The sequence below is a fragment of the Salvelinus namaycush genome, chromosome 32 (genome assembly GCF_016432855.1).
Source record: "Salvelinus namaycush isolate Seneca chromosome 32, SaNama_1.0, whole genome shotgun sequence".
Taxonomy (NCBI): Eukaryota; Metazoa; Chordata; class Actinopteri; order Salmoniformes; family Salmonidae; genus Salvelinus; species Salvelinus namaycush.
Window position 1 is genome coordinate 6518595 of NC_052338.1, and position 134466 is coordinate 6653060.

At 43.3% G+C, this 134466-nt stretch overlaps 16 protein-coding genes across 18 annotated transcripts; 7 read left to right on the plus strand and 9 right to left on the minus strand.

The window, feature by feature from the left end:
- Positions 1-5979: 5979 nt before the first annotated feature.
- Positions 5980-9493, plus strand: LOC120026862 (elongation factor 1-alpha, oocyte form-like). Its single transcript, XM_038971577.1, has 8 exons — positions 5980-6110; positions 6802-6962; positions 7497-7676; positions 7777-8073; positions 8175-8325; positions 8420-8676; positions 8772-9006; positions 9104-9493. Exons 2-8 carry the CDS (start codon positions 6819-6821, stop codon positions 9223-9225), a joined length of 1386 nt encoding a protein of 461 aa, XP_038827505.1. The 5' UTR covers positions 5980-6110; positions 6802-6818; the 3' UTR covers positions 9226-9493.
- Positions 9494-9609: 116 nt separating this feature from the next.
- Positions 9610-13562, plus strand: LOC120026861 (elongation factor 1-alpha-like). Its single transcript, XM_038971575.1, has 8 exons — positions 9610-9832; positions 10404-10553; positions 11174-11353; positions 11461-11757; positions 11919-12069; positions 12170-12426; positions 12660-12894; positions 13228-13562. Exons 2-8 carry the CDS (start codon positions 10410-10412, stop codon positions 13350-13352), a joined length of 1389 nt encoding a protein of 462 aa, XP_038827503.1. The 5' UTR covers positions 9610-9832; positions 10404-10409; the 3' UTR covers positions 13353-13562.
- A 740-nt stretch (positions 13563-14302) lies between these two features.
- LOC120027447 (cyclic GMP-AMP synthase-like) lies at positions 14303-21183 on the plus strand. The gene is made up of 7 exons (XM_038972385.1): positions 14303-14402; positions 14826-15106; positions 15400-15632; positions 19229-19457; positions 19705-19989; positions 20136-20235; positions 20366-21183. The coding sequence occupies exons 2-7, from the start codon at positions 14830-14832 to the stop codon at positions 20901-20903; spliced, it is 1662 nt and encodes a 553-aa protein (XP_038828313.1). The 5' UTR covers positions 14303-14402; positions 14826-14829; the 3' UTR covers positions 20904-21183.
- Positions 21184-24668: 3485 nt separating this feature from the next.
- Positions 24669-26435, plus strand: LOC120026995 (60S ribosomal protein L11). Its single transcript, XM_038971829.1, has 5 exons — positions 24669-24848; positions 24980-25086; positions 25463-25594; positions 25718-25828; positions 26356-26435. Exons 1-5 carry the CDS (start codon positions 24725-24727, stop codon positions 26383-26385), a joined length of 504 nt encoding a protein of 167 aa, XP_038827757.1. The 5' UTR covers positions 24669-24724; the 3' UTR covers positions 26386-26435.
- Positions 26436-28309: 1874 nt separating this feature from the next.
- On the minus strand, positions 28310-32715 carry LOC120026770 (kelch-like protein 31). Its single transcript, XM_038971488.1, has 5 exons — positions 32274-32715; positions 31781-32127; positions 31120-31419; positions 30766-30941; positions 28310-29096 (listed from the first exon to the last, which is right to left on the minus strand). The coding sequence occupies exons 1-5, from the start codon at positions 32713-32715 to the stop codon at positions 28310-28312; spliced, it is 2052 nt and encodes a 683-aa protein (XP_038827416.1).
- Positions 32716-39479: 6764 nt separating this feature from the next.
- On the plus strand, positions 39480-57918 carry LOC120026921 (elongin-A-like). Of its 2 annotated transcripts, none has more exons than XM_038971672.1 (12): positions 39480-39588; positions 40619-40675; positions 41246-41361; positions 41479-42014; positions 42419-42744; positions 42951-43062; positions 43315-43470; positions 43816-43913; positions 48788-48968; positions 54588-54717; positions 56184-56329; positions 57099-57918. In XM_038971672.1, the coding sequence occupies exons 1-12, from the start codon at positions 39517-39519 to the stop codon at positions 57158-57160; spliced, it is 1992 nt and encodes a 663-aa protein (XP_038827600.1). In that variant the 5' UTR covers positions 39480-39516; the 3' UTR covers positions 57161-57918. The 2 variants fall into 2 exon arrangements, with proteins under 2 accessions (XP_038827600.1, XP_038827601.1); XM_038971673.1 differs by lacking the exon at positions 39480-39588 and adding an exon at positions 40167-40215.
- A 1224-nt stretch (positions 57919-59142) lies between these two features.
- Positions 59143-61981, plus strand: LOC120027148 (PITH domain-containing protein 1-like). The gene is made up of 6 exons (XM_038972011.1): positions 59143-59458; positions 59848-59891; positions 59998-60075; positions 60524-60628; positions 60815-60923; positions 61140-61981. The coding sequence occupies exons 1-6, from the start codon at positions 59273-59275 to the stop codon at positions 61239-61241; spliced, it is 624 nt and encodes a 207-aa protein (XP_038827939.1). The 5' UTR covers positions 59143-59272; the 3' UTR covers positions 61242-61981.
- Positions 61982-62222: 241 nt separating this feature from the next.
- LOC120026971 (acyl-protein thioesterase 2-like) lies at positions 62223-73926 on the plus strand. Its single transcript, XM_038971789.1, has 10 exons — positions 62223-62278; positions 64479-64571; positions 69080-69111; positions 69838-69903; positions 70106-70153; positions 70706-70776; positions 70973-71046; positions 71217-71318; positions 71567-71743; positions 71878-73926. The coding sequence occupies exons 2-10, from the start codon at positions 64494-64496 to the stop codon at positions 71926-71928; spliced, it is 699 nt and encodes a 232-aa protein (XP_038827717.1). The 5' UTR covers positions 62223-62278; positions 64479-64493; the 3' UTR covers positions 71929-73926.
- A 1152-nt stretch (positions 73927-75078) lies between these two features.
- LOC120027487 (trichohyalin-like) lies at positions 75079-85703 on the minus strand. Of its 2 annotated transcripts, XM_038972438.1 has the most exons (2): positions 79503-85703; positions 75079-79298 (listed from the first exon to the last, which is right to left on the minus strand). In XM_038972438.1, exons 1-2 carry the CDS (start codon positions 85701-85703, stop codon positions 76530-76532), a joined length of 8970 nt encoding a protein of 2989 aa, XP_038828366.1. In that variant the 3' UTR covers positions 75079-76529. The 2 variants fall into 2 exon arrangements, with proteins under 2 accessions (XP_038828366.1, XP_038828365.1); XM_038972437.1 differs by having other exon boundaries at positions 75079-85703.
- Positions 85423-87165, minus strand: LOC120027491 (trichohyalin-like). Its single transcript, XM_038972442.1, has one exon. The coding sequence runs from the start codon at positions 87076-87078 to the stop codon at positions 85738-85740; it is 1341 nt and encodes a 446-aa protein (XP_038828370.1). The 5' UTR covers positions 87079-87165; the 3' UTR covers positions 85423-85737.
- On the minus strand, positions 86449-88503 carry LOC120027492 (golgin subfamily A member 6-like protein 2). The gene has a single exon (XM_038972443.1). The coding sequence runs from the start codon at positions 88493-88495 to the stop codon at positions 87164-87166; it is 1332 nt and encodes a 443-aa protein (XP_038828371.1). The 5' UTR covers positions 88496-88503; the 3' UTR covers positions 86449-87163.
- LOC120027495 (histone-lysine N-methyltransferase, H3 lysine-79 specific-like) lies at positions 88272-90595 on the minus strand. Its single transcript, XM_038972445.1, has one exon. The coding sequence runs from the start codon at positions 89538-89540 to the stop codon at positions 88503-88505; it is 1038 nt and encodes a 345-aa protein (XP_038828373.1). The 5' UTR covers positions 89541-90595; the 3' UTR covers positions 88272-88502.
- A 783-nt stretch (positions 90596-91378) lies between these two features.
- On the minus strand, positions 91379-93729 carry LOC120027489 (cingulin-like). The gene has a single exon (XM_038972440.1). The coding sequence runs from the start codon at positions 93718-93720 to the stop codon at positions 91642-91644; it is 2079 nt and encodes a 692-aa protein (XP_038828368.1). The 5' UTR covers positions 93721-93729; the 3' UTR covers positions 91379-91641.
- On the minus strand, positions 93496-94964 carry LOC120027494 (trichohyalin-like). Its single transcript, XM_038972444.1, has one exon. The coding sequence runs from the start codon at positions 94898-94900 to the stop codon at positions 93731-93733; it is 1170 nt and encodes a 389-aa protein (XP_038828372.1). The 5' UTR covers positions 94901-94964; the 3' UTR covers positions 93496-93730.
- Positions 94706-96689, minus strand: LOC120027490 (cingulin-like). The gene has a single exon (XM_038972441.1). It carries the CDS (start codon positions 96618-96620, stop codon positions 94977-94979), a length of 1644 nt encoding a protein of 547 aa, XP_038828369.1. The 5' UTR covers positions 96621-96689; the 3' UTR covers positions 94706-94976.
- LOC120027488 (trichohyalin-like) lies at positions 96039-113661 on the minus strand. The gene is made up of 5 exons (XM_038972439.1): positions 113531-113661; positions 112963-113036; positions 112267-112515; positions 102525-106753; positions 96039-100749 (listed from the first exon to the last, which is right to left on the minus strand). Exons 2-5 carry the CDS (start codon positions 112982-112984, stop codon positions 96694-96696), a joined length of 8556 nt encoding a protein of 2851 aa, XP_038828367.1. The 5' UTR covers positions 112985-113036; positions 113531-113661; the 3' UTR covers positions 96039-96693.
- Between the last annotated feature and the right edge of the window lie 20805 nt (positions 113662-134466).

A 134466-nucleotide genomic window follows, 5' to 3' on the forward strand; every position in this document is an offset into this window, starting at 1 on the left:
CTGCGCTGCTCGTCTGCTCAACGCCGCCTGCACTGCTCGTCTGCCCAGCGCCGTCTGAGCTGCCTGCACTGCCTGCCTGCCCAGCGCCGTCTGAGCCATCCGTCTGCCCAGCGCCGTCTGAGCCATCCGTCTGCCCAGCGCCGTCTGAGCCATCCGTCTGCCCAGCGCCGTCTGAGCCATCCGTCTGCCCAGCGCCGTCTGAGCCATCCGTCTGCCCAGCGCCGTCTGAGCCATCCGTCTGCCCAGCGCCGTCTGAGTCATCCGTCTGCCACGAGCCATCTGAGTCATCCGTCTGCCACGAGCCATCTGAGTCGTCCGTCAGTCAGGAGCCGCTAGAGCCGTCCGTCAGTCAGGAGCTGCCAGAGACGCCAGCCAGTCAGGAGTTGCCAGAGACGCCAGCCAGTCAGGAGCTGCCAGAGACGCCAGCCAGTCAGGAGCTGCCAGAGACGCCAGCCAGTCAGGAGCTGCCAGAGACGCCAGCCAGTCAGGAGCTGCCAGAGACGCCAGCCAGTCAGGAGCTGCCAGAGACGCCAGCCAGTCATGAGCTGCCCTCCAGTCATGAGCTGCCCTCCAGTCATGAGCTGCCCTCCAGTCATGAGCTGCCCTCCAGTCATGAGCTGCCCTCCAGTCATGAGCTGCCCTCCAGTCCGGAGCTGCCACTCAGTCCGGAGCTGCCTCTCGTCCGGAGCTGTCTCTCGTCCGGAGCTGCCTCTCTGTCCGGAGCTGCCTCTCTGTCCGGAGCTGCCTCTCTGTCCGGAGCTGCCTCTCTGTCCGGAGCTGCCTCTCTGTCCGGAGCTGCCTCTCTGTCCTGAGCTACCTCTCTGTCCTGAGCTACCTCCTAAATCATGTGGGGGCCTTGGGGAGGATTCTTAGGCCAAGGTCGTGGGCGAGGGTCGCCACTCAAAGGACGCTAAGGAGGGGGACAAAGACAGTGGTGGAGTGGTGTCCTCGTCCACCGCCGGAGCCGCCACCGCGGACAGATGCCCACCCAGACCCTCCCCTTGAGTTTTAGGGGTGCGTTCGGAGTCCGCACCTCAGGGGGGGGAGGGGTACTGTAACGTCCTGACCAGAGTTCTTATGTGTTTTGCTTGTTTAGTGTTGGTCAGGACGTGAGCTGGGTGGGAATTCTATGTTGTGTGTCTAGTTCGTCTGTTTCTATGTTCAGCCTGATATGGTTCTCAATCAGAGACAGCTGTCAATCGTTGTCCCTGATTGAGAATCATATATAGGTGGCTTGTTTTGTGTTGGGGATTGTGGGTGGTTGTTTCCTGTCTTTGTGTTTTGTCTGCACCAGCAAGGACTGTGACGGTTAGTGTGTTTTGTCAGTTTGTATCGTGTTTTTGTTTTGTCCTATTAAATTTCATTATGTCTAATTACCACGCTGCACATTGGTCCTCTGATCCTTCTCGCCTCTCCTCGTCTGAGGAGGAGGACGAAGTAGACTGCCGTTACAGTCTGTTTTATTTTTGTATTTTTAGTTTTTATGGCAATCTTAAAAAAACACCAAATGCCTTTACATACATAATAAAATTAAATAACCATTTACTTAAAAAATAGAACACGTTATTGCACAAATGAGAAACCGTCGTTCCTTGTGTGAACACTGAAAAAGACGCAGTTTGGCTGCTATATGAAGAACATGATTGTTATTTAATTGACATTCTATGCTGACACTATTTCCCATTTTTACGCCCCAGTCTTATGTAACTGTATGACTAATGTTTCCCTTCCATTAAGATTGGAATCTATACTGTCTATTGCTTAATAAGCCACACTAAGATAACAAGACTGTTGCTAGCAGTCACAATCTTAACTGCATGTTTAGTCATCTGGAAGAGAAGGTTCAACCCTGCGCTATGAGCAGGAACTCTGAAGAGGGCACAGCTATTAGCTGACAGCCAGCACCATGACATCCTCACTGACACTCTGCCAGACACCGTCCACTCTCTCTTCCTGAGTTAGTGTGTGAAATAAGACCTCAGCTGTCGTTTGTTGTAGCTGTGTGTGCTACTGGCATTAAATCAAATCATAACTTCAGCACTGAATTGGAATCCCTGTCTGAGGTTGACTTATAATAGTGTTGCCTGCGTGTGAGGCGGCCTGAAAGTCATGAGTTTCTCATCTACAGTGGCACCCGACAGGGAACAAAGGTTGTGTGATATTTATATGCTGGTGTGAGCCACTCAGGGACATCCTGACTAATTGGTGAGCGCAAGTATGTGTCTAGGAATGGGGAGGAGTGTGTGTGTTGTCTAGCCAGCCACACGGACAGCTGCAGTTATTCCCTTCAACTGCCTCCAATCTCCCTCAGTTAAGTTATCCATTGCTCTTCAGTGTGTGTGTGTGTGTGTTTCTGTGTGTGTGTGTGTCAGTGTGTGGGTAACTGTGTTTGTGTACGTGTTCATTATCTGGGTGTCACTTTGAGTGCCTGAGCTCAACTTGGGTCTTTGCCAATTTCTACGCTCCACCTCTCTAGCATTTCTGCTGGCCACTTGGAATGCTCAGCCCTCAGTAAAACAAATGTCCCTCTCTCTCTCTCTGAGTCTGCTGTACTGGTAACTAGACATACAGGCAACTTCTGCTGTAGGAAACAGTTAAAGTAGGGTTCTGCCCCAATTAAACAGTTATCTGCCTTGTCAATGTTATGTACATGATGTACAAATACAACATGATGTATTAGACAAATAAGGCAAAACTTGTCATGTTAGTGTCAGTTAAGTGAGGCCCTAAGACAAAATGACAGTAGCTAAAAGTAGTCTATTTGGCGTAAATCCTGTCATGAAAGTGTCACTCCAGTCTTCGTTTCGCCTCATTTAACAAAGGCAAATCGCAACAGCTGATCCAGGTAAATCATGACATAGCACAAGTGGGGGGTGGGCCTTTCCTCTTTTGTTCTCCATTGCTCCCCTATTGTTCCTCAAGCAAGGGGGAAAGCCGATGACAACACGACTTCCCATCAAACCAACTCCTTGAATGCTCTACTCCTTGAAGTTTGTAGTTGTGTCTAAAAAACACTATTTTGCTAAAAATATGTATTTTTTTACCCTTTAGTGTGTGTACTTCAATGTATTTATACTTGGGAAATTGATTTTCAACAGGAAAAGTTCAAAAATCACTGGACGACATCTATTACAGCATCATTTTCTCCTAGTCCCTCATTATCAGTCACACCTGCTCTTAAACTTAACTAAATATTAATAATACAACATATGAATATGTTATTTGTCATATTTTTATCATAACTGTTATGTCACATGTCACTGCTTCCTTATTCAAAACAGGACTGTATCTAGGAACCCGAGAGAATATCTTTTCATAACATTGTTGGGTGTGGTTTAGCAATGGTTTAATTATACAAGTTTGGGTGGTATTGGACGTCAGCAAGACAACCCAAGGCTGTAGCTTCAACAAATAGTCCTTTTGTAAAGAATTATGTAGTTCAGTTACATTTGCCTGATCTTCTGGTTTTAGTGCTGCACCCACCCTTTACTTGCTGGCCTTTTTACTATACTAGCTCCTTACTCATTCTAAAAGGAAGATACAGTACTGTATAATCTTTGGGGATTAGAGACAACCAGGGCACATTTCCTGTGTTTAGTGTATTTATGATAAGTGCTTTAACATTTTTTCCACATAAAACCCAGCCGAATATGTGGGCCAATATAATGTCATGGGGAAACTTTTATAGAATAAACCATTTGTCCTATTTTTACGATGTATCATGCCAACACTTTTTAACAGACCCTCCAGAAGTCTCTGAAGCTCTGAGGAAGGCGTCTGACACGCTGAATTGTACGCCTATTAGTTTGCCCTGGATAAACCTTAAGATCAATGTTGATATCTAATTTCTTCTCTGGGATAGTCATCTTTAACCTGGGGTAAGATGTTTTTTTCTGGCTTCCTGAAATCCTGTTCCTGGCCAATGCCTCTCCGCTTCTATTCTCCTTTGCTTCCTTCTCTGTTTTTTTAACCTCTCCTGGCTTCCCATCCTATATCTCCCCTCTTCCTCAGACATAGTGCAGTTGCGGCAGTGTTCATACTGACCTTCTGCACCCCTACACTCCCACCTATTCGCTGCCCTACTCTGACACTGGCCTTCTCCCCAATTCTGGAACTCCCTCCCTCTCCATGTCAGAACCTCACAATCCATACACATATTCAAGTCCACACATAAGACACACCTCTTCCCAACAGGCTTACTTGGATTCTCTGTTGTCTTAGCTTTTCTCCTCTGTCTAATTCACCTCCTTGGTTAGTCTGCCATCATGTTAGTGTCCTCCATGGTTAGTCTATCCTTATGTTTAGTGGACTTTCACATACTTACTTATTTTAATGTGTGATTTTATAGCTTTTAATCCTGATGATTTTCTTGTGTATGTAAAGTGACTTTGGGTGTCGTGAAAAGCACTTTAAATAAAATGTATTATTATTATTCACCCACTATCTATGGCACGGTTTGCGAGTACCCTTCACTCTCGCACTCACTCTCTCCCCCTCTCTCTCTTTCTCTCTCTCACCCGCTCTCTCTCTCTCCCCCACTCACTGCGCTGTGAGCTGATTGAAAGCAGCAGCTGCTTTCTCAGTGGCTGTTACCTGAACTGAGGGAGGAAGAGATAGTCGGGGAGAGCCGTCAACGCGCCAAGGGATGACAGCTGTCCTGTATCGGGAATTCAACAGTGATGGGGACAGCAAGGAGACTGCAAGGCCCTGAGTCTGACCTCTCCACAGCACCCAAAACACAGAATGGACTTCCACAGCATCCATTGGAACAGGCTCTATAGATTAGAATATATTGATCATATATTGGGAAATAGCAATATGCACATCATCACATCTTTGTGATGCTGGAGATGAGATACATCAACGTTTACATTGTTGTTGACTGTTCTTTTGAAAAAGGTTGACTGAAAAAAACATGCAGAGTCATTTTTATCACTATTTGTCATAAAACACAGTCACTGACTAGGGTATGGGGAAAAGGAAATGTAGAATGTAGAATGAAATGTAGAATGTAGAACTGCAATCACAGTTAGATCACCCAACTTTGATGCAGTGTTATTGAATTTAACATTGCTTTTGGACTGGGTGGGCAACACATAGGCCTACAGCAAGGAGAGGTTTAGCATGCATTTTACTATATTTGTTGGAGAATTTGATTGATATGATCATTATGAGAAAGCACTCAGCATTACAATGTGAATGGAGAATCTATCAGGACTCCCTCACACTTATTGATCACTGTATTCACTCACCTTGGCCTGGTCTGAACCTCTTCTGAACCTGAATGTGTGTGAGATGTGGTGGAGGGGCCCTCCAGGTCATTGAAACAATGAGTCTGGGTCTCCCTTCTCAGTGCACTGTTTGAGTGCAAATCTCTGAATTTGAATACTTTAAACTGATTGGGTCACCTAGAATCAATACCGGGCATTTCCTTTGTGTCTAGTGTAGCCTGCTCCTAAGGTAATAATCCAACACAGTTTATAATCCACGGAGAAAACTGTATAATCTAAATATAGTAGGTCTACAGTAAACTGACAAAATAAAAAATATGATATGACAATTGTAAATGCTATGTACTCATGTTGAAACCAAATTGATTAAATAATATCATTTAATTTCCAGAAAGCAGGTTTTAATAATCTCCCTCAGGGATATGAGACAATGGGGATTGGTTTGTTGAGATATCACACTCAACATACAGTGGGGTAATCTACTGTCAGATTTTAGTTAAACTCTTGTCAGTTGAGTTATTGAATGAGTCTCTGGTCATTTTTTTCTCGTGACAATAAAGAGTGTACTTGACCACATGTGGTTATTTATCAATTACCTAGCTATATTGTTTTTAGACCTTTTGATTGAATCAGAAAGGATTTCGTTCAAAATTGGAAAATGTTTCAAACATCATGACGTATCACGACAGACGGGCATAGTTTTTCGCTGAATTGTGTGTGATTTGAGGGTTCGAGTAGGGAGGGGGAAGGGAAGCGGGGACGCAACCCAGTCTAGCCACCTCCCAGTGTATAAAAACTCAAACTCAACCAACATTCCTTCTCTTTTTGTTACCTGGGTAGGGGCATCAGCAGTGGTCGAGTGAGCGCACAGTAACACCGGTAAGCGCGTTTATCTTATTTAGCCTCTAGTGGTTTTAAAAACAGGCCTAACATGTTAGCACGTTTGTTTTTATAACTTGTTAGACACATTGCGAAAACGTAAGCTATTTCAGATAGTATTTAATGGTGTGGACAATGTTTCAATTAAAGTGAATTTGATGGTGTAGGGATGCTTAACGTTAATCTTTAAGTTACCTTATAAAATGGCGATGTGGTTTTAGTGAACTTCCAAGTTATATTTTGCCGTGGAAAAAACGTTTTTCAATTGGGGAGGGGGAGCTGGGGGGGAAACAAAGGATACTAGAGCGGTGGTCTCTGAGGATGAGTAGGTAGCTAAATGGAATGTCTTCCATGATCAGAATAACTGCACGAAAACCCAGGCGACTGTTGTCTAGTAGGGATAAATTCCTTCTGGATATTTGGAGTTCTTTCTGTAACTCTATACGATGTGGCCTGGAAGTAACACGTGTCGCTTTTGGCCCATGGCCGACTGAGGCCTAACAGTACGTGATCGTAGCTCGCTCGCCCTTTGTCGGATGAGTTTAACGATTGAGTAGTTAGCTGTCAGCTGACCTTTCTCTCGATATAATTTTATCGACAAAAATTATAGAATGCATAGTCTGAGTGACCCGGCGTTTCACCGACGTCAATGTTGCCTAGTTAAGTGGTATCTCTGCTCATTTTATTTCAGAAACGAATTAAGCAACCATGGGAAAGGAAAAGATCCACATTAACATCGTGGTCATTGGCCATGTCGACTCCGGCAAGTCAACCACCACAGGCCATCTGATCTACAAGTGCGGAGGCATTGACAAGAGAACCATTGAAAAGTTCGAGAAGGAAGCAGCTGAGGTAAGCGTTTTTTCTGGTTGTTGGATCTTTCTGTTCTGGTTACGTTACTTTGGATCAAAGATGGCGACGGCAGCTTTTTTTTTAAACTGGTGAAGCCGGCAGGGTGTGGGTAACGAGTGCGCGCATGTGGGATGGTGCTTGCGCAGGCCTAGCGTCGGGTAATGACGATGCACTTTGTGTAATGGCGGCTAAGGACTTTATAGTAGTCATGGCTAGGAGGGATACAGTTTACGTATTTACATCCTATATATTTGTTTTTTACTTAACCCTTTTCCTGACCTTGACATACTTCTCAACCTGCTACAGACAAAAGCTATCCCGCCTAGTCAACATTAATATAATGCATTCTCTACATTTCAGTAGTTGCATACATCAGAATCTGTTAAATTATGCAAATGATTTGGGCCATGTTTCCCAAATCCAATCTAGGCCTAACCCTAAATGAGCTACTTGCTCTATACATTTTTGCTGTGTAGCATAACTTCACTGGTAAAATGAATTATTGAACATAATGTGCCTTTCCTCTAATTTTAGATGGGCAAGGGCTCTTTCAAGTATGCCTGGGTGCTGGACAAGCTGAAGGCTGAGAGGGAGCGTGGTATCACCATTGACATTTCCCTGTGGAAGTTTGAGACTGGCAGGTACTACGTCACAATCATTGATGCCCCTGGACACAGAGATTTCATCAAGAACATGATCACTGGTACCTCTCAGGTAATTGGGCCCACAGTGCAATCAGAATATACTGTAAACCTGACAACTACGGAGTTAGATGATCAAGTGTGTTGGGCTGACATGACTTGTCCCCCCTCAGGCTGATTGCGCTGTGCTGGTTGTTGCTGGTGGTGTGGGTGAGTTTGAGGCTGGTATCTCCAAGAATGGCCAGACCCGTGAGCACGCTCTCCTCGCCTACACTCTGGGAGTGAAGCAGCTCATTGTTGGAGTCAACAAGATGGACTCTACTGAGCCCCCCTACAGCCAGAAGCGGTTTGAGGAGATCCAGAAGGAGGTCACCACCTACATCAAGAAGATTGGCTACAACCCTTCCACCGTTGCCTTTGTGCCCATCTCTGGATGGCATGGGGACAACATGCTGGAAGCCAGCCCCAATGTGAGTAGCCTATCCTCAGTGCATTCTACTACATTGAAAGTCTCACCCTGTCACTTGCATATGTCATGCTTTGTACACAAACAGAAATTCTCCTATTCTAGATGGGCTGGTTCAAGGGATGGAAGGTCGAACGTAAGGATGGTAACGCCAACGGTGTGACTCTGCTGGAGGCCCTGGACTCAATTCTGCCCCCCTCCCGCCCCACAGATAAGCCCCTTCGTCTGCCCCTCCAGGATGTCTACAAAATCGGCGGTAAGAACCAGTCCTGGACTTCATTTTTGTATACGGACTGTATGCTTGCTTCTGCTCTTGATCGTTAATCTATTCTCCCCTGGTTTCCCATCAGGTATTGGAACAGTACCCGTGGGACGTGTGGAGACTGGCACCCTGAAGGCCGGTATGATCGTCACCTTCGCCCCCGCTAATGTCACCACTGAGGTGAAGTCTGTGGAGATGCACCACGAGACCCTGGAATCGGCTATGCCCGGTGACAATGTCGGCTTCAACGTCAAGAACGTGTCCGTCAAGGATATCCGTCGTGGCAACGTGGCTGGAGACAGCAAAAACGACCCCCCAATGGAGGCCGGCACCTTCACCGCTCAGGTAGGCATGCTGTTTAAAATTGTTGGGTGGGAGCTGTCTTCCCTTGACAATTTAATATTTTTCATGCTCTAATCGTCCATGTCTTGTTTTTACAGGTCATCATCCTGAACCACCCTGGCCAGATCTCCCAGGGCTATGCCCCTGTACTGGATTGCCACACTGCTCACATCGCCTGCAAGTTCAGCGAGCTCAAGGAGAAGATTGACCGTCGTTCCGGCAAGAAACTTGAGGATGCCCCCAAGTTCCTGAAGTCTGGAGACGCTGCCATCGTTGACATGATCCCCGGCAAGCCCATGTGTGTGGAGAGCTTCCAGGAATACCCTCCTCTTGGTAAGTAATCCACAAGCCCTCTTACCAAAGACATTGTTCCTTTTTTAAAGATCTATGCTTGGAAAAAGCCTCGTTCCTAATTTTCTGTTTCCCTCAGGTCGTTTCGCTGTGCGTGACATGAGGCAGACTGTTGCTGTTGGTGTCATCAAGGCCGTCGACAAGAAGGCTGCCTCCAGCGGCAAGGTCACCAAATCTGCCGTTAAGGCTGGTAAAAAGTGAATTCTCCTCCCACAGGACGTCCCTCGGGTGGTGGGGTCTCAAAACCTGAGCTCTATACTTAAGGACTGGTTAATGCTGATTAAAACCCATCGTAAAAGTTTTCGCAGGAAAAGAACCCAACGCAGATACACTTTGTCATATGACTGACAGTGCCTCTTTCAGTTACATTTGAGTTAATGGTTTAGAACTGCACCTGTTTGATGCCACAATTAAATTGGAAGAAAGCTGCTGGTAACTAATAAAGGTCTTTAAATGTCTTGACCAAAAAGCTTGCTCTGTCGTTTTCCTTAATCCTTGTTCTTGTTGTAGTTGAGTGGGAGCTGTGCCATAGGGTAGAACAAGTGCAGCACTGTATCTAACTTGGTCTTTGCAGCTGTTTTGACACAAGCTATCCCTGACTGCTGCACGGCTGTGCCCAGTGATGGTTTTTGCTAGCCAATCACCAAGGTGGGGTTACTCTGGCATAACCAATAGCACTTTATTTCTCGTGACACCAGGGCTGTAGCGCCCGCCTCCCACTACACCGGTATAAAAAGAGATGTGGGCTCAAACTCTGTCCTTTTTCTCCGGTCTAAAGCAGGAATACCCGTTATCTGTATTGTTTCAGGTTAGTGAAGAAAATGCTAATTTCAGGATGTAATTGTTACGTAGCTACACTATTTTCCTCAATACTGCTACACTTAAATTGCGGCATGGTTATGAAAGTGTGGCAGCCTCTTTTTTTGGGGGCGCATGATTTTAGGACCGGTCTGATTTGTACAAGATGACTAACTGCATTTTTAAATTTGGGGGTCAGTCTCATTGCAGACACCTTAAAGTTTAGTGGGTAATTTAATTTCGTTCATGGGAAACGACGTTTAACTGAATTGCTGTAATATAGCCTAGCTAGGATTTGAGTAGTCGGCTGTGCACGACTGTCTTCACGGCCGTAGAGCGGGTGTCGTTGATTTGCCTCAACATGGCCGGCTTGCTAGTCTTATGACTGAACATGGAGGGCGGTGGGAGGGGAATGATTTGTGGATAGCACATGGTGCATGAGTCGGTGGCGCCTGTCGGCAATCTGTCGAATTCATTAATTGATTACCCCATTCATTTCTACTGCAGCCATGTCGGCCATGTGTGTATTTTGTGTAAATAAAATTGTACATCGGTAGTTATGTCAGTTTCCTTTTCATCAGTAAATCATGGGAAAGGAAAAGATCCACATCAACATTGTGGTCATTGGCCATGTCGACTCCGGAAAGTCAACCACCACAGGTCATCTGATCTACAAATGCGGAGGCATTGACAAGAGAACCATTGAAAAGTTCGAGAAGGAGGCTGCTGAGGTATGTTTGGGAGCCCTGACATTTTCTAGGGATTCTGAGTTGGCTAATGTTGCTATGAATTGCGATGTTCTATAACGGGTGTGGTTAGAACAGAAAATCCTTCAACTGATTGCTTTGACACGAGCGCCATCTACTGTACCAAATGTATTGTTAGTTGTGGCCATTGTGCACTAAAGGCAAATGGAATATATTGATAAATGTAATTTAATTGATAAATCTTATTTATCAAATTTTTGTCAGTGCATTATGAAGAGTATTGGGGAACACTCAAACACATGAATGTTGGCAAATGGGATTGAGTGATCAGTTTGACTTTAGTCAAGACAAATATGGATGTTGGTAATGGGACTGATTTATTGCTCAGCTAGCAGACGTTTATCTGATAAGGCAGTCATTGTTGGAGTAATTTTGTTGATGGGATGTATTGTTAATTTGCAATTCATGAGTAATACTGTTGTAAATGGATTAAATTGTGATTGAATTTCATTAACTGACAAACTAGTACAAAATTCTATACTTTTGTAGTAGGTGTAATTGGATCGATTTGATCTATAAAAAAACAATACAGAACTGTAGACATCTTAAGTGCAATAAAAGCAAACTTTTCTCTGCTTGTGTAGATGGGCAAGGGCTCTTTCAAGTATGCCTGGGTGCTGGACAAGCTGAAGGCTGAGAGGGAGCGTGGTATCACCATCGACATTTCCCTGTGGAAGTTTGAGACCGCCAAGTACTACGTCACCATCATTGATGCCCCTGGACACAGAGACTTTATCAAGAACATGATCACTGGTACCTCTCAGGTAAAGACGAGCTTTAATGTCCAATTTGTTTCCTAACTGAAAGCATCTATCAGTGGCATTTTACCATAAGGTTTGGAGTGTCAATATCTATGACTTCATCTTCTCAGGCTGATTGCGCTGTGCTGATTGTTGCTGGTGGTGTGGGTGAGTTTGAGGCGGGTATCTCCAAGAACGGCCAGACCCGTGAGCACGCTCTCCTCGCCTACACTCTGGGAGTGAAGCAGCTCATTGTTGGAGTCAACAAGATGGACTCTACTGAGCCCCCCTACAGCCAGAAGCGGTTTGAGGAGATCCAGAAGGAGGTCAGCACCTACATCAAGAAGATTGGCTACAACCCTGCCACCGTTGCCTTTGTTCCCATCTCTGGATGGCATGGGGACAACATGCTGGAGGCTAGCCCCAACGTGAGTAGCCCATCCACACACGGTACACTAAACCACAGCAATGTAGGTCTAGGTGGTTATATGCATAAATGATTAGGGCTGGAACTTTATAGAAGGATAAACTCTGACAGGTAAGCAAGTCTGTGTAATTTTGATCTTGTTTCTTTTGTTGCCCATTGCAGATGGGCTGGTTCAAGGGATGGAAGGTCGAGCGTAAGGAGGGTGGCGCTAGCGGTGTGACCCTTCTGGAGGCTCTGGACTCTATCCTGGCCCCTTCCCGCCCCACTGACAAGCCCCTCCGTCTGCCCCTGCAGGACGTCTACAAAATCGGCGGTAAGAACCAGTCATAGATCAATATGTTTGAATGTACTGGTTATTTTCTTTAGACATGAATGGGTATGTGTCTTGTGGTTAAATACTTGTTTCCCATCAGGTATTGGAACAGTACCCGTGGGCCGTGTGGAGACTGGCACCCTGAAGGCCGGTATGATCGTCACCTTTGCCCCCGCTAATGTCACCACTGAGGTGAAGTCTGTGGAGATGCACCACGAGACCCTGGAAGCGGCTCTCCCCGGTGACAATGTCGGCTTCAACGTCAAGAACGTATCCGTCAAGGATATCCGTCGTGGCAACGTGGCTGGAGACAGCAAGAATGACCCCCCAATGGAGGCCGGCAACTTCACAGCTCAGGTGAGAGATGGAACTGATTTTGAATGTAGTTTTTGGAAAGATAATACAAAATACTAATATTCTAAGTCTACTTTACTACATGTCTCGTTTCTGGCCATAAATTAGAACTTTCATAAAAATATATATATTTTTAAAGTGCACTTTCTGAATTCAGTTTTGCCACGTCCCAACCCCCTTTCACTGTAGTTCTAGAGTCCAGCCCATCCTTATCCAAACTTTACCCCAATCTTCAGGTCATCATCCTGAACCACCCCGGCACCATCTCCCAGGGCTATGCCCCCGTGCTGGATTGCCACACCGCTCACATCGCCTGCAAGTTCAGCGAGCTCAAGGAGAAGATCGACCGTCGTTCCGGCAAGAAGCTTGAGGACAACCCCAAAGCCCTGAAATCTGGAGACGCCGCCATCATTGTCATGGTGCCAGGAAAGCCCATGTGTGTGGAGAGCTTCGCCGCCTACCCTCCCCTTGGTGAGTCACACACCAATGCCTAATGATGACGATTACAGGTTTTATTTATACAGTGCTATTGAAAAATGGAATGTTACGTGGGGATCCCATCACTGTATAGGACCCATCTGGGTAATGCAGCCTTTTGGTGTTGAAAGAATTCTCCACACATTTACTGTTGCATTGCTTGTAAGATCGTGAAGAGATCTTACTTGTCTCAACCTTACAATGTCACTTACAAAAACAGTGAAGTAGGAACTTCAATGACTTCTGGAATATGCTGACACTCCATTTAGCAAAAACACAAAAAATCATTCAGGCCCGTCCAGTAACAATTTCTCTTTACTGTTGCAGGTCGTTTTGCCGTGCGCGACATGAGACAGACCGTTGCCGTTGGTGTCATCAAGGCCGTCGACAAGAAGGCTGCCAGCACTGGCAAGGTGACTAAGTCTGCCATCAAGGCCACCAAAGCCAAATGAATTCCTGCTCCAGACATCCAGCAACAAGACGTGTCACCGGCATCCCATCCTGCAGTGTCTCAGAACCTGAGCTGTCTACTCAAGGACTGGCTAATGCTAATAAAAACCCATCGCAAAAGTTTTCGCAGGAAAGGAAAGCAAATGTTCGAAGAATAATGCTTTAGGGAAAATTATGATTAAACCAAAAATAAAAAAACATGAACATTAACTGCCAAAACGCTGCTGTTTCTTGTTTCTCATAAGCCAAACGCTGAATCAGTTACTGTTGGATACATACTGGTATCTATCATGAAATTATATGTTGTGTTAGAATATGAAAATAAAGTCTGATTTCTGTTGCTGTGAAACGTTGAGCTAGTTGTCAGATTTTGGATTGATTTGCTGAAAACGTTCCATTGGTTTACAATATTGACTACAAACAGAAAATAATACCTATCAATTTCTTTGGGGAATATTCAATAGATATGATTCACTGCCTCGGTTTTTCTCCTTTAAGTTACTTCAGAAATGGAAGTGCTGTTGCTAAACATGTCAATACTGTAGATGCATACTTTCAGAAAAGTGTTTAACCAGTAGGAAATTGTAAACCAGTAAATGTCGGCTACTGTTAAATTATGGGGTTGTGACATAAAGATAAACTAATTGCCAGTGTTTTTTTTCCTTAATATTAAAGCTTTCGCACAAAATGGCAAGCTTTCACGAACCTAGTAGAGCATAACATTTTTATGACGGTACCTATACAATCCTCTGGTGAAAACCTCTCTTACAGTTTTACGTTCAGTATCAACCCGTCACCTGGAATGCATATGTGCGACCCGTAATCCACTGCTAAAAAGACAAAGCAGGGGCAATGCTCTTTTATCTTTGATTCATATGTGACATCAGACTTGGGAAATAGAAAGCGAAAATGGGAATAGTGTCAGGAAACGGGTATATGCTGTCACAGAGAGAAGGAACACAGTAAGTGAGCTGACAAGGAGAAGAGCAATAACGACGTCTCAGTCTGTCACCCTACCAAGCTGATATTTGTGACAAAGACGGCAATAGCAGGTAAATCTTCACAACCCGTGTAACATTTCACAATGGTTGAATAATTATTTAACAATCGGTCTGGGATTATGAATGAAATATCACAAGCGAGGTTGTTTTGAGTAACATGTAGCCTGGGCTGGGGTCATTGTGGTTCGGGTAAGGTCTTGGAAACAACAATTATGTTAATTCCTCATGGCAGGACCTCAGCATTACTTTCGTTGTACTAAAATTACATATAATTTAGTAATTTATTATGATCTCTGTGGTGCTATGTTTATAAGCACTCACTAAAGGTTGAGTGAGGTAGTTTTTATTATTGAGCAGTCCTATCCCATATACATTCAACCTAGAAGGAAGAGGATATTCCAATTATATTTATGTCATACATGCAGATATAGTTTCTCTGAATTGATTTGTGTTTGTGTGCGTTGATCAAAGTAGAAAGATGAACAGAAGCACACCTCAGAGGGGATCATCCTCCAGTAGACAGAGCTCAGTTCCATCCGCACCAGACAACTCCACCACGGACCCTCAGAAGGACCCCATCCACCCCCAACCTAGCCTGGGCAGAGAGGCAGAGGAGGGTGGGTTTCTGAATGGAGATGGAGGTAGCCCTATAGAGGACTCTCAGACTGGGGCATTGCTGGGTCAGGATGATGGAAATGCCATTACCCCAGCCACACTCACCTCACACCTCCCTAGGCAGAGACCACACCTGGCAGGTAATAGCACGGTAGACCTGCTCGCTTCAATGCTATTGTTGATTGTCCTCATCTGATGTGTGTATCAGTGTATGTCAAAGATGCTAAGACAATCAGTAACATGTTATATTCATTAATCTAGCCAGAATTGATATTCTGAGTTGAGTGAGTTTTTGCCTCTGAGACAGAAAGATGTTTTGTAGATGAAGTTCATGTGTGCATAATCCTGTAAAACTGGTTGAAAATTACACCATTCATGCTTCAATACTATGCTCATCTGAGACAGTCCAGCCAATACATCAATCTGCCCACAGCCGAGAGCCCCAAACCAGGGGACGAGCTGGCCCCTATCTCCCCAGAGCTGGCCCGCTGGATCAGGGTTCGGGCCCAGGACCTCAAGCTCCGCCAGAGTGACCGCCAGTGGGCCGTGGACCTGGTCAACCATCTCCGGGAAAGCCTGCTAGTCTTCCTCAAGAACAGTGACGAGCAGCCCTACTTCCAGTCAGCCTCTGTGCTCAGCAGTGGTTCATACTACGAGATGGTCAAGGTAACTCACACCATGAGACAGGATATGTCTCTGGCTGGCGGCTCATTTAAAACACACGAACACAAGAGAATAACCCAACAGCAAATTATCTACATTTCCACTTAAGGTGTGTTTTAAAAAACATGGATTAACCTTGAGTGACTGATTAGGCAGTATCGATGAGCCAATACTGCAATATGGCTGCCTGTCCTGCATTACCGGTAAATCTCTTACCCCCTCACCAATGCCCCACCTTAACACTGATAGGAATGTTTAGTGTCCGTCAACAAATTCTTTCCAGAAACATATACAGCAAAATAAAAATCCTCACCCCCAAACATATACAGTTGAAGTCAGAAGTTTACATACACCTTAGCCAAATACATTTAAACTAAGTTTTTTACAATTCCTGACATTTAATCCTAGTAAAAATTCCCTGTCTTAGGTCAGTTAGGATCACCACTTTATTTTAAGGATGTGAAATGTCAGAATAATAGTAGAGAGAATGATTTATTTCAGCTTTTATTTCTTTCATCACTATCCCAGTGGGTCAGAAGTTTATATACACTCAATTAGTATTTGGTAGCATTGCCTTTAAATTGTTTAACTTGGGTCAAACGTTTTGGGTAGCCTTCCACAAGCTTCCCACAATAAGTTGGGTGAATTTTGGCCCATTCCTCCTGGCAGAGCTGGTGTAACGGAGTCAGGTTTGTAGGCCTCCTTGCTCGGACATGCTTTTTCAGTTCTGCCCACAACTTTTCTATAGGATTGAGGTCAGGGCTTTGTGATGGCCACTCCAATACCTTGACTTTGTTGTCCTAAAGCCATTTTGCCACAACTTTGGAAGTATGCTTGGGGTCATTGTCCATTTGGAAGACCCATTTTCGACCAAGCTTTAACTTCCTGACTGATGTCTTGAGATGTTGCTTCAATATATGCACATCATTTTCCTTTCTCATGATGCCATCTATTTTGTGAAGTGCACCAGTCCCTCCTGCAGCAAAGCATCCCCACAACATGATGCTGCCTGCCACCCCTGTGCTTCACGGTTGGGATGGTGTTATTCGGCTTGCAAGCCTCCCCCTTTTTCCTCCAAACATAACGATGGTCATTATGGCCAAACAGTTCTATTTTTGTTTCATCAGACCAGAGGACATTTCTCCAAAAAGTACGATCTTTGTCCCCATATGCAGTTGCAAACCGTAGTCTGGCTTTTTTATGTCCGTTTTGGAGCAGTGGCTTCTTCCTTGCTGAGCGGCCTTTCAGGTTATGTCGATAGAACTCGTTTTACTGTGGCTATAAACTCAGCAAAATAAGAAACGTCCCTTTTTCAGGACCCTGTCTTTCAAAGATAATTCGTAAAAATCCAAATAACTTCACAGATCTTCATTGTAAAGGGATTAAACACTGTTTCCCATGCTTGTTCAATGAACAATAAACAATAAATGAACATGCACCTGTGGAACGGTCGTTAAGACACTAGCAGCTTACAGACGGTAGGCAATTAAGGTCACAGTTATGAAAACTTAGGACACTAAAGACGCCTTTCTGCTGACTCTGAAAAACACCAAAAGAAAGATGCCCAGGGTCCCTGCTCATCTGTGTGAACGTGCCTTAGGCATGCTGCAAGGAGGCATGAGGACTGCAGATGTGGCCAGGGAAATAAATTGCAATGTCCGTACTGTGAGACGCCTAAGACAGCGCTACAGGGAGACAGGACAGACAGATGATCGTCCTCGCAGTGGCAGACCACGTGTAACAACACCTGCACAGGATCGGTACATCCGAACATCGCACCTGTGGGACAGGTACAGGATGGCAACAACAACTGCCCGAGTTACACCAGGAACGCACAATCCCTCCATCAGGGCTCAGACTGTCCGCAATAGCCTGAGAGAGGCTGGACTGAGGGCTTGTAGGCCTGTTGTAAGGCAGGTCCTCACCAGACATCACCGGCAACAACGTTGCCTATGGGCACAAACCCACCGTCGCTGGACCAGACAGGACTGGCAAAAAGTGCTCTTCACTGACCGCGTTACACCGAGGCCTGTAGTCTGGAGCGGGATCGATTTGGAGGTGGAGGGTCTGTCATGGTCTGGGGCGGTGTGTCACAGCATCATCGGACTGAGCCTGTTGTCATTGCAGGCAATCTCAACGCTGTGCGTTACAGGGAAGACATCCTCCTCCCTCATGTGGTACCCTTCCTGCAGGCTCATCCTGAGATGACCCTCCAGCATGACAATGCCACCAGCCATACTACTCGTTCTGTGCGTGACAGAAATGTCAGTGTTCTGCCATGGCCAGCGAAGAACCTGGATCTCTATCCCGTTGAGCACGTCTGGGACCTGTTGGATCGGAGGGTGATTGCTAGGGCCATTCCCCCCAGAAATGTCAGGGAACTTGCAGGTGCCTTGGTGGAAGAGTGGGGCAACATCTCACAGCAAGAACTGGCAAATCTGGTGCAGTCCATGAGGAGGAGATGCACTGCAGTACTTAATGCAGCTGGTGGCCACACCAGATACTGACTGTTACTTTTGATTTTGACCCCCCACTTTGTTCAGGGACACATTATTACATTTCTGTTAATCACATGTCTGTGGAACTTGTTCAGTTTATGTCTCAGTTGTTGAATCTTGTTATGTTCATACAAATATTTACACATGTTAAGTTTGCTGAAAATAAACGCGGTTGACAGTGAGAGGACGTTTCTTTTTTTGCTGAGTTTAGATACTTTTGTACCCGTTTCCTCCAGCATATTCACAAGGTCCTTTGCTGTTGTTCTGGGATTGATTTGCACTTTTCACACCAAAGTACGTTCATCTCTAGGAGACAGAACGCGTCTCCTTCCTGAGCGGTATGACAGCTGTGGGGTCCCAGGGTGTTTATACTTGCGTACTATTGTTTGTACAGATGAATGTGGTACCTTCAGGCGTTTGGAAATTGCTCCCAAGGATGAACCTGACTTGTGGAGGTCTACAATTTGTTTTCTGAGGTCTTGGCTGATTTCTTTATATTTTCCCATGATCTCAAGCAAAGAGGCACTGAGTTTGAAGGTAGGCCTTGAAATACATCCACAGTTACACCTCCAATTGGCTCAAATGATGTCAATTAGCCTATCAGAAGCTTCTAAAGCCAATACATAATTTTCTGGAATTTTCCAAGCTGTTTAAAGGCACAGTCAACTTAGTTTATGTAAACTTCTGACCCACTGGAATTGTGATACAGTGAATTATAAGTTAAATAATCTGTCTGTAAATTTTTTTGGGGAAAATGACTTATGTCATGCCCAAACTCCTAACCGACTTGCCAAAACTATAGTTTGTTAACAAGAAATTTGTGGAGTGGTGGAAAAACGAGTTTTAATGACTCCAATCTAAGTCTATGTAAACTTCCGACTTCAACTGTAGTATCACATACTGTACATAATAGGGAAATATGACATGAAAACATGGAGGTCCTTGTTCTTCTTGTGTTGAATGTCAAGTGTTGCTGTTTGTAAGTTCATCTGGGTCAGTCAAACCTGCCCTTTGCATTCAGTGAGTATACTTTAATTTGATTATAATCCTGTGAATGAAACTAAATAGTAAATAGTACTTATTGCCATTGTGTGCCAACAGATACTCAACCCAAATGAGTTTGACATGATGCTGAAGCTCCAGTCTCCTTCCCGCCTCAAAATGACTGAGCTGGACCAATACCACGGCCTGTTCTACGAAGTCGCCCTATCCCGACCAACCCGTTCCCACATACGGTCTTTCCTTTTGGACGATGGGCTCACCATCTCAGCCAGCAAGATCATAAGTGAAATGCACCGTCTGGTCCGCAAGTTCATCAGCACCTACAGAGGTGTGGTAACTGGTCTATATTCACCTGAGAGTATACGAATGCAGTCATACAAATGCTCACATACCCATAGTGTATATCTTGTACAACTGGTTTGTCTGTAGATGCTATGTTGTTGAGGGGTCAATATGATTATTTGAGCCTTTGAGGTCAGTGGTCGTAGTCCACATCTCCAACCACCTGGGGCATTGTTTTGTCTAAATATGACATGACGTTGCCTGTATGCTTTTGCGTGTTCTTTGATCACCAGTGCCTGGAAATAGCTGGCGTTGGGTTGTGAATAGGAAGCGTCCCAACTCACCAGCGGTGACCCTTTCCCTGTTGGAGGTGGATAATGGGAAACAGGAACTACTTTCTGTGGATGTGGTGCCCGCCCTGGAAGTGCCCTCCTCACAGGGCTGGCCTCTGGCTGCCCGCGCCGGCCCAGATGTGGACAACTGGCTGGGGAAGAAGACCCGGCGCTCTCTCACCCACCAAACTTGCTTCTTTGTGCCCAAGAAACCACCGGGACGAAGCCTTAGTGAGGCAGCTAAAGGTGTGCGGAACATTGTTGTTTTGTGCCAGAGCCATAGGTGCATGACTCTGGATGTGTATCGTTTTTGTGACTGATACATGATTGATACACTGAATGTGAATGATATTTTCCCTTTGATTGAAATGTTGCTGCTTTGTCTCCTGCAGAGAGTTGGAGGATTTCCTTTTCTCACATAGAAAAGGAACTGATCAAGAGTCATGGGAACAAGAGGACCTGCTGTGAGAGCTCTGCCACCAAGTGCTGCCGGTCAGAATTCACTCTACTACACAGTTTACTATCACCTGTGACTCATTTAGCCTAATACTGAACAAATACCTTTATGTGAAGTGATCGATATTATGAACAATACCTCTCTTTCTCTCCTCCTCTCCTTTAGTAAGCAGTGCTTCAAGCTCCTTAAGTGCCTGATCGAGGGACTGAAGCAACGCTACCCTCAAGAGCTGGATGCTCTGTGCTCCTACCACGGGAAGACAGCCTTCCTACACACCCTCTCTATCAGGGCCCAGGACTCCCTGTGGACGCCCCGTCAGCTGCCTGCCTGCTTCATGCACCTCCTAAGGGCCCTGGAGGGCCACGCAAGCAGTGGTCTGCTCCCCCACTTCTTTGTCCCCACCTCCAACCTCTTCGCCCCACCAACCTTCCCGCGCAAAGCTTTGGTGTTTCTGATTGAGGCTCTGGAGGAGCAGAGGAGACAGGGGCTTCCCCTTTTAATGCCCCCGGCTCCTGCCCCACCACTGGCAGTACACTCCCACAGTGACTCCCAGCCCCAGCTTTCCCCTGTTGTACAGCAGACTCCTGTTATCCAGTATCCTGTCATCCTGCCACCCCAAGTTGTTGAGATGAAATCCTTTGAGCAAATGTTCAAAATTGTGGCTCTGGTTGTGGCTCTTGTCTATGTTTGTTACCTCCTGTAGAGGTGTCTGTCCTGCCCGTCGGTGGTAGGAAGGAGGCAGAGACAGTCTATCAACAGCAGATGGGGGTAAAACGACATGCACCTGTAGAAAATGGTATGCCATTTTGAAACAGTATAACATAGGATAGGATTCCAGATTTGTATTTCTCTCTAAATCATGTCTTTGCTCTAGACAAACACAATGAAACATTTAGCCCAAAAGTAAAAATGTTGTATTTGTATATACAGTGCATTCGGGAAGTATTCAGACCCCTTCACTTTTTCCACATTTTGTTCTGTTGCAGCCTTATTCTAAACTGTTCCTCATTAATCTACACACAATACCCCACAATGACAAAACGAAAACAGATTTTTAGAAATGTATAAAAACATAACAAACAGAAATATCTTATTTACATAAGACCCTTTGCTATGATCTCTCGAAATAGAGCTCAGGTGCATCCTGTTTCCATTGATCATCCTTTATATGTTTCTACAACTTGATTGGAGTCCACCTGTGGTAAATTCAGTTGATTGGACATGATTTGGAAAGGAACACACCTGTCTATATAAGGTCCCACAGTTGACAGTGCATGTTAGAGCAAAAACCAAGCCATGAGGTTGAAGGAATTGTCCGAGGAGCTCCGAGACAGGTACCAAAAAATGTCTGCAGCTTTGAAGGTCTCCAAGAACACAGTGGCCTCCATCATTCTTAAATGGAAGAAGTTTGGAACCACCAAGACTCTTCCTAGAGCTGGCCGCCAGGCCAAACTGAGCAATCGGGGGAGAAGGGCCTTGGTCAGGGAGGTGACCAATAACCCGATGGTCACTCCGACAGAGCTGAATGCCAAGTGTCACATCTGGAAGATAACTTGGTCTCTTCCCTACAGGAAAGCATAGTGGTGGCAGCATCATGCTGTGGGGATGTTTTTCAGCGTCAGGGACTGGGTGACTAGTCAGGATCAAGGGAAAGATGAACAGAGCAAAGTACAGTGAGATCCTTGATGAAAACCTGCTCCAGAGCGCTCAGGACCTGACTGGGGCGAAGGTTCAGGTTCCAACAGGAAAATGACCCTGAGCACACAGCCAAGACAACGCAGGAGTGAATTTGGGACAAGTCTCTGAAGGTTCTTGAGTGGCCCAGCCAGTGCCCGGACTTGAACCCGATCTAACATCTGCACAGAGACCTGAAAATAGCTGTGCAGCGAAGCTCCCCATCCAATCTGACAGAGCTTGAGAGGATCTGGGAGAAACTCTCCAAAACAGGTGTGCCCAGCTAGTAGTGTCATACCCAAAAAGACTTGAGGCTGTAATCGCTGCCAAATGTGCTTCAAGAAAGTACTGAGTAAAGGGTCTGAATACTTAAGTACCAACCAATCTGAAGACTAGAGCTGCCACTTTCAAGGAGCGGGACACCAATCCGAACGCTTATAAGAAATCCTGCTATGCCCTCAGACGAACCATCAAACAGGCAAAGTGTCAATACAGAACTAAGATTGGATCCTACTACACTGGCTCTGACACTCGTCGGATGTGGCAGGGCTTGCAAACTATTACGGACTACAAAGGGAAACCCAGCCGCAAGCTGCCCAGTGACGCGAGCCTACCAGACGGTCTAAATACCTGTTATGCTCGCTTTGAGGCAAGCAACACTGAAGCATGCATGAGAGCACCAGCTGTTCCGGATGACTGTGTGAGCAAGACCTTTAAACAGGTCAACATTTACAAGGCCGCGGGGCCAGACGGGTTACCAGGACGTGTACTCAGAGCATGCGCGGACCAACTGGCAAGTGTCTTCACTGATATTTTCAACCTGTCCCTGACCGAGTCTGTAGTACCAACATGTTTCAAGCAGACCGCCATAGTTCCTGTGCACAAGAAAGCGAAGGTAACCTGCCTAAATGACTACTGCCCCGTAGCACTCACGTCAGTAGCCATGAAGTGCTTTGAAAGGCTGGTCATGGCTCACATCAACACCATCATCCTGGAAACCCTAGACCCACTCCAATTTGCATACCGCCCCAACAGATCCACAGATTACTTAATCTCAGTTGCACTCCATACTGCCCTATTCCACCTGGACAAAATTAATACCTATGTGAGAATGCTGTTCATTGACTACAGCTCAGCGTTCGCCACTATAGTGCCCACAAAGTTCATCACTAAGCTAAGGACCCTGGGACTAAACACGTCCCTCTGAAACTGGATCCTTCCTTCCTAAATTTGCGATTTCAAACTTGTTGTGTAATGTTTATGTCCAATGGCCGATGAGCATCAATACATTTTATCTATAATTTATCTTCATAAGACAAGGATTGAAAAGGATTTGCCAGTAGATTGTAGATGTGATTCAAGATGATGACTGCTTGTCTAGCTTGCTAGCTAAGATTTAGAAAGTATGATGTTGACATGATCAGTCCAATCAAAGCCACGGTAGATATAACGTGATTTGATGTCATTTTATCTGTGGCCAATGACCTTGAGCCTTCTTGGATGGGCACTTCTAATGTAACTCTATGGCAGCACCCAAGGGCTTGAATTTTCGAGCTGTCCCCATAGATTTTGTGGTGACGTAGTGTCCCCATGAGTGACAGAACACTGAGCCAATCACGGCGCAAATAGAGGACATTACCAACCCCTAAGGTCCATATTTTCCACTGCTGCCCCACCTCCGCAGAAAGCACTGAGCTAGGCAGAAACACCTGCATTTTGGAGCTGCCTTAGTCCAAAAAAGAGACCATGCAGCTTTATGAACTCAATTTTTTTTTTTTTTAACATTGTTTGCAAACTGATATGTGACACATATTAATGCCAAAATAACATGCAAATCAGGCAAAAAAATACGGATTACATTTTCCACTTGTCATTTTGCTTTAAATAAACAATTTTATTGTGTTCTTGAATCAAAATATTCTTCTATAAGCGCAATTGAATATTGATATATACTGTTTTACTGTACTTTATTATTGAATTTATGCGCCTATGGAACCTTTCTTCAAATGCATGATTTTACGTAGGGCTCATTTATTTAAACACTTCCCTATAAATGCGTTGGCCCGGAAATGTGTCGTCCTCTTCAAGTGATCAAACATGGCGGTGAGTGCAGGTTTTACGCATAAGGAGGCAAGATTTCGCGGTTTACCTTTTAAATCCACAATCATCAGCGTTATAAGGCCAATAACCCATTGTTTTTATAACCAAATATGAGTAGGTTAATGTGCGCTATTGAAACAAAGTTGTATTACGCACAAAATATGCGTCATTTATTTTAATTGAAGCGTATGTTAGGGAAAGTGACATGGCTGTTGAAGTCGAGGTTTCTCTCCGAATATGTTTCTCAGTACTTTGTTACAGTTTACGCGATATCGGTAGAACGTTAACATGCGAACAGTGAAAATATGAACATTCACGAAATTGTAAAATTGACTGCAACATTGTAAACATGATACCTTAGCAAGGCGGCTAGCAGCAGCCGGTGATAAACCAAAGAATATGCACCGGCATGTCCTGTTGGCAGGGATCTGGTTATTTAGCCAGAAAGTTAAAAAACACATTGAATCACGTTTTTGAATATATTTGTCACTGTAAACATGTGTGGCTGTTTGGAAACGGCCTAAATATCGCCAGTTGTGTATCTATTGACATTGACCAGGATTTATTAGCTAATTAATATCGACATGTTGCTATGTTGGCAACTAGTTAGCTACCCAGCCTGGCTGCATAGCGGCAAGCTGATGTAGCTAGCGAAACGTACAAAATGTAATAACGTAACTGTTAACCTCCCAGCCACCTAATGCCAACGTTTGATTTCAACAGGAACAGGGCGAGAAAAAGGAGAACCCCATGCGTGAGCTTCGCATCCGCAAGCTCTGTATGAACATCTGTGTTGGGGAGAGTGGTGACAGACTGACCCGTGCTGCTAAGGTGCTTGAGCAGCTCACAGGCCAGACCCCTGTCTTCTCCAAGGGTAGGCATCCTATGTCTGTTTTGTTTTTGATGTTAATCTGTGGCTGGGTGTTTGATGTGTTACCCTGTCGATTGACACATTGTTGGTGGAAAATGTTTGTGCTTAAGTCTTCCTCCCCCTGTACCCCTCAGCCCGCTACACTGTGCGATCGTTCGGCATTCGCAGAAATGAAAAGATTGCTGTCCACTGTACCGTCCGTGGAGCTAAAGCTGAGGAGATCCTGGAAAAGGGACTCAAGGTGAGTTTTCAATATTTTATACTGTCCATTTACTACACCTATTTATTACAACCACTGCATGAAGTGTTTTGGGATGTGGCTTTGTTGACTGCAAAACTCTTAATCGTCATTAATTTGTCACGGGAATGTTTCTTTTTGACTGACACCCTTTAGGGTAGGGCTTAGTGTAGTGTTAACATCTGCCCCTATTTGTAACTTTCTTGAGTTCCGTATACTTATGGTTAAGTTGTATCACTTGTGTTCATCCTCAGCCAATGGTGATTTGTCAAGGTGTCAACTTTGACCATTGTCCACATGGTTAGCAATGTGTTTAGGCATATTGCCTAATGTTGCAACATGTTACCCCTGCTAAATGGAATACCTCTTCCTTCCAAAGGTGCGTGAGTACGAGTTGAGGAAGAACAACTTCTCCGACACCGGTAACTTTGGCTTTGGCATCCAGGAACACATTGATCTGGGAATAAAGTATGACCCCAGCATCGGTATCTACGGACTGGACTTCTACGTCGTGAGTATTTTAGAATTATGTAAAAAAGGTTTGGTTTTGATTTCACCTGTCAGTTGGGATACGATAGTTTTTTACATGTCTTCTAATCTGAACCACGCTCTTTCTCGCACTCTTTGTTTTCAGGTCCTGGGCAGACCCGGTTTCAGCATTGCTGACAAGAAGCAGAAAACGGGCCGCATCGGTTTCAGGCACCGCATCCGCAAAGAGGAAGCCATGCGCTGGTTCCAGCAGAAGGTGTGGCTCTGTTTTAAAATATATAATTATTCTCTGCTCGACTCATGGTTTTGAATGGGTTCTCTTATACAGGGTGGGTAATCATACTTGCAAATGACTGTTGTGGATGCAGATTATTTGCTGTGTGTTGCCAACCAAAATATCAGGAGTTTTTCACCGACTGTCTGTACCTAGTATCCCAGTTGGATTATATCCACTGTTCTGAGGACCACATGAACTCGGCACTTGTTCCAATTAAACAGTAACGCACTCCTGAGTCTACTAATCAACAATTTGGTCTTCAATGTTGACTTTGATCATTTTGAATTGGCGGTTACTGTTTGGCTGAAATAAAAGCCTGCACTCAGTGCCCCCATGCAGGTATGATTGCCTTCTGCTGCTTGAATGCTGTTGGTAAGAACTCTGCTGACTTGTATTGTATATTAAGGCTGAATGACCTGTGTAATGTGAAATTGACAGCTTTTCTTGTGTGCAGCTTGAGTAGACTTCCTTGCTAAGCATCTAATTGTTGTCTTTTCTTTTTTCAGTATGACGGTATCATCCTCCCCGGGAAGTAAAGGACCATCATTGACCTTGTTTATAACTATAATAAAATGGAAAAATATCAGTCTTTGGTTCTGTGGTCATTGAAGTGATATGAATCATATGCTGAATTTTATGTTCTGAGTAATCCGCATTTATAATTCTGCATAATAGGAAACTGTTGGCAGTAACATGACTCAAAGGACAGACTACAGTAATGGGTCTAGATTCTGGAAAGAATGGAGCTTGCTCCTTACAAGCACATATTAGTATGTTCTTAGTCTGCTCTCAAAATCAGAATACTAGGGGTCTGTTGAGAAGCTTCTGCCTCTGAAGCTCAAATTGTAATTATACCATGGGAAACTAATCAGAATGCATGATGGAGACAATGTATTTGATTCTGAGTGATTGTCCCCGAAGTGTACTTTCCTAATTGCAGCCAGTTGTATTGGAACAGTTTGTGTATGTGGTACTTGGTGTTTCATTCTTCTTGCACATGATGGCAGTATTGGCTCTTAAAATGACTAGTCTGGGATACTATTTTTGGAGGTCACATGGCTTTTGTAATCACGATTTTAAGCGTCGGAGACGAGTTGGTACAGGCATAGGGGAATTTATTCTTCCAAACGCAGTGATGCCATGCCACTTCATCAGTTGGCTATTTTATAGAAAAATGGGCAATGCAGAAATTGTTTCCTGGACTGTGACCACAAGTGAACTCTGAGGTTTGAAATAAGACAGATCCCCTTTGGTCAGTTAGGCTTTATTCAGTGAAATACCAGGGTTACATTGCCTCTGGAATTGTTTGTCTGGACTGACAATGGCTGTTTACACAGGCAGCTCAATTCTGATATTTTTCTACTAATTGGGCAAAAGATCTAAATTGGGCTGCTTATGTAAATGTCAAAAGCACCAACACACACTTACCCTGTGCCAGCAACTCTCAGTAAGACTAACACTGAGTGATTACTCCAATCAAATAAGCCTAATTAGCATCCAATTACATTATGGTTGAGTCCTCATTTACTTGACCCCTATTTTTGCTAGGCAGGTTCCCATCTATGGGAGTTTTACTGATTCCTGGTAGCTTGTCATTGTATCGCCTGGATGGAGATGGCGGAGGTCAACTCGAACAAACACAGGTGAGCTGTAACCCATGGTCTAGATACAAAACATGATCTGAGCCAAATCTTTAAACGGTCATCCATTTCATTTCCGAATCAAAGGTCTGCTGTTTTGTTTCTGGTAGGTGGAAATTCTGAGGCCTGCGAATAGGTCAGGGTCACAGTTTGCTGGGCTATCGCCCTGTCAGACATCTGTGTTTGTCAGTGGGTGACAATGTAATAATGTTATTTTGACCTCTAACCTTGTCCACCTATACTTCAGCAGTCACTGCAACTCTCACTTCATTGCACTTTAACATTTTTAAATGATGTATAATAAAACTTTTCTGAGCTAAACTACTTTAGACATACTTTACAGTACTGTTATACATATAGTATTACAAATACATATATTCGCTGATTGTATTTAATGAGAAATGTTTAACGTTTTGCTGAAAATCATATTGCAATATTTGTCATAAGATTGTATGGCTTAATGTAGAACACCCAGACACTGTCATTCACTCCAAAATGTTCACACTTACAACCCCACACACACATAATCACCACAGTTCTTACATGTTCCACCTTACTAACTGCAATACATATTGTACACATACTGCAAATTGATTTAATTTACAGTCATATTCACATTTAACAACCACATAGGCTCCATTCCATTGAACTCCCTAATGTACTGTTGTCATACCAGTATAGGAGTTAATTCACTCTGCCTTCCATCTTTAATTTTCCTTCCTTTACTGCTCTGTTCCTCTATCTACAGCTCTCTTCTCTCCTCCACCTCTATCACTCCTCTCTTCCATCTTCCTCTCTCCCTTTTTTTAAAATCTCGCTCTCAGGCAGTGATGGGCTGTGGGGCCACACTGCTCTCTCTCTGTGGCAGTAGCTGCTCCTCTTTGGTTGCTGGGGTGTTGCGGTGCTGTTGCCTGCGGGGGGTGTGGCGGGGTGGGAGAGTCAGGGTGCAGCAGGACACGCCCACAGTGGCCTCAGGCAGATTCTCCTCCATGGACCAGCTGTCAGTTGCCGGGGTGTACTTCTGCACGGCCGCCTTGTAGCGCTTCTCGGCCTCATTCCAGCCACCCAGTAGGTACAGTTGTTCCCTGAGCGGCGACAGGCCTGCCGTGCTCACGCCCAGGGGCAGGGGGGAGACCCGGCTCCACTCGCTGTTCTCTGGGGAGAACACCTCCATGGACAGGACATCCACACGGTCTCCGCTGGGGCTCAGCTGGCTACCACCCACCACATACACCTTCCCTCCCAGGGTGGAGGAGCAGTGCCAGCCTCGGGGGGTCTCCAGGCTGGCCTTCTCACTCCAGGTGTCCGTCTCAATGTTGTAGCAGGCCACGGAGCGCGAGTAGGCGCAGTTGATGTAGCCGCCGGTCACCAGGATGTCTCCGGAAGGCAGCACGGCACTGGCGTGGCAGCAGCGTGGCATCTCCATGGGCGTCTTGAGCTGCCAGGTGTTGGAGGAGGGCAGGTAGCTCTCGGTGGTGGCCAGCAGGCCCTCCACGTTGCGGCCGCCAACGGCGTACAGGCGCCCGCCGGTGGCTACGAGGCTGAAGTGGGTGCGGCGCTGGCGCATGCTAGCCAGATGCAGCCAGGTGTTGAAGCGAGGGTCGTACCTGAGGAGGAAGAGATAAACAGTGATGAGTCAGAATATGAAGTTGTCTAAATTTAAATGAAATCTACACAATCAATGAACACTCAAGTATGCTTTATAATATTTACTGTATGTTAAGGTTTGGACCTGGTCAGTGACTTTTCTCATGTGTGGGTGTTTGCTAATACATAAACTCAGCAATAAAAGAAATGTCCCTTTTTCAGGATCCTGTCTTTCAAAGATAATTCGTAAAAATCCAAATAACTTCACAGATCTTCATTGTAAAGGGTTTAAACACTGTTTCCCATGCTTGTTCAATGAACCATAAACAATTAATGAACATGCACCTGTGGAATGGTCGTTAAGACACTAACAGCTTACAGACGGTAGGCAATTAAGGTCACAGTTATGAAAACTTAGGACACTAAAGAGGCCTTTCTACTGACTCTGAAAAACACCAAAAGAAAGATGCCCAGGGTCCCTGCTCATCTGCGTGAACGAGCCTTAGGCATACTGCAAGGAGGCATGAGGACTGCAGATGTGGCCAGGGCAATAAGTTGCAATGTCCGTACTGTGAGACGCCTAAGACAGTGCTACAGGGAGACAGGACAGACAGATGATCGTCCTCGCAGTGGCAGACCACGTGTAACAACACCTGCACAGGATCGGTACATCCGAACATCGCACCTGTGGAACAGGTACAGGATGGCAACGACAACTGCCCGAGTTACACCAGGAATGCACAATCCCTCCATCAGTGCTCAGACTGTCCGCAATAGGCTGAGAGAAGCTGGACTGAGGGCTTGTAGGCCTGTTGTAAGGCAGGTCCTCACCAGACATCACCGGCAACAATGTTGCCTATGGGCACAAACCCACCGTCGCTGGACCAGACAGGACTGGCAAAAAGTGTTCTTCACTGACGAGTCACGTTTTTTTCTCACCAGGGGTGATGGTCAGATTTGCGTTCATCGTCGAAGGAATGAGCGTTACATCGTACTCTGGAGCGGGATCGATTTGGAGGTGGAGGGTCCGTCATGGTCTGGGGCGGTGTGTCACAGCATCATCGGACTGAGCTTGTTGTCATTGCAGGCAATCTCAATGCTGTGCGTTACAGGGAAGACATCCTCCTCCCTCATGTGGTACCCTTCCTGCAGGCTCATCCTGACATGACCCTCCAGCATGACAATGCCACCAGCCATACTACTCGTTCTGTGCGTGATTTCCTGCAAGACAGGAATGTCAGTGTTCTGCCATGGCCAGCGAAGAGCCCAGATCTCAATCCCATTGACCACGTCTGGGACCTGTTGGATCGGAGGGTGAGGGCTAGGGCCATTCCCCCCCAGAAATATCCGGGAACTTGCAGGGGCCTTGGTGGAAGAGTGGGGTAACATCTCACAGCAAGAACTGGAAAATCTGGTGCAGTCCATGAGGAGGAGATGCACTGCAGTACTTAATGCAGCTGGTGGCCACACCAGATACTGACTGTTACTTTTGATTTTGACCCTTTGTTCAGGGACACATTATTCAATTTCTGTTAGTCACATGTCTGTGGCACTTGTTCAGTTTATGTCTCAGTTGTTGAATCTTGTTATGTTAATACAAATATTTACACATATTTGCTCTAAATAAACGCAGTTGACAGTGAGAGGACGTTTCTTTTTTTGCTGTTTTTATACAGGATATCCATGTACCTGCTGAGGGTGTTGACAGCGTGCTTGGCCTGGTTGCGTGCATCGTTCTGGTCCTCTCCCCCTGCCACGTACAGGAAGCCGTCCATCACAGCCACACACTGGTTGAAGCTCTTAGCGGGCAGCTGGGACAGGTGTCGCCAGGTGGCCGCACCCTCACGTGGATCTCTCCACAGCACCTGGAAGGGAACCAACGTCAACAACTTAGCACTTCTCATTTTAGATTATACTGTTGAATCATGGTGATTGGTGAAACAGTAGTTTTCTAAAATGTTGGTTAACTTCTTCATCATGTCTTTGACCTGCCTAATTTGACCTGCCTAATGTTTAGCCCACCACAAGATCCGCCACACTCACCACTCTGCTCAGTGCCCGCTCGGTGATGGAGGGACGCCCCCCAACAGTCAGCAGGGTGGCCTGTCCTCCACGCACCTGCGTGCGACGAGATTGCAGCGTGTTCTGTTGGTGGGGCAGCAGGTGGTAGTTCATGGCATCCACTAGCAGGCGGTGGCAGTGAGGGTCCATCATCATCCTCGCCACAGGCTGGATCTCGCTGACCAGCTCGCTGGCAGGGATGGTCTCGAAGCGCACGTGGGACAGCAGCTCGGCGGCGTGCACCTGACGCTTGGGGTCGAAGTCCAGCCACTTCATGGCCAACTGTGGTTGAATGAAACCAGAAATATACTTAGAATCCTATTCGATTCGGCCTATAAATACCGCTCCCTCTCTGCTTCCTTGCTATGTCTCTCATTCCTACTGGTATTGTGTATTAATAACCATACATACAGTGAGTTATACTGACTGAGTATTTCTATTCACAGTAGGATGTCAAATAGCCTGGCAAGTGTCTGTGTACTAGGGTCATGTGGCTATATCATGTCCTTAACAGCTGGTCTGAGGATTGATTTAGGTTTCGCTCAAAATGGCTGTTGTTGGGGGTAGGGAATGAGGAGACCTGATCCTAAGTCAGTTATTACATGCAGAAGAGTAGGGTAAAAGCAAGGTGAGCAGAGCTGACCTGGAAGGCAGTGACTTCAGATGGCAGAAGCAGGCTGTCCTCCTGGAGGAAGGCTGTGATCTGTTCCAGGGTCAGCTGGTTGAACAGCGGTGTCTCGGTGAACGCGACAAAGTTCTCCAGCACAAAGCGGCGGGCTGCGTCACGAACGGGAATCAGGCCGTAGGCGGCGGCGATGTTCCACACGTACACGCACGTCTGCACGTTCATCTCGGCCAGCAGGAAGTCCATGCACATCTGGAGCAGCTGGGGGATCTGGAGGGTGGCAGCAGCTGACACAGTGCAGCCGATGGTGTACAGGGACATGTGGACGCGGCCCAGGTAGGCAAAGGTGATCACGTTGGCCAGGCCTGGGAATAGGTGGACAACATCATCACTTTATTCATGTGTTTTTGTCTATTAATGTGGACTTTGACAAATATGTTTCCAAACAAGACTGTTCCTGCCTTTAATAAATATCAGCTATAGATGCTAGGAGGTTAAGTTTGAAACTTACCGAGGGGGGAGAGTGAGGACAGCTCTAGACGCTTCATTCCGGGGTCCTTGGCCAGGATCTCCCGGAAGTACTGGCTGACGGAAGAAATGACCAGCTTGTGCACGTCGAAGGCCTTGGTCTTACAGGCTAGCTCCAGGTCGGTGAGGAAGCGCTCCTGGCGCATGCGGCTCAGCTCCTCCAGCAGGGCATTGCCGTGGAGGGGGCGTGTCACCTCACAGCCCAGACCCAGGCCCTTTTCTCCGGGCTTGATGATGGGAGGGGGCAGGGGGAGGTTGAGGTGGTTGAGCTGCACGATATCCAGTGCAGCCATCTCCTCGATCTTCTTCACGCCCTCCACCACCACCACTCCTCCTGCCATCTGAGTAGTAACAGTGGTCACCTGGGTGACCACTGGCTCCATGGCAATCTTCTTTGTATGATTGACCTTCTTCTTGGGGGCCATGGCGACAGCTACTTTAACAGTTGGGTTAAAGATTTTGGCTCTCGAGTTCTGACTGAAACACTGAGGGATAAGGACAGACCAACTAATCAACAAATTGACAAAGCAGACTTTTTACTGAGTGTGATAAGGTGGACTTTCTTCATTGATAAACAACCACTGAAACACTGAGTGACTGTTGGACTAGCTATGTGTTCTCTACTGCTAACAGAAGGGGAACAGATTGACAGACACCGGTGTGTAAGGGTGGTGGGCAGGTGGGGTTGGTCAGTTTCAGTGCGACAGCACACAGGACCTGAAAAAGAGAAGTACTAAGTACCACAACATCAGAGAAAAAGGCCATGGCAACACAGTAACGACATATACTCTTTATCTCGCTCTCTATCACAGACGGAGTCTAAAAAAAGAGGGGTGTGTGATTGACAGCTGCAGGTTTCTGAGGGTGCTTCGGGTCAGGTTTATGGTTTATAGCAGCCAGACATACATGTGCTTGTATTCATACTCACATACAGACTCCCACTATATTTCAGCAACAGAAAAACTGGGAATCTTATTCATGTTTTAAATGGTCCTATATACAAATGTGAGAAACTTGAGGGGAGTTTTAGAAGGACATTTGAAAAATATACAGTATGATCCTCTATAGTCTCTTAGTTTTGAATTAGAAATTCAGGAAAAAACTTTGCTTATACACATGCTGGTTATTCAAGTTTCAAAGTGTCTCAATCATTACGACAAACTAAGCACACACTTGTAACACATACTTGGAAAAATACACACATCTCACTAGCTCAACATCCATGGCAACTTCAATCACAGATACACAGGCGCGCTCATGTCACCTAAAATACACTAAGGGCAAAGCGAGTATAGCGGCGCCCCTGCACCTTGGATTACTACCCAGTAAACCACCTCTGGTTCCACACCCCATACCTGCCCCTCATCATATCCTCCCAGTGATTTGACACACTATACCCAAATGACTTTCATTCAGTGCTTATCACTTTGTAAATAAACACAGAAGGACAAGCTGGGACTGTGGCCTTTATAGATATAAAATACAAAGGATCACAGGCAATTAAAATGATCATAGTGGGACAACCTAATCATGACTAACCCTTTGATTACAAGGGTACAGTGTCATTATCATCAACAGAAATACCGCTGCTACTCTGTTCTTTTTTTTACTCTTATTACCTATCCTGATGCCTAGTCCCTTTACCCTGCCTTCGTGTAAATATCTACCTCAAGTACCTCGTACCTCTGCACATTGATCTGGTACTCCTCCCTGTATATAGCCTCATTCTTGTCTATTTTAATCCTCCTGTTATTATTTAAATTGTTCTTAATTTTAACTCTGCATTGTTGGGAAAGGGCTCGTAAGTATTTCACGGTAATTTGTTGTAATGGAATTGACCCCTGGGTGTTCTACTCTGGCAAAGAGTCTCATTTTGCTTCATGCCTGTTTTGACTTGTACAAATAGAAACAGAAATTCAACATGCTTTTTACATACCTTGTGATATTCCTCTGCAGATTAATACAAATTAAAAAAATAACGTGGCAAGAAAGGAGATAATATGTATACGTTTTGTGTGAAAGAACATTTGTTTCTCTCTCAAAAACCAAATCAGATAGGTTAAATGGAGATTTTTCACTCCATGCTGCTGATGTTCTCAGTAAACAGAATACGTTTCCATGGCCAGAGTCAGAGTATAACAGCATGTCAGAGTGCAGGTGCTTTCCATCACGTGTGTTATGAAAATACATACATGGAGATCCTGTCGGGGATTGACCCTCAGCCAAGGTTATTTATGTCCAGACTGTTGTTTACAGATCACCCACAGAAGCAGTGGATATGGGTCACCAATCATCCTTGACCTATCAAAGGGGTGTACATCTCCTCAATGTACTATGCTATATGAAGTACCAGTTTTAAGAGATAGTCATTTCATTGAATAAATAGATGTGGTGCTATTTTTGGTTCCTGTGATGAAGTCTGATGTTGTTCTATTGTTGTGTCTATTTGCCATGGGGCGTCCAGTATGGGGGATGACACAGCAGCTGTGACTCCCACCAACTGTTGTTACAGATATTTGTGAGGGTTAATGTGCTATGTGAAGTTTATTTTCATTTTATGTAATCAGGTCACATTGTTAGCTACATTTCTAGAACCTTGCTGAACCTTTGCAAATGTCTTCCTCTGGTGGTCAGGTTCTTTCCCACCAGCAGAGAAGATTTAAGAAAGTGATCTCAGAAATATCCGGTTCTTTCTTACATAAGCAGCCTCTACTTGTGTTGTTGACGTTTCAAGGAGGATGCTTATCTTCACTTGCACTTCTCAAGAATGCCTGGCCAGGCAACAATTTAGGTCAAACTGTCAGGGATCACTTCCCCCCCCCCCATCATTCCAATAGTTCTCATCCCACTGGGCACACACTGGAACCAACGTGGAATAGACGTTGAATTGACGTCTGTGCCCAGTGGAATCTCTGGTGCGGACCAGCGTTAGGTCAGTAATGGTAGGTTATAATTTTGGCACCCAGAACAAATCTTGAGTAAGCGGTGGCCTCTGGCCATCTACTCGATTTTGGCAAGTCTGTCACAAGATATTATTAGTGATACAGTACATCACTGGTCTCTGCTGTTTAATCTCTTTTGGGGTGTGTTGCGACATCCAACTAGGTGGCTACTCAAACCCTCCCTTTGGCATGTAACTAACCATCTCCCAGTGTCAGCTCTCTCTCATATGACACCAACAACAGCTGCTGTCCTGTCCCCCTCTCCATATGGGGGGGGGGGAACACAGCCCAGTCACAAGCATCGTCCACTGCACTGGCCGGGGATATTTGAAAACATCAACGTTCGGAGAGATTGAGTAGGAGGGGAGTGAGAGAGGCAGAGAATCTAATACAGTATGCATGTGAATCTTTGTAAAAAAATTATGTAAGCTAGTTGAGGTCTGAGGCAGAGCTTAATGTTGGGAGGTTATGGTGTACATTTTCATTGGTTGCTGTTTGGGGTTTTAGCCTGGGTTTCTGTATAGCACTTTGAGACATCTGCTGATGTAAAAAGGGCCAAATAAATAAATTTGATTGATTGAGTGTACTTCTCAAATGTGTATTGGAGTGACCGAGTGTGCCATAACCTCCATACGGAAAAGATGTCTTTGTCGAGGATGATGAGGGTCAGAATTGGTAGGAAAACGGGACAATAATGTGAAGGAAAGATGAACTACCAGATCCTTTGAAAAACATCATATGTGATAGGAACAGAGAGAACATCTTATGAAGCTAAAGAAAAAGGAGGACAGAAATTAAAAGGGGGCATGAACATAAGGAAAATAGCAGAGATGGATCAAAATCGACAGGAAAGATATTGGAACGGGATAGAGGTACCCGAGTAGGTGACACCGTGACAAAACAAAAACAAAGCCTGAAAGAATGATCATTAGCACTAACACCACCTGTTGTTTAACAGTGTTGATGCAAAATTGGGCTCCTGAGTGGCGCAGTGGTCTAAGGCACTGCATCTCAGTGCTAGAGGTGTCACACTACACAGCTGGGCTGTATCACAACCGGCCGTGATTTGGAGTCCTATTGTGCGGCGCACATTTGGCCCAGCGTCCTCCGGGTTAGGGTTTGGCCGGGGTAGGCCGTCATTGTAAATAAGAATTTGTTCTTAAGTGACTTGCCTGGTTAAATAAAATCTCAAAGCCCAGAACTCTGTGCGGTACACAATGCCATCATGCGTCCGACTCCCACCTCCCCCAGTGTCAGAATTCCTTTGCCTATCTCCAGAGATTATTTATAGATGCTGAGCAAAACTGTGCCTTTGAGGCTATAGCTCGTATTCATCCTGCTATCAACTTGGCCTCACATGAACTGTTTGTGAGTGTGAGTGAAATAAAATGCAACTTCAGCTTCTACATAGTGTGTAATTGATGCTAGTGTGAATGTGATTACATCCATTATTTTAGGTGATTACATTTTTGAAAAGGTTCTTATTTGGGTATGTCTTTCATGCCAATGTCTGCACACATGTAGTGTGTATTATTGGCGATGGTTAAGTTGTAAGGTTCTGGTGGAATACAAGAGCGCAGCAGTGCAACTTCTAATGTCAACATATTACTTATTATATATAAGTGCTTTATGATTAGGATAGGCTATCTCATCAAGTTGGATATATCCATGACTTGAAGAATCATGAAAATAGTTAGAGACAAATACAGTCAATATGCTTTACCTGTCTCTCCACCCACTTTCCTCTCACTCTTCTTCCTTTGTATCTTGGCTTTCTTTCACTTTGTTGATTTTCTCTCACAGGTTGCTCTCTCTTCCTCTTTCCTCTGTCCCTCCGTCCTCTGTCTGTCTTTCAGTGCACTGTGGTTCAGTGTTTGAGCGAGTCAGGGTCCAACCAAGTCTATGAAATGAGACCCCCTCCCTCCCTAATTTCCAGCTCACACCACCTACAACTCCAAATGCAGGCACCCCCTCCCTCCCCACCAAAAACTCTCCATATGTGGCCAGCCCTCTGCCATCCACCCCCTTCAGCCACTAGGCTGAGCAGAGTATGCCAATATGCTGTGCTCAAGTTTCTGTTGTCTCACAGTCTATCTCGCTGTGGTGTGTGTGTGTGTGTGTGTGTGTGTGTGTGTGTGTGTGTGTGTGGAAGAGGCTCTGGTGCTATTTTAACAAAGTAGTGGAAAAACTTGATGGGGTTGTTGACGCACCGGATGTTGTAGAGATTCTATCAACAAGAAAGGAGGCATGCACTATGACACTGACAACAATATAATTGTATTGATTATTAATACATTAGCATCTGAATACCAGTATAGTAAGGGAAATAACTAATGATGGTAAAAATATAAGATAAAAACTGTAAGATGTAACATTTATATATGGCCATATCAGTACATGATCACCAATATCATTTTGACGTCACAAAGGATATTAAAGGCCCAGTGCAGTAAATACGTAATTCTCCTGTGTTTTATATATATTTCCACATTATGAGGTTGGAATAACGCTGTGAAATTGTGAAAATTATGATAATCCCCTTTAGTGTAAAACAGTGGTTCCCAAACTAGGGTTTGCGAACCCATGTGGGGTTGCCTGATATGAAAATGGGGTCGTGGGAGAATTTCCAAAATCCGGAAAAGAATGTAACATTATAGTAGACGATCTTATACAGAGTGACTTACATGAACAATTAGTGTTAAGTGCCTTGTTCTAGGGCACATAGACAGAGTTTTAACCTAGTGGGCTCGGGGTTACTGGGCGAACGCTCTTAACTGCTAGGCTACCTGCCACCCTGATAATGTTGTCTTTGTCTCTCAAAATCCTTATAATGGGGTTAATTTAAAAAATCTAAATGAAAATTATTTCAATCTAAAAGTTAAAATTCAACCAGAGAGCCCCTTAGAACGTGGGAACGGCCGGCTGAACTTGACCGTTGTACTTAAATCATTCCCACGGTGAATGTGTAAGCCTTCTATGCTATGAAACCACATACTATTCCAGATACTTTGATATTACCAGCCACAATTGATATTGTGAAAAAATGTGTGGGGAGGCAGAGGCACAGAAACTCACATCAATACCTTTGTCAGATAACACTGTGAAACTAAGAATTGATGCTATAGCTAACAATCAAGAGGAAACTGACTACACGACTCAAACTCCCCACACTATGCTCTCCAAATGGATATTAGCTGTGAGGGCCGAGATGCCCATGCATTGACTTTTGTTTTCTAGGGGGATGCTATTCACAAGTAAACATTGTTCTGTCTCACGATTCCCAAGCATGAAATGACACAGGGGATATTCCGTGTGCTGCGTGGCTATATTGACGTGACTATATTGACGAAAAACAGGTTCCATGGTATCGAATGGTGGGCTTTTGCACAGATGGGGCTACATCTATTAAGGTGCGGCAGAAAGCCTCTGTACTCTAGTTATGAATGTGTCTCCCTCTGCTATGTGGACGCACTATATGATACACCCTCTGAGCTATAATGGATACACCGCAGCAACTGGCGGCAAAAGAGCTGAGCGCACAACTCCGAGGATATGCAGCAGGTAACTTCGATTGTAACCTAAATCGCGCACGCCTGTTGGCAAAACTATGTGTAGATATGGGATCAGAGCATGACAATGTTCTATTTCACACTGAGGCTTGGTGGTTATCGAGGGGGAGTGTTGGAAATATTTTTTTAATTGAGAGAGAAACTGCTGTCAATCACAATGTATGTAAAACTAAAAAAATACTTTGTTGACTTTCTGTATAATAAAATAAAATGTGGCTCCTTGGCTATGTAACAGACATATTTGGGAAACTGAACGAACTAAACGCAATCATGCAGGGGAAATACACCAAAATTCTACAAAATACGTTTGACTATGATCCTGGCTGTGTTGACATGCTGGTAAGTCAAATCAAACCGCTGATTGAGCTGTCATGTGACCAAATGCTGCAGACAACACATTCATGGTCCATTGTGTAGGACTTCTGGTTCTTGACTCAAAGGGATATTTTTTCCTTTTGACCATTGTAATTGAACTCAATCACAGTAAGGTACTTAATTGTTACCCAGAAATTATTTTACATTGAGATAAAAACGGCTGCATTGGACCTTTCATCGTCAAGCAGGTGTCTGGTTTATCCTTTGTCAGCTGTTTTATTACGTAGTTCCGTCAATCTCCATGTCAACTGCAGGCTGACTGAAGCAGCGGATAGGACAGCGCTGACCCATTTCTGCTGTAATGACGCAGCTTCCGGGTCACAGGACACCAGCACTAAACATGGCGGAGGAGCTGTTGGAAGTGGTGGAGAGACTTCAGTCTCGGCTCTCCGAAAACCTAGAGCCTCGCAAGGTAATAATCGTAAGGCCCAGGATGGAACGGCAAGGCTGTAGCGGATGGCTTGCGCTCGCTAGAATGTTTTCAAATATTGTCGCGTGGCAGGTAGTTCCGCGAATGTAGCTAGCGACTGATTTTTCTAAGATCTCGTCACGATGCGTAACTTAGCCTACTGTTTTTCTTAACCATAGTTCATGTTAAGTTTAACCGAGTCCTCGAGCTACCTGCCAAGTCCGCAGAACTGTACTTTATGCATTGGAGCCAACGGACATTGCCACTTTCAAATGCTAATAATGTAGCCATCTAGCTAGTGTTCAAACGACACCGATTGTATAAGCTCCACGATCGAGTGACAGCAACATCAGCATGGGCCTAGTTGTTAGATTGTTGCAGTTCACTCATGGACCAGTCCACATTTTAAGGGAAACAATACATTGGGTTGTTGTGCGTTATTGTGATGTCGGCAGTTTCTTGATTGTGTCTCATTGAACAACGCAATCCCTGCACACTGCCGTGTCGGGGTGGATTTTTATCAGCTGATCGACTTTAGTAAACACAACCCCCTCTTCGGATACGCGTAACTAGCCTACCTCACAACCCCCATAGGCCACGACAACGGACACATCTTGATGAGCCATGACAGTGCGTAATTCGGGCACATTTGTCAATTTCTGACTCAAATACATCCTGAAAGTACTGCACAGTTTGACATATATAGTCTACAAAGTCAAACTACCAGTAGGCCTACACTTTTACACAGATAACGCTAGCGTACATTTTCACACAGAAGACCCATGTTGTCGTCAATGCTGTGATTTTGTAAATATTGTTATGTCGCTATGTTTTCATTAAATGCTCAGCAGCCTTGAATTAACCTGACCGTTACCTTTAACCAGCTATATCCTCCCTTTTGGCATACCTGAATTTTGTGCACTTTGCTAGTGTGCAGACTGTTCTTTTTCTTCTCAGAATCAGGCTAATTAGGTCAATCAGTACCAAGGATGTAGTGAGCACTATGTAAATATTCTGTATTTGCACTATTTAGCTCCTGAAGACCCTCAAAAGGCTGGGGGAGCTGCCTATGACTGTGGATATCCTTGTGGTAAGATTTTAAAATAATGTATGGTCCCGTGTGGCTGTTGGTAGAGCATGGTGCTTGCAACGCCAGGGTAGTGGGTTCTAAACATTTAAGTAAATCAGTGCATGCTCACTACTGTAAGTTGCTCTGGATAAGAGCGTCTGCTAAATGACAAAAATGCTCATGTCACGATTTTGATAGCATCTCTTTCTTTAGTCTCAAAGCCCCACATTGATTGCGCCCTAGTTCCTCAGTCACTGCAAAGTGTTCTTTAGAAGAGGAAGCCAAATACAGTCTTTGGTTTTGCAACCGGATGTGGCCCTGTGTAGCCAGTTTCCCTATAGGAGTTGATGTGCTCTTCAATATTGTCAAGCAACCTTCAGAGCATGCTCACTTCTTTTTATGATGGGCAATAATGCTAATGTGGCCTGTTATGTGCAATTTTAAGTGTGCTGGCCTGCTCACTTAACCATTAGAGCTCCTGAATCTATACAAACCACCCATGTTGTTCTCAATGACACTAAACATAATGTACTGAGGAGGACACCCTACTACTATCTGTGTCCCGCTTATATTTTGTTCTCACCGGTGCAGGAAACTGGAGTAGGAAAAACTGTGAATTCGTTCCGGAAACATGATCTTGCTGGAGATCTTGCGAAGAGCCTTGTGGCCAAGTGGAAGAAACTGGTTCCCACCCCGTCTGCTGAAAGGTACATTATTACTGAGGGGATTTCTTCTGATTCTTCGTCTTCATTTTCTTCATTGTCTAGCGTATTTATCTGAATTCTACTGAAGTGTAGCTTTAATGTTTTTCTCTTTCCTCACAGACCCAGCAACGCGAAGGATGTACGGACACACACGCACCCTCGCAGCGCCGAGGGAAAGGACGGGAGGCGCGAACGTGTCCGGGAACTATCCCCGGAGGAGCCGCCTCATGTAGAGGAGGACGAGGAGGAAAGAGGCTACCGCACAAACTACTCCCCCTCCCCCCCTCAGCACCACGACAGCCCCCCACAGCACCACGACAGCCCCCCACAGCTTGGCCACGGTGGCCAACGAGGGGGGTACCAGTCGGAGGGCTACGAGAGCCCCACGGAGGAAGAGCCAGAGCCCGCGCCCAGCCCCCCTCGCAAAGAGGTCCGACACGCCAAACCGCAAAAAGAGCCTGGGAGGGAGCATCACGGTTCCCACGGCGATCGGGGCGAGGAGAGACGGCAACGTCACGCCCAGGCGAGCAGCCGTGGTGGCGAAGGGAAGAAGAGCAGCGTGGGAAAGGAACCGCAGCACAGTGGCAAGGCCTCCAAGCACAGTCGGCACTCCACGCAGCACGAGAGCAAGAAGGACAAGAGAGGGGGAAGTGATGGTGAGTGTGCTGCCGAGTGAGTTTGCTGAGAGAAGTTCGCTGTGACTTCTGTGTCATTGTGACATTTACAGAGAGGCTGGTTCTCAAATGACATCCTATTCCATAGATGCCTCTTTCAATCTTTGAGTCAGTATTGGTCTGTTAATAGATGGTTTTTCCAATCGTGTATTATATTTATACATGTGGGATAATAACTTAAACTGTATTGTGGATATGGTGACCCATGGTCTTTTTCATCAGAACTCTAACAGTACTGCTATGGGTGATTTTAAAATATGCATTGATAGTAGTGATTGTTACCATTTCCCCATTAAAGATGTGGGTTGTCTCATACTTCTAACCCCCCCCCCCAAAAAAAATATATACATCCCATAATATCCTTCCCTGTTCTGCTTACTCTCTAGGGAGGTCACGTGACCCTAGGGACTCTCCTATATTAGCCCAGACACCTGAGGAGCAGGCAGAAGAGGCATTTGATACCCCTACCGTGTCGTTTGAATCCTTCCTCACATATGACGCCCCTACGCCCACTAAGAAGAAGAAGAAGCCCGGCAGCAGCAGTCGGCCCTCCTCCCACCACCACACACCTCCTCGTCCTCCTGTCCAGCCTTCTCCTGCTGCGCCTTCCTCCTCCAAGGAGTCCAAGCCCAGCAAAGCAAACGGGGACCGCAGCAAGAGGGCTGATCCAGCCCAGACGGCAACGACCCCGGTGCCTGAGAAACGCAGGAGGGTAGGAACAGACTTTCACTGAACTTTTCCTCACTCGATCATGCGTATGTTATATTTGCTGTCAATTTTTTTTTGGTGCTGGACAGTAAGTCCTTACAATCGTGTATGTTTTTATTAACCAGTTGCCCTGACCCTGATGTTCCTATATATGTTGTTCTCAGGTTCTTGACTGAACGCTTCCTCTTTTAATGTACTCTTTTACCCCAGGTGGTCGAGGTTGTGTCCACACTTCCTGACATCCCTCTGCCGGCCATCCAGCCTTACTACAGACCTCTGCCTTCCATTGATCTCACACCATTATCTCCTCAGCGGCGCAAAGGTAATTAAAAAATGTTTTGGTTCCACCTTCACACTGTGTGTGGGTACATTCCAATATCCATAATATTGTACAACAGATTGCATTCCCAATACATTGATTAATTCTATGTGTTATGATAGCGTGGATATTGGAAGTAGAATGTGTACGTGTTGGACTTGTCATTTGGTTAAATGTGTATTAAGATAGCGTGTATTACTCTAGTTTTGATTGTCAGCAATTTGTCATGTTTAACTTTTCACCTCTTTCGGGCAGGTCCTGTGTCAAATGACGCTGAGGAGGACACCGGCTTCACTGGGAGACGCTTTAACTCTAAAATGACGGTCTACTCGGGTTCAAAGACGTCCTACCTGCCCAAGATGATGAGTCTGTACGAGCAGTGCATCAGGGTGCTACAAAACAACATTGACTGTGAGTGTTGTCTCCTAGTGACACTGTCTCCCATGTGATGGCACCGTTATCACATTATGTACTTGTGTATATGTTAATGTCCTACACCTATCATCTTCCAGAAGGGAGAAGGCAAAGACATGGATTATTTATAATGGGCTATTGTGCAAACACCAAACTTAATTGTTGTGTGGATTCTTATGGCTGCTGGCCAACTTTGATCCACTTGTATAAAATAATTTCACCAAAACTAAGAGCAACACGTGACGTTCTCTTTAACATTACACTGTTAGTGTCTTACTCCTAGGACTTCTATCTTAGAGGTGCTTCACACCCTGCTGATTGTGTCACTGTATGTTTGTCCAGCAATTGATGAGGTGGGAGGCGTGCCTTTTGAGATACTGGAACCAGTACTAGAGCGATGCACCCCAGAACAGCTTTACCGCATTGAGCAGTGCAATCAGGTAACACACACACACACACAATAAAAGTATGAATGCACAAACCCTCACCCAGTATGAAATGGTCAGTTGACGTCAAAAGTTTACACACTTAGGTTAGTCATTTTTCAACCACTCCACAAATTTCTTGTTAACAAACTCTAGTTTTGGTTAAGTCGGTTAGGGCATGACACAAGTAATGTTTCCAACAATTGTTTAGATTATTTCACTCACAATTCCAGTGGGTCAGAAGTTTACATACACTAAGCTATTTTTATTTAACTAGGCAGTTAAGAACAAATTCTTAATTTCAATGACGGCTGAGGAACAGAACGACAGATTTTTACCTTGTCAGCTCGGGGATTCGATCATGCAACCTTTCAGTTACTCGTCCAACGCTCTAATCACTAGGCTACCTGCCGCCCCTAAAGTTGACTGCGCCTTTAAACAACTTGGACAATTCCTGCAAATAATGTAATGGCTTTAGAAGCTTCTTAAAAGCTAACTGACATCATTTAAGTCAATTGGAGGTGTACCTGTGGATGTATTTCAAGGTCTACCTTCAAACTCAGTGCCTCTTTGCTTGACATCATGGGAAAATCAAAAGAAATCACCCTAGACCTCCACAAGTCTGGTTCATCCTTGGGAGCAATTTCAAACACCTGAAGGTACCACGTTCATCTGTACAAACAATAGTACGCAAGTATAAACATACCACTCAGGAAGGAGACACGTTCTGTCTCAGAGATGCACGTACTTTTGCGAAAAGTACAAATCAATCCCAGAACAGCAAAGGACCTTGTGAAGATGCTGGAGTAAACAGGTACAAAAGTATCTATATCCACACTAAAACGAGTCCTATATTGACAACCTGAAAGGCCGCTCAGCAAGGTAGAAGCCATTACTCCAAAACTGCCATAAAAAAGCCAGACTTGTTTGCAACTGCACATGGGTACAAATATCGTACTTTTTAAAGAAGTCCTGTGGTCTGATGAAACAAATAGGACTGGCCATAATGACCATCGTTATGTTTGGAGGAAAAAGGGGGACGCTTGCAAGCCGAAGAACACCATCCCAACCGTGAAGCACGGCGGTGGCAGCATCATGTTGTGGGGGTGCTTTGCTGCAGGAGGGACTGGTGCACTTCAAAATAGATGGCATCATGGGGTAGGAAAATTATGTGGATATATCGAAGCAACATCTCAAGACATCAGTCAGGAAGTTAAAGCTTGGTCGCAAATGGGTCTTCCAAATGGACAATGACCCCAAGCATACTTCCAAAGTTGTGGCAAATGGCTTAAGGACAACAAAGTCAAGGTATTGGAGTGGCTATCACAAAGCCCTGACTTCAATCCTACTGAAAAAGTGTGAGCAAGGAGGCCTACAAACCTGACTCCGTTACACCAGCTCTGCCAGGAGGAATGGGCCAAAATTCACCCAACTTATTGTGGGAAGCTTGTGGAAGGCTACCCAAAACATTTGACCCAAGTTAAACAATTTAAAGGCAATGCTAGCCAATACTAATTGAGTGTATGTAAACTTCTAACCCACTGGGAATGTGATGAAATAAAAGCTGAAACAAATAATTATCTACTATTCTGACATTTCACATTCTTAAAATAAAGTGGTGATCCTAACTGACCTGAGACTGGGCATTTTTACAAGGATTAAATGTCAGGAATTGTAAAACTGAGTTAATGCATTTGGCTAAGGTGTATGTAAACTTCAAAGCTCTCCCTTTCCCTCCATTTTGCAAATCTGACCATAATTATAACCTGATTCCTGCTTACAAGCTAAAATTAAAGCAGGAAGCACCAGGTCAATAAAGAAGTGGTCAGATGAAGCGGATGCTAAGCTACAGGACTGTTTTGCTAGCACACAGATTCTTCTGATGGTATTGAGGAATACACCAGTCATTGGGCTCATCAATAAGTGCATCGATGACGTCGTCCCCACAGTAACCGTATGTACATACCCCAACCAGAAGCCTTGGATTACAGGCATCATCTGAACTGAGCTAAAGGGTAGAGCTGCCACTTTCAAGGAGCGGGAATATAACCCAGAAGCTTATAAGAAATCCCGCTATGCCCTCTGATGAACCATCAGACAGCAAACCATTACAGACTACAAAGAGCAGCACAGCGACACGAGCCTACCAGACAAGCTAAACTACTTCTATGCTCGCGTCGTGGCAAATAACACTGAAACATGCATGAGACCACCATCGGTTCCGGATGACTGTGCTATCACTCTCCCCGCAGCCGACGTGAGTCAGACCTTTAAACAGTTCAACATTCACAAGGCCCAGACAGATTACCAAGACGTGTACATGCGCTGACCAACTGGCAAGTGTCTTCACTGATATTTTCAACGTGTCTGAGTCTGTAATACCAACATGTTTTAAGCAGACCACCATAGTCCCTGCGCCCAAGAACACTGCGGTAACCTGCCTAAATGACTACCGACCTGTAGCGCAACAACATTAGTCCCCCGGATGTGCCGCACATTGAGATGGAATGCAACAACCGTTAGTTCCCAAAAATATCAAATGTGTCCGAGCCACGACCAAAAGAGGAGCGACCCCTAGGTATATCTGGGTCACCTTCCCAGAGCACTCTCCCCTGAGTTTTCCTTCCCTAACCAGCTCTAGCCACTCTTGTTACAGCTTGATTTTTAGCATGCTCAAACCCGTTTTTAAATTCCAATTACTTTTCATACTTTAGCCAATCAGCACACTCAATCCTGTTTAAATGGCAATTCTTTTTCATATTTTACACGATCATGCTCTAGCTTCTCACGCTCATGCTCTAGCTGTAACAGAAGCAGTTCTTTCTGCTGTTCAAAAAGACTACTAGGACTAACAGATGGAGCGGCCATTAATGTTACGGGGAAACGGCGAGTCCTCAGGCTGCCCCAGTGGTAACTTCAAGAATACCACTCCATCAGATTAGCCTTCAATATCAACCTCATAGAATGTTTTAGACGTTTATCACTAATTCGAACCTTCAACAGCTGTTCTTCAGTACATAATTCTAACAGTTCCTCTGATGGAAAGCGAATGAACTCCTCTACGTAAGACACCATAGTCATAAGGTAAAGAAAAAAAATCTCGCTCTTCCCCCTGCTGAGCACACCAGACCACAAACAGAAATGACAATCATATTGGGCACCACAGAAGAGAGATGAGATATGGAGCTTCCCCAAAACCTACAGTAACTCAACCTTAGTCTTCGTGTGGATTTGCAGTGGGTAATTACACACTGTAGCCAACTGGCAAGGAAATAAACCACACAGCACACTGGCAGATTCCCCCAAGCCACAGATGTGCCCCCGAGACACCTGCTCAGTCCACAGACACCACACAATAACCATGCCCAACGTATTCCAAAGTGAAACATCGCTAAGCCTAACAGAGGAAAAAAGGCTATAGCTCCGGGTATCTAGTGTCACTACCCTCCCAAATCTCCCACTGAGGTACACAGCCGATTGTACTCACCTCCTCGGACCGATATTCCAACTGCGAGTAGAACAATAGTCTCTAGCCTTGGCAGGGGCCTGGAAACTAACCAATGTACTTTCTCCAACGCAGCACACAACCAACTATCCACTGCAGTGGCAAGTTTACCAAACAAACAAAGGCAACCAGTACTGGGCACCAAACATTACAACTCAAACAAGCTGTAACAAAAGATGCAAACAAAGCACCTACAGTTTAACATTAACTCCACATTTTCTCCCAAACACAACACATACTAGTAAGCCAAACGGCACTAGTATTAGTCCTTAATAAATCAACAACTGCTATACACAAATATCTAGGAACCAACCTTATGATCCCGGATAAGCCCCCACTTGTCACGAACTGGCTCAAAGTGCGTAACAAAAAGGGAGATAAGGAATAACAAAATATATTTAACTAAAGTAAACTAAATATAATTAACAATGGTGTGTGTAATCAGTAGTGTGAGTGGTTGCGTGCATAAATGTGATAATGAGGGGTGTTGAAAGGTGCCAATGCAAACAATCAAAATCTGTGTGTCTGCATGGAGAGAGTCTCCTCAATGAATGGGGAACGAGGTGCATTTATCCTGGGACACACCCGAACCCAGGTGTGTCCCATTTCACTGATGACCCTCCCGGCCCCGCCCACCGACATCCTATTAAGGAAAACAAGAGCAAAGAGAAAGAATTCGGCAGACAGAGTGGGAGGGTCGTCACAATGGGGTATGGGTAGATGGGTGAGGAAAATATTTATTTAATCCATTTTGAATTCGGGCTGTAACACAACAAAATGTGTAATAATTCAAGGGATATGAATACTTTCTGAAGGCAGGTTACAAACTGAAGGAAACTAACAGTTATAAATGTAGGTTACAAACTGAAGGAAACTAACAGTTATAAATGTAGGTTACAAACTGAAGGAAACTAACAGTTATAAATGTAGGTTACAAACTGAAGGAAACTAACAGTTATAAATGTAGGTTACAAACTGAAGGAAACTAACAGTTATAAATGTAGGTTACAAACTGAAGGAAACTAACAGTTATAAATGTAGGTTACAAACTGAAGGAAACTAACAGTTATAAATGTAGGTTACAAACTGAAGGAAACTAACAGTTATAAATGTAGGATACAAACTGAAGGAAACTAACAGTTATAAATGTAGGTTACAAACTGAAGGAAACTAACAGTTATAAATGTAGGATACAAACTGAAGGAAACTAACAGTTATAAATGTAGGATACAAACTGAAGGAAACTAATAGTTATAAATGTAGGTTACAAACTGAAGGAAACTAACAGTTATAAATGTAGGTTACAAACTGAAGGAAACTAACACTACTGTATTTCATGTCAACATTTGTATTTTATAATTTTAAACCAACATTTTCCTCTCAGTGTTTTATGGAGGACTCTGATGAGCTTTGGCAACGCCACTGCCAGCGTGACTTCAAGCGTGAGACGCCCCAGGAGTACGAATCATGGCGGGAGATGTACCTGCGGAAACACGATGAGCGGGAGGAGCGCCTGCGCAAGCTCACCCAAAACATCAGCTCGGCCCATGCCAACAAGCCCAAAGGTTCTCTATGTCCTATCTATGAGCTGGATCCTACTATACAGTAGTTATTACTAGGAGTTATTTCATCCATGAAAGTGTACTGAGGGTGTTTATTTTGAGTGAGCATATGTGTATATACAGTACCAGTCAAAAGTTTGGACACACCTACTCATTCCAGGGTTTTTCTTTATTTTTACTATTTTCTACATTGTAGAATAATAGTGAAGGCATCAAAACTATTAAATAACACATGTGGAATCATGTAGTAACCAAAAAAGTGTTAAACAAATCAAAATATATTTGAGATTTTTCAAAGTAGCCCCCCTTTTCCTTTGACAGCTTTGCACACTTGGCATTCCCTCAACCAGCTTCATGAGGTAGTCACATGGAATGCATTTCAATTAACAGGTGTGCCTTGTTAATTTGTGGAATTTCTTTCCTTAATGTGTTTGAGCCTATCAGTAGGGGTGGTATACAGAAGATAGCCCTATTTGGTAAAAGACCAAGTCCATATTATGGCAAGAACAGCTCAAATAAGCAAGAAACAACAGTCCATCATTACTTTAAGACATGAAGGTCAGTCAATCCAGAAAACTGCAAGAACTTTGATAGTTTCTTCAGGTGCAGTCGCAAAAACCATCAAGCTCTATGATGAAACTGGCTTTCATGAGGACTGCCACAGGAAAGGAAGATCCAGAGTTACCTCTGCTGCAGAGGATAAGTTCATTAGAGCTACCAGCCTCAGAAATTGTAGCCCAAATAAATGCTTGACAGAATTAAAGTAACAGATACATCAACTTTTCAGAGGAGATTGCGCTAATCAGGCCTTCATGGTCAAATTGCTGCAAAGAAACCACTACTAAAGGACACCAATAATAAGAAGAGACTTGATTGGGCCAAGAAACACAAGCAATGGACATGAGACCGGTGGAAATCTTTCCTTTGGTCTGTGTCCAAATTTGAGATTTTTGGTTCTAACCTCCGTGTCTTTGTGAGATACAGAGTAGGTGAACGGATGTTATGTTTCACTATATTGGATCACTCCAATATATTGGTAGCACTCTGCGGCGGAGGGATACATCCGAGGTGAGGATTTACAGATTTACTCCTGTGTACACCTGTATCACGGCTGGGGTCCGCCCCTATATATAGACCCCATGGTCGCGAAACACGTTCTCTTTCATTTTCTCGGTGGATGTCCGTGTGGTTTGAGGTACAAACTTTCTGCGGTTTGCTCTGGTAAGTCACTGGTAAGTGTAATATATTGCATGGAAGTGCTCCACTCGCTGCACTCGTTTGATCTGTATCTTCTGCCCGTGGTTTGTCGTACTTGTTTCGTTAGCGTTACACTACGATTCCGTATGCATCCATTATGTTTGTGGCAGCTCCTGCTGCCACAAACTGTAATTTACCTTACACAACTTGCCCACTGGCTTGTTCTATATGTGTGTTGTGAATTGCTTTAACATGCTACTCCCTGTGCTGTATGCGTGGATTCTCTGCTAATTACCCTGCAAGTTTCTTTTTCTTGTTCTTTCCCCTGCAGAGTGTAAGAGTATTGTGGTGGGCTTTCCGCTACATTGAGACATTAACTTTGGAGTTCTTTAACGGAGTTACTCCATCATATGATGCTGTTTTTACTGCTTCGATATTAAACCAGCAAGGTAATATTGCAGTTGGCGTAAAATAAATAAATCAAATCATTACCTGGTTACTGTAAAAAAAAAAAATCTTTTTCGTCTGCTGTTTTTCCCACACTGGTCTTCCCTGTTTTTTTTGCAGAGGTACTGGGTAATTTATCACTCACCGGGTTCCTATTCCTTCAAGCGGGTCACGACATAAGCTCTCCCAGGGTGTCATACCCCTGCTCCGTGGCCTTGTAGGCTTGGCTGAGCTTATGGCTTCCCTTTGTGACATGTGTGATGGTGGCATCCCCCTGGGGATCCGCATACCTTGTGTATGCACTGCCTGGGTTTGAGTCACGCAGAGAGGGTGGTGGAGTGCCCTACTGGATGCCTGTTTTTTGTGTGGTGTTCTAAGAGGCCATGTGTGAGTGGTTTGGCCAGGCTCAGGCTGGGGAAGAGCTCCCTCAGGAGTGGTGCGCCAGCGAGCTGTTAGTCCCTCTCCTGGGCACAGTACCCATCCCAGGAAGCGTGGCCGGAGCCACCGCAGGCGGAGCCCATCTGCTGCTAGTCCTGGATGGGGGCAGTAGTTGGACCGCTGGGACTACCTTGAACGGAGGGCGCATGCCCTGCGTCAGGAGATTGATAGGCTGTTCCTGGGGGATGATGCTGGCACTGTTCACCACCGTGAGCGGGGCTGCCAGGCCATCAGAAGCCGGCAGCGGGGATTCATCGCCCCCAGCTGCTTGAGAGGCTATGAGGAACCTACTCACTCGGGCAGCCACTGCACTGGACATCAAACTAGTGGATAGTGATGACTTTCCATCTCTGCTGAGTTCTGCGAGGCGTTGCAGAAGAGCTGGTCCTCTGTCAGGGGGTGCTTCCGACTCACAGCAGAGACTGGACCATGGAGTTATGTTTGCAGGCGCAGAGTCATTTGGCCTCTGGGAGTACCCAATCATAGACACCATGATAGGTGCCATGGTCCTCCCGCACCGGGAGATTATAGGATGGAACCTGCGACTGAAGCCGGGACCCCCCAGAGTATTTGATGCGGACTTGAAAGCCACATATGGGTCCCTCTGCTTTCTTGGCTGCCCTACCAACTGCCTTACCATGCAGCTGCAGGCCTACCTGCATACTCTGTTTCCCCGGCTGTAGGAGGGCACAGAGAAGCTCCTCCGGTAAGCGATGGAGGTGTCTCGCCTACTTTCCCTGTTCCAGGAGGGATGTGGCCCGTGCCGGGATGTGGCCATGTGGTTACCTCCCGTCGCCATCTCTGGTTGGCCCAATCCTGTCTGCCAGCTGCTCTCCAGAGCCACTCTCCATCACCCCAGCGCTTACGTTTGGCTTAGGGGTTGATGACATTCTGGAACAGACCGATAATGTTCGTAGGGATCGGGAGACCCTGAGACGGTTTATGCCGCCGCCTCAGGCCCAAGGCAGACGGACCGTCGCCTTGGACCCGGGAGAAGCGGCCGTGGGAGGAGGGTGTGGAGTCCCCCTGGGCGTTGTCCACAATGCTTGAGGGGTACCGACTCCAATTCCGGTGCCGGCCCCCGTCCTTCAGGGGCCTTCGTGTCACCACGGTCCACAGGATCGAGACATCAGAACGGCTAGGTGGGTTCTACACTTATTTTGTGGTCCCAAAAAGAGACAGAGGGTTTTGACCGATTCTGGACCTCCGCAACCTCAATGGGTATTTGAAGGTACTGAGGTTCCACATGCTGTCCCCAGCCCGTGTGTTGCAGGCCGTGTCCAGGGACCAGTGGTTTGTGACGCTGGACCTGAGGGATGCGTACTTCCATGTTCCTGTTCACCCAGCTCATTGGCAGTACCTCCGATTCGCTTTCGAATGGACGGCTTACGAATTCATGGTTCTTTCCTGCTGCCTCTCCTTGGCACCCCGCACTTTCACAAAGTGCATGGACGCTGTCCTGGCACCTCTCACGTCCAGAGGATTGTTAATCCTTAATTACCTGGACGATTGGCTGATTTGTGACCCGAACAGGACCCAGGTCCTGTCAGAGACATGCTCCTGACCCACATCGGCAGGCTGGGCATTACTGTAAACAACAAGAAGAGTCGTCTGACTCGCACCCAGAGGGTGACCTTCATTGGCATGGAACTGGACTCCTGCCCACCAGAAGGGTTCAGGTGATCTTATCTTGCCTCGACCACTTTCGGCAGGGGCGGGTAGTGTCCGCCCTGACCTGCCAATGCCTGTTGGGCTTGCTGATGGTGGCCTCGTTGCTGATTCCTCTGGGCCTGCTCCATCTCCGGCCTCTTCAACAATGGTTCAACTCTCACCGGCTGCACCCAAAGCGCCACCATCGCCGCCAGCTGCGGGTGACCGCACAGTGCCTCAGGGCATTGTTGAAGTGGCGCTGTCGCTCCGTTCTCTCAGGTAGGATGGAGATGCTGAGGATGTGCAGCTGTTGGCTACCCCCTTGGAGTGGCAGGCACATCAATGCACTACAGCTATACTGCTGGCCCTGTTGTCTTTCCTTCCACATCTGAAGGGAAGACATGTCCTGGTGAGAATGGACAGCACCACAGTGGTGGCTTACATCAACCATCAGGGTGGACTGAGGTCCCACCGTCGCCATCTTATGGCACGGAGCTCCTTCTCTGGGATCAGTGATGTCTAGCGTCTCTATGCGCAACGCACGTACCTGGCATCCTGAATGTGGCTGTGGATATGTTCTCGGGAGGGCCTGCCACATTGGGACTGGAGCCTACATCCCCAAGTGGTGCCGCACCTGTGCGACAAGTTCGGGAGGGCACAGGTGGACCTGTTTGCCTCCCTGGACAATGCATATTGCCCCCTGTGGTATTCCATGTCGGAGCCACCAAGGCCTCTGGGAATGGATGCTCTGGCTCACAATTGGCCAGGGCTGGAGCTTTTACACATTCCCCCCTTTTCCCCTGATCCAGGCTGTGCTGGATGGGACCAGGATGGCGGAGAATTGTCTGCTGCTGTTGGCCCCATACTAGCCCAGACGACCCTGGTTCAGCCTTCTTCTGTCCCTGTTGTTTGGGACACCTTGGCAACTTCCCCTGAGACACGACCTGCTGTCTCAGGCCGGGGAACTCTGTGGTATCCGAGACCGTGGATGGACAGGCCAGTGGGGCGCCATCCCTTGGTCTCCAGGTTTATGAAGTGTGTTCGTCGCCTGCGTCCAGCTAGGACCCGCTCAATGCCGAGCTGGGATCTGGATCTGGATGTGGTCTTGGCAGCTTTGGCAAAGCCGCCTTTCGACCTGTTGGGAGTCTGCCTCCCTGTAACACCTCTCTATGAAGGTGTTTTTCTTGGTAGCGATTACTTCCATGAAGAGGGTGTATGAGCTCCATGCTCTATCGGTAAGTTCTGAGTGCTACCGGATGGACCCTGGTGGGAGGAGTATATCTCTCCGCCACAACCCTTCAGTACTCCCGAAGGTTCTTTCAGACAGGCATGTGAACATCCCTTTTATCCTGTCTGCTTACGAACCCACTAAGCGCAAACCAGATGGGATATCATTTGTTTTTCAACAGGACAATGACCCAACACTCCTCCAGGCTGTGTAATGGCTATTTGACCAAGAAGGAGAGTCAGATGACCTGCATCAGATGACCTGTCCTCCACAATCACCCGGCCTCAACCCAATTGAGATGATTTGGGATGAGTTGGACCGCAGAGTGAAGGAAAAGCAGCCAACAAGTGCTTAGCAAATGTGGGGACTCCTTCCAGACTGTTGGAAAAGCATTCCAGGTGAAGCGGGTTGAGAGAATGCCAAGATTGTGCAAAGCTGTCATCAAGGCAAAGGGTGGCTACTTTGAAGAATATAAAATATATTTTGATTTGTTGAACACTTTTTTGGTTACTACATGATTCCATATGTGTCATTTCATAGTTTTGATGTCTTAACTATTATTCTACAACGTAGAAAATTGTAAAAATGAAGAAAAAACCTTGAATGAGTAGGTGTGTCCAAACTTTTGACTGGTACGGTATGTGTGTGTGTTTTCCTCGCAGGTCGACAGGTTAAAATGGCATTTGTGAACTCGGTCGCAAAACCTCCACGTGATGTCCGCCGGCGACAGGAGAAGTTTGGCACTACAAGCACCTCCACTGCCAGCTCCACCGCAGCTGCTGCTCCGATCAAGTATGTGGACACTAGTGTGCATACCACTATCAAACACTGCATGTTGGCACTTCCATGTTTATTTTTTCCTACTTACATTTCCTTATCTGAAGACATGATTGGCTGAATGGTAACTTTGTATGCTAACATGTAATTCAGACTCTCAAACTTATTCTCAAAGGTTCACTAGATCATATTTTCATCAACAAGTTGACCGTTATGATTTTCACCCCAATTTTGATCTTGTCTCATCTCTGCAACTCCCCAACTGGCTCGGGAGGCAAAGGTCGAGTCATGCGTCCTCAGAAACATGACCCGCCAAACCGTGCTTCTTAATACTCGCCCTCTTAACCCGAAAGCCAGCTGCACCAATGTGTCGGCGGAAACACAGTTCAACTGACAACCGAGGTCAGCCTGCAGGCGCCCGGCCTGCCACAAGGAGTCGCTAGAGCGCGATGAGCCAAATAAAGCCCCCCCCAGCCACACCCTCCCCTAACCCTGACGACGCTGGGCCAATTGTGTGCCGCCCTATGGGACTCCCGATCATGGCCGGTTGTGATACAGCCCGGGATTGAACCCGGGTCTGTAGTGACACCTCTAGCACTGCAATGCAGTGGCTTAGACTGCTGTGCCACTCGGGAGGCCGACCGTTATGATTCTATGTGAATTGTTGCAACGTCATCATGGGAAGTTATAAAGGTTATCAAGTTCACGCAGAGAGATTATGATTCCTGACATTGAAATAAAATGCTGAAACTCCCCCTGGCATTTTCTGGCTGTTCTGAACTTGCAGGAGGACACACAGCTTCAGGGATGCCAGAGTAGCCAGAGGACCATATGTTAAACAGGAAAAGCAAGAGACTAAAGCGAAAGATTTCCCAGTGTTCAATCTGGTGTCAGGGTGAGGCTGGAGAGGCTGAAAGAGAAGAGCACATACAAACATTACAGAATTCCTTTAATCTCTCCACCACCATCAAACATTTTGTTATGCTGGCACTTACATTTTCATATACACAGAAATGCTTGGCTGAATGCTAACTTAAGATAATATGCACTTCAGCATATTTGTATCCAAAATTTGATGCAAATATGTCTTGTTTTAAAGAATGAATGAGTAGCCATAAGATATCATAAAGTTTCAACACACTGGAGGATGAAATGGAATAGAGACAGACATTCTGACGTTTTCTGGCCGTTCCGAACATGCAGGGAGACGGCAAGCTTCAGAGACATTGTGAAAGCATGACAGGAAAAGAAAGCGAAACAGTTGTTCAATCTGACGACAGGTTGAGGATATAGGAGCTAGGCTACATGAGTAAAGAAGAGCAAATAGAAACTTTATTGAAATGTTGACTGTGAGAACTATTAAGTGATGTAGATGGTGCTTATAATGCCCCCCAGGCTTGAAAACATACAATTATGAAACTATACTGTTTTGTATATTCCTGTACACTGATTGGATAGTCCTTCCTGTTTTTTTTCTTCAGAATAAGGCCAGCCATGTCTTATAGCTCTCACTTGGCTGAGCCCAGCCACTCCTCCTCTCACGACAGTCCCCCTGAGACCTCTCGCTCCTCAGGCCCCAGCGGTGGGGGTTGCCCCAGCGCAAGAGACAACAAGCCACAGGTCAAAAGTGAGTATCGTGTGTGTGTGAGAAAATGGGTGCAGAAATGTATGCTAACGTTCAAAAGTTTGGGGTCACTTAGAAATGTCCTTGTTTTTGAAAGAAAAGCACAGTTTTTGTCCATTTAAAATAACTACATTTATCAGAAATACAGTGTAGACATTTTTTAATGTTGTAAATGACTAGTTCTTTCACAGAACAGCACAAACTGTCTCTAATCAGAATAGAAAGAGGAGTGGGAGGCCCCGGTGCACAACTGAGCAAGAGGACAAGTACATTAGAGTGTCTAGTTTGAGAAACAGACGCCTCACAAGTCCTCAACTGGCAGCTTCATTAAATAGTACCTGCAAAACACCAGTCTCAAAAGTGAAGAGGCGACTTTGGGATGCTGGCCTTCTAGGCCAAGTTCCTCTGTCCGTCTTAATCTTTTCTTTTTATTGGCCAGTCTGAGATAATGCTTTTTCTTTGCAACTCTGCCTAGAAGGCCAGGGCCTCTGTACGCCTATGTAGATATTCCATTAAAAATCTGCCGTTTCCAGCTACAGTAGTCATTTACAACATTAACAAGGTCTACACTGTATTTCTGATCAATTTGATGTTATTTTAAAGGACAAAAAATTTGCTTTTCTTTCAAAAACAATTGGACTCAACATTCATGTAAAAAAATATATATGTATATTTTCTGATTTTAAAACATTTTGACTTTAATCTGTGTTGAGGACATGTCTGCGTGGCTAACTTTTCTGCTGTTACAATGTCACGTCTGTTTGTCTTGCAGAAATCGCCCCCATGATGGCTAAAACTATCAAAGCTTTCAAGAACAGATTCTCCCGCCGATAGAGTTAGAGAGATGAATGTATGGAGTTATTGAGAGGAAGAGAGATTGTAGGAGCTAAGTGAGCTAAGCTCTTTTTTTTTTATTCAATGAATTATGGAAGATCTACAAACCCCGACCAGACATGTGTACACACGCGCACACACACACACACAGATTTATTCCATTATTTTAGCGTTTCTTAAATACACACACAATTATGTCCTCTATTTTTAACTGTTCCCAGTTTGACCCTGGCAAACACACACTTGTACACACACAAACAAAATAACATTTCAAAGGTGAAACTAGTCATTTGTTACAAGTTCATACAAGCAGTATCACACTACAGAGGGACTCTGACAGACAGAACTATTCTTTATTATGGTACGCAGAAGTTAAGACATCAAACTACATAGTGCTGTTACAGTCAGTCATGTTTTTAAATACAATTGAGTAGACATCTTTTTACTCCAGTGTATTCCCACTTTGTTTTCCTACTGTGTTCAGTGTTGAACCACATGTGCATCCCTACTTTTATCTGGTTCACTGTGATGAGTGAGGAATGAAGTGACTGCGGGAAGAGGAAAACACAAAAAGGGAGAGAGTAAAGAGCAAGTGATAGGACCCTGCAGCTTCACTCGTATGTATTTATTTTAAACTCTGGGACCCCTGGGTCACCCTGAACCCAGACCCAAATGGAAGTGGATGAAATAGTAATTTTAATAGATTTTAATAAATGTTATATGGACATTTGTAATAAAATTGACTTTTTGCCCTCATATATGGTCTATTTTCTTCAGTCTGTGTTGATGTTGAAAAACACAGCTCAAATCTAGCAATGGAACCAAGCAATAGTGCACTGAATAAATTGCTATAATAGGGTACATTCTGTATGCCCCACACTGAGAACAGAGAATGCCATTGTTCAGCTTTATATTGTATCACTGTAATAATGACTACTGAAAGAAATATACAATGGATGTTGGGTGCAAAGCAAATGGGAGTAGCTTTCCACTAGACATTGATCTAAGCTCAGTTATTGGTTTTACAGGTTTGTGTGCTTGGGTTGCCACTACTTTGTATACACAAAGTCATAAACCCTGCCCATGTTTACAATTTATCTTTAAAATTTAATTTTAAACCGAACTTTAACCACACTGCTAACCTTATGCCTTACCCTGACCTTAAACCAAGACCAAAAAGCTAATTTCTGTAGCCAATTTTGACTTTGTGGCTGTGCAATCTGACTGCGTTTAAAACAATTATGTATACAAACTCTGGATTGCAGATGCTATGTATTGGCTATTGAGAGGCTTTGAAGCCACGCCAGTAGGAACAGTTCTCCACAGGAATTAATGGAATTCTACGGTATTTCAATTAAATGTTTTGTTGTAGTGGGGACGGTAACATTAGTGATCTCTAAAAGTTATAATTTAAATTATGTTCAATTTTTTTAATGTTTACTCACCTAGTATAATTTAAAAGTATGCATTAATGCACGTGTCAAACTCATTCCATGGAGGGCCGAGTGTCTGCGGATTTTCGTTGTACTTGATTGAGGGGAGTCGGAACTACTCACTTTGTTGTCTAGGTCTTAATTCGACACAAATTGACGGGAAATAACGAAAACCTTTTGTATAGACTTGGCCCTCCATGGAATGAGTTTGAAACCCCTGCATTAAGGTGTCTTAATAGAATAAACGTCGCAAAAAGGAATGTATATTGACATTAATAAATGCATTTCTATAGCTTCCAAACTATGTTTTACAACGTTGGGGTAGTGCCAAGATGGAGGCACGGTGGCTTCAACACGGCGTCCCCAATCAATTAGTAATTCTAGTGTATATATAAATTATTTATAACTCAATGGTCAAAAATATAGTGAAACCTTGTGCTTGTTCATTGGTGTTGGCCAGGCCAATCAGAGAACACTTTGACGTTGTGCGTCTGTACGTCCATCTTGATTGGCTAGTAACGTAAGTGTCATTTTAAAACGTTTCCTCTGCTGAATGTTGTGGAAAAGTGAAACCAGCCAAGTCAGTCTGAAACAAATAACTTGGCTAGTTAGACAGCCCGTATAATCACTAGCTAGGACTTACATTTCCCTAAAGTGCGATATATAGTTAGTACCTGTGATGTCTGGTCACGGTGGGCACAGCCACGGCTGCTGTGAAGACGAGCACGAGCCAGCGGAACGGGGCCTGGAGTATGCACTGTATCAGCGCATTGACGTCGAGAAACTGCAGTGCCTCAACGAAGCAAGAGAAGGCGATGGGAAACTCGTATTTAAACCATGGGATCAACGGACAGACAGGGAGAAGGTAATGTTATCGACTCATTGAACGTATAGTACATCATCTTAAATTAACCATTTTGGTGTAGAATCCCCGAATCCTCCACTAAAATTACGTGGCTCAGCGTTAAATCAAACATTGAAAAAATGAACACCCATGTTTACTTATTTTGTACACTGAACGAAATATGTACACAGGTGGTGGAACATTTTAGTGTCAATGAGCCTTTCCTTAAAGCTGATCTGGACCTCTTCCATTGGTGAAGTCAAATGTCTTCTTCCATTGAAGCCCAATTTCTTATAACCTTTCTCATGTGATGAAGGGCCACTGTTGGTTAACTTTATCATAACTGTTATGTGATATTAATGATTTAATTATCTTGAATTAATAATCTTGAAACGCTCTATCTTCTGCAGTTTGTTGAGAGTGATGCTGATGAAGAGCTACTGTTCAACATCCCGTAAGAAACCCCCTTTTCACCCTTTCTTATCCTGTCATTTTAACTTTAAACTTGTTTCAGCATATTATGTTTATGCGTTATCTTTCACAAATGATATTTTTCTCAGGTTCACCGGAAGTGTCAAGCTGAAAGGGATCATCATCGCCGGTGAAGACGATGAATCGCATCCTGCTGAAATGAGACTGTGAGTACTGTTTCTGCCTTTCAGAAACACCTTGAGCCAGTGTAGCATGTATCAACTCTTTGAGATTTGATGGTTATTACTCACAAGTCAACCGGTGTGTATTAATTTGTGCAAAAGGAGTTACAACGGGAAATGTTTTACAACAAGTTTCTATTGGACAAATTCCGGTAGGTCCCTCCCCATTTAATTCTGTTTGCTTCTGTTTGCTTTTGTTTGGTTCATAGTGAATACACCCCCAGCTCTGAGCCAGCTGTGCAAACTGAAAGAGCAAGTATTGTAGCTAGCTTATTGCTCCGTGAGTGACATTTGACTCATTATTCACACCGTGAGATCAAGACAGCTAGTGACAAATTAGATAGCTTCTGCTACATCGGCATGGAACTGCATTTTATTTATTGTCAGCGTTTGTGGTTTTGATAACTGTGTTGTTGTTGCATTGTCCTTGTAGATACAAGAACATACCCCACATGTCCTTTGATGACACATGCAGAGAACCTGAGCATGTCTTCCGTCTCAATAGAGATCCACTGGCTCAGCTGGAATACCCAACTAGGTAAGGGCAACAGAAGTGCGCACACACACTAAAAGTAGTATTGTTTTCCAAGAAAACAATGGGGTTTATGGTCATTGCTCACCCATAGACTATTTCTGAGACCAAATAACAAAACCATTATGCCTAAGTACCCACCAAACCTAAAACACACCAAACGAATCAACCCTAAATTGACATTCTTTCCAGGATTGCCCGTTTTTCCAACGTTAATCACTTGTCAGTTCACATATCACGGAACTTTGGGACAGAGTCCACACGGGTCTACTACATTGGGCTGAGAGGGGAGTACTCCCAGGTGAGAACAAACATGAGACCAACGTTCACTAAATTATCTTCTACAGCTCTGACAGTGTATGCCTCAGCTGAGTTTATTTTTCTTCTTGCTCTAAGGATTTCCAGAATTGTTTCACTTATGTATCAGGCTTTACTTTGACTGTTATATGTTGTCCATTTTTTTAAAATGGCAAAACACCTCACCTCTGTCTCATCTGTTTTGCTTTCTTCCTCCCAGGCTCATAGACATGAAGTGACCATCTGCAACTACGAGGCGTCCACTAACCCTGCAGACCATAAAGTCGACAGCATCATCCCACAAACAAATGTAATCTCCTGAGAGAAAGGAGGGGTGGGATAGTTGCATTGACAGAGATGGGTCAAAAGGAAGTGTGATGGATACTTAGGCCTGGTGGGTGAACTTTCTCATTGGAGGTCAGGTATGCCTAATACTGAACATAAGTGTCTGTTCTGGATTTTCTCAGTTACACTTATTGAAACACCGAGTGGAGGCTGAAAGAAGTACGTTTTCGTTTGGTAAATGAATACATTTAATGTCAGTTGCTGGTAACCCTGTGATAAAGCATCACGGTGCTTTTATCTAAAACTATATCTGGACACTGTCTGCCACCTAGTGGTTTGTTGTAATATGACAACTTGTCTCAGCAAAACTGGAATGACTCAAGTCCCTTGCAGTGGGAGCTCACTCACATTCTTTCATCCAAGCTCTGAATTGCTTGGCAATAATGTGACTATGTAGACATTTTGACACAACCAAAGTAGATCAGCATAAGGTTTTCATTTGATTAGATTAGACTCTTATACACACATTTACTTTAGGGGTGAGTTGCTTACTATACCACACAGCTTTCTTTGACACCCACCAAACACAAAAGCTATTTAACTCATGATTTCATTGCATTATTAATGTGGTGTCACATTGCGGTCTGTGACCACCAGTGGCTGAATGTGATGGCTTGGTGTGACATATTGGAGTTGGGAATTTTCTGTATGCGCAGGCTGAGAAATAGAAAATGTCCTCTGCTGTTGTGTGTAATGTAATTATTTGAAGAATAAAGATGTTACATAATATATTTTTTAATGAGTATAGCATTTAATTGAAATGTAGATTTTGGATTAATAAAGGGTAGTATTGTTATTTGTGTAAAAAGATGCTCTTTGCATTTGGTATAATATATTTGTTTAGTGTAAATTGGACTAGAATGTATTGCCTATCAAAGTATCAGTTGATGAGAGGGTGTACGGTAAACGCGAGCTCGAGAAAGGGTGTGTACGTCATCATGACATCACTTCGAAGAATCCCCGCCCCTCTACACCAGTAGCGGAAGTTCTGTTGATATTCTTGGACAGCAAGTGGTGAGTGTATGAATTTATGTTAGCGGGCCGCGGTTTTACAATACTCATTTACCCGTCCGTACCGAACCCACATGGGCCTTCGGTTACCACTGGGGTTCAAGGGCATGGGGAAGGGATGTATTCAAATACCTGGTCGAATTTAGGCCACATGTCAATCGAACCAAGCTCGAATGGCAGCGGAAGGCAGTGTACTGAGACAATACAGATTGTTGCTGTGTGGTTAGCTTTCTAAACTAGTCATTGTGAGGATTTATAGCCAGCTAAACGGGATTAAACTGGCTACTTGGATGTAGCTAACTAGCTTTTCCATGTTTGAAACAATCTAGCTAGCTGCTTTGCACTAATCCTCTCTCGAATTCTCCCACCGGGTCGCTCAACGACTGGGTTAGTGAGCTAAGCTGCTTCTCAGCCCCATTGTTTCTTCATCCCCACCCCCTTCCTTTCCTTTAGCTAGCTAATGAACAAATATCTGTACCCTGAATCGCAGGTTGTCTATGTATAGCCACATATGTCTACTTCAAATTATCGAAATAAAGTAATGTAAAAAGATAACTGACTTATGTTGCAAGTAGCCACACCAGCTAGCTAGCCTGCATAACAAACCTGGCTTTTAAAATTTGGGGGTGTAATCATTTGTCCAAACAGTTCCGTTTTACAAACTAAAACTAGATGTTCTATTGGAAAAATTCAGGTAGGTCCCTCCCTGTTCCGTTTAAGAAACGTTTTGCAACATAATCAGCGCAATGAATACACCCCAGGTGTTGCTGGTGAAAGACGGCTATACTGACTGCCGCATATGACTTGATGCTTGCCAGGTGGCTAGAATTTACGCACCGGGTAAACCTTACAGGGCCTTTATCCCAGTAATTATTGCTCTTGACTACTGAGGAAATCGAGCCATTAGCTGCTGTAAATGCAAGTGAATAAAGAGCCATGGCGGGACATTTTCTTACGCCAACCACTGAACCAGTCAACGTTTAGTTTGTCCTAGCCAGTTTAATGCAAGTCAGATGGGAACTCGCGATTGTGTAGCCGTGCATGGACGGCATTGTTTGTATCACCAGCAGAAGCCTTGCGCAGAGGGAGAGAGGGGTGACTGTGAAATCAGTGTATTTCCACCCGATTAGCTATTTGTGGTCTTACTGTTATCTCTGAAGGGACTGAGGATGTTTGCCTTGCAAACGCAATTATAGTCTGCCTAACATTAAGTGGTGGTATAAAGTCAAAGGACTACACTGGCATGCTGGAACAAAGCCTCCTCTGTGTCATTGATGCTAGATGCTACTATCCAATTGCTTCAGAACAGGCCTATCTGAGAGCACATCTCGGGTTAATGCTATCTGGGGTCCTTGGTAGGTCCCTACCCTAACCTTAACCCCCTACCGTAACCATTACTTATACCTAACCTTAACCATTTTAAATGTCAACTTTAATTGGGTATGGATGTCCCAAGTATCCTGGATAGCAAGGACCAAGTGCTGTAGGCCTACCTGCCTGGGGGAATCATATAGGTTGGTCTATTAAAGCGTGCAATAGCTGACACGGTCACAAGGAAATGAGGCAAAGGCACAATGAGCATGCGTGTCACTGCAGTTCAGAAAGTTATTGTGATGTGTGATGCACGGCCCTGTTCTTTCTTCCTATTGAGCCTGTCATTATCATTCCCCTGATTTGGCTCTTTTTCTGTCTCTCCCTTTGCTTTCACTAACTGCCGGTCATTAGGTGGGTGGAATTGTAACTAACTCGGTGTATGATCTCCCTGAAGGTTTATACATTAACCTCCTTACTTTACCTTTTATTTTCTCCTCTCATTGTTTCTTTCTCTCTTGCTCTTCTCATCTTTGTTGTCATATGTCACTCAACCTGACTCTGAGGCTATTAAAAGTTGACTTTGAAAACAATATGCTCTAGCTAGCCGATATCCATTATCAGTGGATAGGCAGTGGCATCAGTCCTAGCCTATTGGCATCTTGGTTAATTACATAAATACAGTTAGGAGGAGTACATTTAGTTCATGAGTTTCGAAACTTGCTGACTGAAGAGATTCTTCTCCGTATTCAGCCTGTCTCTTTGGTTCAAAGCAGCCATAATCTGTGGGATGTTCAGTTCTTTTGTCATCATGTCTGTCCCTATGCTGAATAGCTGCGTTGATAACCAGCCAACGTCATTGATATGCCCTTTCCCCCCGTCCTCTCTCTAGCACCCCTTACAGTGTATGTGTGGCAACAACATGTCTCTGCCGCTGCTTGCCGAGGCTGTGACGGTGTCCGGGACAGAGAAGGAGACCGCTGCGGTGAGAGACCACACCAACACCATAGTGTAACTTATGGCATCCATCAGCAAATTTGCCCACTTGTATCAAAGGAAGTGCAAGAGTTGCCTTGCTAAACTTAATTTGTAGTTCATAGGCACTGTAAACTGGGGCTGGGACGATACTAGTATTGCAGTTTTTTTTTCCATGGCAAGAATTTAAAACAAGTCTTTAGTCCCTTAAAAACCTGCTGTATGTAAAATATTGTGTTCTTTGAATAAAAATAAATAAATAAAAGATGACAATGATGTTTCTCTAAAATTAGGACTTTTTCCTAAGAAGTTATCTGCTTTGTGTTTTGTTTACTTGCCAAGATACTGACAAGTATTTATTTGTTTTTCCAATTCAAAGAACACTATTTTACCTACAGCAGGTTTTTAAAGGACTAAAGACTTTGGTTTAAAATTTTTGCCATGGAAAAAAATACTGCAATACTAGTATCGTCCCAGCCCTAGTTTACAGAAACAAGTATCGTGATACTGGTATCGTCCCGGCCCTACTGTGAACCCACTGGACAAAAAGTGCTTAAATCAACGTTTTATTCCATGTGATTTCAACAAAAATAATCAGTGTGGTGACGTTAAATCAATGTGGAAAATTTATTGGATTTGCAAAAAGTTCTCAACGTAAGGGAATTGAGTCTTTTTTTCACCCAACTTTTAACCCAAATCCAATGACATGGTTATTTTTTGTTGTTGATTTCACATTGTACTTCCGGCGCCGACAGAGATGGCCGCCTCGCTTCGCGTTCCTAGGAAACTTTTGTTTTGTGTTATTTCTTACATTGTTACCCCAGGAAATATTAGGTTTTATTACAAACAGTTGGGAGGAACTATTGGATATAAGAGCAACGTCAACTCACCAACATTATGACCAGGAATAAGACTTTCCCGAAGCGGATCCTCTGTTTGGTCCACCACCCAGGACAATGGATCGGGTCCCAGCCGGCGAACCGAAACAACAGCGCCGCAGAAGGAGCAGATGGAGCGGTCTTCTGGTCAGGCTCGTAGACGGGCACATCGTGCACCGCTCCCGAGCATACTACTCTCCAATGTCCAGTCTCTTGACAACAAGGTAGACGAAATCCGAGGAAGGGTTGCCTTCCAGAGAGACATCAGAGATTGTAACGTTCTTTGTTTCACGGAAACATGGCTTACTCGGGATACGTTACCAGAGTCGGTACAGCCACCTGGCTTCTTCACGCATCGCACCGACAGAAACAAACATCTTTCTGGTAAGAAGAAGAGCGGGGGTGTATGCCTTATGATTAACGAGACGTGGTGTGAACATAACAACATACAGGAACTCAAGTCCTTTTGTTCACCTGACCTATAATTCCTTACAATCAAATGCTAACCACATTATCTACCAAGAGAATTCTCTTCGATCATAATCACAGTCGTGTATATCCCCCCAAGCAGACACCTCGACGGCCCTGAAAGAACTTCATTTGACTATGTAAACTGGAAACCACATATCCTGAGGCTGCATTTATTGTAGCTGGGGATTTTAACAAGGCTAATCTGAAAACAAGGCTCCCTAAATTTTATCAGCATATTGAATGCGTGACCCGGGCTGGCAAAACCCTGGATCATTGTTATTCTAACTTTCGCGATGCATATAAAGCCCTCCCCTGCCCTCATTTCTGAAAATCTGACCACGACCCCATTTTGTTGCTCCCAGCCAAAAGACAGAAACTAAAACAGGAAGCGCCTGTGCTCAGGTCTGTTCAACGCTGGTCCAACCAATCGGATTCCACGCTTCAAGATTGCTTCAATCACGTGGACTGGGATATGTTCCACATAGCGTCGGACGATAACATTGATGAATACGCTGATTCGATGAGCGAGTTTATTAGCAAGTGCATCAGTGATGTTGTACCCACAGCGTCTATTAAAACATTCCCCAACCAGAAACCGTGGATTGATGGCAGCATTCGCACCAAACTGAAACCGCGAACCACTGCTTTTAGTCAGGGCAAGGTGACCGGAAACATGACCGAATACAAACAGTGTAGCTATTCCCTCCGCAAGGCAATCAAACAAGCTAAGCGTCAGTATAGAGACAAAGTAGAGTCGCAATTCAACGGCTCAGACACGAGAGGTATGTGGCAGGGTCTACAGTCAATTACGGACTACAAAAGGAAAACCAGCCCCGTCGTGGACCACGATGTCTTGCTCCCAGACAACTAAACAACTTCTTTGCTCGTTTTGAGGACAACACAGTGCCACTGACACGGCCCGCTACCAAAACCTGTGGGCTCTCCACTGCAGCCAATGTGAGTAAAACATTTAAACGTGTTAACCCTCGCAAGGCTGCCGGCCCAGACTGCATCCCCAGCCGCGTCCTCAGAGAATGCGCAGACCAGCTGGCTGGTGTGTTTACGGACATATTCAATCAATCCTTATCCCAGTCTGCTGTTCCCACATGCTTCAAGAGGGCCACCATTGTTCCTGTTCCCAAGAAAGCGAAGGTAACTGAGCTAAATGACTATCGCCCCGTAGCACTCACTTCCGTCATCATGAAGTGCTTTGAGACACTAGTCAAGGACCATATCACCTCCACCTTACCTGACACCCTAGACCCACTCCAATTTGCTTACCGCCCCAATAGGTCCACAGACGACGCAATCGCAATCACACTGCACACTGCCATAACCCATCTGGACAAGAGGAATACCTATCTAAGAATGCTGTTCATTGACTACAGCTCGGCATTTAACACCATAGTACCCTCCAAACTCGTCATTAAGCTCGAGACCCTGGGTCTCGACCACGCCCCGTGCAACTGGGTCCTGGACTTCCTGACGGGCCGCCCCCAGGTGGTGAGGGTAGGTAACATCTCCACCCCGCTGATTCTCAACACCGGGGCCCCACAAGGGTGCGTTCTCAGCCCTCTCCTGTACTCCCTGTTCACCCATGACTGCGTGGCCATGCACGCCTCCAACTCAATCAAGTTTGCAGACAACACTACAGTGTTAGGCTTGATTACCAACAACGACAAGACGGACTACAGGGAGGAGGTGAGGGCCCTCGGAGTGTGGTGTCAGGAAAATAACCTCTCACTCAACGTCAACAAAACAAAGGAGATGATCGTGGACTTCAGGAAACAGCAGAGGGAGCACCCCCCCTATCCACATCGACGGGACAGTAGTGGAGAAGGTGGAAAGTTTTAAGTTCCTCGGGGTACACATCACGGACAAACTGAAATGGTCCACCCACACAGACAGTGTGGTGAAGAAGGTGCAACAGAAGGCTGAAGAAATTCGGCTTGTCACCAAAAACACTCACAAACTTTTACAGATGCACAATCGAGAACATCCTGTCGGGCTGTATCACCGACTGGTACGGCAACTGCTCCGCCCACAACAGTAAGGCTCTCCAGAGGGTAGTGAGGTCTGCACAACGCATCACCGGGGGCAAACTACCTGCCCTCCAGGACACCTACACCACCCGATGTCACAGGAAGGCCAAAAAGATCATCATCAAGGACACCAACCACCCGAGCCACTGTCTGTTCACCTCGCTATCATCCAGAAGGCGAGGTCAGTACAGGTGCATCAAAGTGGGGACCGAGAGACTGAAAAACAGCTTCTATCTCAAAGCCATCAGACTGTTAAACAGCCATCACTAACATTGAGTGGCTGCTGCCAACATACTGACTCAAATCTCTAGCCACTTTTAATAATGAAAAATTGATGTAATAAATGTATCACTAGCCACTTTAAACAATGCCACTTTATATTATGTTTACATACACTACATTACTCATCTCATATGTATATACTGTACTCTATACCATCTACTGCATCTTGCCTATGCCGTTCGGCCATCGCTCATTCATATATTTTTATGTACATATTCTTATTCATTCCTTTACACTTGTGTGTGTATAAGGTAGTTGTTGTGAAATTGTTAGGTTAGATTACTTGTTCGATATTACTGCATTGTCGGAACTAGAAGCACAAGCATTTCGCTACACTCGCATTAACATCTGCTAACCATGTGTATGTGACAAATACAATTTGAGCTGAATTCATCAATTCACGAAATGATTTGGTATGGTTGCACATCCCTATCAGAACTGTGCTATGTTAAAACATTGCCGCTTGAAGGCATAACAAACTGATTACACCAGTTATTTGGGTCTGTAAGCACTTTTAAGGTCAAAACCAACTCTATTGAATTCATTTCTGAATGCTCATATTTGATTTTTACCGAATTTTTAAATGCATTTTGTAGTTTTTTGTATGTTCTATCTGGCTCGCCAAATTCATTTTCTTTCTCTTATGCTGCCTCTGATTAAATACTATTATTTAGAGTTGGCAAGCAGTAATATCAACTGAGTAGGAATTTGCCCTTTGTTGGGCCTGATTCACTTGTACATGGTGCTCATATGCAAATACAGTGCAGTAGCCATTGGTGTTCTTTGTGGTTCGTAATGCACCATTAACCAATGTAAAATGGTCACTCTCCCCAATTCTACCACAGGTGATATTCCTTCATGGTTTGGGTGACTCAGGGTGAGTTTTCTGTCTGAAGCCTGTTGCATGCTTCCCAGTCAACAGTTTGCATATATTATAACAACATTTTGAGACGTTTTGGTGTTCGGCAGGTTTTTTTTCGGCTGTTCATGCACACATCTTTTTTTTGTTGTTGAGGCAAGTCGAAGTTCGGTAGCCGAAGTCCGCGCCCCTTTGTCAGTGATTGATCAACAGTACTACTCCTAGTAGGATTAGGTACTATGGACGGGATTCTTCAATTAACGTGTTTCTTGTCATTCAACGGCAGACGACTAGTTTTCATGCAAATGTTGTCACTTGAGAAATGCTGCACCGAACGTCTTAGTTAGATGTAAAATTGTGCGACTAAGACATCCTCTGCAAAAACGTCAAATCAAGAAAACTGTAATACATTATCTTAGATGAAATCAGACTATTTTGAGGAAGTGTGCACCTTCATATATACATACGGTCATTGGTGTATACTGACTGTTGTTGCTACGGCGTCTCGAGGGACAAACGGTAAAAATAGCTTATTTTTGAAACATTTGTTTTTCAAGCGATAGTCTTTAAAGGGAGTATGCGAGCCACAGACATTCACTTCGCCTAGCCATGTTCTGCTATGAGGAAACCGAACCTAGTGTGCGGGCGCCTTTATACTCTGTATAAATCGTTCTGTCTTATAGGCGAATCTGTAAAGAGTACAACGTTCTCTCTCTGACTTGCTCTTTTTCTTCCTGTTGTCAGGCATGGCTGGGCAGATGCCATGACGGCTATCCGACTGCCACATGTAAAGTATATCTGCCCCCACGCGTAAGTCTGTATGATTGTCTGTCATATTTTCTGACAAGTTTATTTCTCAGCTTAAGTGCCCTCTGTCTCAATTTCCAGAGTAGGATGTAATACGAGCGTTGAATCTTATATTTGGTAGTTTCTCATCTCTGATCTTTCTATACAACCACTTTGTATTCCTCCACCCATGTGCACTTACATTGATTCACTTGTTTGTCCGCAGGCCCAGAATCCCCGTCACTCTCAATATGAAGATGACCATGCCCTCATGGTGAGTCATATGTTTGCACTGATCTGAAAAATATGTCATTGGCCAATGGCTTGACTCTAACCTACACTTCAGTGGAAAAGCGATCTCCTTTTGGTAAGAGATTTGTTGAACAAGGAATTCCTTCAAAGACGGATTCACACACACACACTATCAGGATACCAGGGGCACATAAGATATACAGTGAGCTCCAAAAGTATTGGGACAGTGACATATTTTTTGTTGTTTTGGCTCTGTACTACAGCATTTTGGATTTAAAATAATACAATGATTGAGGTTAAAGTGCAGACTGTCAGCTTTAATCTCAGGGAATTTGAGCTTTTCGTCCCCTAAAATGTACAAAAAGTGCTGTCATTTCTAAACGGTTCATCCGATATAGATGAAAACCCTCAAATTAAAGCTGACAGTCTACACTTTAACCTCATCGACGTTGAATCATTTCAAATCCAAAGTGCTTGAGTACAGAGCCAAAACAACAAAACATTTCACTGTGCCAATACTTTTGGAGATCACTGTATGAGATGCGTATTAAATCGACTGACCATGGATCTGTAGGTTTGACCTGATGGGTCTCAGCCCAGATTCTCCAGAGGACGAGGCTGGCATCAAGAGGGCAGCGGAGAACAGTAAGTCATTCCGTGTGACACCAGTACTATACATGAGATATATATATATAATAGCATTGTAGATGCATATAGATATCATTCCAAGCTCTATTCACATAACCATGTTAGCTAAAGCACAGTGTGCATCATAATTAGACATTATCAGCCCCACTATGTACTGTATACGTTCAATTTCCATTTTCACTCTTTTCCACAGTCAAGGCCATAATCGACCATGAGGCAAAGAATGGGATACCCGCCAATCGTGTGCTGCTTGGAGGGTTCTCTCAGGTAAGCGTCAATGTGAACCGCTATGGAGGTGATGTGCAAATGAAGTCCTCTTTTTCAAGTTCCTGATTCTGTGATATTTTTTTTCTCCAACGTTGGTGTAAACCATGTGAACATCTCTATAGGTCTAAACCCATTCTACCTCTCTTTCCCTCTATTGTTCCGTCTCCCAGGGTGGGGCTCTGTCCTTGTATACCGCTCTCACCTGTCAGCAGCAATTGGCGGGCGTGGTCGCTCTCAGTTGCTGGTTACCGCTTCACAGGAGTTTCCCACAGGTACAGTTACACAGCTTACTTGTTTGTCTAAAATGTACGGTACTCTCGGGGCCCCTGAACATTCCACAGAGCTGTTTCTTTTATTACTGGGCTGGATTCCAAACTGGAAAATGTACTCTCCGTTTGTCTTGACGATTTTGCTGTGTAGATATGAATGAACTGAATATGTGATTTGGTGTTAGAACCTGGTCTTGGTCTTCACTTTTTGCTTGTATTATTTGGATGTAATGGTCTGTTGTTCCCATTAGGCGGCGAGCGCCAGTGGGAACAGAGACATGGCCATACTGCAGTGTCATGGGGAGATGGACCCCATGATCCCAGTGCAGTTTGGGGCCATGACGGCCGAGAAGCTCAAGGTCATCGTCAACCCTCAGAAAATCACCTTCCGGACCTACCCGGGACTCATGCACAGCTCCTGTCCTCAGGTAGAAGGGGATTTTGGTTGTAACATGCATGAGTATCAATGTTCTATATGTGTTAATATTTTTCTATGAGTATCGGTGTGGAAGTATTCATGGTGTTCGGTTTCTTTATAAGCCTCTTTATTTTGATTTTGCAGGAGATGGCAGCAGTGAAGGAATTCATTGAGAAGCAGTTGCCCCGAATCTGACCTCACCTCAACCCCACTGTGACCCTTAGACACTGACTTCTCACCTCTGACCTGCCATTCTCCCACTGGAAACAGCCATGAGCACTGCCCCCTCCCTCCCCATACATACACAGTAACACTTACTTTCACATATCATCGTCATATACACATAATACATTCCATAAAAATCCAACCAACGCACATCATACTGGACACACCATTTATAAACGCACATTTGTTAACACACTGAAGTGCACACACAAGTCTTACCTTTTTGAGTGAGAATCACGCACTCACACAGTACATTCCCCTGGGATTCTTTTCTCTCTTATCCAACCCGCCATTGTCCCCTCTTTCTTTCTCTCAATCTCTCTCTCCTCTCATAACCTCCACTCCTGTTTCCCTCCTATGCTGTGTGAGTCAGTCAGTCAGTGAAGCAGTCAGTGTGCAGGTGGCCCTGTTGCTAGATGCCACCCGGTGTCAGAGAGCCTGGCTCAGGTTCAGCAGCCTGTGGTTCTGGTCCTCAGGCCCCGAGGTCTGGAGTGACTCTGGTGCCGTCTGGAGTGACTCTGGTGCCACACTGCTCTGCATGCTATTCCCAACGGGTTCACGGCCACTGGTGGGGTTGTGGTCACACCCCAGCTACTCATGGGATGCCCCTGTTACTCCTGGGCGGCTCTACTTGTGCTGATTCTTCAAATATCTGACATTATTACAACAACAAAAAATGAAATAAAGGAAACCTATGGATCATTACTTTTGCCACCATCTTCTGTTCTTTACCACAATTTAGGGCTATTGATGATGTGGATAAAGTGTACATTTTATGATTTATTTTGTTTGACATGAATGGGAATGATAACAAAAATGAAGTGGCAGGATTTCATAAAAATCTATTGACTGATAAAGATTAAAATGTTGAATTTCATACACCTTAAATGGCTTAGGGCTTTAAAAAAAATCCTAGGAATTATTTTAGCTGCCGGTTCGTCTATTGCACGAAATAAATAGTCAGCGAAGCTAAACCTAGATTGGTAATGTCTCACACCAGATGGAACCAGACCAGGACATTGTGTAGTAGACACAACTTGACTCATTTGACTGCAGCTCTTCCTAGCCGTTCCCTCTCAGCATCTAGCATTTGACCAGTGAACCAAGTTCCATTCCATCCATGTGTCCAGCACACATCAGTTTCAGCTCTCACGCTGACAGGTCATTTTTTACTGTCGAGCAAAACTATTTACTCATTTGACAACTTACTGGCACCCACTAGTAAAGTGTGAAAAGGTCAGAGTTAACTCTGAAAATGGGTATACACTGGGAAGGCTTTGATAGAAAAAAGCTGTTCCTTTTTTAATGGAAGGGTGATTTTTTGAAAAGCATTCATCTTGAACAACTTGTGGCTCTTGGGTGTATGACTTTAACTCTGAGTTTGTGTGCTAAAATAAGGTGTTCTGTATTTTTCTTCTGTCAATGTTTTCTCTTTATGATGACCTGTTCTGTGTTACTGAAACCTAATTTAAAAGGGTAGACATTGGAGAATAAAAAATCTGTATTGATTGTTCTGCTGTTTAATGAATGTCTCTTACTCCCTAAGTTGTCTGTTATTACATCTTTCCCCATGTCATCTTCCTTGACCCAACACATCTGTTGTTACTTTTCACTTGTACTAGTGGGCTACATTTTGTATTCTTTTCTCTGTTACTTTCTCTTTTATTTGTCTTCCATCCCTTTTTGCCTTCTAGTCCCATCCTATCACCTAATTCCATGTGGGACAAGGTTGGATAAAGTGTCTCATGTGTTCTCCTGAGTTGTACTTTGTCTTTTGTTTGAATTTTTACGGTTGTGACTCATTTTGATTTTGTCATTTTGTCTCAATGTGTTTGGTCACTTTGTCATCTCATCTTTGTGTCTTTTTAATTTGACTGGCTAAAACATGTTGAGCGACTGTTGGTCCCTCAGGTTTATTTTTCCGAGACACCTGTATGTGTGTAATAAATGATGAAAATAACAACAGTGCATTTGAGTTGAGTTTTTTTGTTGTGGAACGGTTATGGTAGTAATATTTCTGCTCTGTGAACTGTACATCACATCGTTCAAGAAATTGGGGCCATCCAAAGCGTGCATGTGCACGTCTCTTGTGCAGACCATAGAGAATGATAGAGGCCTCTAGTAGCCCAAAGGGTGGTTCAGCATGGGCAAGCGCCATTGAGGGCTTCCACCATGCTTCTGCCATTTTTAAAGTAGCCAACTGGTTGGGAATTCCTATGGGTTGTAGCCTCAATGGCGCTGCCCATGCTATTACAGACGCTATAATGCCACCGATATAAAGTTGAGTCCTCTATTTCTATGGTGCAGACTAAGAAATGTATGTATTTGGGTAGTTAAGTGGTAGTTACCACGCTAAATGAACAGGACAAGCTATATAACATAAATATTTCAGGGATTGAAACGATCGAGTCTGTTTGAAAGGAGTCTGTCACTTAAGTGTAGCCTAATGACATGCATGAATTGATCTACTACTGTAACGGCATCAGAAAGGTAAACGTAATGTTTCTTGAGACATTTAGCTATATAATAGTTTCTCCTTCGCCTTCTCTAATGTACTTTTTTTTTGTCTTTGAGTTGTGTTTCAGAAAGTAAACAAAAGTCGACCTGTCCCCAAGAGGAGTGAGGTGAGTTCAGAAACTCAAGAAAAGGCATCTGTTTGCACCACTGCATTGTCGACCATTGTCTTATAATTCATCACATTTCACAAGCCTATTTTCGGGGAAAAAGGCACATATAGTTAACCACTGCCTGCAAATCTCTCAAAATATAATATGTAGGCTAGGAGATAGCCTACCACAGATGCATTCTTGCCACCGATGCAATTGTTAGTCCTTTTTCCAGACATGGGGATGCTTATTACATTCGATAATGCGAAGCATAAATTCACAGATAAGCTATAATGATGTGAGGGACCAGTTTGAGGGAATGACAAAAGAAACAGAACACATTTATTAATGGTGTCTTTATTGGGTTATAGTCAAACAGTAATTTGACAACAATGGTAAATAGTATCCAGGCACATGAGCGATTGGTGGATTTCCCAGGCATTGCAGCTGTGCTTTTCCACAGGAATATGAATGTTCCCTCCAATGTCAGAAACGTACTTTTTTTTTTTTTGTATTTGCATATTCTTGCATTTTTAATAGTGTCTGTCAAATTGTAAGTGAAAATTGCTTTTTATTCCTGCATCTCCACCATCAGTCTTTGGGTTAAACCTATTCCTGAACTAAAAAGCAAAAGTATGGATAGTCTCCATAGAGTATCCTTTTTAGTCCAGGAAACCGGCCCATAGTGCATTGATTCTTTTGACATGACATGAAAAGCTTTCGCAAAACTTCAAACTCAGCTCTCACAGACCACTGTTGTGGGGCAAGTGTGTATGCCCCACTGCCAAGTTCTTGTGCCAACTTGGAGTAACTTTCCTTGCCATTCACGACAAGGAACAGGTTATAAGCAATTTCCTGGGTAATGACTAATTTATTAGTGTCCCCTTTCAGCTGCCTCCGACAACAATGGTTTAGGTCTGCTGAGGCCAACCTGACCCTCTGTGTCTGTGTTACTGTCGTTGCTGATTATTGACCCAACCTTGCAATGTAAATGCTTTTAAATTAGGACTGACTGAGTGAATCCCAGACCCCACTGAAGTTCATAAAGGGAAACATTGCTCATATCAAAATAATCAAGTGTATTTTGTCCTTCTTCAGTCACTGCTAGTATCCATTACTGCACTGCAAATTCATCCCATCTGAGAACATATTAACACATGTTTGTTGTAATTGTGGATGTATAGAGACAGAGATGCAGAAATAACCAAATTAAATACATTAGAATCACACACTTATACATGAATTACAAGGCTTTTACACTTACAAAATACTGGCTTAAAGAACAACAACTGTCCCCGAGACAAATATAGAATAGCACTTTGTTTATTGCAAATTCCGTGTGTATAAAAATAAGAAAACTAAAAGTAATAGATATAACTTGTTTTGACAAATTATGACGACAAATCTTGATAAGAGTCCATTCAGTATCCAGTGCACCTTCAACAAAAGCTGTAAAAAGATATAATAAATACATATTTCGTTATAAAATATAATAAATAAATAAAAGGTACATTTTGCTCTCTCTAGATCTAATATTCAGTGCAAACTTAGTTCATCATAATTGTAAATACGTAGCACTGCAATACTGCACGACACTTACAACGCCGCAATTTAGCCATATAAATCAGGTTGTTGCATATCATCATCTCAACATGACTTCTTATCACTTGGGCATAGTAGAATACATATCATACTTGATGTAACTGAATGAATAATGACTGATGCTGTTGTTTCACAATTCATATTACTGAACTCGATTTTTTTCACACAGTCTTTACATAGCAATTCGTTTATTTTGAGCCCCGCTGATATTGTTGTGAAGGCTGGCGATACCATCGCACACTAAATGCAATTCTTTGGAAATGCTATGAAAAAAGAAATACACATTGAATTAAAGTTGTTCAACTTCATGTACTCTCTCTAAGCTTCTATTGAAGCACAATTTTGCTGACTTAAGAGTTGGGACTAGACTATGTTCTCCTCCTCTTCTTCACACTCCCTTCCGCAGCAGTCACAACAGCGGCAGCAGCCACAGCAGTAGCGCCAAAGCCACCGTAGCAACCTGCTGAATGGAGAAGCTTCTGCTCCTACTACGCTCATCTGAGCATCCTCTATCACCGTGGGCTCCTCTGATTGACCCTGGAGCTCCAGTGAGGAACTGGCGAATGTCATATCCACTGTGGTTTGCTCTGTTTGTTGACTTATTTCTGCCAGCATACTGTACTCCTCCGTTGTTGATTCCTCCATCAACCACATTCTCTCTTCTTCTGTGGTTAATACCACGTCTGAGGTTTGGATACCTTTGTCACTTGTCTTGAGTGTTTCCATCTCTTTTTCCATATTAACCTGCAGTCTCTCGATCTCTCGGAACATCTCCACTTTTAGCATCTCAAGCTCCTGGTCCTTCTCCTGAAGTTTCCTCCTGCCTCTGTCCCACTCTCTTTGCCGAACTTGGCTGTCTCTCTCCAACTCGTCCTTCATCTTCTTTAGCTCTTCCTTCTCTCTTTGTATCCTTGTTCTCTGTACCAACTCATGTCTCTGAATCACTGCTAGTCTTTCCTCTAGATGATCTTTCATCTCATGAACTCTGTGCTTAATCTTCTCAATCTCCTCCTTTTCTGCATGAGCCTCTTGACGGATTTTCTCCAAATGATCTCTCTTTGGGAGCCTTTCATCTGTTGTCAGATCCAACTCCACTCGCGCTGTAGTTGTCTTCTGTCCGAGGTTGTTCTCAGTTTCTTCTCTGAGCTGAGTGGAATCTTCGATCTGTCTCTGGATCTCAGTGGAATCTTCGACCTGTCTCTGGATCTCAGTGGAATCTTCGACCTGTCTCTGGATCTCAGTGGAATCTTCGACCTGTCTCTGGATGTCAGTGGAATCTTCGACCTGTCTCTGGATCTCAGTGGAATCTTCGACCTGTCTCTGGATGTCAGTGGAATCTTCGACCTGTCTCTGGATCTCAGTGGAATCTTCGACCTGTCTCTGGATGTCAGTGGAATCTTCGACCTGTCTCTGGATCTCAGTGGAATCTTCGACCTGTCTCTGGATCTCAGTAGAATCTTTGATCTGTCCGCGCATCTTAGTCTCCACCAGTTCTTTTTTGGCTGTCTGTATCTCAGCTCTGATCTGTTGCAGCTCCTTCTTCTGTCTCTCTATTTCCACCATGTTGTTTTCAATCTCTTTTCTCTGTTTGTCTATTTCAACCATCAGTAGTGCAAGCTCACGCTCCTCATCCTCATTCTTCAGCTGTCCTACTTCCTCAATGTCTTGCGTTTGTGTCACAGCATTCATATAGCTCCTTTTGTCTTTATGCTCAGTTTTGCTTACATCTTTTTCTGTTTCCTGCTTTACCAGTTTGACTTCCTCCATGTCTCCACTTTCTTGTTTTGTCTCTGCTGTATGTGTTATTTTTTTATTCTTGTCCATCTCTCTACTGCCTACTGCCATTATATTGTCTGCTCCTGAGCTAAGAGTGTCTGTCTCTGCCGAAGGCCGCTCCAGGTGTTCCATTTTCCTCCCCTCCTCTTCTTTATGTTGAGTAATCCAGTAACCTTCTGTATCCTTTTCTCTCTGGATCTCAACCCTTATCTTTTCCAATTGATCCCTCTCACTCTTTAACATGTCATGCTTGTTTTGTATGTCATTCATAATCTCGTCCAGCTCTTCTCTCTCCTTCTGTAACTTTTGCCTCAAGCCTTCAATTTCCGCCTCATGCTGGTTTAATAGTAACAGTCTTTGCTCCAACTCATACTTCCCCCAATCTGTCACGTTCTTGTTTTTATTTCTGTCTTCCATGTGTTTTTGTATGTCAGCTCTCATTTGTTCTAGATCATCTCTGTCCTTCTTGACTGAGTCCATCGTTTCTTCCTCTGTCTGAAGTGTCTCAACCTTGCTTTGTTCGCGTTCCTCCTTTACTTTTTCTGTCTGTGTTGTATCTGAGATGAAGACAACGTCATCCCTCTGTTTCTGAACGCTGTCCTCTCTTTCCTCCAGCGGAGGCACCTCCATCATTGCTGCACCCTTTCTTTTGTCAATTTCCTCCTTCGGTCTTTCTATTTCAGCTGTCATGTGTTCCAACTCATCCATCTCAGACCTTGTCTTTTCCAGTTCATCTCTCTCTCTTTCCACCAAGTCCATATTGTTCATCGTCTCTTGTCTCTGTCTTTCCATATCAGTCTTAAATTGCTCAAGAGTGTCCTTCTCATCCTTTAAGACGGTTGTAATTTGTTCAATTTCGCATCTTTGCTGTGTAATCTTAGACTTCATTTGTTGCAGGTCATCCTTCTCCCTTTCAATCATGGCCTTGTTAGAGTCTATTTCTTCTCTCTCACTTTGCATCTTAACATTCATCAGCTCTAAATATGCCTTCTTTTGCTCCATCTCCTCAATGATTCTCACATTGTCCTCCATTAGCTTTTGTATTTGGATAGCCATTTCCTCTGTACCCTCTTTCTCCATGGTTTCCTCCACAACGTTCTCCAGATCTTCCAACACTCTCTGGGACTCTGTGTTAACCCGTTCTAACCCATCCTTCTCCCTCTCTGTCTTCTCTTTTATGCCCTTAGTTTCCTCCTTTCTTTCTGTTTCTTTCAGGCGTTCAAGTTCTTCTCTGTCGTGTTTCAGAGTTTCCATCAGGTTGTCTTCCATTTGGTCTTTCTGTTCGCCTATTTCAGCCTTTATCCTCATCATATCCTCCTTCTCCCTCTTTGTCATTTCAATGATGGCTTCCACCTCCTCCGTTTGTTTTTGCATGACAGCAAGCTTCTCTTCCAGTTCATTCTTTTGTCTTTCTTTCAGGCGTTCAAGTTCTTCTCTGTCGTGTTTCAGAGTTTCCATCAGGTTGTCTTCCATTTGATCTTTCTGTTCGTCTATTTCAGCCTTTATCCTCATCACATCCTCCTTCTCCCTCTTTGTCATTTCAATGATGGCTTCCACCTCCTCCGTTTGTTTTTGCATGTCAGCAAGCTTCTCTTCCAGTTCATTCTTTTCCATGATTATAGCATTTTGTGTTTTGTCCATCTGTTCTTTTTGTCTGTCGATGTCCATTTGAATGTTTTCCAACTCTTCTTTTTTGACATTTAACTCTTCCATTTGTGTTGCAATGTCATCTCTCTGTAGTTGTATTTCAGCATTAATCTGCTCCAAATTTTCTTTAATCTTCCCAATACTCTCTTTCATACTCTGCTCTTCCTCTTTCAGTGAAGCCATCAGATTTTTCGCTCCATCTTCTTCTCCTTCTAACTCAACCCTTCTTTGTTCCAGCTGACTAATATCAATTACTATCATGTCCTTGGTGTTATCCAGTTCTTGTATTTCTTTTTCCATCTTCATCTTAATTTGTTCCAAGTCACGTTTCTCCTTTGATATCATGTCCTTCATGTTGAATGTTTCTTGTTTCTCTGTCTTTATCTCAGCTTTCAACATTTCCAGTTCAGCGTTCTTTGTCTTGCTATCCTCAATAACATGCTCAATGTCCTCCTGGTCCTTCTGAATGTGAACAGCCCTGTCCTTAACATTCTCCTTTTCCCTCTTTGTCTCTTCCACGAGGTTGTCTAGATTCTCTGACCGTTTCTGTAAATCATTTTTGATCTTCTCAATCTCATCCATCTCGTCCTGTATCTTTTGTTTGTTCTCCTCTATTTCCTGTCTTTGTTTTCCTATTTCAGACTTCATGGATTCCAACTCATCCCTCTCTGTCATTGTCAACCTGTTGGTTTGTTCCAGGTCCTCTTGATCTATGTCATGACCTTCAACTTCTTCCATGTCCCTTTTGAGCTGTTCCTCCAAGCTGTCTTCCATGGGCTCTGTCTGTGTTTGTACTTCAGCCTTTATCACAGCTGTTGGTTCCGTGATTTTATCCATCTCCTCCCTTTGTTTTTCCAAGGCAGCATTCCTCTCGTCCAGTTGATTCTTTTCCACAAATATATATTTTCTCATCTCATCATGTTCTACTTTCTGTCTGTCGAGATCAGCTTGGATGTTTTCCACGTCTGCTTTTTTGACATTTAACTCCTCCATTTGGGCTGCAATGTCCTCTCGCTGTAATTGCATTTCAGCATTGATCTGCTCTTGGTTGTCTTTCATCTTCTCGATATCCTCCCTCATTCTTTGCTCTTCTTCTTTCAATTCATAAATCAACTGTTCATCCTCAAACTTTCTTCGTTCTAGCTGACCAACATCTGTTTCTAATGTTCCCTTGCTTTTATCCATTTTCTCTCTCTCTCTTTCTAATTCAAGCCTAATTTGTTTCAGATTGTTTTTCTCGCTTGATACCATGTCCTTGATGTTTTGTGTTTCTTCTTTTCCTTTCTCTATCTCAGCTTTAACTAATTTCAATTCGTCTTTCTTTGTCTTGATATCCTCAATGACACTTTTAATTTCCTCCCTTTTCTTCTGGGTTTGGACAGTCATGTCCTCAATAGTCTCCTTCTCCATCTTTGTCTCCTCAATGAGATTGTCTAGAGTTTTTGATCGTTTCTGTAACTCCATCTTAATCTGTTTCAGCTCATACTTTTCATCCTGCATCTTTTGTTGCTCTTGTTCTATTTCCTCCCTCTTGTTTTGCATGTACTCTTTCTGTCTGTTGATACTTGTCATGGTGTCCTCCAACTCTTTCTTTTTGACATTCAGCTCTTCCGTTTTACTTTCAATGTCCTCTCTCTTCAGCTGCATTTCAGCATCAATCTGCTCCAGATTGCTTTTTGTCTTCTTGATATCCTCCCTCATTTGTTGTTGGTCTTCTGTCAGTTTTCTCTCTATTTCGACCTTTGTCGCTTCCAGCCTTTCCATATCGATTGCTATCTTGATCTTGGTATTATCAATTTCTTCTCTTTCTCTTGCCATCTCCATCTTCATTTGTTCCAGATATTTTTGATCCTTTAATACAATGTCCTTGATATTCTCTGTGTCTTCCTTCTCTACCTCCACTTTTGTAAATTCCAGTGCGTGTCTTCTTATCTCGGGTTCTACCATGACGCTTTGAATTTCCTCCTTTTCCTTCTGGAATTGGACAGGCATGCCCTCAACATTCTCCTTTTTGCTCTTCATCTGTAAATCAGCCTTGATCTGTTCCAGCCCATCCTTTTCATCTTGTATATTTTGTTTGTTTTCTTCTATTTCCTTTCTCTGGTTTTGTATTTCCTCCTTTTCTCTGTAAATATCGGTCAACATGTTTTCCAGCTCTCTCTTTTTGACATCCAACTCTTCCATTTTACTTTCAATATCATCTCTCTTCAGCTGTATTTCAGTATCTAGGTTTTCTTTCATCTTCCTGATATCCTCCCTCATTCTTTGGTCTTCCTCCTTCAATTCAGCAATCAGTTTTTCTGATTGATATTTTCCATTCTCTACCTCAGCCTTTCTATTTTCCAGCTCATCCATATCCATTTCAATCTTGCCCTTGGCGATATCAATTTCTTCCTTCTCTCTTTCAATCTCAATCGCCATTTGTTCTAGTTTGTCTTTTTCCTTGGAGATCATTTCCTTGACGTTTTCTGTTTCTTCCTTCTCTCCGTCAGCCGTTGCTTTCATCAATTCCAGATCAGCTTTCCTTGTCTTGATATCCTCAACAATACTTTCGACTTCCTCCCGTTCCTCCTGAATCTGGAAAGCCGTACGTTCAATGTTCTCCTTCTTCCTCATTGTCTCCTCAATGAGGTTTTCCAGATTGTCTGATCGTGTTTGTAACTCCATCTTGATCTGTTCCAGTTCATCCTTTTCATCTTGCATCTTTTGTTTGTCTTGTTGTATTTCTTCCCGTTGATTTTGCATTTCCTCTTTATTTCTGTTGATATCTGTCATAGCCTTATTCATCTCGGCCTGTTTTACATTCAGCTCCTCCATCTTGCTTTCAATGCCTTCTCTCTGTGGTTGTATTCCTGTGTGGATCTGTTCCAGGTTCTCCTTCATCTTGCAGATTTCCTCCTTCACTCTTTGCTCTTCCTCTTTCAGTTCAGCCATCCAATATTCTGCTTCATATTTTCTATTCTCTATCTCAGCTTTTCTCTGTTCCAGCTCATTCATATCAACTGCAATATTGTCCTTGGTGTTATCCATTTCCTCTCTCTCTCTCTCCATCTCAATCTTCATTTGTTTAAGATCATTCTTTTGCTTTGATAGGACATCCTTGACATTTTCAGTCTCTGATTTCTCTTTCTCTAGTTCAGCTTTCATCAATACCAGTTCCTCTCTCTGTCTGTTGTTGTTGACTATCAAGTTTTCAATGTCCTCTTTTTCTTTCTGGATTTGGACAGTCATGTCGTCAACAATCTCTTTCTCCCTCTTTGTCTCGTCCATTATGTTGTCTAGATGTTCAGACCGTGTCTCTAACTCCATCTTGATCTGTTCCAGTTCAATCTTCTCCTTTGTTACCATGTCCTTGATGTTTTCTGTTTCTAGTTTCTCTTTATCCACCTCAGTTTTCATGAATTCCAGTTTCTCTGTCCGTTTGTTGTTCTCTTCGACAACACTTTCAATTTCCTTCCTTTCCTTCTGGACTTGAATAGTCATTGTCTCAGCATCCTCTTTCTCCCTCTTTGTTTTCTCAAAAAGGTTTTCTAGATTTTCTGATCGTGTTTCTATCTCCATCTTAATCCTTTCCAGATCACCCTTTTCCTTTATCATCTTTTGTTTGTCTTGTTCAATTTGCTGTCGTTGGTATTGCATGTCCTCTTTTTGTCTGTCGATATCTGTCATAGCATTTTCCATCTCGGCCTTTTGGACATTCAGCTCCTCCATCTTGCTTTCAATGTCTTCTCTCTGTGGTTGTATTTCAGCTTTGATCTGCTCTAGACTGTCTTTCATCTTGCATATTTCTTCCTTCATATTTTGCTCTTTGTCTTTCAGTTCAGCCATCAACATTTCTGCTTCATATTTTCTATTCTCGATCTCAGCTTTTCTCTGTTCCAGCTCATCCATCTCCATCACCATCTTGCCCTTGGTGATATCAATTTCTTCCCTCTCTCTTTCCATTTCAATCTTCATTTTCTCCATGTTGTCTTTCTCTTTTAAAATAATTTCCATGATATTTTCTGTTTCTCGTTTCTTTGTCACAATCTCAGTTTTCATCACTTCCTGATTAGCTTTTGTTCTCTTGGTATCCTCAAAAACACTTTTCATTTCCTCCCTTTCCTTCTGGATTTGTTCCATTTCCTCCATTAGTCCCTGGGTTTCAGACTTCATCAGATCAAACTCATCTCTCTCTTTCATAGTCAATCCCTTTTTTCTCTCAAAGGCTTCTTTTTCCTTCTGTATCTCCTCCTTTACATCTTCAAGTTGTTGTCTTTCCTTCGTGAGCTGTTCCTTCCAGTCATTTTCCATAGGCTCGGTCTGTGCTTCTGCTTCAGCCTTCAAGCTCGTCAAGTCTTCCCTTTGTCTTTTCATCAGTTCAAGACTGATATCCAATTCCTCTTTCTCCTTACTTATCTTACCTCGCCTCTCTTCCAACTGATCTTTTTCTTTCAGTGTTTCATCCTTCCTGTCTTTCACTTCCTTCTTCTCTCTATCTAGTTCTTCACGCATTTTTTCACACTCAAGCAATTTTGCATTCAGCTGGTCCTTTTCACTGTCAATTTCATCTCTAAGTCTTTTGATTTCATAACTGTCCTGCTTTAAGTTGTCCATCTTCCTTCCTATTTCTTCCCGCATTCCATCCTCTTCCTCTTTGAGTCTAGCCATCTTCTTTTCCATGTTCTCCTTTTCTCTCACCATTTCTGCCTCTTTCACTCTCAGTTCACCCATTGAGCTTTCTATCATTTCCTTGTCATTATCCACCTCTAGCAACTGCTTTTTCATGTCCATCGTCATTTGTTCCAAATGTTCTTTCTCTTTCCTTTGGTCTTCCATGTGAGATTCTGTCTCCTCTCTCTGTTGCTGTGTCTCATTCCTCATTTGTTCCAGCTCCTCTCTCTCCTTTGTTAGCACATCCCGACTTTCTTCGATGTCTTGTTTCTCTCTTTCAATCTTGTCATTCATGAGTTCCAGTTCGTTCTGCTTTTGTTTGTTCTTTTCCATTAAACCCACCATTTCTTCCCTTTGTTTTTGAGTTTGGATAGCCAGTTCTTCCACCTTCCCCCTCTCCCGTCTTGTCTCATCCATGACCTTATTTATGTCTTCAGACCGTCTTTCTAACTCAGCTTTGATCTGATCCAGCTTTTCCTTCTCCACGCGAATGTCTTGTTTGTTTTGTTCCATTTCCTCCAATTGTCCCTGGGTTTCAGACTTCATCAGATCAAACTCATCTCTCTCTTTCATAATCAATCCCTTTTTTCTCTCAAAGGCTTCTTTTTCCTTCTGTATCTCCTCCTTTACATCTTCAAGTTGTTGTCTTTCCTTCGTGAGCTGTTCCTTCCAGTCATTTTCCATAGGCTCGGTCTGTGCTTCTGCTTCAGCCTTCAAGCTCGTCAAGTCTTCCGTTTGTCTTTTCATCAGTTCAAGACTGATATCCAATTCCTCTTTCTCCTTACTTATCTTACCTCGCCTCTCTTCCAACTGATCTTTTTCTTTCAGTGTTTCATCCTTCCTGTCTTTCACTTCCTTCTTCTCTCTATCTAGTTCTTCACGCATTTTTTCCAACTCAAGCAATTTTGCATTCAGTTGGTTCTTTTCACTGTCAATTTCATCTCTAAGTCTTTTGATTTCATAACTGTCCTGCTTTAAGTTGTCCATCTTCCTTCCTATTTCTTCCCGCATTCCATCCTCTTCCTCTTTGAGTCTAGCCATCTTCTTTTCCATGTTCTCCTTTTCTCTCACCATTTCTGCCTCTTTCACTCTCAGTTCACCCATTGAGCTTTCTATCATTTCCTTGTCATTATCCACCTCTAGCAACTGCTTTTTCATGTCCATCGTCATTTGTTCCAAATGTTCTTTCTCTTTCCTTTGGTCTTCCATGTGAGATTCTGTCTCCTCTCTCTGTTGCTGTGTCTCATTCCTCATTTGTTCCAGCTCCTCTCTCTCCTTTGTTAGCACATCCCGACTTTCTTCGATGTCTTGTTTCTCTCTTTCAATCTTGTCATTCATGAGTTCCAGTTCGTTCTGCTTTTGTTTGTTCTTTTCCATTAAACCCACCATTTCTTCCCTTTGTTTTTGAGTTTGGATAGCCAGTTCTTCCACCTTCCCCCTCTCCCGTCTTGTCTCATCCATGACCTTATTTATGTCTTCAGACCGTCTTTCTAACTCAGCTTTGATCTGATCCAGCTTTTCCTTCTCCACAGCGAATGTCTTGTTTGTTTTGTTCCATTTCCTCCAATTGTCCCTGGGTTTCAGACTTCATCAGATCAAACTCATCTCTCTCTTTCATAGTCAATCCCTTTTTTCTCTCAAAGGCTTCTTTTTCCTTCTGTATCTCCTCCTTTACATCTTCAAGTTGTTGTCTTTCCTTCGTGAGCTGTTCCTTCCAGTCATTTTCCATAGGCTCGGTCTGTGCTTCTGCTTCAGCCTTCAAGCTCGTCAAGTCTTCCCTTTGTCTTTTCATCAGTTCAAGACTGATATCCAATTCCTCTTTCTCCTTACTTATCTTACCTCGCCTCTCTTCCAACTGATCTTTTTCTTTCAGTGTTTCATCCTTCCTGTCTTTCACTTCCTTCTTCTCTCTATCTAGTTCTTCACGCATTTTTTCCAACTCAAGCAATTTTGCATTCAGTTGGTTCTTTTCACTGTCAATTTCATCTCTAAGTCTTTTGATTTCATAACTGTCCTGCTTTAAGTTGTCCATCTTCCTTCCTATTTCTTCCCGCATTCTATCCTCTTCCTCTTTGAGTCTAGCCATCTTCTTTTCCATGTTCTCCTTTTCTCTCACCATTTCTGCCTCTTTCACTCTCAGTTCACCCATTGAGCTTTCTATCATTTCCTTGTCATTATCCACCTCTAGCAACTGCTTTTTCATGTCCATCGTCATTTGTTCCAAATGTTCTTTCTCTTTCCTTTGGTCTTCCATGTGAGATTCTGTCTCCTCTCTCTGTTGCTGTGTCTCATTCCTCATTTGTTCCAGCTCCTCTCTCTCCTTTGTTAGCACATCCCGACTTTCTTCGATGTCTTGTTTCTCTCTTTCAATCTTGTCATTCATGAGTTCCAGTTCGTTCTGCTTTTCTTTGTTCTTTTCCATTAAACCCACCATTTCTTCCCTTTGTTTTTGAGTTTGGATAGCCAGTTCTTCAACCTTCCCCCTCTCCCGTCTTGTCTCATCCATGACCTTATTTATGTCTTCAGACCGTCTTTCTAACTCAGCTTTGATCTGATCCAGCTTTTCCTTCTCCACGCGAATGTCTTGTTTGTTTTGTTCCATTTCCTCCAATTGTCCCTGGGTTTCAGACTTCATCAGATCAAACTCATCTCTCTCTTTCATAGTCAATCCCTTTTTTCTCTCAAAGGCTTCTTTTTCCTTCTGTATCTCCTCCTTTACATCTTCAAGTTGTTGTCTTTCCTTCGTGAGCTGTTCCTTCCAGTCATTTTCCATAGGCTCGGTCTGTGCTTCTGCTTCAGCCTTCAAGCTCGTCAAGTCTTCCCTTTGTCTTTTCATCAGTTCAAGACTGATATCCAATTCCTCTTTCTCCTTACTTATCTTACCTCGCCTCTCTTCCAACTGATCTTTTTCTTTCAGTGTTTCATCCTTCCTTGTCTTTCACTTCCTTCTTCTCTCTATCTAGTTCTTCACGCATTTTTTCCAACTCAAGCAATTTTGCATTCAGTTGGTTCTTTTCACTGTCAATTTCATCTCTAAGTCTTTTGATTTCATAACTTTCCTGCTTTAAGTTGTCCATCTTCCTTCCTATTTCTTCCCGCATTCTATCCTCTTCCTCTTTGAGTCTAGCCATCTTCTTTTCCATGTTCTCCTTTTCTCTCACCATTTCTGCCTCTTTCACTCTCAGTTCACCCATTGAGCTTTCTATCATTTCCTTGTCATTATCCACCTCTAGCAACTGCTTTTTCATGTCCATCGTCATTTGTTCCAAATGTTCTTTCTCTTTCCTTTGGTCTTCCATGTGAGATTCTGTCTCCTCTCTCTGTTGCTGTGTCTCATTCCTCATTTGTTCCAGCTCCTCTCTCTCCTTTGTTAGCACATCCCGACTTTCTTCGATGTCTTGTTTCTCTCTTTCAATCTTGTCATTCATGAGTTCCAGTTCGTTCTGCTTTTCTTTGTTCTTTTCCATTAAACCCACCATTTCTTCCCTTTGTTTTTGAGTTTGGATAGCCAGTTCTTCAACCTTCCCCCTCTCCCGTCTTGTCTCATCCATGACCTGATTTATGTCTTCAGACCGTCTTTCTAACTCAGCTTTGATCTGATCCAGCTTTTCCTTCTCCACACGAATGTCTTGTTTGTTTTGTTCCATTTCCTCCAATTGTCCCTGGGTTTCAGACTTCATCAGATCAAACTCATCTCTCTCTTTCATAGTCAATCCCTTTTTTCTCTCAAAGGCTTCTTTTTCCTTCTGTATCTCCTCCTTTACATCTTCAAGTTGTTGTCTTTCCTTCGTGAGCTGTTCCTTCCAGTCATTTTCCATAGGCTCGGTCTGTGCTTCTGCTTCAGCCTTCAAGCTCGTCAAGTCTTCCCTTTGTCTTTTCATCAGTTCAAGACTGATATCCAATTCCTCTTTCTCCTTACTTATCTTACCTCGCCTCTCTTCCAACTGATCTTTTTCTTTCAGTGTTTCATCCTTCTTGTCTTTCACTTCCTTCTTCTCTCTATCTAGTTCTTCACGCATTTTTTCCAACTCAAGCAATTTTGCATTCAGTTGGTTCTTTTCACTGTCAATTTCATCTCTAAGTCTTTTGATTTCATAACTGTCCTGCTTTAAGTTGTCCATCTTCCTTCCTATTTCTTCCCGCATTCTATCCTCTTCCTCTTTGAGTCTAGCCATCTTCTTTTCCATGTTCTCCTTTTCTCTCACCATTTCTGCCTCTTTCACTCTCAGTTCACCCATTGAGCTTTCTATCATTTCCTTGTCATTTTCCACCTCTAGCAACTGCTTTTTTCATGTCCATCGTCATTTGTTCCAAATGTTCTTTCTCTTTCCTTTGGTCTTCCATGTGAGATTCTGTCTCCTCTCTCTGTTGCTGTGTCTCATTCCTCATTTGTTCCAGCTCCTCTCTCTCCTTTGTTAGCACATCCCGACTTTCTTCGATGTCTTGTTTCTCTCTTTCAATCTTGTCATTCATGAGTTCCAGTTCGTTCTGCTTTTCTTTGTTCTTTTCCATTAAACCCACCATTTCTTCCCTTTGTTTTTGAGTTTGGATAGCCAGTTCTTCAACCTTCCCCCTCTCCCGTCTTGTCTCATCCATGACCTGATTTATGTCTTCAGACCGTCTTTCTAACTCAGCTTTGATCTGATCCAGCTTTTCCTTCTCCACACGAATGTCTTGTTTGTTTTGTTCCATTTCCTCCAATTGTCCCTGGGTTTCAGACTTCATCAGATCAAACTCATCTCTCTCTTTCATAGTCAATCCCTTTTTTCTCTCAAAGGCTTCTTTTTCCTTCTGTATCTCCTCCTTTACATCTTCAAGTTGTTGTCTTTCCTTCGTGAGCTGTTCCTTCCAGTCATTTTCCATAGGCTCGGTCTGTGCTTCTGCTTCAGCCTTCAAGCTCGTCAAGTCTTCCCTTTGTCTTTTCATCAGTTCAAGACTGATATCCAATTCCTCTTTCTCCTTACTTATCTTACCTCGCCTCTCTTCCAACTGATCTTTTTCTTTCAGTGTTTCATCCTTCTTGTCTTTCACTTCCTTCTTCTCTCTATCTAGTTCTTCACGCATTTTTTCCAACTCAAGCAATTTTGCATTCAGTTGGTTCTTTTCACTGTCAATTTCATCTCTAAGTCTTTTGATTTCATAACTGTCCTGCTTTAAGTTGTCCATCTTCCTTCCTATTTCTTCCCGCATTCTATCCTCTTCCTCTTTGAGTCTAGCCATCTTCTTTTCCATGTTCTCCTTTTCTCTCACCATTTCTGCCTCTTTCACTCTCAGTTCACCCATTGAGCTTTCGATCATTTCCTTGTCATTATCCACCTCTAGCAACTGCTTTTTTCATGTCCATCGTCATTTGTTCCAAATGTTCTTTCTCTTTCCTTTGGTCTTCCATGTGAGATTCTGTCTCCTCTCTCTGTTGCTGTGTCTCATTCCTCATTTGTTCCAGCTCCTCTCTCTCCTTTGTTAGCACATCCCGACTTTCTTCGATGTCTTGTTTCTCTCTTTCAATCTTGTCATTCATGAGTTCCAGTTCGTTCTGCTTTTCTTTGTTCTTTTCCATTAAACCCACCATTTCTTCTCTTTGTTTTTGAGTTTGGATAGCCAGTTCTTCAACCTTCCCCCTCTCCCGTCTTGTCTCATCCATGACCTGATTTATGTCTTCAGACCGTCTTTCTAACTCAGCTTTGATCTGATCCAGCTTTTCCTTCTCCACACGAATGTCTTGTTTGTTTTGTTCCATTTCCTCCAATTGTCCCTGGGTTTCAGACTTCATCAGATCAAACTCATCTCTCTCTTTCATAGTCAATCCCTTTTTTCTCTCAAAGGCTTCTTTTTCCTTCTGTATCTCCTCCTTTACATCTTCAAGTTGTTGTCTTTCCTTCGTGAGCTGTTCCTTCCAGTCATTTTCCATAGGCTCGGTCTGTGCTTCTGCTTCAGCCTTCAAGCTCGTCAAGTCTTCCCTTTGTCTTTTCATCAGTTCAAGACTGATATCCAATTCCTCTTTCTCCTTACTTATCTTACCTCGCCTCTCTTCCAACTGATCTTTTTCTTTCAGTGTTTCATCCTTCCTTGTCTTTCACTTCCTTCTTCTCTCTATCTAGTTCTTCACGCATTTTTTCCAACTCAAGCAATTTTGCATTCAGTTGGTTCTTTTCACTGTCAATTTCATCTCTAAGTCTTTTGATTTCATAACTGTCCTGCTTTAAGTTGTCCATCTTCCTTCCTATTTCTTCCCGCATTCTATCCTCTTCCTCTTTGAGTCTAGCCATCTTCTTTTCCATGTTCTCCTTTTCTCTCACCATTTCTGCCTCTTTCACTCTCAGTTCACCCATTGAGCTTTCTATCATTTCCTTGTCATTTTCCACCTCTAGCAACTGCTTTTTTCATGTCCATCGTCATTTGTTCCAAATGTTCTTTCTCTTTCCTTTGGTCTTCCATGTGAGATTCTGTCTCCTCTCTCTGTTGCTGTGTCTCATTCCTCATTTGTTCCAGCTCCTCTCTCTCCTTTGTTAGCACATCCCGACTTTCTTCGATGTCTTGTTTCTCTCTTTCAATCTTGTCATTCATGAGTTCCAGTTCGTTCTGCTTTTGTTTGTTCTTTTCCATTAAACCCACCATTTCTTCTCTTTGTTTTTGAGTTTGGATAGCCAGTTCTTCAACCTTCCCCCTCTCCCGTCTTGTCTCATCCATGACCTGATTTATGTCTTCAGACCGTCTTTCTAACTCAGCTTTGATCTGATCCAGCTTTTCCTTCTCCACACGAATGTCTTGTTTGTTTTGTTCCATTTCCTCCAATTGTCCCTGGGTTTCAGACTTCATCAGATCAAACTCATCTCTCTCTTTCATAGTCAATCCCTTTTTTCTCTCAAAGGCTTCTTTTTCCTTCTGTATCTCCTCCTTTACATCTTCAAGTTGTTGTCTTTCCTTCGTGAGCTGTTCCTTCCAGTCATTTTCCATAGGCTCGGTCTGTGCTTCTGCTTCAGCCTTCAAGCTCGTCAAGTCTTCCCTTTGTCTTTTCATCAGTTCAAGACTGATATCCAATTCCTCTTTCTCCTTACTTATCTTACCTCGCCTCTCTTCCAACTGATCTTTTTCTTTCAGTGTTTCATCCTTCTTGTCTTTCACTTCCTTCTTCTCTCTATCTAGTTCTTCACGCATTTTTTCCAACTCAAGCAATTTTGCATTCAGTTGGTTCTTTTCACTGTCAATTTCATCTCTAAGTCTTTTGATTTCATAACTGTCCTGCTTTAAGTTGTCCATCTTCCTTCCTATTTCTTCCCGCATTCTATCCTCTTCCTCTTTGAGTCTAGCCATCTTCTTTTCCATGTTCTCCTTTTCTCTCACCATTTCTGCCTCTTTCACTCTCAGTTCACCCATTGAGCTTTCTATCATTTCCTTATCATTATCCACCTCTAGCAACTGCTTTTTTCATGTCCATCGTCATTTGTTCCAAATGTTCTTTCTCTTTCCTTTGGTCTTCCATGTGAGATTCTGTCTCCTCTCTCTGTTGCTGTGTCTCATTCCTCATTTGTTCCAGCTCCTCTCTCTCCTTTGTTAGCACATCCCGACTTTCTTCGATGTCTTGTTTCTCTCTTTCAATCTTGTCATTCATGAGTTCCAGTTCGTTCTGCTTTTCTTTGTTCTTTTCCATTAAACCCACAATTTCTTCTCTTTGTTTTTGAGTTTGGATAGCCAGTTCTTCAACCTTCCCCCTCTCCCGTCTTGTCTCATCCATGACCTGATTTATGTCTTCAGACCGTCTTTCTAACTCAGCTTTGATCTGATCCAGCTTTTCCTTCTCCACACGAATGTCTTGTTTGTTTTGTTCCATTTCCTCCAATTGTCCCTGGGTTTCAGACTTCATCAGATCAAACTCATCTCTCTCTTTCATAGTCAATCCCTTTTTTCTCTCAAAGGCTTCTTTTTCCTTCTGTATCTCCTCCTTTACATCTTCAAGTTGTTGTCTTTCCTTCGTGAGCTGTTCCTTCCAGTCATTTTCCATAGGCTCGGTCTGTGCTTCTGCTTCAGCCTTCAAGCTCGTCAAGTCTTCCCTTTGTCTTTTCATCAGTTCAAGACTGATATCCAATTCCTCTTTCTCCTTACTTATCTTACCTCGCCTCTCTTCCAACTGATCTTTTTCTTTCAGTGTTTCATCCTTCTTGTCTTTCACTTCCTTCTTCTCTCTATCTAGTTCTTCACGCATTTTTTCCAACTCAAGCAATTTTGCATTCAGTTGGTTCTTTTCACTGTCAATTTCATCTCTAAGTCTTTTGATTTCATAACTGTCCTGCTTTAAGTTGTCCATCTTCCTTCCTATTTCTTCCCGCATTCTATCCTCTTCCTCTTTGAGTCTAGCCATCTTCTTTTCCATGTTCTCCTTTTCTCTCACCATTTCTGCCTCTTTCACTCTCAGTTCACCCATTGAGCTTTCTATCATTTCCTTATCATTATCCACCTCTAGCAACTGTTTTTTCATGTCCATCGTCATTTGTTCCAAATGTTCTTTCTCTTTCCTTTGGTCTTCCATGTGAGATTCTGTCTCCTCTCTCTGTTGCTGTGTCTCATTCCTCATTTGTTCCAGCTCCTCTCTCTCCTTTGTTAGCACATCCCGACTTTCTTCGATGTCTTGTTTCTCTCTTTCAATCTTGTCATTCATGAGTTCCAGTTCGTTCTGCTTTTCTTTGTTCTTTTCCATTAAACCCACAATTTCTTCTCTTTGTTTTTGAGTTTGGATAGCCAGTTCTTCAACCTTCCCCCTCTCCCGTCTTGTCTCATCCATGACCTGATTTATGTCTTCAGACCGTCTTTCTAACTCAGCTTTGATCTGATCCAGCTTTTCCTTCTCCACACGAATGTCTTGTTTGTTTTGTTCCATTTCCTCCAATTGTCCCTGGGTTTCAGACTTCATCAGATCAAACTCATCTCTCTCTTTCATAGTCAATCCCTTTTTTCTCTCAAAGGCTTCTTTTTCCTTCTGTATCTCCTCCTTTACATCTTCAAGTTGTTGTCTTTCCTTCGTGAGCTGTTCCTTCCAGTCATTTTCCATAGGCTCGGTCTGTGCTTCTGCTTCAGCCTTCAAGCTCGTCAAGTCTTCCCTTTGTCTTTTCATCAGTTCAAGACTGATATCCAATTCCTCTTTCTCCTTACTTATCTTACCTCGCCTCTCTTCCAACTGATCTTTTTCTTTCAGTGTTTCATCCTTCTTGTCTTTCACTTCCTTCTTCTCTCTATCTAGTTCTTCACGCATTTTTTCCAACTCAAGCAATTTTGCATTCAGTTGGTTCTTTTCACTGTCAATTTCATCTCTAAGTCTTTTGATTTCATAACTGTCCTGCTTTAAGTTGTCCATCTTCCTTCCTATTTCTTCCCGCATTCTATCCTCTTCCTCTTTGAGTCTAGCCATCTTCTTTTCCATGTTCTCCTTTTCTCTCACCATTTCTGCCTCTTTCACTCTCAGTTCACCCATTGAGCTTTCTATCATTTCCTTGTCATTATCCACCTCTAGCAACTGCTTTTTTCATGTCCATCGTCATTTGTTCCAAATGTTCTTTCTCTTTCCTTTGGTCTTCCATGTGAGATTCTGTCTCCTCTCTCTGTTGCTGTGTCTCATTCCTCATTTGTTCCAGCTCCTCTCTCTCCTTTGTTAGCACATCCCGACTTTCTTCGATGTCTTGTTTCTCTCTTTCAATCTTGTCATTCATGAGTTCCAGTTCGTTCTGCTTTTCTTTGTTCTTTTCCATTAAACCCACAATTTCTTCTCTTTGTTTTTGAGTTTGGATAGCCAGTTCTTCAACCTTCCCCCTCTCCCGTCTTGTCTCATCCATGACCTGATTTATGTCTTCAGACCGTCTTTCTAACTCAGCTTTGATCTGATCCAGCTTTTCCTTCTCCACACGAATGTCTTGTTTGTTTTGTTCCATTTCCTCCAATTGTCCCTGGGTTTCAGACTTCATCAGATCAAACTCATCTCTCTCTTTCATAGTCAATCCCTTTTTTCTCTCAAAGGCTTCTTTTTCCTTCTGTATCTCCTCCTTTACATCTTCAAGTTGTTGTCTTTCCTTCGTGAGCTGTTCCTTCCAGTCATTTTCCATAGGCTCGGTCTGTGCTTCTGCTTCAGCCTTCAAGCTCGTCAAGTCTTCCCTTTGTCTTTTCATCAGTTCAAGACTGATATCCAATTCCTCTTTCTCCTTACTTATCTTACCTCGCCTCTCTTCCAACTGATCTTTTTCTTTCAGTGTTTCATCCTTCTTGTCTTTCACTTCCTTCTTCTCTCTATCTAGTTCTTCACGCATTTTTTCCAACTCAAGCAATTTTGCATTCAGTTGGTTCTTTTCACTGTCAATTTCATCTCTAAGTCTTTTGATTTCATAACTGTCCTGCTTTAAGTTGTCCATCTTCCTTCCTATTTCTTCCCGCATTCTATCCTCTTCCTCTTTGAGTCTAGCCATCTTCTTTTCCATGTTCTCCTTTTCTCTCACCATTTCTGCCTCTTTCACTCTCAGTTCACCCATTGAGCTTTCTATCATTTCCTTGTCATTATCCACCTCTAGCAACTGTTTTTTCATGTCCATCGTCATTTGTTCCAAATGTTCTTTCTCTTTCCTTTGGTCTTCCATGTGAGATTCTGTCTCCTCTCTCTGTTGCTGTGTCTCATTCCTCATTTGTTCCAGCTCCTCTCTCTCCTTTGTTAGCACATCCCGACTTTCTTCGATGTCTTGTTTCTCTCTTTCAATCTTGTCATTCATGAGTTCCAGTTCGTTCTGCTTTTCGTTTGTTCTTTTCCATTAAACCCACCATTTCTTCTCTTTGTTTTTGAGTTTGGATAGCCAGTTCTTCAACCTTCCCCCTCTCCCGTCTTGTCTCATCCATGACCTGATTTATGTCTTCAGACCGTCTTTCTAACTCAGCTTTGATCTGATCCAGCTTTTCCTTCTCCACACGAATGTCTTGTTTGTTTTGTTCCATTTCCTCCAATTGTCCCTGGGTTTCAGACTTCATCAGATCAAACTCATCTCTCTCTTTCATAGTCAATCCCTTTTTTCTCTCAAAGGCTTCTTTTTCCTTCTGTATCTCCTCCTTTACATCTTCAAGTTGTTGTCTTTCCTTCGTGAGCTGTTCCTTCCAGTCATTTTCCATAGGCTCGGTCTGTGCTTCTGCTTCAGCCTTCAAGCTCGTCAAGTCTTCCCTTTGTCTTTTCATCAGTTCAAGACTGATATCCAATTCCTCTTTCTCCTTACTTATCTTACCTCGCCTCTCTTCCAACTGATCTTTTTCTTTCAGTGTTTCATCCTTCTTGTCTTTCACTTCCTTCTTCTCTCTATCTAGTTCTTCACGCATTTTTTCCAACTCAAGCAATTTTGCATTCAGTTGGTTCTTTTCACTGTCAATTTCATCTCTAAGTCTTTTGATTTCATAACTGTCCTGCTTTAAGTTGTCCATCTTCCTTCCTATTTCTTCCCGCATTCTATCCTCTTCCTCTTTGAGTCTAGCCATCTTCTTTTCCATGTTCTCCTTTTCTCTCACCATTTCTGCCTCTTTCACTCTCAGTTCACCCATTGAGCTTTCTATCATTTCCTTGTCATTATCCACCTCTAGCAACTGCTTTTTCATGTCCATCGTCATTTGTTCCAAATGTTCTTTCTCTTTCCTTTGGTCTTCCATGTGAGATTCTGTCTCCTCTCTCTGTTGCTGTGTCTCATTCCTCATTTGTTCCAGCTCCTCTCTCTCCTTTGTTAGCACATCCCGACTTTCTTCGATGTCTTGTTTCTCTCTTTCAATCTTGTCATTCATGAGTTCCAGTTCGTTCTGCTTTTCTTTGTTCTTTTCCATTAAACCCACAATTTCTTCTCTTTGTTTTTGAGTTTGGATAGCCAGTTCTTCAACCTTCCCCCTCTCCCGTCTTGTCTCATCCATGACCTGATTTATGTCTTCAGACCGTCTTTCTAACTCAGCTTTGATCTGTTCCAGCTTTTCCTTCTCCACACGAATGTCTTGTTTGTTTTGTTCCATTTCCTCCAATTGTCCCTGGGTTTCAGACTTCATCAGATCAAACTCATCTCTCTCTTTCATAGTCAATCCCTTTTTTCTCTCAAAGGCTTCTTTTTCCTTCTGTATCTCCTCCTTTACATCTTCAAGTTGTTGTCTTTCCTTCGTGAGCTGTTCCTTCCAGTCATTTTCCATAGGCTCGGTCTGTGCTTCTGCTTCAGCCTTCAAGCTCGTCAAGTCTTCCCTTTGTCTTTTCATCAGTTCAAGACTGATATCCAATTCCTCTTTCTCCTTACTTATCTTACCTCGCCTCTCTTCCAACTGATCTTTTTCTTTCAGTGTTTCATCCTTCCTGTCTTTCACTTCCTTCTTCTCTCTATCTAGTTCTTCACGCATTTTTTCCAACTCAAGCAATTTTGCATTCAGTTGGTTCTTTTCACTGTCAATTTCATCTCTAAGTCTTTTGATTTCATAACTGTCCTGCTTTAAGTTGTCCATCTTCCTTCCTATTTCTTCCCGCATTCCTATCCTCTTCCTCTTTGAGTCTAGCCATCTTCTTTTCCATGTTCTCCTTTTCTCTCACCATTTCTGCCTCTTTCACTCTCAGTTCACCCATTGAGCTTTCTATCATTTCCTTGTCATTATCCACCTCTAGCAACTGTTTTTTCATGTCCATCGTCATTTGTTCCAAATGTTCTTTCTCTTTCCTTTGGTCTTCCATGTGAGATTCTGTCTCCTCTCTCTGTTGCTGTGTCTCATTCCTCATTTGTTCCAGCTCCTCTCTCTCCTTTGTTAGCACATCCCGACTTTCTTCGATGTCTTGTTTCTCTCTTTCAATCTTGTCATTCATGAGTTCCAGTTCGTTCTGCTTTTCTTTGTTCTTTTCCATTAAACCCACAATTTCTTCTCTTTGTTTTTGAGTTTGGATAGCCAGTTCTTCAACCTTCCCCCTCTCCCGTCTTGTCTCATCCATGACCTGATTTATGTCTTCAGACCGTCTTTCTAACTCAGCTTTGATCTGATCCAGCTTTTCCTTCTCCACACGAATGTCTTGTTTGTTTTGTTCCATTTCCTCCAATTGTCCCTGGGTTTCAGACTTCATCAGATCAAACTCATCTCTCTCTTTCATAGTCAATCCCTTTTTTCTCTCAAAGGCTTCTTTTTCCTTCTGTATCTCCTCCTTTACATCTTCAAGTTGTTGTCTTTCCTTCGTGAGCTGTTCCTTCCAGTCATTTTCCATAGGCTCGGTCTGTGCTTCTGCTTCAGCCTTCAAGCTCGTCAAGTCTTCCCTTTGTCTTTTCATCAGTTCAAGACTGATATCCAATTCCTCTTTCTCCTTACTTATCTTACCTCGCCTCTCTTCCAACTGATCTTTTTCTTTCAGTGTTTCATCCTTCTTGTCTTTCACTTCCTTCTTCTCTCTATCTAGTTCTTCACGCATTTTTTCCAACTCAAGCAATTTTGCATTCAGTTGGTTCTTTTCACTGTCAATTTCATCTCTAAGTCTTTTGATTTCATAACTGTCCTGCTTTAAGTTGTCCATCTTCCTTCCTATTTCTTCCCGCATTCTATCCTCTTCCTCTTTGAGTCTAGCCATCTTCTTTTCCATGTTCTCCTTTTCTCTCACCATTTCTGCCTCTTTCACTCTCAGTTCACCCATTGAGCTTTCTATCATTTCCTTGTCATTATCCACCTCTAGCAACTGTTTTTTCATGTCCATCGTCATTTGTTCCAAATGTTCTTTCTCTTTCCTTTGGTCTTCCATGTGAGATTCTGTCTCCTCTCTCTGTTGCTGTGTCTCATTCCTCATTTGTTCCAGCTCCTCTCTCTCCTTTGTTAGCACATCCCGACTTTCTTCGATGTCTTGTTTCTCTCTTTCAATCTTGTCATTCATGAGTTCCAGTTCGTTCTGCTTTTGTTTGTTCTTTTCCATTAAACCCACCATTTCTTCTCTTTGTTTTTGAGTTTGGATAGCCAGTTCTTCAACCTTCCCCCTCTCCCTTCTTGTCTCATCCATGACCCTATTTATGTCTTCAGACCGTCTTTCTAACTCAGCTTTGATCTGATCCAGCTTTTCCATCTCCACACGAATGTCTTGTTTGTTTTGTTCCATTTCCTCCAATTGTCCCTGGGTTTCAGACTTCATCAGATCAAACTCATCTCTCTCTTTCATAGTCAATCCCTTTTTTCTCTCAAAGGCTTCTTTTTCCTTCTGTATCTCCTCCTTTACATCTTCAAGTTGTTGTCTTTCCTTCGTGAGCTGTTCCTTCCAGTCATTTTCCATAGGCTCGGTCTGTGCTTCTGCTTCAGCCTTCAAGCTCGTCAAGTCTTCCCTTTGTCTTTTCATCAGTTCAAGACTGATATCCAATTCCTCTTTCTCCTTACTTATCTTACCTCGCCTCTCTTCCAACTGATCTTTTTCTTTCAGTGTTTCATCCTTCTTGTCTTTCACTTCCTTCTTCTCTCTATCTAGTTCTTCACGCATTTTTTCCAACTCAAGCAATTTTGCATTCAGTTGGTTCTTTTCACTGTCAATTTCATCTCTAAGTCTTTTGATTTCATAACTTTCCTGCTTTAAGTTGTCCATCTTCCTTCCTATTTCGTCCCGCATTCTATCCTCTTCCTCTTTGAGTCTAGCCATCTTCTTTTCCATGTTCTCCTTTTCTCTCACCATTTCTGCCTCTTTCACTCTCAGTTCACCCATTGAGCTTTCGATCATTTCCTTGTCATTATCCACCTCTAGCAACTGTTTTTTCATGTCCATCGTCATTTGTTCCAAATGTTCTTTCTCTTTCCTTTGGTCTTCCATGTGAGATTCTGTCTCCTCTCTCTGTTGCTGTGTCTCATTCCTCATTTGTTCCAGCTCCTCTCTCTCCTTTGTTAGCACATCCCGACTTTCTTCGATGTCTTGTTTCTCTCTTTCAATCTTGTCATTCATGAGTTCCAGTTCGTTCTGCTTTTGTTTGTTCTTTTCCATTAAACCCACCATTTCTTCTCTTTGTTTTTGAGTTTGGATAGCCAGTTCTTCAACCTTCCCCCTCTCCCTTCTTGTCTCATCCATTAGCTGATTTATGTCTTCAGACCGTCTCTGTATTTCAAACATTGTCTGCTCTGTGTTCTTTCTCATCCTGTTCATCTCATTCGTTATACTCTCTTCTTCTTTTCTAAGTTCGACAATTATGTTTTCTACTTTTCTCATCTCACACTTTCTCTGCTCTAGCTCATCCATATTCTGCTCTATCATTTTCTTTTTTCTGTCCAACTCACATCTCTCTTGTTCCATCTCTGCCTTTGTCTGATTAATTAGAGACTTTTCTTTAATTTCCTCTTTCATGATATTTTCAATCTCTTCTCTCTGATTGTTTACCTCTGTTCTGAGTTTATTCAGATCTTCTCTCTCCTTCGATAGAATGTCTTGTTTGCCGTCTATCTCCTCTTTCTGTCTTTTTATTTCAGCGCTCATCAATTCTTCTTCGATTTTACTCCTCTTTGTCTCCTCCACCAAACAATCAATTTCGTTCTTTTGTTGTTGTATTTGGACAGGAATTGGTGATGCGCTGACTTTCTCCCTCTTTGTGTCTTCTATGATCATATCTAGGTCGTTGGACTTCCTCTGTAACTCCAGTTTCATTTGTTCAAGCTTTTCTCTCTCCACTTGTACCTTAAGCTTCTCTTGTTCCACCTTCCCCTTTTCTTTCTGCGTCTCAGATCTCATCAGCTCCAAGTCCTTTTTCTCTTTTTCAGAAATCTTCCTGTTTCTTATCGTATCCTCTTTTTCTTTTTGCATCTTACTTTTCAGATATTCTAGTTCCTTTCTTTCCCTGTTCAGGCTTTCACCCCATTCGTCTCTGTCTTCTTTCCGTCCCTCTATTTGAGCTTTTAAGTTCAGCAGATCTTCCTTCTCCTTCTTTGTCCTTTCAAGGATGGCTTCCATCTCCTCCTTACGTTTCTCTATGTAAGCTTGCTCTACTGCTAATTTATTTCTTTCCGCCACGGTAGCCTTTTTGATGTTTCCCATTTCAATTTTCTCTTTGCTAAATTTAACCTGCGTTTGTTTAAACTTATCTTTGGCTTTTTTAAAGTGCTGCATCTTTTGTTTTTTATATTGCACCTCCCTCACGATTACCTGTATTTTTCTTTGCATCTCTGCATCCATTTGCTTGAGATTTTCTTTTTTCTTTTCTATGTCCTCAATCATTTGTCTGTCCTCCTCTCGTTGTTTTGTGATCATGTTTTCCATCTCAGCCTTTTCCTTCTCAAACTCGGCTTTTGACTTTTCCAGGTCATACTTCTCTCTCATAATCATTTTCTCTCTGCGCTCCAAGTCTCGTCTTTCTTTTTCAATGGCGGTTCTTAGCTCTTGTGACTCAAATGGGATCTCAGTTGTCATATCTCCAAGATAGGTCCTTTCTGTTTCATCCTGTGGTCTCTGGACCATGGTCTTCATCATTGGCATTTCCTTTTTCATTCTGTTTTTTTCCTCTTTCTGTCTGTCAAGCTCAGCTTTCATAGACTCCATCATATCCTTTCCAAAGCAGAAAATAGATTTGAGCTTAGAAACTTGCCTTCTGGGCACTTTACATAGAAACTACATTATGTCTTAATGAATCAATTTCACAGTTTGACATTCACCCTGTGGATAACGGTAATGAGGATGGAGAGCTCCATATACATAGTTACTTAAAATTACTTCTCTGATTCATTTTGAAATATACATTGAACAAAAATATAAAAGCAACATGCAACAATTTCAGTTCAGTTCATATTAGGAAATTAGTCAATTTAAATAAATTCATTAGGTCCTAATCTATGGATTTCACATGACTGGGAATACAGATTTGCATCTGTTGGTCAAAGATACCTTTAAAAAAGTAGGGGTGTGGATCAGAAAACCAGTCAGTATCTGGTGTGACCACGATTTGCCTCATGCAGCGCGACACATCTCCTTCACATAGAGTTAATCAGGCTGTTGATTGTGGCCTGTGGAATGTTGTCCCACTCCTCTTTAATGGCTGTGCAAAGTTTCTGGATATTAACCGATATTAGCGTAAACTGGAAAAAGCTGTCGTACACGTAGATCCAGAGCATCCCAAACATGCTCAATGGGTGACATGTCTTGTGAGTATGCAGGCCATGGAAGAACTTGGACATTTTCAACTTCCAGGATTTTTTTTTTTTACAGATCCTTGCTACATGGGGCCGTGCATTATCATGCTGAAACATGAGGTGATGGTGGCGGATGAATGGCATGACAATGGGCCTCAGGATTTCGGCACGGTATCTCTGTGCATTCAAATTGCCATCGATAAAATGCAATTGTGTTTGCCTTCCCATACCATAACCCCATCGCCACCATGGACCACTTTGTTCACAACATTGACCTCAGCAAACCACTCGCCCACACGAGTACCACTCTGTCATCTGCCCGGTACAGTTGAAACCGCAAAGAGCACACTTCTCCAGCGTGCCAGTGTCCATCAACAGTGAGCCTTTGCCCACTGAAGTTGGTTATGACGCCAAATTGCAGTCAAGTCAAGACCCTGGTGAGGATGACGAGCACGCAGATTAGCTTCCCTGACGCGGTTTCTGACAATTTGGGCAGAAATTCTTCGGTTGTGCAAACCCACAATTTTATCAGCTGTCCGGATGGCTGTCCGACCAACCCGCAGGTGAATAACCGGATGTGGAGGTCCTGGGCTGGCATGGTTACACGTGGTCTGCGGTTGTGAGGCCGGTTGGATGTACTGCCAAATTCTCTAAAATGACGTTGGATGCAGCTTATGAGATATTAACATTCAATTATCTGGCCACAACTCTGGTGGACATTCCTGCAGTGAGCATGCCAATTGCACGCTCCCTCAAAACTTGAGACATCTGTGGCATTGTCTTGTGTGACAAAACTGCACATTTTAGAGTGGCCTTTTATTGTCCCCAGCACAAGGTGCACCTATGTAATGATCATGCTGTTTAATCAGCTTCTTGGATTATCTTGGCAAAAGATAAATGCTCACAAACAGGGATGTAAACAACATTTGAGAGAAATACGTTTTTTGTCCAACACTTCACATGTTGCGTTCATATTTTTTTTCAGTATATTTTATTGATGGCATTATAAAAAATTGCAAGTTTCTGTTTACTTCAATTCCTGTGTTGATTTATTTTGAGTTAGCAGGCCTGCATTTTTTGTGAATGAATCAGAGATTTTTGTGTGTGAATCAGAGATTTTTCCACAACAAATTTGACAACCAATCTCTGGGATGTTGGCCCTAAAAATATGTAACACAATAATTCGGTACATACCTTCTCTTTCCTTGCATTGTCCTCTTTAATCTTCCTTTTTTCTCTTTGTATCTCCTCCCTTGCCAGGTCTATCTCTGCAACCGCTCTCTGTATTTCATCTTTCATCTGTTCCATCTTTTCACTCTCAGTCTTTACATCTTCCATCTTCTGTTTCAGCTCTTCCTTTTGTCTCTGTATCTTTGACTTCACCAGTTCTAACTCATCCCTTTCTCGCATGATCTTCTCCATCCTTTGCTCCAGCTCTTTTTTTCTTTTTTGTGTCTCCGTCTTCATCAGTCTGATTTTGTCCTTTTCCCCTTTTAACTCCTCCTTGCTCTGTTCCATTTCTTCTTTCACCCTTCTTAACACCTCTCTGGTTTGTTCCACCTCTAGAATCAATCTCTGGATTACAGCATTCACTCTGTCTTTGTCACCCATCTCCATATTGCTTTCTTCCATCCTGTTTTCCATTGCCACTTTTGTTTGTCGTACCATTTCTCTCGTTCGCTCTACCTCTTGGATTAATCTCTGTATCTCAGCGTTCATCTGTTCCTTCTCGTCAATATCTCTAAAGCTCTCTTCCAGACGAATCTCCAGTTCCTCTTTTGCTCTTTCTATTTCAGCCTTCGCCTGTTCAATTGCATCTCTCTCCCTTTTGGTCTCTTCCCTTCTTTGTTCCATATCTTCTTCCGCTCTCTCTATTTCATCCTTCATCTTTTCCATTTCTTCCTTTCTTCTCGTAGTCTTTCTCATCATCTGTTCAAGGTCCTTTTTCTTCCTTTGCATCTCAGTCTTCACTAGTTCCATCTCTCCAATCTCTCTCTTGGCCTTTTGCATCATGTTCTCGATCTCTTGTCTCTGTCTCTGAATATCTTCCCTCACACTTTTCATCTCATCCATTTCTGTCTTTGCCTGTTGCATTTTGTTTTCAATTTCCTCTTTCTGCTTCTGTATCTCAGATTTGATCCTTTCCATCTCCTCTTTCTCACTCTTTGTTTTTGCCATCTTGTTTTCAATGTCCTCTTTCTGTCTTTGTATTTCAGCCTTCGTCTGTTCCAGCTTGTCCATCTCTCTCTTTGTCTTCTCCATCCTTGCTTCAATCTCCTCTCTCTGTCTCTCTAGGTCAAATTTAATTGTTTCAATCTGGTTAATCTCTTTGTTAATTTCCTCCATTCTCTTATTCAACTCCACATTTTCTCTCTGCAGTTTGGCTCTGTCTTGCTGTTCGTCCCTCTGTACCTCGTCCCAGAGTTTTTCCATCTCTTCTTTTACTCTGTTTAGCTCATACTTGACCTTTTCATAGGGTTCTTTCTCTCTTATTGTTTCTTCCCTTATTCTCTCCAAAAGTTGTTTTTCTCTCTGAATTTCATCTTTCATCTGTTCCATCTCGTGTCTGGCTTGCTTTGTCCTCTCAATGGATCTTGTCATTTCCTCGTGCTGGTTCTGTATTTCAACCTTCATCCGTTCGACTTCGTCTCTCTCTAGACTCGTGGCATCCCTGCCTTGTTTTAACTCCCTTTCTATTTTCTTCTTGGTTCTCTCTATCTCCTCTCTATCTCTCTGCATTTCAGCTCTCCCTTCAAGCTCTTCCATGACAGCTTCATCCTTCTTTTTCTCAAACTCCTGCTTTTTCTTCAGGGTCTCACACCGAAGCAATTGCAAGTCCTCTCTTTCTCTTGCGCTTTCATGGATTTGTCTTTTCAATATGGCCCTTTCTGACAAAACCTCCGTTTTTATTTGCTCAAGCATCTCCCTCTCTTGCTTTGTTTCATCCATCTTCTTTTGTAAGTCCCCTTTTTCGTTCTGAAGCTGTATTTCTTCGGAATCTTCTTTAGCTCTCTCTAACTCATCTCTTATTTTCTCCAACATTTCTCTTTCCCTTTGGATTTCAGCTCGTTGTTCAAGCTGTTCTTTCACTGCTTCATATCTCTGTTTCTCAATTTCATCTTTTACTCTTCCAGCCTCATCTCTTTGCTTTTTCAGCTGGGACTCCACTTTTTGTACGACCACCTTTGCCTGATCCACCTCATATTTTGCTCTGTTTGCCTCCTTCACACGGTTCTCTATTTCTGCCATCTGTCTTTGGAGTTCAGCCTTCATCTCTACGATCTCTTCCTTCTCTTGCTTTGTGACTTGCGTGCTCCTCTTGATCTCTTCCCTTTCTTCCTGAAGTTTACGCTCCATTTCCATTAAGTCCTCATTCTTTAGTTTGGCCTCTTCGGATATTTTCTCTGCAATGTTTTTCTCGTCTTTTACACTGGCTTTCATTTTTTCCAGGTTTTCTCTTTCTCGTTGCGTTTCCACCTTGTTTCTTTCTATTTCCTCTCGCACTTCCTGTTTTTCCTCCGTCAACCTTTCAAGTGTTTCCTTCTCTTGCTGTGCTCTTGCTCTCTGTTCCACCTCTTCTTTCTCTGTTTCACACCATTTCCTTTCCATGTCCTCTTTCAATTGAGTTATCTCATACTTAACCTCTTCATAATGCTCTCTCTCTTTCTCTGTCTTTTCCCTTCTACTCTCCAGATCTTCACGTTGTCTCTGTATCTCTGCTTTAACTTCTTCAATTTTGTCTTTTGCTCGTTTTGTCTCTGTAACTTTATCTTCGATATCTTCTATCTGTCTCTGTATATTAACTTTCATCTGCTCCATTTGGTCCTTTTCTCGTTTTGTGATCTCCCTGCTTTGCTCATTCTCCTCTTTCATTCTCAGTGTTTCAAAATGAATCCTCTCCAATTCTTGTCTCTCTCTCATTGTCTCTTGCTTTTTCCTCTCCACGTTGTCTTTTTCCTTCTGAACTTCAGCTCTCAATTGTTTGATCCCATCTCTCTGTCGCTTTACTTCTTCACTCCACTTTTTGGCTTCCTCTCTCGCTCGGTTTTCTCGTATTTTTTCAACGCCCTTGGCTTTCTGCATTTCAGACTTTAGCATTTCCACTTCTTCTCTCTGTCTCTGTATTTCAGCTCTCTGCTCCAGCTCCTCCTTGACAGTCTCATACCTTCTTTTTTCCATTTCCTCCTTCACTCTCCTGGTGTCATCTTTTTGTTTCTCCAGTGCTTCTTTCGTCCTCTGTATCTCTGCTTTTACGTTTTCCATTCGGTCATGTTCTTGCTTTGTCTCCTCAATTTTTCTCTCGATCTTTTCCACTTGTCTCTGCAGTTCAGCTTCCCTCTGTTCCATCTTATCATTCTCTCGCTTTGCTTCCTCTCTGTTTTGCTCAATCTCCTCTTTGTCCATTTGAATCGTATACTTGATCTGCTCCAACTCCTTTTGTTTTCTTAATGTTTCTTGTTTGTCCTTCTCAAGTGAATCCTTGTCTCGAAGAATCTCTGCTTTCATTTTGTTGACCAGGTCCTTCTCTTGCTTCGTCTTCTCCCTGTGTTGATCAACCTCCTCTTTAGCTCTCTGCAGCTCAGCTTTTACATTTGCAAGTTCCTCTTTCTCTTGCTGGATCCTAGCTCTCTGCTCAAGCTCTTCTTTCTCAGTTTCATACCACCTTCGATCCATCTCTTCTTTTACTTTGTCTATCTCACATTTAATCTGCTCAAATTGTTCTTTTTGTCTTTTAATGTCCTCTCTTTTTGTCTCCAGCTGACCTTGCTCCCGGTGTACATCGGCCTTCATCGCTTCCATTTTTTCTTTTACTTGATTGGTTTCTGCAATTCTTATTTCCATGTCCTCTATCTGTCCCTGAATGTCAGCCTTAATCTGTTCCATTTTCTCCTGCTCTTGTTTTGTAGTTTCCTTGCAGTGCTCCATCTCCTCTTTTGCTCTCAATGTCTCATACTTGATCAATTCCAAACTCTGTCTCTCGTTAATGGTCTCATTGTGTCTTCTCTCCAGAATGTCTTTCTCTGTTTGGACATCAGCCCACAATTGTCGTATTCTGTCTTTCTCTACATTTAATTCCTCCATGTTCTGTTTCAGGTTTTCATTCACATTCTGTATCTCCATCCTCATCAGCTCCATCGTTGTGTTTTGCTCTTGTTTCTCAGCCATTAGCCTTTCTATTTCATCTTGTTGTTGCTTAATCTTTGCTTTCATGTAGTTCGTTTCATTTCTCTCCCATCTTGACCCCTCCCAAAGTTTTTCAATCTCCTCAATTGCTTGCATTGTTTCTTGTCTTCGTCTCTTAAGAGATTCCTTTTTTGTCTGTATGCCAAGTTTTGGTGTTGTCTTGTCCTCTAATGTTGTGGTATCTCCATACCTTTGATCCAATCCTGTCTGTGTCATCTTACTGTTTCGTTGTCTCTGCTCTGTTGTGGGTGAGGAAGAGGAATACATCAGAGTTTTCTCAAAGCAAACCAGTGAGCATAGCATTTATTAAAAGGTGAGCACTTTTTCAGATAAAGAACACTTGGCCATACTTTAAAGCAGCCTTTCTTAAAGGTGCTACATGTAGAATGTCTCACCCATGTGGAAGCTAGATGAATTGCAACAACAACTAGGCATTTCAAATATCCCCCCGTGCACACTGTTATCCTGTAACATGGTAGAGAGGTTAGTGCTATCCGGGATCCTTGGGACGTCCCTACCATTATTCTAACCACAGTGGCGATTTTAGCATGTAAATCTTGGTGGGGCAAACAAAAATAAAAAAATTGGGATGCATGCCAGCAAAGCCAATACACTACACAACACTAAACAATACATTAATTACACTATAACGGTGACAAACGGTGTCCACAAACTGTTAGGGCCTAAAGCTGTCCCAACCGCAGAGCCCCAACAATAGTCCCAATACCTTACCACTGCTACACCAGCCAAGCCTTTTCTGGCAGCGAAACAGTTCATTCAGCCTCATTTACTGCCTTAAAAAAACATAGCTGATATGGCTGACTTTCTTAAACAAATGTTGTTTCTACTAACAATTGAGATGTACAAACTATGGCATAAGGGGACGACAAGTGGATAAGAGGCAATCTGTAATTTCGATTAAGACATTAATGAGCGAGCTAGGACAGATGTAGTCAATATAAGTATTTGTTCAGCACTTTTTAAATGTACAGCGACAGAATTCAGAACATGGGCCGTTCTTACAGTATTCTCCATGTACACCAAGTCAGACCAAGTCAGGATAAATAAAGGTGGTATATAAGAAGACAATGAAAGCTCTTACAATATTCGATGATTATATTTCTCTAAAAGAGGTTCTAGACTACATGTGCACCACCAAGTCAGAACAGTAGGCAAAATTAAGAGGTGAAAATATTCCAAATTATTAGGGTGAGGCACATGGGCTACTAACAGCTTACTACACAACATACATTTAGTATTACCTTCTTAGCTAAAGTATACATATCTCTCTGGCATATTACATCATTTATGCAGCAGCATACAATACATTTTTGGACTCAGTTGAACAGGAAGGTGGCGTGACGGTCTTTCGTGGACAAATTTTGTCATCAAAGTCTGGCATTTTCTGGATTTATGATGCTTTCAAGACAACTGGGAACTGGGGGAAAAAACAAGTCTTGGCTCTAGAAAGAGGCTCGAGTTCCCGACTTACAATTCCGAGTTGGATGACCGTTCAAAATGTATTTTCCCAGTCGGAGTGCGTTTTTCCCCCGAGTTCCCAGTTGTCTTGAGCTCACTGAAGTCAGATTTCCCAGTTCCAAGTTAACAGTTGTTTTGAGCACGGCAGAAATCATGCTGGATTGAGAACATGGCCAATGTTGAATGTTTATCATTTAAACTTGGAAATGAGACCGTTAAGGCTAGTGATTGCATTGGAATGCTTGCAGTTAGCCACTGATTCCATCCAAACTACTCATTGTTGAATTTGCGATTTCCGACTTGTTGTTTATGTCCAATGGCCGATGAGCACCGATACGTTTTATCTATTATTTCTCTTCATTATTTCTCTTCATATTACAAGGATTGAAAAGGTTTTTCCAGTAGATTGTTAGCTTGATTCATGACAATGACAGCTAGCTAAGATTTTGAAAGTATGATGTTGAGTCCAATCAAAGCTACTGTAGATATAACATGATTTGACGTCATTTTATCAGTGGCCAATGACCTTGAGCCTTCTTGGATGGTATGTATTGAACAGTGTGTATTGTTTTCTCACATAAACTGAAATGTATGTGAAGAGTGTAGAATTTTAGCAAGCAGGACACTTTTGCAACCTGGAAACTATTTCTACATTGGCCACTGTCCCCAGGCTGCCATTGTTCGTTGTGCTCGAGGAGGACAGGACCACTTAGTGATGCCGATGGAAGAGAGGGACAGTGCAGTTTTCCCATCTTGTCAAATAGAAAGTCTCCATTTTAGAATGTGATTTTGTATTGCCCCCCCCCCCCTCCACACTATCCTTCCAGTATTACTGCAGATATATTATGGACATTTTCTGCAATTACAATGCAAAAAATCTACATATAGCTTCTTTAATTAGAGTATGGGTCGTGACCCAAAGTGGACATGCAAAAATGTGGGGGGGGGGGGGGGGGGGACATATTGAGGTCTCAAATTTACTGTTTAGAGTTAGCATAGTAGAATATAAGGTGCAATTTCGAAATATGGTTGTGCATGAGAAGTTTTTCTCTTGTTATAGCAGTCACTGACAGTCACTCAATTAGCCGTGTCAGTTAACAATTTTTTTATTCCTAATTTAGTCTAGCCAGCTTTCGAAACTTGTAGTAATCATGGCCGAATACTGACCAGGCACACAGGGCAGGTGACCAGGGGCCCTGACCTCCAGGGGGCCTCCATTGATTTTGTTAGTCACTCTCATTCAGATATAATATTACATGGCATAAGTCATGGAAAAATGTGTAGAATTGCAGGATATTGTCCAGGGGCTGGAACCGAAATAATTTTCCTATCGTTTCATTCTGACAAGGAACCAATATTTGTGAAATCGACATTGTTTTTACATTTAGCTGATTATATTATTCCACCAGTCAGTGCAGATAGAGCAGCTTTCTATGGACGGGCAAGGTAGTTCTTTACATGCTTGATGGACAGACAAGTGTAGGGCGCGAGATGTAACTGAAATGGTTGAGGCTTGGCTTGAAGCGCTGGACATCATGACCAGAGCATAACGGACCTACTGTTTTCTCTCCATATCCCCGGATTCCTACCGCAAACTCTGAACATTTTCACCTGGATCTTCGCAACTAGCTAACCGCAATCCCGGGTGACTACTCCTGGCTAGCGTTTACATCCCGGAGCAAGCACCAATTAGCCTGAAGCTAGCCCGGCTAGGGATCCTGGGCTACCACCGAAGCCCACTCCTGGGCTACAATATCCGGACCCCTCCTACTGCCGGTACGGGGCACGGAACCCCGTTCCGATCCTCTACGACTGGAATACCGACATAATCTGCCCGAGGATTCCAACAGGCCCCTCAGGCGCGACGTCCGATGAAGGCCCATTCTGCTAACCGCGGCCTGCTAGCTACCTAGAGCTACTTGGAACCCTACTAATCCACGACTGGTCTATCGATGTCACCGCGCGAAGAGGCATAAACAGACTTACCTCCATCGCGACGTCCCCCAAAGGCCCTTCTGCTATCTTGCTAGCCCCAGTCTGCTAACTTGCTAGACCCGGTCTGCTAACTGCTAGCCCCGGTCTGCTAACTGCTAGCTTGCTTCCACCGGTCTGCTAATTGCTTGCTTGCTAACCCCGGTCTGCTAACTGTTTGCTTGCTAACCCCGGTCTGCTAACTGCTAGCTTGTTAGCCCCGGCCTACTAACTGCTAGCTTATTAGCCCCGGCCTGCTAATTGTCTGAATCTCCGTGTCCCCAGCCAGCCCAACCACTCACTGGACCAATATGATCACTTGGCTACGCATGCTTCTCTCTAATATCAATATGCCTCGTCCATTACTGTCCTGGTTAGTGATTACTGTCTTATTTCACTGTAGAGCCTCTAGCCCTGCTCAATATGCCTTAACCAGCCATGTTGTCCCACCTCCTACATATGCGAGGACATCACCTGGTTTAAACGTCTCTAGAGACTATATCTTTCTCATCATTACTCAATGCCTAGGTTTACCTCCAATGTACTCACATCCTACCTTACTTTTGTCTGTACATTATGCCTTGAATCTATGCTATCATGCCCAGAAACCTGCTCCTTTTACTCTCTGTTCCGAACGTGCTAGACAGCCAGTTCATATAGCCTTCAGCCAAACCCACTGGCTACAGGTTATCTACAGGTCTCTACTAGGTAAAGCCTCGCCTTATCTCTCAGCTCTCTGGTCACCATAGCAGCACCCACTCGTAGCACACGCTCCAGCAGGTATATTTCACTGGTCACCCCCAAAGCCAATTCTTCCTTTGGTCGCCTTTTCTTCCAGTTCTCTGCTGCCAATGACTGGAACGAACTGCAAAAATCACTGAAGCTGGAGACTCATATCTCCCTCACTAGCTTTAAGCACCAGCTGTCAGAGCAGCTCACAGATCACTGTACCTGTACATAGCCCATCTGTAAACAGCCCATATATCTACTTCATCCCCATACTGTATTTATTTATTTATCTTGCTCCTTTGCACCCCAGTATCTATACTTGCACATTCATCTTCTGCACATCTACCATTCCAGTGTTTAATTGCTATATTGTAATTACTTCGCCACCAAGGCCTATTTATTGCCTTAACTCCCTTATCTTACCTCATTTGCACTCACTGTATATAGACTTTTTGTTTTCTTTTTTCTACTGTATTATTGACTGTATGTTTTGTTTATTCCATGTGTAACTCTGTGTTCTTGTATGTGTCGAATTGCTATGCTTTATCTTGGCCAGGTCGCAGTTGCAAATGAGAACTTGTTCTCAACTAGCCTACCTGGTTAAATAAAGGTGAAATAAAATAAATGAATAAAAATGATTTGACGTTCATTATAATGTGTTTAGGATGTTAGTAGGCCTATCATTACTTCACTGAATTATATACTAGCTAGATACCTACGGAGGAGCAGCTAATATGGAGGAACTTTGAACGTCTGAGAGTTGGCTCAACGCTAAGGCTAGATCAACGCCCTGGTCCAGAGATAGCTAACAAGTTTGTGTACCCAGCAACACTGGAATTCAAAACACGTCTTACCTTTTTGTAGGTAATAAATCCAATGTGAAACGTGATAACTATAGTATCCTTAACTAGCCTAGAAAACTAGTAGGCAGACACTGGAAGGAGACGTTTCTGAGCGACAGAATGAGTGCTTTGTATAGGTGCTTTGATTGCGTTTTTTGAGGGACTGAAAAAAAATGCTTGGAACATTATTAACCAGTTCCTATGTTTTTAAAATAATGTTTCTGTTCCGGAACACCAGAGATCACTTTCATGCCCGGTTCTGTTTCCGTTCCTCGAAAATGTTTACTATTTTCCGGTTTTAGGTTCTGTTCCCTGAACCGGTTCCAACCCCTGTTTAAAACTGCAAAGATTTCTCTACACCCTATGGCAAAATGGGTAGAATTGCAGGAGATTAGCTGTAAAACAGCTAAAAAAAATTCTCTGTGACCCATGGCAAAATTTGTAGAATTGCATGAAATTTGTATAAACATTTCAGAAATTTCAAACACGTTCTTTAAAACAGCAATATTTTCTTTACACCTCATGACAAAAAGTTTATAATTGCAGGAAATTAACTTTAAAACTAAAAAAACTATCTCCGCTGTCAACAAAATCTTGCTCGTCTTCATAAAAAGAAACAGTGTCGTTCATTTAATAACAACGGATATATTTATGGTGAAGAGCATGTCTAGAATGTTCCAACAATTGTATAATAAAGTGGACCGAAGATCAGAAATATGAATTAATCTTACCTAGCTTGTCCATGAGTTCAGGCTCTTTCCGTTTCAATATCAGATGGAATGCACGTTTGGTTTGAGGTGTCTCTCTCTCTACGGCTTCAAACAGAGCCCTCATCTGGTCTTGTGTGGTCTGGGCTGCACGGACGCTGTGTGCCAGCTCTTCTGGGATAAGATGTTGTGAGATCACAGCGTCTGCTATGGGCCCAGATAATCTCACCTGCGCAATGATCTGCTCTCTGAACTCCTCCAAGAAGTCCCCCACTAGGATTTAATAAATTAATTTCAATGAGTTGCTGAATGTATTAATTAATTAATTATCATGTAGCTTTATTTGAAGTATAACTGGCTAAGATTTTTGTAAGATTCTATACAATTTTATATAGTTACAGGCGACTCCTGATAAGTACAAACGGAATAAATTGTCATTTTTACTTGCTCAAGATGTCATTATTTTATGATTCAATGCACACACATGCCAAGGGTGAACTGTCAATCACAAACACATATCGAAAAATGTCACAAAATAGAATTATAGTTTCATTTTTAATCATTGAAAATAATATAATACTATAATTAAAATTATGGCTGAATAATTTTATATATATATATTCAGACATAATTTTAATTATAGTATTATATTATTTTTAAGAAGAACTCAAACCTGAAGAGCAAAAGGGTGTATACTGTTTTACAGAACGCAAGATGTACCGTGGTTTCTTGATTTTGCCATGTTTGCCTCTTCCAATGTTCCTTAGGGGGCTGCTGTCCATGAGATCACTGGCCTGGTTGAAATAGATAAGGTGGCTTTATGTTATCAAACTCAGTTTGAGCACGCACGCACGCACGCAGGCAGGCACACGCGCATGTGCGCGCGTGCATACACACCAAATATTTATTACTCATATAGACATAAGTATGATTCACAAAAAAATATCACGACAAGATGAGAAATAGGTTTCAAATTTCACATTTACAAAACATATTGATATGCCAACAAATAACACATTTAGAGACCTTGCGTTTTCGACTGTTTCTTTTTTTCAAAGAACAACTTTCTCACTTCTGTCTTCCCTACTGTATGTCCCTGGATTTTCTCTATAAGGTTTTGGTTCAGTTCTTTTTTTGTAGTACACATTTTTTATAGAAAATAATATCTAATATATTGGTGTATTGGTAGATAATCTTGGGGAAAAAGCAGAAGACACATTTCCATCTAGAATGTACCAACAAAGTATATAGTATCTTATCTGAGTCAGTTATTAAAACAACAACTCACCTTAGTAGTGACCGATCTGTCAGTAGAATTTATTCCGTTTGCTTGTCCGATGTGGTGTTGGTGTAGGTTTTGCAGTCGTACCAGATCAGTAGAGAAAGAAAATAGGCAGAGGTTTCATAAACATTTGATATCTTCTCTTTCCACACTTAATTTGAAGGTGGATAAATGTAACAGAAAGTGAGCTTCCATTTGATTGGTTGAAAGGCAACGCAGGCGTGGTAAAATATCTTAATACGCATCTTGCCCTTAGTCTGGCCCTCTCTGATAAGGGTGGGGTCCATCTCTGCACTTTGATTGGCATGGTGCCAGACAACCCGAAGTCCCCAACCCAGAACTTGCAAAAGAATCATGTGAACACGATTTTAGCATTTAATTCTTGGTGGGACAAACTAAAACATTTGTTTTTTAGATGCATGCCAGCAAAGCCACAACACAACACTAAACTTTAAATGAATTGCACTATAACGGTGAACAACGGTGCACACAAACTGTTAGGGCAATACATAAAGCTGTCTTTCTTTTCAGCACCATGGAGTGAATCCTACCACTGCTACACCTGGCTATCAGCGGAGCCTTGTCTGGCAGCGAAACAGTTCATTCAGCCTCATTTACTGAAAAAAAACATAACTGATATGGCTGACTTGCTTAAAAATGTGGTTTCTACTGACAATTGCGATGTACAGACTATGGCGTAAGGGGACGACGAGCAGATAAGATGCAATCTGTAATTTCAATTAAGACATTCATGAGCGAGCTAAGACGGATGTAGTCAATATACAGTTGAAGTCGGAAGTTTACATACACTTAGGTTGGAGTCATTAAAACTCGTTTTTCAACCACTCCACACATTTCTTGTTAACAAACTAGAGTTTTGGCCAGTCGGTTAGGACATCTACTTTGTGCATGACACAAGTAATTTTTCCAACAATTGTTTACAGACAGATTATTTAACTTATAATTCACTGTATCACAATTCCAGTGGGTCAGGAGTTTACATACACTAAGTTGACTGTGCCTTTAAACAGCTTGGGTGGATTTTAACATTCTGTCATAAGCACATGTCCAACTTCATAAAAAAACATGTTTTCCCATCTCAAGAGGTTAAATAAAAAAATACCATAGTAAGTGCCTATTAAGTGCCATATAAGGTAACAGGGTTGACAATTTCATCTTTAATCAGCCATAAATCCCATTGTGACAGGGTGAATGGAAACTTGTGTGCAACAGGAAGCGGCAATTGAATGCAAGCTTCACAAAACATTTGTATTGTTAAAACATTCTAGCCTGTCTATCTATATGAGCCAGGGTTGACGTGTTATGTTCGACCTGCTCAGTTTTCAACCACAAAAAAAACAGAAAATGGCCGAAAATAGTAGAACCAGCTCACCTGCTTTTACACTATTTTGATTATTAGATGTTCAATGTTTCATTGTAAAATATATTTTTAAATAGTTTCACCATATTAAAAGGAGAGTTCAGTTCACGTAACAGGGTTGACATTAAAATAAGGGACAGAGGTAACTGAATCACTACCCACAAATACTAGTTTACTATAGAATTCTGTAGTATCCTATACTCCACACTGTAGTATCCCTTGATCGTGAAGTGCTTACACATTGTTTTTAGGGTTCTTTATAATCGTTAGGTTCTTTGGACGAGATTAAAGGACCCTTTACTAAGAAAGGCTATATACGTATACACTATATATACCCAGTGAAGGCAAAGAACCGTGAGGGTTCTATCCCTACCCCAGAGTGTAATAGGGATTTTAGAAATGAATAGCTAACAAAAGGGCCTCCCGGGTGGCGCAGTGGTCTAGGGCACTGCATCGCAGTGCTAGCTGCGCCACCAGAGTCTCTGGGTTCGCGCCCAGGCTCTGTCGCAGCCGGCCGCAACCGGGAGGTCCGTGGGGCGACGCACAATTGGCATAGCGTCGTCCGGGTTAGGGAGGGTTTGGCCGGTAGGGATATCCTTGTATGTAAAAATGTAATAAAATGTATGCACTCTACTGTAAGTCGCTCTGGATAAGAGCGTCTGCTAAATGACTAAAATGTAAATGTAAAATGTAAATGTAAAAGCTAACTCAGTCACATCAAACTCTGAAATGACAGCGAACATTCCCTTTCAATATGTTTTAGCTGTTTTCCATTGACATTTACAGTGCATTTGAATTCAGAGCTCTTGACTTTTTCCACATTTTGTTACGTTACAGCCTTATTTTAAAATGTATTAAATCGTTTTTTCCCCCCTCATCAATCTACACACAATACCCCATAATAACAAAGCAAAAACAGGTTTAGAAATGTTTGCTAATTTATGTATGTATATACAGAACCAAATGAAATATCACATTTACATAAGTATTCAGACCCTTTACTCAGTTCTTTGTTGAAGCACCTTTGGCAGCGATTACAGCCTCGAAGTTTGGCACACCTGTATTTGGGGAGTTTTTCCAATTATTCTCTGCAGATCCTCCCAAGCTCTGTGAGGTTGGGTGGAGAGCGTTGCTGCACAGCTATTTTCAGGTCTCTCCAGAGATGTTCGATCGGGTTCAAGTCCGGCCTACTCAAGGACTCTCAGAGACTTGTCCCGAAGCCACTCCTTTGTTGTCTTGGCTGTGTGCTTAGGGTCGTTGTCCTGTTGGAACCTTTGCCCCAGTCTGAGGTCCTGAGTGCTCTGGAGCAGGTTTTCTGAATGACGCTTGTCATTTAGGCCAAAGAGTTCAATCTTGGTTTCATCAGACCAGAGAATTTTGTTTCTCATGGTCTGAGAGTCCTTTTAGGTGCCTTTTGGCAAACTCCAAGCGGCCTGTTTAATCATCTTCTTGATATGCCACACCTGTCAGGTGGATGGATTCTCTTGACAAAGGAAAAATGCTCACTAACAGAGATGTAAACACATTTGTGCATAAAATCTGAGAAATATAAGCTTTTTGTGCGTATGGAACATTTCTGGGATCTTTTATTTCAGCTCAGGAAACATGGGACCAATTCATTACATGTTGCGTTTATATTTTTGTTCAGTGTAGTTACCCAATCCATGCAGGGCCCCCCATTTACCCACTTGTCTCCCCTAACACCTCTTCTCCTCCCCATCTGACGAATAACTGAGCGGCAGCAGGCAGTAGCAGCCTGTCTCATTGAGAGCAGGCTCCTGAATCCTCCTGTGGGTAAACGGAAAGAGGTATCCTGCACGTTTTCAAGTTAAAAGTCTCCATTACTCAGTTCAGTTTACTTCACATTTAGTTAGCTAATGTAATGGATTTGTTTGCCAGCGCAAGTCTAGATAGCACTAGCTGTATTATGCCTACAACAGTGAAGTTTCAGTCCGCTAGGTGTATCTCTACATCATGGGTATATCTCTGGCTGACGTGGACATCACCATGCATGCACCTTATCAAAATATGACTAATTAAATATTACACCATCCTATTCTCTGGGCTCTGTCTGCAATCAGAACCAGTAGTATCTACCAGGAATAATGAATCATAACCAGTAGTATCTACCAGGAATAATTAATCATAACCAGTAGTACCTACCAGGAATAATTAATCATAACCAGTAGTATCTACCAGGAATACTTAATCATAACCAGTAGAATCTACCAGGATTAATAAATCATAACCAGTTGTATCTACCAGGAATAATGAATCATAACCAGTAGTATCTACCAGGAATAATTAATCATAACCAGTAGTATCTACCAGGAATAATTTATCATAACCAGTAGTATCTACCAGGAATAATTAATCATAACCAGTAGTATCTACCAGGAATAATGAATCATAACCAGTAGTATCTACCAGGAATAATGAATCATAACCAGTAGTATCTACCAGGAATAATTAATCATAACCAGTAGTATCTACCAGGAATAATTTATCATAACCAGTAGTATCTACCAGGAATAATGAATCATAACCAGTAGTATCTACCAGGAATAATGAATCATAACCAGTAGTATCTACCAGGAATAATTAATCATAACCAGTAGTATCTACCAGGAATAATTCATCATAACCAGTAGAATCTACCAGGAATAATGAATCATAACCAGTAGTATCTACCAGGAATAATTAATCATAACCAGTAGTATCTACCAGGAATAATTCATCATAACCAGTAGAATCTACCAGGATTAATGAATCATAACCAGTAGTATCTACCAGGAATACTTAATCGTAACCAGTAGTATCTACCAGGATTAATGAATAATAACCAGCAGTATCTACCAGGAATAATTAATCATAACCAGTAGTATCTACCAGGAATAATGAAACAATAGATGTTTGGTGAATCTATGAATTATGTATGACAGAGAGAATATAGTAGATGGCATATGTCCAAAAGTGATTGATGATCTATTTTTAGTGTCATGTGTTTAGGCCCTTTTATGGACATCCTGTCCGGATGTTCTCACGCTATTGAGTGAGTGCTTATGTAACATGATAGTGCAGCTGTTCCTTTGAAGTAAAGCATATGTTTGCAATAAAAATGTAATGTTGATTGATGTGTAGTGACCTTGTTGAACTGTTGAATGTGTTTGAAAAGTTTAAACAGTTGGAAATGTTTGTAGTGAACTTATGGAGTGAGCTTGTGAGCCCCTGTAGAATGAAGAAAAAAAAGTTATTTCCGGGGTAGGTATGCCTGAGTATGAGTAAGACCTGTGAACACTACGAGCGACAAGAAACCTCAAGAGAGATAAACTTCAGAAAACTCGTTGAGTATAAATCAGCAATATATGATGCGTCAAAAAAGCATTTTCAAAATTTGTATAGAACCCAAATACCTCCCGTAACTGGACTGAAAGATCAAGTGTTGATGTCTAATGGACAACTGTGGAGGTATATGTTTAATTACCCTGCCTGTAAAGTGAAACTCTATACCTTAGCCGAAGGAGAAGAATATACAGACCAGATCTTAGGAGTGGACTACAGGTTTGAAGACTGGCATGTGTTTCGCAAGGTGGTGTGTCCTGAACTGAGAGTTAGCTCAAACGGTTATAACGTGTACACGGGCTAGTCGCCCCTGCCTCCTCGGGAAGAATATTTCATAGGGTGAAAATACAAAGAACGAATGGACTTCCTTGTGGACTCGTGGAGTTCTATATCAGCCATGAGAAAATACACAACGGGAACTTCCGTGATGGTGGGCTGACAGGGGATTTTAGGTTACAGATGCTTATTTCTTTTAAAGGTTGGGATATAATGGAATTGAAATTGTTTGAGTTAGTGGATGCTCTCTTTTTACAGAGCCAGTGCATTATACATATGAGTACTAAGGATGTTGATTCAAAGGAACCCCCAGAAGGGTCAACCCCTGAAAAAACTAAGTATGCTGGTGTTACGTTAACCACGCCCCGATCCCAAAGGAATGGTTCAACAATAAAAGGGGCGACCCTAAGTCCTATGGTTCTTCATTTCAGCATATACCATGGATATTCATATGCCATATGAGGATACGTGTGGGTACCAGACCCTGAAGACTCTATGCCTCACAGCCCTCCTTTCTACTCCCCCTAGTCATGCCCTCCAACACCCCCTACATATACACAGCATGAGGATGTGTTTGATGGGGTGGTCAGTACTATTTTTGTGGATACCATCAAGGCCTCTGTAGCCGCACTTTTAGATGTGGTGATTGGAGAGTATATAAGAGAAAAATGCCACGGTTGTGAGATTTATCATCCCAGCCAGCGACGACATCCTTGTTTATATGACCCACCCAAGTACTTCTTCTTCAACCACTTTGATGAACTGGTGAAAAGACTGTGGTCCGGCCGTTTTCTAACATCAATGGTCAGAGCCCTGGAGTCTATGGGTCTTGTGCCATCTATTCCTAAGGTTTATGGTGTAACAGAGGCTTTCCTACATGACCTGAAGGAGGCGATCTACATCCACGAGAAACTCAAAGAAATCAGGCAATCACTGAGGGACGACAACAAATACAAGGAAGCTTTGGTGGCTGATGTGGTTACTTTCTGGCTCAATGAACCCCAAGAAAGCGAGTACCATTATTATATATTTTTTAAATTAGATATAAAGAAATGGGTAACTATTTGCATACCATGTTAGAGGGAATAACTCGATTTTTTCTTTTGAGATAATTTACAACTCTTATGCAACAAATTATTGAAAATAAAGTGGACAATGTCTCGCTCTACACAGCCAACAATACAGGGGTTAATGCAGAGCGTGTGTTAAAAATGGAACAAATCTTGAGTCATGTAAGACATATGGGGAAGACTCTACACTGGTCACAACTGGTATCCCGTCTTGTGGATGACTGTGAAGAACTAGAAACATCCTTGTCTCAGATTTTAGTTAATTTGTTTTAACCATTGTTTAATTGTAACATGAATCATATTTTTTGTGTATATACTTATATAACGAATGTATGTGTTAAAAGTATACCATGTGTTGCATGCCTGGGTCATTGAGAAAAAGGGTAATAATATCTTGCTACGTATCCCAAATTGTATGGATACGTAATAATTAAAAATGTATGCAAAAATAAAATGCTAAATGAAAATGAAATGGGTTCATTATTGTTATTGTCCATCAAAGAGGCAAGAAGGATGGCTGAGCAGATGTTGAAAAACATGTATTATACCCCCTCTAACTCAGGGTCTTATGGGGGAAGGAGAGGTTCCAGAGAGATATAGCTGAAGAAACAGGTAGCAGGTTAAGCGATGCTCAAGTGAATGATGGCTTGCAGAGCAGGATGCTTACACTCTGCATAAACCTGTGCGAAAACAATTTCCTCGAAATAGAGTTTACTCATCCCTTGTCCCAGTTTCAGGCGGATCTATGTGACATGCAGAAACTTAATGATAAAAATTATGGAAATCGATACATACTAACGGTTATAGACATTTTCTCTAAAATAGCATTTGTAAGGGTCTTTAAAAATAAGAGTGGGGCAGAGGTGATCCGGGCCTTTGACTATCTTGGAGGAAGGAGGAGCTCCCAAGAAAGTGCAGACTGACGGCGGTAAATACTATTTTAATAAAACTTTTCAGAAACTAATGAAGAAGCACAATATCGTACATTTTGCTACAGGTTCGGATTTGAAAGCTTCAGTTGTTGAACTGTAACGTTCGTCTGGTGGTGTATTAACGGACCAAGGCGCAGCGGGTGATGAATACATACTGACTTTATTACAAACAGACGAAACACTGACAAAACACTAGAACAAACTACAAAACAATAAACGAAGGCAACAGACCTGAAACAAACGAACTTACATATAGACGAAGGACGCAAGAACAGACTACCTTAAACGAACGGACAAACGAAACAGTCCCATGTGGAATACACTGACACAGGAACAATCACCCACAAACAAACAGTGAGAACAACCTACCTTAATATGACTCTCAATCAGAGGAAACGTCAAACACCTGCCTCTAATTGAGAGCCATACCAGGCAACCCAAAACCAACATAGAAACAGAAAACATAGACTGCCCACCCAAAACTCACGCCCTGACCAATAAACACATACCAAACAACAGAAAACAGGTCAGGAACGTGACATGAACGCTTTAACATGACTTTGAAGGACAGACTGTGGAAATACTTTACGGCTCACAACACCCATAGATACAGTTGAAGTCGGGAATTTACATACACCTTAGCCAAATACATTTCAACTCTGTGTTTCACAATTTATGACATTTAATCCTAGTAAAAATTCCCTGTCTTAGGTCAGTTAGGATCACCACTTAATTTTAAGAATGTGAAATGTCAGAATAATAGGAGAGAGAATGATTTATTTCAGAGAATACTCAGAAACCTTTTCTAAAAGAACAAGCAACATGTCTCTTTTACACCGCATGTCCTCTGAAGCTATAAAAACAGAGCTCGATCTTTTCACGGCCCCCTTAACACAATTTTCAATAGATAGATCCAGTTATGTGGAGATAGCCCCACTCTCTGCCATTATAGACAACGGTCCTATAGAATATTTCATCCCAGGCCATGGTGACAACTACCTGGACCTCAACAACACCTTATTGCATTTACGTCTCAAAGTGACCAAAAGAGATGGTACCAATATTGCAAATGATGCCAAAGTGAGTGTCATTAATTACCCCTTGGCTACCATCTTCTCCCAAGTGGATGTGCCTTTGGGTGAACGCCTTATCAGTCAAAGCAGTGCCACCTATCCTTATAGGGCCATCATGGAATGTTTACTAAACTACTCCGAAGACACTTTGAAGAGACAATTCAGCGCTGGGCTGTTTAGTAAGGATACTGCAGGAGCTTCTGTGGAAGCCATAGACCCCACTACTGGTGAAAACAAAGGGCTGGAGACTCATGCTCTCTATTGTGCAGCCTCTCGAGAGTTTCATCTGCTAGGTCCTATACACTCTTTTTCTTTCAATAACGTTTACTCTTAAATTCGGTTGATTTAAGGATAAAATTAACAATGGCCAAGGATGAGTTTTGTCAGATGGCTGCCCGAGACGGTGACTTTAGTTTAAAAGTGTTGGGTGCTCGGCTTTTTATTTTAAAAAGTGTCTATCTCCAGCAGTTCGTCTGGATCGTTCACAGGCTTTGATGGAAGGATATGCCCTTTACCCTCCCCAAAGAATTACCATGAAAACATTGAGTATAGCTGTGGGGAGTAGAATCTGCAGTCAAGAAAACCTGTTTTTAGGCACGTTACCCCTCTACATCGCTATAAGATTGGTTGATCACACCTCTAATACAGGCAGCTTACATTAAAAGAAACTTTAAATTTTCAGCATTTCAATGCAGAGTGTGTTGCTGTTAAAGGAATTTTGATTCCTGTTTATTAACCAATTCAATTAAAACACTCTGCCCATAAATAAGAATTTGTAAGATAATTATCTGCATAAAATGGACAGATACCAGTCTTAAAATCAATCAATCAATAGCGTTTATTCTCGAGAGTACTGATCATAATACATTTTACATCAGGTTATATAATAAAGATGATGTCATAGGTTTTAATGTCCAACCTCCTCTCGGATACAATGGCAATACAGTTCGAGTTCTCATTACTGTCTGCCACCTGTTCAACTATCTACAACCAACTCAAGGTCTTTCCCCTCCCTGGGTAGAGACATCGTTCTAGCCTGTCTGAAGATAAACCCATTCTTTCTAACAAGGAACACATAACATTCAACATTTATGAGTTATAATTCTAAGTCAAATGTATACATATATTAGTCATTAAACACAAAAATCCCGTAACAGTTGCATTCTGTCAGGACGGACGTCAGGTCCCTGCTAAGGCTTTCCAACCACAATTCAATAACAACATATCCTCGCTACAGGGAGGCATCTAAAAGATCTCTCTTTACCTATTGACAGAAATTATTTTGCAGAGGGTTACACATTGTATGCTTTCAATTCATCACCAGATTATGACACATCAGGAAATCTGTCTGTGGTGTCCCAAGGTAACCTCAGGCTGGAAATGCGTTTCCGTACACCTTTAGATCGTACAGTTAGTATGATTGTTTATGCATGCTCTGATTCAATGTTGGTGAATGCCCGAAGACAAGTCTTAGTGGATTATTATTCATTAAGATATTAAGGAACATTGAGCAAAACATGAAGACCCAAGAGCTACAAGGTCTCATGAGCCGCTTGATAGGTATGGGCTTGTGATGAACTACCTATTGAGAAAACACATCGGGTGATGAACATATGGACTTTGAAATTAACAAGGGAGAGGTTAAGCGTAGGCTAAGTCTGGCATAAGTGTCAGTGTTCCAGGTGAATGGAATAAAGCGGAGTCAGACGCAGGACACAGGTATGAGTAAAGCCACGATATTTACTCAATATCAACAATAATCCAACAAGGATAAACATAAACAATCCAGAACACGTACACGGAACCACTTGACAAAAACAATCACGCACAAAACAAAAGGGGAAGCCAGAGGGTTAAATAAGGAACATGATTATGGAATGGAAACCAGGTGTGTACAATGAAGACAAAACAAATCGAAAATGAAACATGGATCGGTGTTGACTAGAAAGCCGGTGACGTCGACCACCGAACGCTGCCCGAACAAGGAGAGGGACCAACTTCGGCGGAAGTCATGACAGTACCCCCACCCCCTTGACGCGCGGCTCCAGCAGCGCGCCGACACCAGCCTCGGGGACAACCTGGAGGACGAGACGCAGGGCGATCCGGATGGAGCCGGTGAAATTCCTGCAGTAAGGATGGATCCAGAATGTCCTCCACCGGCACCCAGCATGTCTCCTCCGGACCGTACCCCTCCCACTCCACGAGGTACTGAAGGTCTCTCGCCCTACGCCTTGAGTCCATGATGACTCGCACAGTATACGCCGGGGCCCCCTCGATGTCCAGGGGGGCGGAGAAACCTCCCGCACCTCAGACTACTGGAGCGGAACAGCCACCACGGCCTGAGGAGAAACACATGGAATGAGGGGTTAATACGGTAATCAGGGGGGAGTTGTAACCTATAACAAACCTCGTTCAGTGTCCTCAGGAATTTAAATGGCCCCACAAACCGCGGCCCCAGCTTCCGGCAGGGCAGGCGAAGGGGCAGGTTTCGGGTCGAGAGACAGACCCGGTCCCCTGGTGCATACACCGGGGCCTCACTGCGGTGGCGGTCGGCACTCGCCTTCTGCCGCCTGATGGCCCGTTGTAGACGCACATGGGCAGCGTCCCATGTCTCCTCCGAGTGCCGAAACCATTCATCTACCGCAGGAGCCTCGATCTGGCTCTGATGCCACGGTGCCAGGACCGGCTGATAACCTAGCACACACTGAAAAGGTGATAGGTTAGTGGAAGAGTGGCGGAGGGAGTTTTGGGCCATCTCCACCCAGGGGATGAACACCGCCCACTCCCCCGGCCGGTCCTGGCAATAGGACCACAGAAACCTACCCACATCCTGGTTAACTCTCTCCACCTGCCCGTTATTCTCGGGGTGAAACCTGAGGTGAGGCTGACCGAGACCCCTAGGCGTTCCGTAAACGCCCTCCAGACTTTAGACGTGAATTGGGGACCCCGATCAGAAACTATATCCTCAGGCACCCCGTAGTGCCAGAAGACGTGGGTGAACAGGCCCTCCGCAGTCTGTAGAGCCGTAGGGAGACCGGGAAAAGGAAGGAGATGGCAGGACTTAGAAAACCGATCCACAACCACCAGGATCGTGCTGTTACCCCGTGACGGGGGAAGATCCGTCACGAAATCCACCGATAGGTGTGACCATGGCCGTTGTGGAACGGGAAGGGGTTGTAATTTCCCTCTGGGTAGGTGTCTGGGTGCCTTGCACTGGGCGCACACCGAGCAGAAGGAAACATAAACCCTCACGTCCTTAGCTAACGTGGGCCACCAGTACTTCCCAGTAAGACAGCGCACTGTCCGACCGATGCCAGGATGACCAGAGGAGGGTGACGTGTGGGCCCAACAGATCAAACGATCGCGGACATCAGACGGAACGTACAGACGCCCAACTGGACACTGTGCGGGAGTGGGCTCTGTACGTGACGCCCGCTCGATGTCCGCGTCCACCTTCCATACCACCGGTGCCACCAGGCAAGAAGCCGGAATTATGGGAGTGGGATCCGCGGACCGCTCCTCTGTGTCATACATCCAGGACAGCGCGTCTGCCTTCACGTTCTGGGAACCTGGTCTGTATGATAGGGTGAAAACAAAGCGGGTGAAAAACATGGCCCACCTCGCCTGGCGAGGGTTCAGTCTCCTTGCCGCCTGGATGTACTCCAGATTGCGGTGATCGGTCCAAATGAGGAAAGGGTGTCTAGCCCCCTCAAGCCAATGTCTCCACGCCTTCAGAGCCCTGACAACAGCCAACAGCTCCCGGTCCCCCACATCATAGTTTCGCTCCGCCGGACTGAGCTTCTTCGAAAAGAAAGCACAGGGGCGGAGCTTTAGTGGCGTACCCGAGCGCTGAGACAGCACAGCTCCTATCCCAGCCTCGGACTCGTCCACCTCTACTATGAATGCCAAGGAGGGATCAGGACGAGCCAGCACGGGAGCCAAGGTAAACAGAGCCTTCAGGTGACTAAAAGCCCTGTCCGCCCCAGCTGACCACTGCAGTCGCACCGGTCCCCCCTTCAGCAAGGAGGTAATGGGAGCCGCTACCTGACCAAAGCCCCGGATAAATCTCCGGTAGTAGTTGGCAAACCCTAAGAACCGCTGCACCTCCTTTACCGTGGTTGTAATCGGCCAATTAATCGGCAATGCTGAAATGCGGTCATTCTCCATCTCCACCCCTGAAGCGGAAAGGCGGTACCCTAGGAAGGAGACGGACTGTTGGAAGAACAGACATTTCTCAGCCTTGACGTACAGGTCATGCTCCAACAGTCGACCAAACACCCTGCGTACCAGGGACACATGCTCGGCGCGTGTGGCAGAGTATATTAGAATGTCATCTATATACACCACCACACCCTGCCCGTGCAGGTCCCTGAAAATCTAATCTACAAAGGATTGGAAGACTGATGGAGCATTCATCAACCCGTACAGCATGACGAGGTACTCATAGTGCCCAGAAGGGGTACTAAATGCCGTCTTCCACTCATCCCCCGCCCGGATACGCACCAGGTTGTAAGCGCTCCTGAGATCCAATTTTGTGAAGAAGCGCGCCCCGTGCAATGACTCTGTCACACTGGCTATGAGAGGTAACGGGTAACTGTACATTACCGTGATCTGATTAAGACCTCGATAATCAATACACGGGCGTAAACCTCCATCCTTCTTCTTCACAAAAAAGAAACTCGAGGAGGCAGGTGAAATGGAAGGCCGAATGTATCCCTGTCCCAGAGATTCGGTGACATATGTTTCCATAGCCACCGTCTCCTCCTGTGACAGAGGATACACGTGACTCCTGGGAGGTGCTGCGTCTACCAAGAGATTTATCGCACAATCCCCCCGTCGATGGGGTGGTAATTGAGTCGCCTTCTTTTTACAGAAGGCGAGTGCCAAATCGGCATATTCAGGGGGAATGTGCATGGTAGAGACCTGGTTTGGACTCTCCACCGTAGTTGCACCTAAGGAAACACCTACACACCTCCCTGAGCACTGACGGGACCATCCCTTGAGAGCCCTCTGTTGCCACGAAATAGTGGGGTCATGTGAGGCCAACCAGGGAAGGCCCAACACAACAGGAAACGCAGGAGAGTCAATCAGAAAGATCCTCATGACCCTCCTGCATTATCATACAGAGTGGAGCTGTGACCTCCCTAATTAGCCCCGATCTTCATAATCGTCCAACGCCGGTCCTTCCCTTCCCCAGATGCCGTTGGCCCATTCCAGTGCTTTACCCGTCAGACAGGAGATGAGGGCGTTCACACTCTCGCGTCCCGAAGGAGCCGGCCGAACGGTTGCCAGGTAGAGCTCCAGCTGGAGAAGGAACCCCTGGCACCCGGCAGCCGTTCCGTCATATACCCCCAGGAGCGATAGCCGAATTCACTGGATCCTGGTGAAGGAGGGGTGGACATCGAGGGAGGTTGTTGTGGGAGCGGGGATGATGATGATGGGGTTGCTGGAAAACTCCCTCTCTCCCATCTCTCCATAGTTTGCAGCACGCGATCCATGGCAGTACCGAGACTCTGCAACATAGTAGCGTGCTGCTGGACGCGCTCCTCCACTGGTAGAGGATGGCTGGGTGCACCTGCTGACTCCATTCTTTCGGTGCGTGATTCTGTCAGTGTTCCAGGTGAATGGAATAAAGCGGAGTCAGGCGCAGGACACAGGTATGAGTAAAGCCACGATATTTACTCAATATCAACAATATTCCAACAAGGATAAACATAAACAATCCAGAACACGTACACAGAACCACTTGACAAAAACAATCACGCACAAAACAAAAGGGGAAGCCAGAGGGTTAAATAAGGAACATGATTATGGAATGGAAACCAGGTGTGTACAATGAAGACAAAACAAAACGAAAATGAAACATGGATCGGTGTTGACTAGAAAGCCGGTGACGTTGACCGCCGAACGCCGCCCGAACAAGGAGAGGGACCAACTTCGGCGGAAGTCGTGACAATAAGCTTATTCCCACACTTTACAATAACTCTGTTGCAGTGGTCTTAGGTAGTCTCCGTATAGGCTATTCCCTCCATCATGACACTGCTGCCCAGTTAAAGAACTGGTGATCTCCATGCAGCACCACAGCACCATGCGCCTTTGGAAAAGTCATATCCAAATAAAAAAATAAGTGTTCAACTTGTAGGCATTGCAATTTAGACTATCATTTTAGGTACTTGCAGAATAATTTTAAAACTCTGTGCTCTATAACTGTTTTTATTATAGGGCTCTTCTTGAAAAGAGACCCTAGCTCACAGGCTTCTGAATATATCCTCTAAATACATGTTAAAGAAAATAGTTTAAGAAACACATGCAGTGGCTGATAGGGAAAACAGATCTGGCAATAAGAATAGGCTATAGATAGTCTTGACCATATGGGACCCCTTGGCTATTTCGCTCAAGCCATGACTTAATCAATATTTTGTTTTGTCTCATTTATTGATATGGATATAGACTCTGCGTGATGGGATTGTGCAACGCAAATGACTATAACAAGCCTACATACAAAGTGGAATTCACTAATACAACAGTCAAAATGCCTAATATAAAGCCTACAGTCCGTGTTCCCAAATACTGGAAAAAGTGTGATTCATTAGGTTACATGACCACTACAATACCCCCACACGGTTCCAAAAAATAATTATGTAATTATATGGCCATTACATAACACACCGCATGGCATATTTACATAGTGGAATAAGCCTAAATCATATTTAGGCTACTTTCTATTTTGCAGCTCAGGCGGTTATTCTAGACAAGGCTCTTCTGTGTCTATCATTCTCACACAAGTCATTTGCTGAAGGCCCAAGCCTATACTACGTCATCAACTGGTATAACTTTGTTATTGAATGCAGTTTGAAAACAAGCTCTAGACTTTTATTTTGGAAATGAAACTTTCAGATGCCACATTACTGACAAAAGTTTGTACGCATAAAAAAGATCTGTAAACGAGTAAAGGGAGATGTAAAGTAAAAGTTCTATATCTAAATGTTCATTCATAGTCGTAGGGCTTGTAAGTTTACAGATCTATTTTAACTTCATGTTTCATGTTTCACGCATGGCTTTTCTTACGATCCTAACAATACCTACGTTCAACCTTTTGGCAGGTATCTGGCTCCACAGTTCAGTCCTCAAAGCCCCAACTCCCAATCAAGCTATATCCTTTAACATATTCTTACCAGTGGCGGTCAGTGACATTTAAGATAAGGGAGGACCCTTTTTTTCATGAGCATGGCCTTATTTCTATTACAGCATATTGGATGACTCTCATTCATATTCCATTCACCCAGTTCAATGTAACAGAGATAGGTTAAGGCTACTACATGATACTCAAATGTTCCCTATACCCATCATGAGGTTGCTACAACCTAGCCTATGAATGAAAGTTCCCAACATAGGTGCACACAGGTCGAGAGACAAATTTGAGGTGACAGACAGTGACATGCAATACAGCCTTGCACACTCTTGCATGCATCTAGCTGATACAGGGTGTAAGCATTAGTCCAACAGTTTCAAACAAGAGTTTCTATTGGACAAATTCAGGTATGTTTATCCCCGCTTTGTTCTGTTTGCTTCCGTTTTTTAACAGAATCAACCGAATGAATTCACCCCTGATCACACGTAAACAGAGTTCACTCTCATAACAGCCACGTTGTATTCCTTTTCTTCCCTTCACTTGTGGACTTCAATGCACAACACATCAGCTGTATGTGACCAGGCGAAAAAACCTTTCCAAGTCAAACCGCTACACACAGCCTATGTCGTTGTCACCATATTAGCTAAAGTAATGCCATAGTCAACATAGCTAATAGAACTCATGCATAAACCCACTACAATAATGCAGTAACGTTAGTGTACAGTCAGTAAGCAGTTACACCGGTGGGCCCCGGTGACAATAAATTTGTAATACCAAAAGCTTACCTTGACTTGGAAGAGTTCCAGTGTTGTGTTGGAAAGTCATAGTGAGCTAGCTAACATAGCTTCCCTCTGTTTGAGCAGGGTGTTTTAGTAGGCTAAACTAACGAGCTGCATTTGCTAGGTAAGTAAGTGAAACTGAAAAAAAAAATACTAAATCTCTCTCTCTATTTCTCTTTTGCTTCTCCTTCATTTTGGAAGAAATGAATTTGTTCAAAACTGTTCAACTATTATCTTTCTCTCTTTTTGAGTCAACTACTCACCACATGTTATACACTGCAGTCCTAGCTAGCTGTAGCTTATGCTTTCACTACTAGATTAATTCTCTGATCCTTTGATTGGGGGGACAACATGTCAGTTCATGCTGCAAGAGCTCTGATAGGCTGGAGGACGTCCTCCGGAAGTTGTCATAATTACTGTGTAAGTCTATGGAAGGGGGTGAGAACCATGAGCCTCCTAGGTTTTGTATTGAAGTCAATGTACCCAGAGGAGGACAGAAGCTTGCTGTTCTCCGGCTACACCATGGTGCTACCCTTATCATGACACAAGGCGAGACCCAGATGCAGACACAGGAGGCAGATGGTTGGAGTCTTACAATGTTTATTCATCCAAAAGGAGTATGCAAGAGAATGGTCGTGGACAGGCAAAAGGTCAAAACCAGATCAGAGTCCAGAGGGTACAGAGTGGCAGACAGGCTTGTGGTCAAGGCAGGCAGAATGGTGAGGCAGAGTCCAGAAACAGGCAAGGGTCAAAACCGGGAGGAATAGAAAAAGGAGAATAGCAAAAAGCAGGCGAACGGGAAAACGCTGGTTGACTTGGAAAAATATACAAGACGAACTGGCAGAGAGACAGGAAACACAGGGATAAATACACTGGGAAAAATCAGCGACACCTGGAGGGGGTGGAGACAATCACAAGGACAGGTAAAACAGATCAGGGCGTGACAACCCTAAAGAATGCTGTTGGGGCTACTGTAGACCTTCTTTGCAAAATAATGTGTTTTAATCAGTTATTTGGTGACATGATTATATTTAGTATAGTTTTATCTAAAAAGGATAACTTTTTTAATGTTTTACCATTTTTATTTTTATGAAATTCACTGAGGAGGATGGTCCTCCCCTTCCTCCTCCGAGGAACCTACACTGATTTGGCATATTCTTACCTCTTTGTTGATTTATATCCATTGAATTGTGTCCATTTTCTGTTTTAGAAATTGAAAAGTGAGAAAGTGTCAAACAACAGCCATTTGCACAACTATGAAACAATATCAATTTAGATCATAAAGGGAGAAACCTTACCTTAAATTGAGATCTTAACATTTTTCAGTTAAGTACCTTCACCTGCTGTCTTCTCAAATTCAAATTAAAAAAAGTCAGTGTCAAGAACTCCAGGACCTACCGTACTATTTGTGACGTGAATTGAGTATATCGTATGCTTATTGGTCATTGACCAATCCTGGAAGGATATTGACCTCATCCCGTCAGTAGAGGATGCCTTGTTGCTCTTTAAAAGTGCTTTCCTCGCCATCTTAAATAAGCATGCCCCATTCAAAAAATGTAAAACTAAGAACAGATGTAGCCCTTGGTTCACCCCAGACTTGACTGTCCTTGACCAGCACAAAAACATCCTGTGGCGCGTTCTGCATTAGCATCGAATAGCCCCTGCGGTATGCAATTTTTCAGGGAAGTCAGGAACAAATATACTCAGTCAGTTAGGAAAGCTAAGACTAGCTTTTTCAAACAGAAATGTGTTTCCTGTAGCACAATGTAAAGTCCATGGAGAATAAGAGCACCTCCTCCCAGCTGCCCACTGCACTGAGGATAGGAAACACTGTCACCACCGATAAATCGAAGATAAACAAATAATTTCAATAAGCATTTTTCTATGGCTGCCCATGCTTTCCACCTGGCTACCCCTACCCCGGCCAATATCTCAGCACCCCCTGCAGCAACTTGCCCAAGCCCCCCCCCCCCCCCCCCCCCCCCCCAGCTTCTCCTTCACCCAAATCCAGACATCTGACCCTACAAATCAGCTGGGCTAGACAATCTGGACCCTCTCTTTCTAAAATTATCCGCCGAAATTGTTGCAACCCCTATTACTAGCCTATTCAACCTCTCTTTCGTGTCGTCTGAGATTCCCAAAGATTGGAAAGCAGCTGCGGTCATCCCCCTCTTCAAAGGGGGAGACACTCTAGACCCAAACTCTTACAGACCTATATCCATCCTGCCCTGCCTTTCTAAAATCTTTGAAAGCCAAGTTAACAAACAGATCACCGACCATTTTGAATCCCACCGTACCTTCTCCACTATGCAATCTGGTTTCCAAGCTGGTCATAGGTGCACCTCAGCCACGCTCAAGGTCCTGAAAGATATCATAACCGCCATCAATAAAAGACAATACTGTGCAGCCGTCTTCATTAACCTGGCCAAGGCTTTCGACTCTGTCAATCACCGCATTCTTATCGGCAGACTCAATAGCCTTGGCTTCTCAAATGACTGCCTCGTCTGTTTCACCAACTACTTCTCAGATAGAGTTCAGTGTGTCAAATCTGAGGGCCTGTTGTCCGGACCTCTGGCAGTCTCTATGGGGGTGGGTTCAACAGGGTTCAATTCTCGGGCCGACTCTTTTCTCTGTATATATCAATGATGTCGCTCTTGCTGCTGGTGATTCTCTCATCCACTTCTACGCAGACAACACTATTCTGTATACATCTGGCCCTTCTTTGGACACCATGCTAACAAACCTCCAAACGAGCTTTAACACCATACAACACTCCTTCCATGGCCTCCAACTGCTTTTAAATGCTATTAAAACTAAGTGTATGCTCTTCAACCGATCACTGCCCGCACCCTCCCGTCCGACTAGCATCACTACTCTGGACGGTTCTGACCTAGAATATGTGAACAACTACAAATACCTAGGTGTCTGGTTAGACTGTAAACTCTCCTTCCAGACTCACATCAAGCATCTCCAATCCAAAATTAAATCTAGAATTGGCTTCCTATTTCGCAACAAAGCCTACTTCACTCATGCTGCCAAACATACCCTCGTAAAACGAACTATCCTACCCATCCTTGACTTCGGCGATGTGATTTACAAAATAGCCTCCAACACTACTTAGCAAACTGGATGTAGTCTATCACAGTGCCATCCGTTTTGTCACCAAAGCCCCATATACTACCCATCACTGCGACCTGTATGCTCTCGTTGACTGGCCCTCACTACATATTCGTCGCCAAACCCACTGGCTCCAGGTCATCTATAAGTCTTTGCTAGGTAAAGCCCCGCCTTATCTTAGCTCACTGGTCACCATAACAACACCCACCCGTAGCACGCGCTCAAGCAGGTATATTTCACTGGTTATCCCCAAAGCCAACATTTCCTTTGGCCGCCTTTCCTTCCAGTTCTCTGCTGCCAATGACTGGAACGAATTGCAAAAATCACTGAAACTGGAGTCTTATATGTCCCTCTCTAACTTTAAGCATCAGCTGTCAGAGCAGCTTACCGATCACTGTACCTGTACTCAGCCAATCTGTAAATAGCACACCCAACTATCTCATCCCCATATTATTACTTACCCTCTTTCTCTTTTGCACCCCAGTATCTCTACTTGCACATCATCATCTGCACATCTATCACTCCAGTGTTAATGCTAAATTGTAATTATTTCGGCTCTATGGCCTATTTATTGCCTACCTCCCTACTCTTCTACATTTGCACACACTGTACATAGATTTTTCTATTGTGTTATTGACTGTACGTTTGTTTATGTGTAACTCTGTGTTGTTGTTTTTGTCATACTGCTTTGCTTTATCTTGGCCAGGTCGCAGTTGTAAATGAGAACTTGTTCTCAACTGGCCTACCTGGTTAAATAAAGGTGGTTTAAAAATATATATAAAAAAATGTAATTGTATGGATATGGTTAGCATGCCAAAAGTTTTCGAATGTCGTACTAAATTCGCAAAAAATATGAAGTATACACGCACAGGACACTATTGCAGTACTTTAGGTCCCATAATGCAATTCTTCAGGAAATGTACGTGGCTTCACATCGTTTCCAGATTTGAAGAAAATGGCCGAAAATATGCAGCCGAAGTACAACGAGAGCGGATACAAACTAATTATGACAAATGTTAAGAAAATGTTGAGCAATGTAATAAAGTAATGACTTTTCAAATAAGTTATCTTACACGCTATGTTGGAATGGTATAGTCGTTCTGCGTTCTCAATGGACATTTGGGTGCTTTCGTAAATTCGCCCTGGCTATCTACTCCTTCATATCACTCTCGTCTGAGTGTGTTGAATATGGCCAGTGTCATTAAACGTTGGCAAAAAAGCATCATTAAATTGTTGCCATCAGCACAGTTATCATCACCAACGCTCTGGATAACATGAAAACTGCCTAACCAGCTCTACTAGGGCGAGTAACATGGTCAGTGGTCTCGTTTGTGTCTGGAAGTAGCTAGCAAGCTAGCCAACGTTACAATGGCAGTCAAGCACCCAAGCTAAGGTCAGAACGCTCAAATCAACCCTACTCCTCGGGCTGAGAGTCCAGAGTGAGCTCTGAATTTACAAACGGACAATCTGACAGTGCTCTGAATTTACGCACTCCAGATTGAATTTAAGAACACACCCGAAGTCGTAAAATGTCTAACTAATAATTTGTTAAGCTAACTAGCTAGCAAGAGGTTGCATAGCAACAGCATCAACTTCCGGTAGACAGAGGAAGATCTTGTATGCTCAACTGAAAGGATACTGTTCTTTTACAGTATGCTAAAATGAACTAATAGTATATAGTATGTAGTATATACTCATTAAGTATGTAGTTTACAGTATGTTAGTATGGGTATTCTAACACAGCTCATGTCTTCGCAGTGACCGTACCAAAAGAGTTAACGCCATTCAGTTAGACTGGTATAGCATTGCTTTGGGGATATCTGGTGTGTGTGTGTGTGTG

Coding starts and splice junctions, on each gene's coding strand:
- LOC120026862 (XM_038971577.1), top strand. CDS start 6,819: ATGGGAAAGGAAAAGATCCACATTAACATCGTGGTCATTGGCCATGTC. Junction 6,963..7,496: donor TCGAGAAGGAAGCAGCTGAG/GTAAGCGTTTTT, acceptor CTCTAATTTTAG/ATGGGCAAGGGCTCTTTCAA. Junction 8,326..8,419: donor GGATGTCTACAAAATCGGCG/GTAAGAACCAGT, acceptor GTTTCCCATCAG/GTATTGGAACAGTACCCGTG.
- LOC120026861 (XM_038971575.1), top strand. CDS start 10,410: ATGGGAAAGGAAAAGATCCACATCAACATTGTGGTCATTGGCCATGTC. Junction 12,070..12,169: donor GGACGTCTACAAAATCGGCG/GTAAGAACCAGT, acceptor GTTTCCCATCAG/GTATTGGAACAGTACCCGTG. Junction 12,427..12,659: donor CCGGCAACTTCACAGCTCAG/GTGAGAGATGGA, acceptor CCCAATCTTCAG/GTCATCATCCTGAACCACCC.
- LOC120027447 (XM_038972385.1), top strand. CDS start 14,830: ATGAACAGAAGCACACCTCAGAGGGGATCATCCTCCAGTAGACAGAGC. Junction 19,458..19,704: donor GTTCATCAGCACCTACAGAG/GTGTGGTAACTG, acceptor TTTGATCACCAG/TGCCTGGAAATAGCTGGCGT. Junction 19,990..20,135: donor CCTTAGTGAGGCAGCTAAAG/GTGTGCGGAACA, acceptor TGTCTCCTGCAG/AGAGTTGGAGGATTTCCTTT.
- LOC120026995 (XM_038971829.1), top strand. CDS start 24,725: ATGCGTGAGCTTCGCATCCGCAAGCTCTGTATGAACATCTGTGTTGGG. Junction 24,849..24,979: donor GACCCCTGTCTTCTCCAAGG/GTAGGCATCCTA, acceptor TGTACCCCTCAG/CCCGCTACACTGTGCGATCG. Junction 25,087..25,462: donor TCCTGGAAAAGGGACTCAAG/GTGAGTTTTCAA, acceptor TTCCTTCCAAAG/GTGCGTGAGTACGAGTTGAG.
- LOC120026770 (XM_038971488.1), bottom strand. CDS start 32,715: ATGGCCCCCAAGAAGAAGGTCAATCATACAAAGAAGATTGCCATGGAG. Junction 32,128..32,273: donor GTCCTCACTCTCCCCCCTCG/GTAAGTTTCAAA, acceptor ACCTATTCCCAG/GCCTGGCCAACGTGATCACC. Junction 30,942..31,119: donor AGCGGGCACTGAGCAGAGTG/GTGAGTGTGGCG, acceptor GTTCCCTTCCAG/GTGCTGTGGAGAGATCCACG.
- LOC120026921 (XM_038971672.1), top strand. CDS start 39,517: ATGGCGGAGGAGCTGTTGGAAGTGGTGGAGAGACTTCAGTCTCGGCTC. Junction 39,589..40,618: donor AAAACCTAGAGCCTCGCAAG/GTAATAATCGTA, acceptor TGCACTATTTAG/CTCCTGAAGACCCTCAAAAG. Junction 42,015..42,418: donor CAAGAGAGGGGGAAGTGATG/GTGAGTGTGCTG, acceptor CTTACTCTCTAG/GGAGGTCACGTGACCCTAGG.
- LOC120027148 (XM_038972011.1), top strand. CDS start 59,273: ATGTCTGGTCACGGTGGGCACAGCCACGGCTGCTGTGAAGACGAGCAC. Junction 59,459..59,847: donor AACGGACAGACAGGGAGAAG/GTAATGTTATCG, acceptor TATCTTCTGCAG/TTTGTTGAGAGTGATGCTGA. Junction 60,924..61,139: donor TGAGAGGGGAGTACTCCCAG/GTGAGAACAAAC, acceptor TCTTCCTCCCAG/GCTCATAGACATGAAGTGAC.
- LOC120026971 (XM_038971789.1), top strand. CDS start 64,494: ATGTGTGGCAACAACATGTCTCTGCCGCTGCTTGCCGAGGCTGTGACG. Junction 64,572..69,079: donor CAGAGAAGGAGACCGCTGCG/GTGAGAGACCAC, acceptor ATTCTACCACAG/GTGATATTCCTTCATGGTTT. Junction 70,777..70,972: donor CAAGAGGGCAGCGGAGAACA/GTAAGTCATTCC, acceptor TCTTTTCCACAG/TCAAGGCCATAATCGACCAT.
- LOC120027487 (XM_038972437.1), bottom strand. CDS start 85,703: ATGGATGAGACAAGACGGGAGAGGGGGAAGGTGGAAGAACTGGCTATC.
- LOC120027491 (XM_038972442.1), bottom strand. CDS start 87,078: ATGAAAAGACAAAGGGAAGACTTGACGAGCTTGAAGGCTGAAGCAGAA.
- LOC120027492 (XM_038972443.1), bottom strand. CDS start 88,495: ATGATAGAAAGCTCAATGGGTGAACTGAGAGTGAAAGAGGCAGAAATG.
- LOC120027495 (XM_038972445.1), bottom strand. CDS start 89,540: ATGATCGAAAGCTCAATGGGTGAACTGAGAGTGAAAGAGGCAGAAATG.
- LOC120027489 (XM_038972440.1), bottom strand. CDS start 93,720: ATGATAGAAAGCTCAATGGGTGAACTGAGAGTGAAAGAGGCAGAAATG.
- LOC120027494 (XM_038972444.1), bottom strand. CDS start 94,900: ATGAGGAATGAGACACAGCAACAGAGAGAGGAGACAGAATCTCACATG.
- LOC120027490 (XM_038972441.1), bottom strand. CDS start 96,620: ATGCGTGAAGAACTAGATAGAGAGAAGAAGGAAGTGAAAGACAGGAAG.
- LOC120027488 (XM_038972439.1), bottom strand. CDS start 112,984: ATGGCAAAATCAAGAAACCACG. Junction 112,516..112,962: donor GGCAAAATCAAGAAACCACG/GTACATCTTGCG, acceptor ATTAAATCCTAG/TGGGGGACTTCTTGGAGGAG. Junction 106,754..112,266: donor TGAACTCATGGACAAGCTAG/GTAAGATTAATT, acceptor CACCCACAACAG/AGCAGAGACAACGAAACAGT.